The sequence below is a fragment of the Chrysoperla carnea genome, chromosome 1 (genome assembly GCF_905475395.1).
Source record: "Chrysoperla carnea chromosome 1, inChrCarn1.1, whole genome shotgun sequence".
Taxonomy (NCBI): domain Eukaryota; kingdom Metazoa; phylum Arthropoda; class Insecta; order Neuroptera; family Chrysopidae; genus Chrysoperla; species Chrysoperla carnea.
In genome coordinates, this window is record NC_058337.1 from 38438594 (window position 1) to 38582772 (window position 144179).

Here is a 144179-nt window from a genome sequence, read left to right on the forward strand (position 1 = left end):
ATACGCAAAGACCGATAACTAGACACCGCCAAGATAGACGCCATAAATTCACCCACGGGCGCTTATAGCTCGGCATAGGAATTTCATGTCCTTGTTATATGAGTTCATGAGTATATCTATGTATTTGATTTTGAACAGCGAAGAAAAGTATGTTGATCATATTAGGAAATGCATGATTAATTTTGGGTCCCACCTAGGAGAGATTAACAATAACATATATTAGTGCAGTTACTATAAGTATATGAATGTGTATTACCTAAGCTAGATAATTTTTAGTTTATAATTAGTTAATTAGTTGTAAATGTACTCATTAAGTAGTTATTTAAATATAGTTTCATGACATTATGGCTCTCAGATGATATTAAAATAAATAAAAACTTCTTATTAATGGGAAATACTCTAGACCTCTAGCTTTCGTGGTTCACGTGTTAGTTTCAATCACTTCTGTAGGTACTATACATATTTGTTATTTTTATTTTTTACCAAAGAGGATAGGATATAGGAGAAGCAGCCCATATGAGCTAAAGTAAAATCGTAGTATACGAGTTTCAGCGCCTCTACCGAATAAGGCTTTTAAACTTAATAGATAATAGTCGCCCCTGCAAAGTAGTCAAACTTAATAGTTATACCCGCAAAGGCCGACAAACTTAATAGTTGATCGCCACAGACTCCAGATGTCACTTTAAATTATATTCCTGCTTCTTTACCCTATACTCTTTGTTTTTTACTTCTAAGCAATTTTTTGTTTTGTAGTTATTCCGTCAGAATTAAGCCAGATATAATATTAGCTAAAACAATTTTATATTGAATTTGACAAAAATATCTTATTATATTTTTATACATAGTAGCGAAGTGAAAAAAATTACACATTCCTTGGTATGGGAGTCTTGGATCTCTAGCTTTCGCAAGGGTATTAATCTATAATATATAAAATTATTAACTGTTTCATGTGATCACAACATTTTAAAATATTAATGAGCATGAATTTTTTTCTAATATTTAAACGTATTTTCAAATTAAAGTAGAATTTTATTTGAAGAAGGGAAGGAAGGGTACTTATTTTATTTATTATATATTACGTAAAATTTTTAAGAAGTATTTTTTAATGTTTATAAATAATTTACCGTACAAAACTTCAATGAAAATTGAAATAATTGAGACTTTGAAAGACTGTAGTACCATTTTCCCATTTACAAAATGATAAAAAAACCAAAATAACTTTTATATTTATATGAGAGATAAAAATCATTAACATTTCCTTTACTAATAATATAAATCAATTATTCAAATAATAATTTTATTAATTAATCTTTATGTAATGATCAACTCTTAGGCTTTGATCAACTGACCATAATTTAAAACTTACCCAGATTTTTCATATTACACTTATTGAAATTCTTATTTTCGTTCACCACCCTAAAAATTCTAAATGACCCAAAACAGACATATTCTTTTGTATTGTTGTAATTGAAAATTATTTTTCGAATCAATGCAATTATATTGTGAGTCAAACAGGTGACAATAGAACTTGAAATAACCATCGCGGAATAGACTATTAATAATCAATGAATTGAGTTATTCAATCGAAATCCTATACTAGCTATCTAAAAATAATAGTTTAAATCCTGTTTATCGAAAATTTTCGGAATAAAACGTCTGTTTGTCAAATTTGCAATTGTATTATTTAAAATTCTTTAATTACGATCGATAAAGATGGATGTGTATTTGGCAACATCATACGTAGTGCAATTGCTTTTGAGGGGAAAGATGATATAAATGTTTGAAATTGATATCAATTAGTGTCAATAGTTCAATAACAACATTTTTGTTATAATAACTTTGAAATATTTTTGTTTCCATACTTTCTAGATAATTTAATCTTAACCTATAGCATCAATTAATAAAGGTCAGACGCATAAAAAAATTATTCCAAAAAACTTATGTTGTGTGCCGGATCTTTCATGACATTAGTAATTTATTCCATCCCTCAGGGGTTAAATCGGGATAAAGCACGAAGAATGAGTTGAATAAGAACGAAAATTACGTATCTTTATCCCTCATCATTCAACTTAATATATTTTTCATAATTATTGAAGTGTGTCAAATAAGTGATATTTAATAGTAAATGCAACTAAAATCTTATACGAAAATTTGAAAGTACTCGTCTAGGTTGAATTAAGTCGAGTCAAGGTCCATGTAAATGTATTGAAAATCAATAGGTCATTGTATGGTCGCTAAATTGTATATGAGTGTCAAAACTCTAAACTGATCAAGATCTGTGTGTTTCTAAGTATAAAAAATATTTTGCAAAAAATCAAAGTAAAGACATACAAAATTGCTAAAAAATAGAAAAAAATAATTATTTGAAATTATCTCACATAATTTGTTATTGGATTCTGAGGCATCTATGGTTACAATCGCCTTATATCTAGGGACTGTGTTGAGTAATGGAATCGACTGATCAGTTTGCGTTTACAGCATTACCATTAATTTACTTTATATGACACATGAACTTACGGATTAAAAAGTCATTTTAAATAAATGTATTAAATAAAATTTAAAATAAATTTCGATCAGACAAATCCAACCCCCCTCAATCTTAGAAAAACCTCATGTTTATTTAAAACTAGCTATTTTGTGTTGCATTATGGTGATAAACTAAAGATTAAATTCTCATAAAAACCCCATCAAATACAGTAAAATATTCATAGAATTTCTATAATATCAAATTTTAAAACTTTGTATTCATAGTTTTGTATTGAAAATTATTTTTATATAGGTATAACTTATATCAATTTTATAAAAATAAATTTATAAAGAGAAAAAAATATGTGCTCTCTAAATAAAATTTAAATTTGTAAAATATTTTTTCATGTATATTTGAGGAAAAAAGAATAAAAAATTTCGAATTTAAATATTATGTATACAATACAATTTTGAATAGGTCCTATCTACGTATCCAGAACTTTTCTATTCACTAGAAAAGTAAACCGCCGGTTTATAATTTATTGTCAAATGATGTGTTGTAACACTTCAATAATCGAAAATAATATTTTGACATTAATGTATATTTTTGAATTAGGTGTACTCATTGACTGAAAATCAAAAATGTCTTTTGTATAGGGTCCCATCTAGCTATTCGGGCGCTCCAATCCAAAATAACATTTGCCGCTTTTTACAGTAACTTCATATAACTCACGAGCTTTTAAGTCATAAGGCATTGCATAATATTCACATATGTTAGTCTAAATCTACTGGGGCTTCTGAACAAAAGTTGATGAAAGTATGTACGTATGTATGTATGTTTGTTAGTATATATGTACATCTGTCACAGATAATTTCTTTGTATTCTCCATAGGGCTTTTCATTTAAGAAATGATTCTTTTTTGTTTCGGACTGGTGTCATAGGCCAGTCATTTCAAACATTAAAATCGCAAGAAAACGGCTAATTCTGATTTTTTAATATGTTGTTAGGACCACTATCAGTAGCGTATATCCAATTTAGGTAAAGATGTTATAGAAAATTTAATTAGCTTTAATATAAGCAAAGAACGATGTTTTTAGGCCTTATAGTTCACTCACAAATCTTAAAAAGGGGAAAACTGCATTTTTCAAAAATTTGCTCTGTTTAGTTCTCACGGTTTGTGTGAAAGGATAAATCATGTACATTCACAATAATCCGGAAGCGATTTAAAAAATTACTTGTTTTATCGGTTACCAGCCTAAACCTTGTAATAAAGTACCAATTAAACCCGTAAAAACAATAGACTATGTGCAACCCTATGAGATCGGTTGTAAAAAAAGTAGCCGGGGCAATTTGTAATGTAAATTGCACTACCTTTTCTAGAAAAAATAGGTTGGCCGGTCAACTTGGTCGATAAAGTCTGGCATTTGTCTTTTGGGGTGCCAACTTGCCTCATAGGGTAACCGGATAATTTTCACGTGAAATTATAGCTTACAAGAAAAAATAGCTTACCAGGCCAAATCGGTTGGAAACGTTTAGCGATTCTGTTATCTGCGATATGGTCATCTATTATTAAAATGTCGATATTTGATTACGCAATTTATCATACATAGATCGTGGAAGATAAGTGATTGTCTTAAGTAACTTTTATATCCTAATTTTTTGTTTCTTAGAGTACTGACAATTCTAAAAGGGTGTACAAATGAAACCAGATGTGTCGAAGATAAATCATTTATTATTTTCAGATTTGAATATTTATTTTTTAAAGTTATTATGACATGGGCTACATTTTTATAAGTAAAATTAAGCTATTACACCATACAATAATACAGACATTTGTGAAAATTAAATTGCCAAAAAATATGTAATATCGTCACAATTACAGGATAACATTTTACAGCGTAGAATTACACTTGATACATTAATATTAATTTAATCGCAGAAACTAATATCTACATCATAGTCAAAGTAACAGTCATCTGAAATATCGTCTTCGATTTTGTTATCGTTATCATGGCATCGGTAACGCATGCAGGTAATGGGAAACCTTCAAACCATAATGGTTCAATTGTGTCACTTTGTCAAATCCAATCGCACTCTTCATAATTTAATTTAATTCACATTAGTTCCGTAGCAATTTTCCTTGGTAGCAGTGGTACCATATATTGTGCGCAACACTTTCTGGTTCGGTGATTTAAAGCACGGCGGGATTGTACATGAGTCCAAGTTTGCTACTTTAAAAATTTCGTTGACCGAGTTAGAAATAAAACAGGATCAATATTACTCGAGGCAGGTCGACGCTTTTACAATTATTTACTCCGTATATATTTTACAAGTGTATTCTTGAATCGTTTCCATGGCTGTTCCGTCATATACAAGTTTTTTGTCTTCGAAATTAGCGAAGAGATTTTGCAGTTTTTCATTATTTTTCAATAGTTGGAAAGGCTTTTTTATTCAAAGAAGCTGTATAGTTGGAGCCAGTGCAAGATAGACAGCTAAAGATTTACATAAAAGAGTATCTAACGCCATCGCTAACTCAGACATATTAAATTGATAAATTTTTTTCGCAATCATATGTGGACATTTCTCTTACGCACTAAAATTATCTACTACTTCCTAAAATTTTTCAAATATGTAATAGACGATAATATCGCTAAGTAATAGAATCGCTAAATTTATTCATACTATAGAAGATTATCGAAGATAATAAATGAGAACTCTAAGATATTTCGAAATAAATTTCGATTTTTTTCGTATAAATCGAAATTTATACTATAGAAGGTCGTTACCTAAATTTTCCAACCGATTTTAGGAACTATGTTTCTTATCGCACGTTTCTGATTTTTTTTGCGGGCGGAGAGGCTAGACCAAATAAATCGTAAAAAAATTTTTGTGTAACAAATATATATTATCTTTTCCTATGATTTTGAAAATAAAACAATTATTAAAACACTTTTTTCAAAAAAATTGCCAGTATTTGGAGAGCTGAATCTCGGTAAGTATTGAACGATTGACTGCTTTTGTTCCACTATGCTGTGCTCGCTTTGTCAGTTTTATATGTTTTTTCTAATAATTGTTCATTTTGAATTTTTTCCCTTTGATTACTTTGCACATATGTATTTGACTTACCAACGAGTAAGTACTTTTACGATTTTATTTACAAGTAAATTTTATTGAATTGCACCTTTTATTCTGTTTTTTGTTGGTCCACTAACATTTGGAGTGATGCATGGTTTTAAAGTCTCCTTTTACGAACATTTTGTTTCTGGCTATTGAATATTATAATAATTAACATAAAATTTCAGGAAATTAATGGAAAAACTTTAGCATCAATATGTGCTATTTTTTTATTTCACATTTTTTTAATATATACAATTACACAGATTTGAACATTACCTGATACCCATGTGTTTGTTTGTTCCCATAAAGTGACGACATAAATTAAGTACTAATTTCACAAGCAGGTGCTATTGAAATTTTACAACAGTATAAAAAGTATATAAGATTATATTTACAAAAATACAAAATAATAAAAACCAACAGTGTCATTAATTATCATAAACTTTTATTAAACGCAATAATAATTGTTTATCACAGCGTATATAAAATATTTTCAAGGATCTATTATTATTCTTAATAAATAAATAGAAATGTTTTGACTTCGAATACTTTTGCTACTGAAATATCATTGCTTGAGTAGTAAGTAGTGTATTTATCCCGTTGACTAGCACAACTTCAGTTCCATTTTACTTATGCTTCCTAATATAATATACTAATATATGCTTATGACAAAGTACATTAAATATTTTCATTGATAGGTGCATAATCGGCTGCATTTTGTAGATATAAGCGCTCGTGAGCGTCCAGTTTATTATCTTTGACAGCATAAAATAACACTTGGTGCTATTTACAATTAAAGCAGTCTTTATTTTGGACTCTAGCACTATTATCGACCTAACGCAGTCATTGTTGCAACCAGTGATGAAATGACAATGAGTTGCGTTAATTAGGGAATTTAATCAGACGGAACAATTTGCATGTTTGTTATAATTTATATACCTAATTGAAAATTAAATTTTTTGAAATGTTCAAATTTTTTATAAAATTCATCATTTAAACATATTAAAATACTAATATGTTGTATAATTTGTTGACTTGTTCTAATTAAACACACATTTTTGTAGCTAAAATAGTCTGATTTTGTTGAATGATACTCAATATTTGAATTAGCTTAAAGCATTTGTATTCTTTGTCTTATTTTATATTTTCTTCTATGAATATTAAGTTTGGTTTTAAATCAATTTCTGGCTAAGCTTGACATTATAATATTAATTAGATATTTCTTCAGGTAACGACATAAAAAAATTTTATTTCCATTCAGCAAAACAATGAAAAATCAATTAATGGAGACAAATTTTTAAATTTTATTCTGAAAACCTTCTGATACCTTCATATATAATAGTAATAAAAAATTGTAATAACTGCAGGATCGAAATTAATAGGAAATTGGCGTTTTCAGCTTTTCATTCTTATTAATACCGATTCAAAATTTTGAAAGGGTTTTAACAAGAATGGATTTGGAAAATTAATTTCCGATTAGTTTTGATTGTATGTAATAAAAGAGCCCCTAAGTAAAAAAAAATATTTCTATTAGTGAAAAACGACTTAGGTAAGTAAACTTTGATTACAGTGTATGGTGTAAATTTTACTTATCATATATCTTAGTGTTTTACTAAATCTTGAATTAAAAAATTTTCAATCAGTACTTCATTAAATCAGTTTTAATGTATTGAATAAAATAAAAGAGTCAAAAAAGTTGACAATTTTTCTACATGAAACGTATAATTCTTGTCTCTTACAGTCGTTTTTATTTCATCATCACTAGCTCACTAGGTAACTATGCATAAATTATCTATTCAGTCTAAACGAAGGCATTTAAGTATTATTAATAACAATCATATAAAAATTAAGTAAGCTTTTTGGACACAATGATGAGAATTAAATTAAATTCGAGTAAACAACTGCTAGGAACAATAGCATGAATTTCGGGACGGAACTGAAGAATTCATTTTTAATTTAAATTCGATCAGGTTGGAATTGAATAGTGTTCACATATTGAAAAATTCATTTTAGCTGCTTTCAGTTTTATATCAACCATATCTTTAAAAACAGAAAACAGAAACAGAACTATTTTTCAATGTAATAAAACTTTAAAAAAAGAACTCTTAAGAAGTTATCATATTGGTCCCGGTTATTTAAACTCGATTTTCTGACATATGCTTCCATTTGGCAACATTGAGCATTCGATGCTCACGGTAGCATTTCGAACGTTTATTTACATTTTTAGAGAGTGTTATTGTGATAATACGTTCAGAATGATATCATGTTGCCACTGGGAAAATCTGGCAGAAACCGATTACGCTATTACTAAGCTATCGCAGTCCTCTCGTTAAAATAACTAATACCATATAAGTAAAAATGAATTTAAAAAAAAAAAAAAAATTAAATCCGTTTATTATACTTATAAATAGTAAGTAAAATTTATTGAGAGCTCTTATGAATATGTTTTTTTCTTTTATGCTATTTATATTAATTATTTTAACGTGAGAATTACAATACTTTCAATTACTGGCAAAATTTAATTAAAAAATATAGGTATTTTTCCGAAAAAATATTAAAAAATCTAAAAATATGTTTTGTTCATATTTTTAGTAAAATATAAATAGTAATGATTTTATTTAAGTTTAAAACATGTATCAAATTTTCATACAATATTATCGAAATGATTCTCCAAGATAACATCAATAACAGTTAACAAATAATCTCATCACACAGCCACAAATATTATATACAGGTTGTATTTCTTAGAACTGTGTTTAGGAAATAGTTAAAATATTTCTACTATAAATTATTTCTGACAAACAATACATACTCTTACGCAATGTATACGTTGTACTTCTTCTTTACTTTCAAATTATAATATTTGTAGTGAAGATACTTAGTGCAGAAAATTATTTCTTAGGTGCCAACGCTCGCCTACTTTAATAGACAATTCTAGGTGTTCCCCCAGATAGAAATTGTTTAACATTTACTCCTGCTCTCTAGTCACATTGTTAATCGTATTTAGATAAACACGAAGCCAGACTCCTATTTTCAATTGTCCACTCTACCAAATCATCAATCAAATTTCAAATGGACAAAAAAAGGCTAGTTTTGCGGTTTGAAGATTAAACGCAACAAAACAAGTGAATTCAAGTTGCACGAAGCAAGTAAATTATATTTTTTCGCTATTTTGTACTTGAGTGATCATATTTTCTTAAAAAAAAACTTTAAATGCCCATCAAATTATTAAATTAGTAGTGACATGGAAGACTCAATTTTATTTGTGTAGAATTTTTGTCTACATACTTCTGTAGTGAGAAAACTTTCGTTATTTTCCATACTTAAGTTAAGTTAGGTTCTAAAAAATACAATCAGTATACTTAAATATATAATAAATTAAAGCTTAAAAATATCCTAAAATAAAATTTACAAAAATTTATTTAAATAAATTAAAAATAGAAAAATATTTACGGTTTTACTGATGCCGTAAAACTTTTGCTGCATAATTTAATATTCTATTTGAAAATTCAGCTGTTAAACGGTACCTTAAGGATAAATAAGCGATAACTCTAAATAAAATAATGCATACAGTTAAACCTATTACTTGATTTGTGTATGTCGCACTCTCCATACCCAAATCTTTAAGTAACATTTGTGGGTGCTTGTAATGACAATATAAATCATCAGAGCAACCTAAACTTGTACGATTATATCCAAAAATTGATTCAGTCATCCCTACAAGCCCATATCGCAAATAACTTAAAGACATTAAAAATGTCATGTACGGTTCATCACTGGATAAATCTCCTGCACCGATACCATATACACTTAGAGCTAAAAATGGTACTGCTGTTGCTGGACCCACTATAGAACCATTCTGCAATTTAAAGGAAAGAAAAACGGAGATAGTTACAACTTACTTAAGGTCATTGTTATTGGATTTATAAAAAGTTACTTACAGTTGAACTGAAGTTTGCTGCCACAGCCAAACCTAATCCTTCGGAACACAAACCAGTTAAAATACCAAAGAATGCAAACCAAGCAAATCTTGAACTTTCAATTGGTTGACTTGATAAAAGGTAAGATACTATCATAAAAATTATACCAAAAATAATCTAAAATAACAAAAGAAATATATTAATGTATGGTATGAATGATTTTCCGTGACGTGTCAGGAATATTTACATACCATTGGTGGAATCGTTGACAGTGTATGCGCCCAGTAATATGCTTTCAATCCATACCAGCGATTAAAATATTCTCGTCTTGCTATTTTAAATTCACTTGGAACTGTAAATTTAACAAAATTATGTGAATATGAGATACTGGAATATCTACTGAGAAATTTTCCTCTGGTAGTAGAAAAAATTACTATTTTCAAATAATTTTTTTAATATATTGTTATGTATTTTTAATGAATTTACTATTATTTTTTGTGTTTAAAGACGTAGAATAGGAGACACTCGCACATTTCAAGCAATTTGTTTCAAGTATGGCGACTATTAAAATGTGGAAGAACGGAATAATTGAAAGGAGAATCATAATTACAGCTCGAATCCTTGCGGCATAATAGTAGAATGATTAAAAGAACTTGTTACAGACTTTATTTTATTCATTGCAAGTTAATTTTTATGAAAATATCATTTTCGATGAGGCATTATGCTATATTGTTTTAGAGGTTCCAAAATTCCGACATTTCTTACTTACAACTGCTTGTAACAAATAAAATAGAACCTGAACAAGTTGTGTTAATGATCTGGCGTTTACGCCCCGACAAGCAGTGATGTAACCATCATTTTCCCTTCTATAATTACGTGATTAGACTTGTAAATGGTCGCCATACTTGTAACAAATGATTTTAAATTTGTGCCATTGTCTCCCAGTCTAATAGTTTTAATATAAAGTAAAAAATTTCATTTCAGTGAGCAAAATTAGTTCTACCAATGATTTAAACTTGTACTTGCTCAATTATAATTAAAAAAGAACTGTATCTGGGTAAGATTTAAATCGGTGGAAACCATTTCGATACGAATTGCAAAACTTGATCCAGAAAAATTTTGGATTCTTATTGCTATCTTAAGGGTAGAGCGAATGAAAAGATGGTTTAATCCATGTGGAAAATATATTAAATTACTATCAGCTTAGACTTAATTATTTCCTGTGATATTTATTGTATTTTAGTGAAATAATTACTAATACAATTTTAGAATACTTACATACAAGAACTGGAATCATGACGTATGTATACATGAAGAACACCAAACAACTTAGACCATATTTAAAATTAGCCACGGCATACTTTCCATCATTACCCAAACCCAAAAATATTCCACCTAATAACATTCCAGAAACAAAATGATGTGCAAATTGTATGTATAACATTGTTAAATTACGCCGTGTTTGTAACATTTTACGTCGTAATAATATATTGAATTGTGACCAAAATGTTGTAGGGAAATTGTAGTTGGTATTTATTGTTGTATTATTGTACACATTTTCTTCCTGTCTTGTATAATAGTTACTTGGAACGGTTGCAGATTTTTCCCATTTCTTTACACGACCATCATTCATTTCTGATGATAATGTTTGTATGGTTTCTGGATTTCCGTGAATAACTTCAATAACTGTAAGTAATTAAAAACTGGAATTAATATAACATACGTAGGTTGAAGATGAACAAAGAAATAAGTAGAAACAAGGACAAATAAGTTTTTGTGTAAACGGAGGTCCAGAAATTTTTCATGGTGCCATTTGTGTGACCATATTTTTAGTACAATTAATAATAATTATATATACTCTTCAATACTTTCTAGTTTATTTCGGTGCCAAATAATACTGGACTTTTGGTTTATATGTTTCGGGATATCCATAGTCGTACAAAATTTTGAGTGACAATTTAGAAGTTACACGTCTTTTTGCCTTATAATGGGTATTTATTAATAAATAATTTGTGAATAATCCAAATACTTTAAAATTGATTGTTTTTTGGGATTGAACAAAGTTTTGAAGTACAGATTGAAGAAAGCTCTGATATATTAACACTTAAATACGCTTTTAGTCTATATCCTAATTAAATACATTTATATCAAGTGGAGAGTTGACCGTTTGTTTACATGTTTTTTTAAACGAAATTTTTAATTAAGTCGGACTAAATCCTGGTCAGAAGAATTTTCGAAATGCTGAGAAAATTATTAAAATTTTTTATAAAATGTGGTATTAATGAAAATATAAATAGTGATGCTGGGAGTTTTTCAGCACTATTGTTGACAAAGTTCTCATTTAAGATATCGATTACATGAAATAAATGGATCATTGTCAAAAAATGGTAAAGTTTTGTTAGTTACATTCTCATGTAAAAGCAGGTTTAGGTGAAAAATACAAGCATGTGGGAGTTACTTTAATATATTGCTACAGGTATACAAACAATTTTCTAACCTTAAATGTTATCGAACATTTTATCGAAGTTTTTGTCATAATATAATAAAAAAATGGAAATAAGAGCGTATCGTGAAAGAGAATTTTTAGTCCAAGATGGTGAAAACATACACAGAATATTCAGTTTGAAAAGCAAGCTTTTATATTAAATGTTGATTTTGATAGTGTATTCGTGGAAAAAATTGTATAATTGTATTCGGCATTGAAGCAAGCGTATTACCAAAAATGTTGCATGCTATTTGTGTTACGCTGAAATCTCCAACATTTGCAAATCCGATAATAACCAAAGTTATATCATCACTATATAGTATAAAACAAAGTCGCTTCCCGCTGTTTGTCTGTCTATGTATGCTTAGATCTTTAAAACTACGCAAGGGATTTTGATGCGGTTTTTTTAATAGATAGGGGGATTTAAGAGTAAGTTTATATGTATAATACATGCACAATATAGTAGAGAAACGCTGATAATTTTAGAGGTTTCAATAGGTGATATCGTAATTAAATACACTATACAGCGACGAGGCGTTGAATACAAAAAAAAAATGGATATTAAGACATCATATTAAGTTGCAACTAATCTGTTCAAATGTATGAATAGCCTACTCTTTTAATGGCCTAATTATTCCGTAGATCACTGATGCCTTTTAAAGATTAAAGACTGGTTTTTTCGGCGACATTGATTGCCAAAATACCAGTTAATTGGCATTTGTTTATTTTCTATCCTTCCCAGGATATTTTTTGAATGAATTGATTTTAATTTAGTTAGTATAATGTTAGAATTCCAAGAACAAAGTAAACATAATTAATTAATGTTTTAAAACACCTAGTCTAATCTTAAATCAATATTTATTCATTCTATTTTGTGAATCAATAATTTATTTATTCATGATAATTTTAGAGTAAAGTAGCTGGCGTGTGCTTTGTGTGCATTACCATGTATAAAATGATTCACTTTTAAATGAATGTATAAAGTAAATACAATCTTAAATTAAAATTCTATTGAACAACTACTTTTATTTTGTATGTATAAGTTTTAACAGGATGTGGTCTTATTTAAATGTGATTCATGATCGTATCAGTTACTCGGAATTCACTCAACACATCAGTTCAAAATTATTCACATTATCAATATTGTCAAGTTTTTTTTTGCGTTTACTTTACAGGCAAAAGAAAAATTATTACATATTAGATGAAGATTTTAAAGAAATCTTACTTCCGAAGTGCACGAATTTCCGAAATATACGAAAGGTAGTGGCTGACCAGGTGGTGGAATATATTTATGTATTAAGGCTCATTGTGATACTTTGCCACATTATGATCGCTACATATTCAAGCTTTTTATTAATTTTGATACGCGGAGTGCGCCTTCTTGACTCATGACAAGTTCGAGAAAGACAAGTGTACTTTGCACTAGGCAGACAAATTACAAATATTTAATATAATTATTGTTGTGATGGCTGGAATTCGAAATCCACTGTATACAGCTTACAGAAGCCAGTAGTTTGTTTTTAATCAACTGAGCTATATGGTTTGAATTCGAGGAATGAAAGTTGTTTAACGCTTTGAGTGGACACAAATTCTTAAATAATTAAGTTTCAAATTTTAAGTCTGTGAAAAATTAAAACTAAGAAAAAATTTCTTCACTCGAAAAAATCATAGCGGATTATTCGAAAAATACTTCACTCGAAAAATATTAATATTAATAATTAATTAATAGAGTACTTTATTCTATATGAAATTTGAAAATGTAAAATTTAAATACATTTTTATGATTGATTACAAATTTTGTGTTTTTTAATGGTTTATTAGCACTTAATATTTATTTATTGTAAAAGTTACAATAAATGATACTTTAAACTAATAACAGATGGCATAGAAAATCAAATTTCGAAATTTAATTTACTAAAGATCATTTATATACTATGTTATATGAAATATATCAAGGTATACTAAGTTTAAAAATGTAAATGTAATGTAACGCTTAAAAATATTGATGATACAAATACAATTTTGGTATACATGTTCATAAAATCACTTAATTAGTCCATTTTTGGTTGCGTGTCCGTCTGTCAGTCTGTCGACACGTTAACTCAAAAACGCAAAAAGATATCAAAATGAAATTTTTCTTCGATAATATTTTGAAATTACATAACACTTTGAAATTATCAATTTGTCCAGTTTTTGCACTCCATAGCACACTAGTTATAAAAGTTTATTTATTAATTTTATAACTAGCGTCCTATAAAATGTTAAAACTGGACATAATTGATTGATAATTTCAAATTGTTATGTATTCAAATATTTCAATAGACTTGTAATAATTTTGAGTAAGGACCGAAATAATGAAAAAATTAAATATGCGAATTTTGTCATGAAAATCGGTATTTGGGTATAAAAAAATATTCTAAGTAACTTTTTCGAAATTTTATCTCTGACGCTAGGCAAAATATAAAGGATTGGCTTTATTTTCCAATTTGCACTAGGAGCTGAGTTTAAAGTTCTGATTTCAGTTAAGTATCTTAAAAATGTGACCAATCATTTTGTATGACTGTGCAAAATTCCAAATCGATATTCCTATAAAAAACGAAAATATGAGGGCGACACACTCTGTATACCACTCATAGACTTATATGTCCATTCATACAATTATATTAATATTATTAAAGTAATGTGACGTTACTATGATAACTCCCTGAAATAAAACTCGTGTACGTAGCGAATGAACGAAAAATTATGACTTACTGTAATCGGCCGGATTATATGTGGTTGGACATGATAAACCAACTGATGATAAATAGGGCACCAACATATTTGTGGCACCATGATAAACACATTTACCATTGGCTAAAAAGTATGCCTAAAACAAATTAAACGAGATTTAAAATTACATCTTGATCATTAACAGCTAATTAATAATTAAATCATCGGTTCTAATTCAGGTTATGCAAATTTTTTTAGGTTCATTATTCAAATCAATAATTATGATTCATTTCAATTTAAACAAATATTCATTTCCTCATAGCTCTGTTTTCTTTTTTAAATAAATAATTACATATTTTATGTTTTATCATATTACACACTAGTGATGGGACGAATGTTGTATTTTGTACATTCGCAAATTCGAATATAATATTCGCGAATGCGAATGTCAATTTTCAAATGAAGCGCTCGCAAATTGTTATGTATTAACTTAATACATATAATTCTTCATAGGCCTTTTTATCGATTTGTTTTTGTTTCGGGCAATTGTCAAAAAACTACTCAACTGAAGAAAATCTTATATATTTTGCCTTTATCAAATAGCGCTTTTTGACAAAGATAGAAGATATGTGATATGCCTTTACTTGATTGAAATCTGTTCTAAACAAACAAGAATCTTTTTTTAAATGAAAAGCCCTAGTAACGTAAAAGAGTCCTTCGTATAAGTCCATTAAAAACACACTGTATAAGTCTATTAAAAACAAACTTCATTTTGTTTTGATTTGAGATTGGTTTGCTATAATTGCATTTGCCCAACAGTCAAATTTAATAACACTAGCAGATACCCGTCCGCTTTGCTAGGTAATTTCAACTCTACAAACAAAGGCTACCGTGTTATAATCCTCGATTATCCCCCCTTCTCCTTACAATTTAATTTCCGTAATTAATTTAATTTTTTTGTGATTTTCAAAAACATTGGCATCATTTCTTGCGAATGCAAATATTCGTCACATCACTACTTCATAGTAACAATATTTATAATAATTATATAAAATTTTTAAAATCAAGGTCCTCCTATTTAAATTGAGTTACTTAAAACAGAAACATTTTTATAAATATTTTAATATTTGATTTGTTTTACCAAAATTTAAACAATTTTGTAACTTCCGTTTTGCATGTTTATAACCTGATATAATCAAAACACAAAAATATCATCGGAAATGGCTTGATTGGGCAAGGCTGATGATGTTTTTATTAATTTTACTTTTGTCAGTGTCACTATAAATTTTCGCAAGGTCGAAGTGTTTTGATATAACTTATTGATACTTTTCGATTCATCGTGAATTTACGTAATTTAAAATTTTTTTTTAGAATAATAGTGTATTGTCTCTTTAAACAATAGTGCCCACTTTATTAATAATAGTGTCCTACTTAATTGTAGGGCCGCGAAGTTTCAATGCCAAAAAAACAAGCCGTGGATAGGTTCTGGTGCGATTCTTGAGGTCCACACGAATAACTTCACAGAATAATAAATAGTTATATAAAAAAAAAACTCAATCTAATAAAGTCGATATCGGGCAGGAAAAAATTAAAAACAACTCGACTGTCTCGAAACGACTTGACCGCGGAATGTTATGAAATTAAAGAAAGCGCCGATATGAATAATTAATGCTGTTTAAGTCTTATTTTATCTAAAAAATATCTGAATCAAATGTAAATAATTTTTCTTTTTCGAAACTTAATTTTGCCTCAATCTTGCTGCTACCAAAGATTAAAATGGCAAATTCAGAATAAATCATGGGAATAATCGATGTTTCTGAATAACACCTTTTTTGTAGTAAACTTACTTCTATGGGCGTAAAAATTAATAGGATTTTATTATGTTATTTCCTTTTTCCAAGTGGAGACAAAAGAGTGGTAAAAACTTGATAACAAACCCAACAAAAGCAATGAAATTGTTTATTAACCATTTATTAATCGAGACTATTTCTTCAACTCTCATTTTAACTTCATTGAAGAAGACTGCTAAATAATTATTAATTTGGAGCAGAAATAGTAAAAAAAGTTACATCTATTCTCAAAAGTGAAAGTATTTATTTAAGAACAGATCAATTTCTAAAAAGAAAACATCAAATATCATGTATGAGAGGAGAAAGGAGTTGGTTTGCGTGATTAATTTAAAACTAACAAAATAAAATAGATTAATAAAATAATAAAATATAATTATAAACTATCAATGTCAAGAGTGTTCGAGGTTAATATTTTAGTGTCAATTAAAAAGGTAAAAGTCAATAAACAAGTGAAAATATCAACTACCAGAATTAATTGTTTGATTACTCTGCATATGTTGAGTTGGTTATAAATATTAAAGATGTTTATAATATTATTAAGATTATTAGATTAGGCTGTTGTCTCGCTATGGCCCCAGTGACAGAAAATTTGTGTTTACTACTTATTAAGAATATAACGATGCAATTACCAAAAAAATTTGAACTTGATTGACTCGAGATAAATTTAATTACAGTTCGGATAATTAATATTTAGAGTAAAGGAGAGGTTTTTAACAGTTTTTAGCAAGTTTTTAATTTTAGAAAAAAACTAGATTCAAGAGATTTTCAAATTTCATTCATGTTTTTGTTCTTTGAAAAAAAAAAACCAAAATTATTGACCGTTTCGTTCTTGAGATATAATTACTCAAAAGTTATTTAATTTTATTGTTGAACAGAAATAATTATATTTAGAGTATAAGTAGTACAAGAGAGATGTCTATTATAATACAGACTTTAATACAATCATACAGAAGATTGGCTACGAGGATACCTTGCGTTTGTACATTAGAGTTAAAAATAATACTTTTAATTAATTTAATAATACTAATTTTTGACTATGCATGTATACTAAGCATGTGTACTATGGCTGTTCATATAGTACACAATATTTTTACAATATTGTACGGAGACAACAGCCTTAAGTTAAAAACGATATGCTTTTATTAATGTTCAATTTTCGAATTTTAAAATGTTCAATATTGCCATAGTAGTTGTCATTTCAGAACAGAAAAATTGAGAAGTTATTGTCAAGGACGTACCTGTTAGGCTGTGTCTTTAAATTTGCCCGCCAAAGAAATTTTCATAACCCAGAATTTCTGTTTTAGGGAGTTTGATAACAGTGTTAAAACGAGATGCAAAATTAAAAGTTATAATTAAAATTATTGTAGATGCGGGAGTAACGGAATTTCCTCAATAATTAAAACCAATAAATCTTACTTGATCAAATAACTGGAAAATGGACGATGTTGGTTGATGTATTGTACAAACAATTGTTCGACCTTGTTGGGCCAATGATTTTAATAAGGTCACACTTTGTTTGATTGCCACTGAATCCAATCCACTGAAAGAAATAAAAAAATAATGAATTCAAACAAAAAAAAAACAAATTAATTTTTTTGATATAATATTTATGTTAAAAATTTTTTTACTTACGTTGTTGGTTCATCTAAAAATATAACAGGTGGATTGTTTACTAATTCTAGTGCAACAGACAAACGTTTTCTTTGACCTCCAGACAACATTTCACCACGGACATCACGACATTTTGATAGACCTAAGGTAGCCAAAACGTCATCAACCTAAAATAAATATAAATAATATTATTTATTATAGATATCGGATAATTAATTATTAAGATCGGCCTAAAGCATTTTATTCAACCATGATATTGAGGGACGCAGAGGCTATTTATAATTTATTTATAATGTCACACATAGATTAAGTCAGCTGTAATATGAATGAGTAATTTGAAAATAAGTATAATTCCTGACGATCCTAGTAGCTCAGTTGGTTAAAGCGTAACCAATTCCATTCGCGATACGCCCAGAGTAGTGAATTCGATGTCCGCCGTCCCAAAAAAAAAAATAAATTTAATTAATGGTTGTGATGGGCTATTTTTGATCACTTAACTCTATCTAGCACCAGCTCTAAATCACAAGTTTTAAAATTTTAAATATTTAAATTATAAAACCAACGCCTTGACGCTTTGAATCCGTGCCCGTGGCCTTTTATTTGTACGACTCTAACCCGGAACATGCACTTTGCTGAAGGCTGTTTAAATTTTTTTGTGGCTGTTTCATAAAAAGAGTATTGTTTTTTAAAATGAAATTTTCCATAGCAGTTTAAAAACTTATTTGTCTGATTAAACTGATTGATTGCACATTTTTTGTTTCATTTACTTTAAATAACAACCATGTAAATAAAATTTAATAATAATAATTTTGATTTTGTAATATTTTAAGTGTATATGTCATAAAATAAGCAATGTAACAATAATGCATTGACCCCCTTTGTCACCAACTAAACACGCAAGGGGCGTTTGATTTAATTTTTTACTCTATATAGATAAACACTATCTGAACAACCATTTTGACAACATTTATTGATATCCAACCAATATTGATTACCAAACGCAAAAAGATCGCAAGCTATTCGAAATGTCGGCAATGATATTTTACTTGAGACCTACATCTTGATTGATCTTGAGACCTACATTACTTAAAAATTATTTTAAAGGTAAAAAAAGCTAGTAAACGAGTATTGGTAAATACTTTTTTGGAATATTAACATCCCGTATTTCGGTAACGAATGAACTTTAGACTGACTCAATGATTGTGAACATTTTTAATTAACTGATTAAACGTGTCTTATATTTTGTTTATCATGGAAAATCTTTGTATAAAATCAGTGAATTATTTTTACTTGTTATTTAGAACGAAGTAAGTTTTCGAATAATTGCTCAAGGTTATTTTTTCAATTAATAGTATTGATTTACAAATTTATAAATATTCATACATCAAATAAACAATATTGATAAATCAAATATTTTTTGCAGAAAATACAAATAATTATTTATAAATAAATTTAATTAAATACACGTAATAAAAAAAGCTAAACTATATGGCTCAGTTGGTTAAAACGTACAGATTTCGTTAGCTATATCGGAACTTTTAAAACTTTTGTCTAATTTTACTAAAAAGTTTCGGAAGCCGTAACGCAAAACGATTTAGAAAAGAACCATTTGTAGTTTGTGAAATTTTAAACATTTTTACAAATAAATTTTTATTTGGCAATAAAAGTTTGGTATTTTTTAACACAGTAAAATTTTAATACTTCAAATTGAATAATCAACGAAAAAAAGATATCCCAGTTGGCCTGCCTTATGATCTAAATATGTGTCTTTCGAACAGCTATAGCAACTTTTAGCCTAACCTAAAAAAATATGTAAAGTATCGTCTATTTTCATGCAAATTACTTGAAACTTTTTCCATTTTCATGGATTTTTATAGTACTTTAAAAAGTATCATGTAATTTCTTCAAAAAACTTCAAATTTTTTAGTTATTTATGACGTTAAATACTCCGAATGTCAATCGCCAATAATGTTTTTGCTTAGAAATCATCCTTCTATCGATTTTCGTTGTCATTTTTAGCATAAACTTTACTACCCCCAAGAAAGAGTGTCTCTCCACCCCCTGGACAAAATCGCACTAATTTTGTTTTTAACTTCTTTAAATAAGCTTTCGAAAATGCAGTTAAACAGTTTTTATAACGATTCATTGACTATCCCTGAATTCCGAGCTTATAACATATTTATACCTTACGGATCTCTGTTATAAATTTTAATAGCTAAGAATTTGAATGGATAATTTATTTATTTTTATGGATTAAAAAGAATTCTCGTAGTGAATTTTTAAATTGACATAGCATGTTCAATATGTAAAAATTTTATGTATTTCACACTTGTATATTCGTGATTAAAGGTTTATATAAATAATAAAAATTAATCTTTCATACAAATATAAAGAATTTTCCTTAATGGAAATTATTTAAATGAAAAGATCTTTTCCGCAGAAGATATTTAATTTGGGTTTTTGTATTTATACCATTTTTTATGGTATATGAATATTTTTATTAAAATTTGTTATTTTTTCTGCTAAATATTATAATTACCTACTAATGTTTATTATCCTTCGATAAATGCTACACGGTAACATGCAATATAGTTACAAACTTTGACACCTTTAAAAAAAATAAACACTACGCTGAGAGAGTTTTTCGAGAGTAGGGGAAGGTCGTCTAACAGGATCCTCCTAAGACAAAAATGTAATTTATAGCCAAACTATTCGACATATGTACAACGTCGAAATATTTTCGAGTTCTTTATTCAAATATTACAATATTGGTATGTAAGTTTCTTTTGATCTGTTTAAATTTTAAGAACTATTCAATATTTCTCAAAAGGGATCGTTTTGACCGACTTTGTAAGGATAGTGTGTAAAATGATCCCATTGCATTTTTTATCAAACAGTTCACATAAAATATTATCTGTTCTTTTACATTGCATCAACGATTAGTATGAAGACAAAAATCGCTGGTAAATTCATCTAAATCAACACATTCAAGACCCGTTACATGATGGGGAATCATTTTACCTATTATAATTTTACACACAAAATAGAGATCATTTTAGCTTATATATAAAGGGGATAATTTTACCCCTAACGACATATTTGAATTTCGTCATAAAACTGACTTTAAAATTTATTATACGCCTATGAAAATGTGTTACAATATTATTAAAAGTCAACAAATGCCAAGAGTAAAAACAGCCAGCCGGCAAAAACTAATACAAAAAAAGAAGATTTGCGTTGAAATTTGTCTTACCATAAATCATAAGCAGTGAAATTAATATTTTTGCTACGAAACACAAATTACCTTATACCACCATAAGTCTTTGTTGAACGATTAATTTGATCGCGCGGAAACCATCTATCGATAAATATACTAGAAGGCTTTAATGGTTAATGGTTAACTTAAAATAACGAGGGATCATTTTACTCTGAGGGATAATTATAGATCACTTTCCCCTATATTATAATTACTGTCATGGAATCATCGTTAAATAAACGAATTTTGAATCAGTTTGCGCAATCAATCAGATGACGACCGATAACCAATTCAGTATCTAAGTAGAACCACTTTTACTCAGATCATATTCTTAAAAGTTAATTAATTAATTTCTTTTTAAATATTTAATTAATTATACACACTTATTTAATAATTATAAATTAATTAAGAGTAATCATACTATAAGCGGCATTGAAATGTGTAATAAATCTGAAATGCTTTTTGATTAATTAATTAATTTGAGAATATCGTACTTGTCAAGAGTTTACCGTTTTATATGATTAATGGATGCAGTTAAGCGTGACGAATCATCCTTGATTTTTTAGATGGAGTGCCTCCAATTTTTATAAATAGTCATGCTTGTGCATTTATAAAATTAACAAACAAACAAAATTTAAAAAACTAACCCAACCCATAAAAATCAATTTTATATAGTAGATATCTTTTAAAAGATATTTATTCTTTACACCCCCTTCCCCCCAATGGTGCGCGGTGGTTAAAACTAAAAAGTTCCGCTTAAAACCATATAGACCTTTTTTAAAAATAATTTTCTGAAGCCAAAACGAAAAACTGCCAGTTAATACACCCAGAAAACAATTATATCCAAAAAATGATAAATTTTCCGTTTTTTGCAAAAATATGGGTAAAGGAGTCATTTACGGGTCATCATACATAATACGGGTATGTAACCCATGAAATCGAAAGATAATAAAAAATGCTTCAATTTAAAAAATCCGTATATAACCCCGTAGGACACAATCGTATAAACTGGCATCCATTTAAAAAAAAATCATTAAATTTAAAATTTTGGTCGAACTATTTGTCGGATTTTAACTGAAAGTTGTAAGTATTCAAACCTATTGTTTGGTAATAGTTTCATTAAAATCAGTCAAATATTTTTCAAGTTACAGTCAAATGAACTGTTTAACCATATGTATTTGAAAAGCGGTGCCTTCAAGTAGATCTACGATAACAAACTTAAACTGGTTTTCAGAAGGGGTTCAAAACATAATATATGGATATAAAGAACAAATATATGAATTTAAACAAACCATTGTATGAACAACAATACAATGTATGAACGAATTGTCTAATAAAAAACCCACTCTCTTAATGGGCTAGCCATTCCATAGTATGAAAGACATATTTCTTCTTATCATCGTTAATGATTTTTCCGATAGAAATATTTAAATATTACCATATTTTCAAATATAATGTTACTATAAATATAAAATTATCTACTGGTCAAGTAAAAACTCTTATTTGTCTGCCGGAACATATCAGTGGATGATTTTTCTCTTTTTTTTCGTTGAAAGTAATCACGTTGGATTGCATTCATTAATCATTTAAACGGTATATAAATGATATGATATTCTAAGATTAATTAATTAATTGCAAAATCTTTCTGTAAATTTATACATTTCAATGCCGGTGTTAAAAAATAAAATAAATTAAAAAATTCTTGAATTGATTGGTTATATGTGTGTTCTAATAATTTACACTTTAAAAATAATAAAATTTTTTAACTTTTGAGAGTATGAAATATATGCACAAGAGTACGGTTCGAGCAATTTGTATAAAATATGTACCTATATTAATATATATCTACTGTGTTAATTTTTTATAGTATAGCAACTTATTTATTTTAAAGTAAATTTTTAAGAAACTTTACTTTTACTTTTCAAAACTTTAACAAAACCTTAATTATTAATTTTCAAATTAAAATTCAAAATTTTACTTTTGTTCTAAATGCCTCTCTCTGTAACTTAAAAGTAGACCTACGTACTATGAACGTAAACATAATTGTTTCCAGTTACAAAGTAATTAGGGCTTATTTTAAGCTTTTTTTTTCATAAAAATTTTCAAAAAAATTATAAATTATGATATTTTTTCTTCGACCTTAATTTGTCAACTTTTTTTTACTTTAATAAAAAAAAATTACTGATATGTCCAGATAATCTTTTGTTTTTGCGCGTTTTGATTGCAGTGGTGTAGCGAGCCTAACTTGCACCCGGGATACAATACCTTTATCCCCTTGCCCCTGATCTATCCCTTGCCTTCCTCACTAGTGTCTTTTTTTGATTGTTCTACAAGGAGAAACATTGACCTTACGTAAGAATCATCACTCGATTTATAATTGTCAGATTCAAAAAAGCTCTCGTAAACAACATATATACAATCTTAGCAAGTGTTTATGACATAAAAAAAAATTTTAAACAAAAGAAAACCGGCTTCAAAAGAAAAACTTTTCCTAAACAAATTATTATGCACTAAAAATTGAAAAAAATAACGATAATATAATGTAGTTAAAATTATTTTTCCCAAATTTTATTTATTTTTGTCCCGAATAATATCTGTAACTTTTGTAAAAGAAGTAACAAAGTTGCGAAACAATCGGTAGATATGCTTATTGAAATTCTCATCTCATCATATGGTCATGCGACAATTGATAACTTTAAATAGAACTACGATAGTAAGAATAAACTGTATCTTATCAGTTGGATTGAATAAATAAAAGGATATTAAGAAACCATAGTAACTTACAACAATATGGTGCCTTACATAGGTATCAAGACTCGTTTTGTCATTAAGTCGTTATAGATTAAACATGATCTCGGTTATATTTACCATTCACATTTTTGTTGATTGATTCATTGAAGAACATTTGTGTGATACATCATAATAGAAAGGTAAATGAATGAAACCATTAAAATATACTTAAAGAATATTAAGTATAAAAAATATTTATTTTATTGCTAATCACAATTATTAGTAAGGTACTTTTATTTAAATTGATACTTGTTTATCTTTTAATGTTATTTAATTGCGTCAGGTGATTAGAAATATTAAATAATAAAAATAATAAACAAAAAAGTACAATCTGATGCAGCCGATTCACATGTTTTGTGCAAATGTTATACTAATTGTTATTATTTATTTTAATTATTTTAAGTGGTTTTATGTTTTTGTTTCAAATTGATCGTTAATTCTGCTTGATCATTGATAGATGATTAACAAAACGTGTTATTTGCTTTGTTGTACGCTTTTATTTTGAAGGATTATTTGTAAAAGACAGTGAGGTTTAGGTTAGGTTGTATTGGTTGTCCACGAAGGCCACACTTAGGCTATAGGACCCATTGTGATACCACACTTAGGCTAAAGGATCCATGTGTTTTAGCACAGCCATTAATTTAATTAATACACGCTACCGTAGGCATTTCGCGAACGGTATTGGTTACGCTTTAACCAACTGAGCTACTAGAGTTGACAGTCAGTGAGTTTTGAAACGAAGCAAATTTTCTATGGTTCCTTTTGCCTTACTTTTTAAGTATTGATAAACTAAACAAACTTTTTATTATAAATATTATCGAAGATATTAAATGAGAACTCGAAATTTCGAAATAAATTTCGATTTTTACTCCAATTTCTTAGATCAGTTTTTTGTATTTTATAAATACGTATTTCGACTACCAAGTAGTCATCATCAGTATGAATTAGCTAATCGTAATTACTCTTATTATGTGTGTTACTTGTTACTAATTTGGTGGCGGACTGCACGTGGTGCAGTCCGTCAACAGAAGCTACCATAATTTCAATAGAAGCTACTCTACTATACTTTCCTATGTGGAAGACAATAAAATAACACCAAAATATTGGGCATAAGTACAACTTCAAATGTTTTTCGGCAAAAGGAAAATGGCACTTTTCTGTAAAGCACATCCAAAATTTGAACAATCAAAAGAAGTAGATATTTATAATGTGCCATTTGATAACAGCATAGTCTCTCATCTGTTATGAATGTTCCAAAGAAATTTTGTATATTTATAAAATAAAATTTTACGCTTTGTAAATATTCTTTATAAAACTTTGTTGCAGTAGATGGACACATTGGCACAAAACATGATTCAAAACGGCTTTTTTCGGAATACTAATAGTGCTGTTATGATCACCTAATGTCGATGGATAGTCCATTTAAAATTTTTCCAAAAAATATCTATATGTAAAAGCAAGAGACGAACAAGTACGGCCAGTGACAGACAGGAATGACGTCATCGGAACTATAGATTCGATTTCGCGTGAAAATTTAAACTGTCAATTTAAAACGGCATTTTTTCCGATAAATTAGAATGTTGTAAGTTTTTAATATATTTGTAGTCTATTGTTCATGGAATTCTTTAAAATGAAAAAAAAAATAAATATTGGATCTTCTTTATAGGATTGCCATATCATATTTTAAACACTTATTTTATAGAATATTACAGGTTGATTTTATGGAATATTATATAGGCAGCGCAACCAAAGTTAAAAAGGGCTCTATTGAAAGAACGTACGTTCGTTCAACATATTTTTTGTTAAAATTCAGTGAAAAACGAATTCAGTGAAAATACAGGCGTTGTGCGTAGTTTTAATGCTTGGACCTGTGTCCATGTTCCAATTGGTTAAATTCTAGTTTCGACATACCCTACTATCGTTTAGTATTACTATTTATTAGAAACACTCTTTAATTTTAAAATGTGTATTTGAAAAAATCTTTAAGATTGTCATCAAAGCAATTACGGCCATGGTCATTAGTACTCTTAAAGACGCCTCTAAGATGTTTTTGAAAACATATCTCTGTAACAATTTTATGATTGTCATTTTTACATAATCCAAGTATAAAAAAAATAAACAATCTAAGTTCAATAAGTGTAGATAAATCTTTTTACATGTACAGAAATGACATATTTAATTGGTATTTAAGAGTACGTTAGTAATTTTGTGCGAACTCTTATTAATTACTTGACCTTTGTTCAAATGTGCCCACATTTTTGTTTTGAAGTATTAACATATTAGTTAATATTTAAAAAATTTTTGTGATTTAAAATATGTTGACTTTTGTTTAAATGTACCCGCACTTCTGTTTTGAAGTATTTAGGTACATGCAAGATATTTTTTTTATTAAAATTTTTAGGATTTAAAGTATTTATTTATATTATGGATGGATATTGACGAGTGTCCACTACGATAAGATTTTAAATATAATTAAAAACAATAATTTATAATTTTTATCATCGATTATTACTATCAAGGACGTACATTCATGAGACTTGTCAATAGACAAATAAAAAAATATTATGATAATATATACAAGTTTAAATGATTTGAGACAAAAATAAATGTTATCGAATTAATTTCGTTGAATTTGAAAAGTGGCTTTATTCAAGGTTTAACATGAGACTAAATAAAAAATATAAATTAATATTTCTCAAAAATAATATCGATAACCGTGCTTGAAACTTTTACCAATTAACAATTATTTAAACTTTCAGCAGAATTCTTAAATTTTCAGAATAAAAATTTTTCAATTTTCTATTATTTTAAAATTATTTAAAACTTACATACTATTGCCCTAGGAACGAACATTTTTGTTTGTTTACACCCCCTTATTCTCTTAAAAAACAATCACTCAGATTTTAATATTATGATCTATTTATTTCCAATCATGGATGCTAATAATTATACATGAACAGAAAGGGCTCGTGATTTTTTTGAAAAACCATAAGAAAATTAGTGTCCCTACTATGGGCAAAATTTATTTTCTAGAGTAATTTTGACCCAAAAAATACAAAAATCGGATTCATTTTACAACTGAGGAAATAGTTTTTGAAAATATCGTCCAAAATCGCTCCAGATATTACAATATCTCAATAATAATTATGAAAAAAATTTTATCAGAAAGTTCTTCACTTAAAAAACAAATTTTAATATGGTTAATCGTACCATTTTCAACCCCTTTATATTTTTGGAGAAAACGGACATCAAAGTTTGCTCCCTCACGGGCCAACAGTGATGCTTACAAAAAACTGTTTCAAACAAACTTGCTTATTTTTTTATAAGGAATATTTTCTACTCTTAAACTTTTGTTCTATCTCTTACGGTTTCCAAGATGGGTCCTGAGACCCAAGACCGAATTGACCTATGTTGTTCATGTAGGAACTAAACCTAACTTTGTACGCCTTGAACACTTTTTCAATTTCAGCTTGATATCTCTTTTCGTTTTCGAAAAGACGGACAACGGAAAATGGAATCTTTAGGTGATTTTATGGTGGTGATTTTTAGGTAATTATTTTACTTTTGGTATCATCTATATCAAAATTTTGTTCATAGCATCAATATTTTTAAGCTATACAAACTTGGCGCTAAGCTTAGTATACCTTGATATATATTTCATATATATAGGGTATAAAAATACTGTTATCCAATAAATTTCGTTGAATTTTAAGTTTAAAAAGTGACAAAAAGCAAGGGTGTACAAGTGAATAAATGGTCGAATTGAAATTTCTCAAAAACTACTTCGACAATTATAATTGAAACTCATAATTTTTTTCCACAACGCACTTAGCAAAACAGGGTGGGAATGAACGTTCTAAAATTAAAGAGTTCTTAAATTGTGTAAAAATTTTCATAACTGAAGGTACGTTCTAATAATTTTTTTAAGTGGGAAAACTATAAATAGTGAATTTCAATAAAGTAAAAAATAAATTGACAATAAGCATACTAAAACAAAACTTACTGTTGCTAATTTTTCACTTAAGGTGTATTGATCACCTAATTTTAAATCAGCTGCAATACACATGGCCTCATGTACTGTTAAATGTGGTTGAAGTAAATCCTCTTGCATAATATATGTGGATAATTTATTGAATTGTTTTAAATCACGTCGGCATCCATTTGTTTGAATGATGCCAGTAACACCTGCCGATCTGTAATCAATCGGAAAAATAAAAATTAACTACGGGGAAAATTTAATACTTTATTTTACAATCTAGATTAGATTTAATTTATGTTAAAAACAATTGCTTTGTATTTTCCTCGTAACTATTCTCAAATTTACACGGATTAAATAAAAAAAAGAAATTCATATAATTATGATGGAAGCGTTAGAGACATTCAATTTATAAATAAATAAACGTGTTCAATGAATGTATTTGCGCTTCCACCAAAAACATAACACAGTATTTCTGTATGAAAATTCCTTTAGAAAGCAAGAAAAATATAAAATAACCATGGTAACAAATAGGTACACGAACGCAAAGACTTCAAATTTCAACAGCGGTTTTTTAAGACAGTCAAAATTAATCGGGAAAATTCCATTATAATTCCCAGTAGTTGGTGTGTTGTTGGTTTTTTTGCAGAAGAAATTCTTTTCGCTGCATTTGGTGCCGTTAAGTAAAACTGAAATGTATGGTCATAAATAATGAAAAATTGCTGTATTTTTTGCTATATTGCTGCAATTCAGCAATGTATTTCTGTATTTTTTTTTCATACCTAAATGAAGTATTTTTTGTAACATTGTTAATATTCTGAAGGTATTAAAAAACGAATGAGACAAAAAATTCTAAAATTAGTATGTTATTGCAAAAAATAGCGGTATTTCTTTCTGAATATGTTTGATTTTTTTACAGACCCCAATTAAAAGTATAACCTATCATTATCTAACACATATCTTCCAATTTTAAAAAAATAGTTTACAGAAGGTCAATGAATTGTTTATTGTGTGATAATAGTTATTTAAACAGAGATTTCGTAACTTCGTTCTTGATAAAAAATATCCACTTCCTTATTAGAGCTTTTTAAAATTGCATTAGAAAGACTTTGTTAAAATAAGGATTTAGGATAAACGGACAATCAAATATAATATTGATCAACAGAAACAACAGTTTCTGAAAACATTAATTTTCGCTATTTAATAGCTGCATGGAATAGAAAACAAAGAAAATTATGCATATTTTCTGATATACTTCATCAATAACTTTAAGTGTTAATGAGAACAGATCGGTTATTCAAAATAAATAGGTCTCTAAGTTAAAAATATTTCGAGCATCATTCTGTGAAAAGAATAAGCAATGATATATATATAAATTTTCAAATCCTTGAAGGAGGTGAAAATTAGTAAAAACTAACATTTGGATTTGTTTAAATGCTCTCTAGTTTTATCGAAATTTTGAAACGATATAAGTAAATTTTCGTCTCCACCAGCAGTAACTTTTAAATTGACATAAGAATAGGGTATTCTACTATTTTTGAAAAAGTACTTCAAAATGTTCATTTAGCTAATAAAAAGCCAGAAAAAATTTATTTCGGAAAAATACACACGCTTTCTTGCCTAAAACTTAAATTAAATTTTAAACCTTTTTTAAACTGTCAAAAACGCGGGCATCCAATTTGATGACGTAATATGGGTATCACTATTTGAAATAACACAAATAACTTTGACAGATATATTCATAGACATCTGATTATAATATAAATATGAATACTTATTATCTATGTATATATTATACTCAGCTGTCTACACTGAACTAACTGATGGTCTATGGTTCATACCGACATGACATCACATCAGGGTTCGCCCGCGTTTTAGGCCACGTGATATACAGTTTAAAAATTACGATTTTTAATTTTAATATTATACAAGAAAAATATGCTTTTATGTAATGACTCAAAATCAGAATATTAAAGTATATTTTTACATAAATTTTAACTTATTTCAAATTGCATAATTTATTTTTGACTAACGATAATACCCTATTCTATTTTAAAATTTAATATAAAATAAATTCTAAATATATTTAATTTTAGTTTAATTTCAGAACTTGGTATTATGATGCTCAATCTTTAATCAGCATTTCATTACCTTCGCAAAGCAGATGGTAATCTGCTTAATTATCATAACTTTACTAATTATACTTGATTAACGATGTGTGTACGTATCTATTAGGTGAAAAAATATTTTATATAGAATTAGTTTATTCAGAATTTCATATACAAGAATATATTATATACTAGTAAAGTATTTTTGACGGATGACCTTTGCGCCATTTCGTGTTTTATTTTTTGTAAAAAGTGGTTTGGCAGAAATAATAGGAGAGCTGGTAGGTAGGTTTAGGCAGGTGTTTAAAGGATTCTGAAAATTCGTTAAATACCTTTCCCATAATATCCTACTACAAAAAGACCAAAAATATCTTTAAGGCCACTCGTAATTTTTTTTTTTAAATAAACTTAAAAATATTGAAAAATGAAGAAAATAAACAAATTTGCGAGGAATTTTTACCCTGCAAAAGTACTTTGCTAATAATTACACAAAATATGTTTGAGGCATCCTAAAAAAGACAGTCATTTTGGTGGGATTTTTTACCTGCCAGGTGATCAAGAAAATTACAAGAAAAGTAGATTTGCAAGTATATTGTAGGGTTACAATCCCTTGCAAATGGCCTGACTTGGTTATTATCTTCTTAGTTATTAAAAGTTGCCTCAAAAATATTTTGTGTAACGTAAAATTTTATATGTTGGATAATTTAGGGGTTCTAAAAATATCGCTATTCCCTTAGCTAGGTTTGCATTTTTGTATTAGGATATTATGGGAGAGATATCAGAGATCTGACAATTTTCAGAATGCCTCAAACACCTACCCAAAAATGTCTATCATCTCTCGGGTTAAAACGTCATTTGACAAGTGGAATTAAAAAATTATTTAATTTTCAATAAAATGAGTAAACAACGATCGAATCGAAAGTGTTGTGTTGTTAATTATAAAAACACACCCATTAATAATCCAGAATTGCAATTTTATCGTTTTCCTTGATATTCTTATGAATTAGCGACAAACCAAAACCACAAAATAAAACACGAAATGGCGTTCGACTTTACTAGCGCATTTAAGCCATTATGTAATTTAAAAAAAAAAAAAAGAAGAATTAACTAAGATCATAAACAGTTTATTCATTTTCAAATGTGCATTTTTTTGGCGTTGGGCTAGATATATCACTTAGGGAATTTTAAAGTGTTCTACACAGGGCCCCCGTAAGGGCTACTGGTGCCTATGTGCAAAAAAGTATTTTGGCGCCCCTTAAGGCATTTTGAATTATCTTTTTTTTTATGGTAGGTAAGTGCTTGAAATAAAGCAAAAAACGGAACTTTTAAAGTCATATTTATTTGTAGACTAAAATATCAAAATGAAATAATAACAATAAATTCTTTTTCACATAAATTTTAAAGGATTTACTTAATCAACGGGGTACAGGCACGTTGTTCATAAATACTAGAAAATAACCCAAAACTAAAAATTACATTTTTTTAGGAACAAATAACAAAAATATTGCCTCATGTCTACATACACAACGTGTTAATGAGAAAGCGCCGTGTGTACTTATACCCAATTCTATTTAATTTCTCAACTTCTGTTTTAAAATTATTTTTGTTTTTTTTTCAAATTTTTTTTTTGGGCCCATGCTTTTGGCGCCCCAAAAGGATAGCGCCCGTGTGCATTGCACACTTTGCACATATGGTAGCGAGGGCCCTGGGACTACATTAACACATTTTTTATTGAAGTAGGTACTCAATTATTTTATATTATTATGAAGTATGAGGTTAGTGGACCTGAGAGGTTAGTTGATTCAACCTTGGTTTTCATTCTACTGGAATGTAATTTTGCATAAATGCTCTAAAACAACTTTTAAAAACTATTATCAAATTGATACCTGCAATTGAATTGGCGGTGGGAGAAAAAATGCACTCGTATTTAATCACTTTATTATTTATAGAAAAATTAATTTTTGAAATGGAACTGTTTATTTTCAATGTATAATATGAATAATTATAGAAGTAATGTTTTCTTTTCGAAAATTCGAACGGTTTTGAGAAGGGTGTTATAACATGCTTTCCTAACAAGTTGGGATGTTCCTAACAAACATTGAGATGTTCCTAACAAGTTAAGTTAGATATTTTTTACAAGCTTTTATTTAACTTAAAATGTAGGTATATGTATTATGTATGTCCGGAATCTTGCAACTCAATTTTGATGCAGTTATCGTCAACCGATTTAGCTGGATAATTGGCGTTCTAATTTTCCCATCGCTTCCACCATATATATAGGAGACTTTCTATAGATATAGATAGTCACTCATCACGATATCTCTGGAACTATAAGACCTAGAGACTTGAAATTTGGGAGGAATATTCCTTTTGCCAAGTAGAGGTCAGCTAAGAACGGATTTTACGAAATTCCACCCACAAGGGGGGTTGCGGGGGTGTTCATGAATAAAAAATTCATATTTTTCAATTATGGCTTTTAATAGTTCAAAACTTGGTCAGAATGTTTTAAATTACATTTAGAAATTTTTTTAACCTTCGGAGGGTAGAATGGTGTAGCGAGAAAATGGGAAGGAAATATCGAATATTTACAAATATACCTAAGTGGGGTATCAAATAAAAGAGCATGACGTGTACATTACAAAACTGTTATCCAACGCAAGGAAATGTGGTGGGAGGGGTGCAAGTGGGGATGTTGCCCAGCAAAGCGGGTAGTTTCCAGCTAGTATAATATATTTTTACAAGCTTTTTTTAGTCTTAAATTAAAAATTCATTTTAAGGGGCAAGCTTTTATTTTACTAAAAAATAGAAAATAATTTTTTCTATGAGTCACTCTATAAAAGCGTGAGGCGCTCAATATCAAGAATGAATCGAAAAATAAGTAGACATGTGGAGTGAATGAAGCCTCCCAATTCGTTTTTGATAATTTAAATTGAGAGCCTCAAGCTTTTACAAATAGTCGTGTATGAGCAACTGATAGAAAGAATTATTCCCTACTTTTTAGTACAATATGTATGTCAAAAAACATTTGAAATACAACACAACCCTTAAATAGTAGCAATAGGGTGACAGTTCAATGCCGCAATTACATCTGTTGTGCTGCTTTTTTTAGCCTACGTGTGCCCCCACACGAGACCTCTTTGACCAAAAACAAAAAAAAAATAACATTTTCGGAGGAAACCACTAGGCTGTCTAAATGGTATACTGTGTAGTGGCAATGTATAATGAGAAGGTTGATATTGTAAAAAGATTCATACTTTTTTACTATTTGTTAATATGCATTCCTTTGAGGTGGAATCCAGACATTCATGATAAAATGCTATAATTAAATACAATAAGTTTAAAAGTGTAAAACCGGAACGCTACAAATTAAGGATTTGTATCCAACAAATGAGGAAATCCCAAATGGATTGGAATTTAAAAAATAAGATAGTTTACAAGCGTGTTAATATAGAAAACTAGAAGGTAATTACATTTTAAATATTTCAACGATCTCTTACCACAATTAATAAATAATTAATATCAAATCTAATTGACTTTTAAATATCAATACTAAATTTATAAATAATTTATTATTTTTTACGCAATACGTATTAATAAACTTTAAATTAAAAAATAATATATTTCTGCAAATACATATGTCAAGGTACACATGTTACAGATTATATGAGTGGTAGTACATTTACATCGACATAGAAATTGAAAAATTCCTTAAAAAATCATTTGACACAAAACAAATAATTTTTTACAAATAACCTGTATTTATGGTTCTGTAGCAAAATAATGTGATCCTGTTAAACTGTATTATCTAATGTAAGATAATCTAATTTGCAATAGTTGCTATACCATTGAATAAATAAACTAAATTATAACTGTATAAATGTATATCCTATGATATACATTAAGGGAATTCAATATAGGTAATAGATAAATTTAATAATGGATCATAAGACGTAGGTTTTATTTTTAAAGATATCCATTGGCACACGCCCAATGTCCTTTGTTTTATTAACTTTGAAAATTTCGTAATGAACGCCCGGAAGTTTGTAATTAAGCATAGAAGTTTGAGTTTTCCGAAAACTGCTATAAAACAAAGTAAACACTGAAAACAATTTCTACCGCTTACCAAATAACTTCCATAACGGCCGCACAAATCTTACACAATACTGACAGACATTTCCCTCTTCCCCTCTGCAGTTATCTGCCACCAGTCTGCAGTTTTCTGCCATTATTTTTCCATAAAAGTACACTTTGTAACAGAAAATTTGAATTTGGGTTTATCCAATTAGAATCTCCTTTTTTCTTTCAACCCCACCCCCTTCCAAAACCCCCAAAAATTTTAGTTTGCCACAATTTTCCCGGCTTATAAAAAATGAATTTTTATATTCTATCTCGAAAATGGCCGCTCTGCCATATATACATGTCCTATGAGAGAAAATGTTCAACACCGACTCAAGAGTTTATTTACTACGAGGCAGAAAGTTAGGATTCATGGATTTTTTTTACGTGCCATATCCTAGAGTATAACAGACAGCTGCTTTGTGTTTAGTTTGTCATTTCATAATGAATAGACTTACGAATTTGAGTTGAATTAATTAATATAATTGTTGAAATTTCACCTGTCTTTTTCGGTGAACCTGTTTATTGGCCCGCAAAACCGTACGGTCTCAACGTATTAGTTTAGTCTTTGGGGATATGTTAAGTAACTTGTCTACGCCGATAAACCAGAAACGAATTGTTAATGAAATACGACTCAAAGAAAAGTGAGTGAAAATTGGACATCCAGACATCTACGCGCCAGCCATGGAGGACACATGACCGAAATCATATTCAAATATTAATGTTATAAAATTAGCTCTGCAGTAAAGCCAGTTTTATTGATATTAAAAATATTATACTTTGTTTTATTTTAATTAAAAGTTGTGAACAATACCCGTTATTTAGAATCTAAATGAACGACATGGAAAAAGCAAGACTGTCCATTCAGTTATTAAAAGGAATATATGCAAGTGAAAACAAACAATTAACTGAGTTAATTGTTGAAATACCATGTATAGACAGTGTTGATTAAGGAATCGTTTGTTTTTTCACCCCGTGTAAGTAAAGATAGCCACTCTTAGATAGCCAGGCAATAGGATTACATGCATGTGACACACACATGACTGATATTCCCATATAATACATACTATACAATGTACGCTTAATTTGCGCTTTCATGGGTAAACAGTGACCTATAGGGCTCATTTACGAACTCGACCTCACTTTTTACGTAACTAGCGCGCTGTTTCAGCTTGATATCCTTTTTCGTTTTTCAGTAAACTTGTTGTCAGGTAGACAGACGGACAACCGAAAATGGACTAATAAGATGATTTTATGACAACCTATACCAAAATTTTTATGTAGCATCAATATTATTAAGCGTTACAAACTCGGGGCTAAACTTAGTATATCTTGATATTTAATATATACATGGTATAAAAATGAATGCATTTTATATTGGCCTTTAGTCATAAATTTACCAAAAACGACTAAATTTTGCACGGAAAATTTTCTCGGTATTAAAACTTTTCAGGAAATTTTTTTAATAATTGTTACTTTTATACATTGCATAGACTTAATTTCTATTTCGCGCTAGATACTTTTTATTGTTTTAAATTAACATATAGCTGTTCATCTTAGTAAAGAGCCTGTGATTTATAAGTTAATTACTTGAAAATTTACCATTGCGCACATTAAAGGTTTATCATTCCCGTTGTTCACTCTTTGTATTCATGTTTGCTCGAAAATCTTTACAAAATTTAAGAACCGTTTTTGTAAAAACTCTATGCATGGTTGAATTTCATTTACTATGAGCACGCACGAAAATATATGTTAATTCTAGGCACGTAAGTTCAAAATATCTCAGCTCTATTCATTTTGACAAAAAAGATAATTTTTGCACCATATCACTTCATGCAAAACGTTTCAGTAAATTTTAGACACGAGTCTTTATTTTGTAAGGACAACCATCCTTGAAACGAGTATTTAAATTTTATCAGTTAATACATACTTCAACAAACCACCAAAATACAAAAATTTGACTAATTTTCAGTACTAAAAAAAATGCAAATAAAGGTCAAACAGTTTCTTTAAATGTCAAAGTAAGAAAACGGTTATCACGTCCTTTCGTACAAGACAACAATTAAACGCAGGTATTGCTTTTACATAAATTAATAATTATTGTATTTATTTTAAGTCAATAAGACGACGGGGTTATCGTAAATGCTCGTTAAGAAGGACGGTCGTCGAAGAAGCGAAGCAAATGGGCTCCACTTGATTTAGTAAAGTGCAATATCAAAATTAAGTAAAATGAAAGCAACTGCCAATGTCCCTTACTGCATAAGCAGGCGATAGAACTACATTCCGCAAAAGTAAAAAAGCGACACTTTTTTCCGTTAAAAATACAAAATATTTGCAGACATATAACTCTGTTATCCTTGGTCTATTTGGGCTTTACTTGGGATCATTTTAAGGGTAAAAAAATAAATTTAGAATATGTGCTACTACTTTTAATTGTGGACTTTTATTCTATAGATAATTAAGTCTATACTCCAATTTTATTTGCATAATTTCTTACATCCATCAAGATTAAATTAACATTAGTTAACATTTTAATTAGTTAAAAAATATAATAAACACGTGGATGTTTGTAGAAAAAAACGAGATTTTAATATTTTCCTCCCGGCATACACAAAGCTTTTGGTATTGAAATCGTCTTGTTGTTTTTTTAAGAGGTTCACATGTTTCAGTTGGAAACATTCTTTTGTTCAAAATTCAAGATCATTTGTAAAAGGGAAACAAAATTAGTTTTGCTTTTCCTTTTTTTCTTAGAACAATTTAAAGAGCATAACAGTTTTCATAAAATAGGTTTTTTTATTATTTTATACACCATCTTGAAATTTTTATTTTGCTATGACAACACTCAGAGCCTTGGAGCCACATCTTCAAGTTCACTACTTTATCTTGAAATAAGGCCGAAAAGGAAGGATAAAAAGTTACATCACTACTAATATTGTTTATTTTTAACAAAAAAAAAAAACAAATGTTGCTAAAAAGCGGCCTTAAATAAAATTAAAAAAAAAATTAAATATTGTGTATTTTTTTCTGTGGAGTTTATTTATTAATCACGTTCTGTATGAAGTAGGTTTTTAATTTTTTTCAATAAGCGCAAAAAATTGATTATGGCCGAAGTATACAAAAAAATTGTTAAGTAATCTATGAAGAAAAAGTTTGTGGAGCGTTTATAGTAAATAATTTTTCTTCTTTTATTAAGGCTGTTCTGTTATGTTCACATTTTTGGATGGCGTGAAACTTTATAAATTTTTTAAGATCTTCTTAATCTACCTGCCCTGGGTAGGAGAAAATAAAAGTACCCAGAGCAAGTGGAATATGAATACCCATAACATATCTAAATTGATAGAGTAAAAGATATAATCGCAGTGCTTGAAAATTAATTGAAACTTTATGCAATCTTATATTGAAAACCGCTTTTCTTTATAACTTTTTTTCAATCAATCAATATTTTACAGGATTCTTAAAATAAAGTTTCACGCCAATCATAGAATCATTTCACAGCAATGAAAAATGTGTAAGTACATAACACCTATAATAAATCATGAAAATGAATGAGGCATCTTCTGTGTTCATTTTAAAAGACTGGTTATTTAAACATCGAATTTTTTGACAAAAACAAAACCGATTTCAAAAGAAAAACTTTTCCAAGACATATTAAAATGCACTAAAAAATAAGAAAATAACAATAATATAATGCAGTTAAAATTATTATTATTTTTTTTTTTTGGAGTCGGTGTCAGCTAAGAAAACAACTCTGACAGATCAGTTGGCTTGGCTGACACCGACTCCAAAAATAGCAATAATTTTAACATAATTACATTATATTATCGTTATTTTCTTACTTTTTAGTGCATATTAATATGTTTTGGAAAAGTTTTTCTTTTGAAGTCGGTTTTCTTTTTGTTAAAAGTTATTTTTATTTTGTGAATTTTAGTGAATCTGAATTACAATAACCAATTTGTCACTAAAAAAAGAATAATCGAAATCGATTGAGTTATTCGTTCTCTTGTCGTGCATACTTAATGCAAATTTAATACGTTTATGGTTTTCTCATGGATGTCGTTGTCAAAACTGGACCAAAATGAAATGAGACCCCACGGAAAGCACCAGATTTCAAATAGATAAAGAATTATCAAAATCGGTTTACCCAGTCGAAAGTTCCTCCTCCTTTTTTGTTAAGTCGGTTAAAAAGAAAAATTAAAATACGTAAAACCGAACATTCAATAATGAAATAAATTTAAAATTCTTATTCAAGAGATTATGGCACAGAATTTAATTTATCTGATTCTTAATTTATCATTTATGACGCATTTATTACGTTCTTCTTACCTATTTGATTATTTAAATTTTATCCATACACACAAATAAAAATATAAGATATTCAAATATTTTGATTGAAAGTGAAAGTTTTAAATAATAACATTTTCAAGTTCGTATACAAAAAAATCTTTAAAATTAATATTTAAAAATATTATGATTTAGTCTAGAACATGCTGACCCGCGAGTAAACAGATTATTATATGAAATTGTGAAATATTACTTTTATATTTACTAAAAACGTCATTACATAATATATTGAAAATGTAGTGTTTTTCCTTGCATCATTTTTTGGGAATGTGCAAAACTCTCTTACGTTCGAAAATTATAAATTTTTGTGTACTTGACTGCTGTTAATGAGTTGAAATCTTCCGAAGTTTTTTTTTTTAATGTTTGAGTGAAATGTTTCCATCGGATTTGCTAGAACGATTATTATTATGTATGAAAATTCGGTATATTTAAGGTTATCCAATCACTATCCTCGTGCTTACTAAAATGTTACCATGGTAATAAAGCTTAATAACATTTTTGGGATAGTGGTATAAGAAGTACATTAAATCGTTTAACATAAATTTTTAGTCATTTCATTTTATAAACGGATACGATAGTTTGTAAATTTTTTTTATCTAGAGCACTTTCGATTCTATACGAAAATTTTGCCTGGTTTTTCTAACGTTACTAATTAAAATGAACCGAAGTGTGATAATTTTGGTACGGTAATTTTTTGTTTGAGTATTATAGTTTTTCAAAACGATTTGGAAATATTTTTAGGAATTCAATATACAGTCAAACCTGGTTAAGCGAGAGTTTTAGGGAACACAATCTCGCTTACAAAGGTTTCTTACTAACCCGAGTTTCTCGCTAATGCAGGTACATGGGTAACGTTTCTCTCTTATAGAGGTACGCAGCAATAACAAGTCACAGCAAGTACGAATGTAGTAAATATGTCTCCTAAATAATATAAATAAACAAAGCTCGACTATCGCTTATAGAGGTATAGATAAGTAGCAGTCTCACTTACGGAGGTCCATGAGCTTAAAAAGACTCTCTCTTACAAAGGTTTCTGTTTCTCGCTAATAGAGGTTTTGGCAGCTTAAAATGACGGGTCCTGGCTATTACTCTCACTTACAGAGTTTTCTCACTTACCCAGGTTTGACTGTATAATTATTTTCACTATTGTAAATTTCGAATAAGATGCTATGAGCCGTACCAGGTGAAAATTTAACATCTAAGCAAAAATTTCTTTACGATAAATATTTTTGAGGAAAACTTTGCGTAAATACCCACATGACCAGGTCCAAATTAAAGACTATTATTAAATTTTTAAATTTTTGGTATGAATTAATCATTAAATAAAATATTTTTTATGTACTAAATATAAGATTATTTAAAAAAAAAAAAAAAAAAAAAAAAAAAACGATAAAAATTATATTTGCATGAACTGTTATGATTATAGACAAAAAGGTCTAATTAAAGTAATCTTATATGAACCAAAAAAATAAAAACATGTGCTAGTTTAAAAACGTGATTTAGAGGAACGTGAAATATATTTTGATTAAAATAAAAAAATATGTAAAAAATTGATAACTTACACATATCCTGCTAATATATTCATTAAACTACTTTTACCGGCCCCAGACGGACCCATTAAAGCAGTTAATTCACCAGCACGAAAACATCCATTCACTTTATTTAACACTAGCTTTTTATCTGTAAAAAAAGAAAAATTAAAATTAACTTATTAAAAAAATAAATAAGTAGCTGAAATTTATGTGAAATGTTGAAATTTAAAGACAAATTTAAAAATTGAGAAACTGCATTTTCAGCTGATTTATTATTTACAGTTCTAGACTTATAATGTACCTAATGTCAATGAATTTTGAAGGTTTGGTAATAATGTTCTGTTGTTATTTAATTGAAGATCGAGGACCTCCAATTTATGATGACCTTGTACAATTTACAAGTATTGTAAGAGTAATAAGTTTTTGCTCTTTTTACACAAATCTCTATAATCTAAGATTCCTGAATTTATTTTCGAATCATTTTATTTGCATTTTTGAATATTTTTTATTGAAGAACTTCAATAGCGAAACTCAACTCAGGAATAATTCCCTAGTACGCAGTTAGGTACACTTTGCAAATTAATTTCAAAATTTTAGGTGTATAATATACACATTTTCTTTTTTTGTAGATAATCAAAAACTGTAATGATCTCGATCTTAAATCAAAGATAGATGTGCATTTAAGAATAATCGAATTTCTAAATTTTTGATACTAGATAGATTTGTTTTTCTACTCATTTTCTTCACTTGTAAGTTACCGAAAAATTAATTGATCTCAAATTTCGACAGATAAAAACAAGCAAAAACAATGGAATAGTATCAAAAATTTAGAATTTCGATTATCTTTAAATGCACATCGACCTTTAATTTAAAATTGAGAGCATTGCAGTTTTTGATTATCTACAAAAAAAAAAAAAAAGAAAATGTGTATTTTATACGTTTAAAAAATTTGAAATTAAATTGAAATATTTTTAGAGATTAGATATTTTTGGATTGAGTTAGATAGAGAATTCTTTGTAAGGAGTTCGTTAATCTTTTTATGGGCATTTGAAATAAACTTAAAAAAGTACATAATCATTAAATTTGATTGAAAAAAAAAGAAGATATTACTCTAAGCAGAGTCGAGGCTAAAAATATAAAATAAAAACTAAGATTGATTTGTCTTAGGTCAGACACCTTTCAAATTGTCTTTATTATCATTCAGTTAATGAAAGTAATAATTTTAAACTTCAAATCTATAATACAAAATATAAAAATTACTTATATGGAATTTTCCTCAAAGTATCCGATCCTTTTGCAAATTCAATTTGTGTTTTAGGTCAGAAACCTTTACTAAAAATTTATCTTTTTTCAGTAATAGTCAGGTCACTGCCATTTCTAACTTTTTTAAAGCAATAAGATTATTAAATCATTTTAATTTTGCAACTACTTTAAACCGATTTACTTTTATTTAATAATTTGTATACTCTCATTTAGAACTTTCAATTATTTATCTAATTGCAATAATTTTACTGAATTCTACTTAAATCAAGAGTTTCACCTCACTTAACATATAAAGTAGCCCCAATCCACAAAAAGAAAATTTATTGCGCAGGAGCTACGTTAGCTGAGTGAATTCCCTCAGAGATTGAAAAAATAACACATTTTTCTTAAAATTAAAAAATTTCTTAATTGCATTTTTAGTTTTTTAAGAATTTTTACTTCAAAAACTAAGCGCCTAGAGAAAAAAATCACACGAGTACTTTCTTGCTTAAAACTGATCAATAATTACAAACATATTTTTTATTATGAAAAAATTCAAAATTTTGTATTTTGTTTATTGTGAGTTATACCGTATATTTTTTTGGTACCAATTCTACGTGAATCAAATGGCATTACTAAATATATAAATACCGTCTGGGGAAGGAAGGGAAAAAAAATTAACGAGCGAAGCTTGGCCTAGCAAATATTACTCTACTTTGTACCAACTAGGCATTGATATAGAAAACTATGGTTACTTAAAGCGAAAAGGGGTGAAAAAATTACCCCCTCCTCAACCGAATTTTTGTACTTTATTTGCGTTTAAAAAAGTTCGCCTCTATATAAATGGATTAAACCGTGGTCTAAAGCCTCAAATCGGACCGTCAACAAGATTTGGGTTGGCGGTTAAGTGCGGTAAAAATCCTACTTTAGTATAATAGAACAACAGGTAAATATTTGAAATCCTATGAAGGATTAATATTTGTATTTCCAATCAAAAATTTTAATCGAAGCCCGGACCTTTTGGTGGGGAATGCTCAATCCTCGTAAGTCTCTCCTTAATAACGTGTATGTAATTTAAATAAATACATGAATATACTTCATACGGCCGATGATTCATACGACCACATCATTTCAAAATCATTAAAAACTAAAAATATATTTCAAACAAATGATAAAAATAAACAAAACAATTAAAAAAAGTAATGAATTTATGGGAAATTTGAGGTTTGATGTTTCAGCTACAGTGACCAAGGACACAATAATATCATTCGTCTATTGGTCGAATTATATGCATATTTATTATACCCTGTGCATTTGAAATATATATCAAAGCATACTATACTAATTTTAGTCCCAAGTTTGTTACGCTTAGAAATATTGATGATACTTACAAAATTTTGGTGTAGGTGTTCATAAAATCACCTTATTAGCTCATATGCGTTTGTCCGCCAGTCTGTTCGTCAACATGATAATTCAAAAACAAAAAGTGATATCAAGCTGAAATTTTTATAGCTTACTCAGGACATTAAAAGTGAGTTTGTAAACCGTTAGAGATAGAACAAAAGATTTAATGTAAAAAATATTTGTTATAAAAAAATAAACAACTTTTGTTTGAAACAATTTTCGTACATTGTTTACTCGTGAGGGCACAAATTAGAACAATACTTTGTCCTTATTTTTAAATTAAATAAAGATTGACATAAAAAGCAAGTTTAAATAATCACTTATTTTAATTACAATCAAATTAAAGAATCAATGATTACTCGTTCCAACATCTGTGAGAAATCATTTTAATTAACAAAGCAAATTGTCTTAAGTAGAACGAAAAATTTGTTTAGAAAAACAAAAATGTAAGGTAATTTTTCTCAAACTGGTACAACGATCTTAAATATATATCTCTATATTTGTGATTTTAATAAATCGTTCTATGAGTTCTAATAGTCAAATTTTTAATTGAATTAAACATTTATTTATTAACCGAACTGTTAAATCTAACATACATAATCATTTAGATTGCGTGAGATAATCTCAAATAATTATAAATGCTTGTTAAAGCCGCTTTAAAAAGTAAAAAATAACTTAAAAAATAAATTAGAGTTATTATCTCAGTGGCATCGTAACCCCTAAACGGTCGAACCGCCTTGATTAAGAACATTTTATAGCTAAGTTCCAAAAATCGGTTTACAAGGAATAAATCGCATTTGTCGGGAATTTTTTAAATTTTGTAAATTTCACTTGTAAGTGTATCTGATTCTATTTTCATACCAACCACGGCCTCCTAGACATATTTAGTAGTCTTTTAAAGTTCGTGTATTTAATTCCTTAATAGGGTAAAAAAGAGACGACCATTGTTATTATGAATAAGACAGTCATTCCGTTCTTCATGTTTATTGTATTCGATTGTATATAAAATCATTGAGTGGAAAAACAATTTAAAGAAAAAATCATTGTATAAATGAAAAAGATTTTCCATTCGTATTCCATGATATTTTCTTAAATAACAACATATACGTTACAGTCAAAACTCTTAAAACTGGTCAAAAGTTCTTATTTAAGTACTAAAGTATTACTTTTTCTAGTGTGTAGGGAAATTTTCAATGAATTGAACCTTGACGATAACGTGTCTTTGAACAACATTCGTGGGTAAGGTATGTTGTCACTTGAGGTTCGCTGACGATATAATATTAATGGAAGAAGATCCCAAGAAACGGGAGCAAATGATTCAATTACTTGAGATGAAAAGTAGAGAGGTCGGCCCAGAAATGAACCCTAGTAGAACAAAACTGATCACGATGGTAGACATAAAAAAAGATGATATTAGTTTTGAATATGTTCAGCAGTATACTTATCTAGGACAAATAATTGCTTCCACTGACATGATATCCAAGGAAGTCGACAAACGAATAGCAAATGGTTGGAGAAAGTTCTGGTCACTTAAGGAAATAATGAAGAGCAAAACACTAAGCAGTAGAATTAGAAGAAACACGATGACACGTGATTCTTTCTTGCAGGACGTATGGGTGTGAGTCTTGGGCTCTCACTGAAAAGCTTCGCCTGAAGCTAGTAAGATGCCAACGAGCTATGGAGAGAAGTATGTCTGGAGTAAAGCTCAAAGACAGAATCAGACAATTTGAAATAAGTAACAGAACAAAAGTAACCGATATACTACCGCATTGATCACCAAAAATGGGGTTGGACCGGCCATATGCTACGGTGTAATAAAAATAAGTGGAGCAAACAAGTTACTTTATGGTACCCAAGAGACAGTAAAAGAAGGCATGGTCGCCCAATAAGAAGATGGGAAGACGAAATACGCGTCACTTTGGGACCTTATTGGACAAGGGTTGCAGGTGACAGAACACAGATAGATTCTCTAAGTACCACTTGTATTCCAAATCCTTAACCGAGTCACATTATGAGTGATATTCGGGAGGCATTTGATCTTTTTGTATCAGATGCCGGCTATCATACCTATGGTTTTCCATTAAGTTTGCACGAGGTTAATACCGGGATAATTTCTAACAAAGTCAGCCATAGCTGCATACCTTCCCCTTCCTTATCTCTATCCCTTTTAATGACATGTTCTGTACAACATTATATTGTTTAAAAAAAGAATGAATAAATTGAATTGAATTGAATTAGGTTGAATTAGTAATAATAGTTAATTTTAAATACTTTGATTCAATTTAAAATCGAAAATTACTTTATTTTATAAGTCGTTTAGAGTTAATAGTTTTGACTGTAATATAATATTTCCAAGTTATTACATATCATTACATAATATTGTAATATAATAATATTACATAAATTTTATTTTTATTTGTGATGTTTCTATAAAAAAAATAAAAATTTTATGTATTTCCTTTCTTTATACTAAACAAAAGAATTTTAATTTTTATTAATTAATATTTGAAGGTAAAACCATTTTCGAATATTTATTTATTTACATAAATTTTTATGAATGTTACCAGGTCTTAAGTAAATACGCCAAAGTGTATATGTAACTTCTATATAATTAAGATAAGCGATAAGCGAGTTCTTACAACAAGTACCAATTTTTGTTTTTTAATATTTCTTGGACAAATACAAACAGATGAGTTGTCTATAATTAGATTTATATAGCGATACAAGTTAATCTCTTATGTTAGTTATTGATTTGTTGTAACAAGCCTTTGTTGTTGGTTTGGTGAAATTTTGGTGTTGGTGAAGGAAAATTAATTCTAAAAAACGACAGTTGAGTCTTGGTAATCCAAACCTTCGATAATCCGAAATGTCTGGTAATTGAAACACTTTTCGTACTGTTCAATATACCTGCTCTTCTGTTCCCTATAGACAAGCCTGTTCTATACGATCACAGTAATCCGAAACATCTTGGTTTTTATTGAACTCGGATTATCGAAAATCTACTGTATGTACTGTTCTGGTATAATAGTGACATCGCCCTACATATACATCATCGCTATGTTTTACGCAATATCATAACACCTATATCATATGGTCAATACTTGTTATCAACAGTGCACCTGTAGAATCACCATTTAAATAATTTGTATAGAAATAAGTACGAAAAATAATCTTTCGATAGTAAAATAAACCTTATAAAACCGAAACTAGATCTTACTGGTTATAATATATCTTCATTTATGTAGTAGGTTGTACATAGATGTCAAAACCACGATAAAAATATAAAATATTATGATGATGATTTTCAATTTTGTTTTTAAAGTTTTATAAATATTTATTTGTAATTAAATTTTATTAAATACTGTGAAATATAAGTGAGGGTTATTTTATTTTGCTTTGTTTTGTAATAATTATTTAATTATTCAATTTTTTTTGTTCAAATCACTAAAGTTAGCCGAAACATAACAATATTTCAAGAAAAAATAATATAGTTTTTGATAAAATTCATGTATTTGTACAGCAAAACTTTGGCTAAAATATTTCTAAATTCATGGCTTATAAATTTTACGCTTTTAACATGATTTTTACATTTTTAACAACATGAGTATGAATAATAATCATTAGTTTATTAATTTTTGTATGAGTCATTTGATTTATTTCAATGGCATGATTATTCTGAATTATAAAACTAGAAAATTTAATTAGAATAACTAGAACTAATTAAAAAAAATCAACAGCCGATTTCATAATAAATTTAAATTTATTATGAACAAGTGAAAACAAACAATTGACTGAGTTAATTGTGGAAATACCTTGTATAGAAAGTGTTGAGTACACTGTCACTTTACACATACATACATGTCACACATACATAACTGATATTAACATATAATACATACACAATACAAGGCGTCCTCACGGGTAAACAGTGATGTATACGAAAAAATGTTTCCAACAAAAGATGTTTATTTTTCCAACAAAAGTTGTTTAGTTTAGGGAACATTTTTTACATCTAAACTTTTGTTTTATCTCTAACGGTTTATAGGATGGGTCCTACGGATCCAAGACCTCAACCTATGTTACTCATTAACAAGCTCCCTCACTTTTTACGTCCTAGCACGCAGTAAAAATTTCAGCTTGATATCTCTTTTCGGTTTTGAGTTATCATGTTGTCAGACGGACAGACAGACAACCGAAAATGGACTTATTAGATGATTTTATGAACACCTATACCAAAATTTTGTTGGTAACGTCAATATTTTTAAGCGTTACAAACTTGGGACTAAACTTAGTATACCATGATATATATTACCTATTATATACATGGTATAAAAAGATAATCATAAAAAGATCATTATTGTAAAAAATCTAAGTGTTTGAAACAAGAAAAAAGCGTATTCCCCTAATAATATTATTTCAGAGTTCAAAAATATCCATTTTCAAAAATGGCTCATATTTTAAGTGTGTAATATATTATAGGCAAAATTGTTTAAAAGTAAAGCAAGGCATTGGTCGCGAATTGTTTATACCTATATTTTTCAGTATGAAAAATGATAATAGCTCCAGAAATTCGTTTTTTATTGGCACTCCACTATGAGTTTTACTTATATAGCTATTTTATTCTTTGCGTATAGTTCTATTAAACCAAAGTGGCACTGAGCAAGTGGAGAGTGTAGATATGAGTGGACATACATATACACATCTCTTGCTCAGTGCCACTTGGGTTTGATAGAATTCAGCAACAGCGATTAAAGGAAACGATAAAAATTGTTTTTCAAAAGTCACAAGTTATTTGATTGTGCTTGACTGACTTGTCTAGGATAAACTTCAAGGACCTATTTCGTCGGTTTGAATTTTTTATAAGCAAGAATATAATTTATTCTCACACCATAATTTATTTTTAAGTTTTTTGAAGAAAAATATTACAAAAAAATATTTATTTCATTCATTTATTACTTAATTTTCACTCACTGGAGGAGATAATAATAATTTTATATTATTATTACCTAATTTTGATTTAAAATTATTAATAAATATTCAGTTTTAAGATATTTAATGGCCGTTGCATCAATTTGACAGACAACCACAGGGATAATGCCAAGTAATACTTTAATCTGTATGGTAAACCTCTAAAATTATTGGTTGTCAAATAATAATGTTTTGAAAAATTGTAAGTTGTTCAAATCTTACTAATCAAGAAAGAGAAAAAAATTAAAAATAACCGTACAGTTTTTATAACACGCTTTCATTAGCTTGACTTGTATGCATACGACGAACTTGTGGACATCCAATTGACTGGAACTTTATCCTAGTATCTGGATCAGGATAATATTAATAACACATATCATACTTTAATAATACCTATTATCTTGAAATATTAATATTTTTCTCAACGTTTAGTTAATGAGGTAACGAAGGTATCTCCTCCTCATACGCAAGATTGTGAGGTTTAAGTCCATACAAATTAACCTTTCTTAATTTTTAAAACTATAGTTTATTTAATTTGTTAATAAGGTATACAGTTCCATTGTTAGCAAACAGCTGCTACAAGGTTACACCTTTATCAACGAAGTTGACTATCTTTTACTTAATTTGACATTGTTCGAACACTTTTGACATTAATGATAGATAATAACAAATGTAGCGAGTTTTTATTTTGTTTAGTCTTCAGCCTATATGCATATTTTTGACGTCTATCCATTGTTAGTAAATGTTAGGCTTTTAAAATCATGGTCATCAAACATATTCCTTCCCGTCACCTCGATTATTCAATACAAAAAATTGTTTACTTCATGCTTTCTTGGATTTTTTAAGTAAAAATCACTTTTACACATTTGTTTATTAAGGTAGTACTATCGGTAATAGACTTTGCATTCAGAATTTAATGAAACTTGGCATAGTTGTCCATTATTATATCATAATCAACCAGTTAAATTATTAGGGGCCTTCAGAGAACTGAAAAAAAGATATTTTAACATTGATCCTTATGGGAAATCACAGATTTTATTTTATTTCACAAAAATGGACGTTCAGATTTTTTCAGTTCTTAATTATGATTAATGAGGTTAATCATGATATAATAATGGACAACTATGAAAAGTTTCATTAAATTCTGAATACAAAGTCTATTACCGATAGTACTACCTTAATAAAATAATAAAACCAATTTGATGTAGGCTAATTTCAGAAATGGCTAGTCTGTAAAAAAGTTTTGGATTATATGCAAGGTAAGAGTAAATATAGATAAAATAAGAATTACATATAACATACAACCACAGTAAATTTAAAATTTTATTCATATAGTTATTTCTCTTCAATAACAAGACTCGGAACATAGTCATTTCTGTTCAACAATAAAATTGTTTAACCTAGAGTTAAAATATCTCAACAATGAATCGGCCAATAATTTTGGTTTTTCTTCTTTTTTAACTTAGAACAAATATATGTCAATGATCAGATAGTTTTTTGAAAATTTTTGACAATTAGGTTTTTTTTCTAGAATTTCACGGCCTATCTTATACTCTCTGTGTTAATGACTCAAACTTTAATTAAGTTTATTCCGAGTTAGACACGATCAGTCGATTTCAAATTTTTATAGTAATTGTATTATAATATCATTAATTAAGTATAAAAGAATTTAGAATTTTCTGACACTATGCTCATAGCGAGACAACAACCTTAACGCTTCTTCGAGGGAGAAAACTAGTCTGCAATAATAATGCAGCATAAGTTTTGCCCTTACATACCTAAATTCAATTTGCACTACATAAATAAATTATATAATATATATTTCTTGTGTAGATGTTAGTCACTGTACTGATCCTAAGCGGATGAATCGATTTTGATGATATTTTTGTGTTTGTTCAAGTGGATTCGATGATGGTTTAGATTCACAATTCGGTGCACTACAATTTTTTTGAAAGTTTCGCACCAAAAAAATTAAATTTCATTTAATGGCGGGAGCGCATATAAATAATATATTTCAATATTATTACAACTTTAGTAGTAAAATTTGAGTTTAGAAAGATGGAATGGGGTTTAGTGAGATGGGTTTAGCCAAATAGGTTTAGTGGGAGTTAAGCGGGTAGGCTAAGCTTAGTATAGATATTAATGAATTGGAGTTATGTTTAAAAAGGACAACGTCTGTTGGGTCCGCTAGTTTATAAATATTATGTTTTAATTGTGTTACATCATTGTTAATATTTTAAAAGTAAGCACCTGAAACCTCATGATTTTATCTTGATACATTCACATTTTTACAATCATAAATATAATATAAAATGAAAAAAGTAATCTAGCTAACCCACTGAGCTATAAATAAATAAAAATTCACTGGTTTTCATATTGGCTTGGTTATGAACTGTTTAATCATTCAATGCCAACATCTTTTAAATATATTGAGTTGTATGAACTAAAGTAACATACTATTTCATTTCATTAAAGGAGGTTGCCTTTATTATTTATTATATGTCAGATCAATTGGATAATTAATTTCTCATATTTTATACAATTGTTTACGCAATTTTGTAATGTATGTGTGTATGCAAGAAATTTTGGTAAAGATGGTGATGTAAATTTTGTAACCAAAAAAGATGAAATCATGAAATATTTTTAAATTTAAATCATAAACATACATGCAGTGTTGCCAGACGATTTTGAATAAAATACAGTAGATGATATCTTTAAGAAACGATTGATTCGCTAAAAATACGGTAGACTATGATTTTTAATTCAAATTTAAATTTTTTTGTAAAAAAATTTATTTTAAGAGCTTACGATCTAGATTTTAATCAAAGATTAAATATATTGATTTAATTAATTGATTGTATTTTATAATTTATTTAATAATTTAAAAATTAAATTTAAATGCAAATATACTTTTGTATGTATTAATTTTTAATATGTTGATAGATTGATATCTAGATCTTAAACTCATAAAATGAATTTGAGAACCCCCCCCCCCCAAGTCTTCAGAAAAAGGACAATTTAAATTATAATTCGTATGCTATAAAATTTCAAAATTTTTTTAAATTACCTTCAAAATGGGCGCAAATTAGGTATTACATAGTATGTATATACATATGTATTGTATTGTAACAAGTGTACATTTATAGCACAACAATATGTATGTGTTTGTTTATATAGCAAATAATATGTTCACTAAGGAAGTGAGAAGAAAGGAAGAAAGATTCTCTCATTACTTTGTGTGTAAGAGTGATTTTTATTTTGACTTACATGACGTAAAAAACAAACGATTTCCTAATCAACATTGTCTATTAATGGTATTTCAACAATTAACTCAGTCAATTGTTTGTTTTCACTTGTTTTTTTAATTAATTTTGTATATAAATTTGAATAAAAAAAAAAGCTGTATTTTCCATAGATAAAATATATTTGAAATTTGACGCTATGGTGCAGTTTTGAGTTCAACACGTTAAACTCTGCATATTAATCAAACTTTTATTTGACATTTTAAAATAATTAATGGTTATGTTTAATTCAATTATTATTATATTTATTATTATTTTAGGTTCAAATTATGACTGGTTTGATAAATTAATGGTTATCAATTGGTTTTTTAGTTTATTATTAATCGTTGACCATCAACTTTCTGAGTCGTTGACCATCAACCATTCTTTGCTGGAAAATACACAGTATACGTTTTCTAAAGTCAAATATTTCATTTTAAATCTATTTTATAAACTCAATATTTTGCACTTTGAAGTATTTTGTGAGCATTTTTAAGTTTAATGCTTTTAAAGCAGTTTTCTAAAGATTATCGGCTTAAAAGGTATATGATATGAAACAAAAATCATATAATACAAGGCATAGAGAACTCCGATCTTAATAAAAAAAAACTTTTAACAAAAAGATAACCGACTTCAAAAGAAAAACTTTTCCAAAACAAATTAATATGCACTAAAAAGTAAAAAAAAAAAAACTAATATAATGTAGTTAAAATTATTGTTATTTTTGGAGTCGGTGTCAGCCAAGGAACAACTCTGACAGAACAGTTTGCTACATTAGCTTGGCTGATACCGACTCCAAAAATAACAATAATTTTAACTACATTATATTAACGTTATTTTTTTACTTTTTACTGCATATAAATTTGTTTTGGAAAAGTTATCTTTTGAAGTCGGTTTTCTTTTTTTAAAGTTTTTGTTTATGTTGTGATTTTTAGTGAATCTGAAGTACACTGACTAATTTGTCACCAAAAAAAGAATCATCGAAATCGGTTGGCGTGATATTGAGTTATTCGTGCATACTTAATGCAAATTTAAGACTTTTATGGTTTTCTCATGGTAGCCATTGTCAGAACTGGACCAAAATGAAATGGGACCACACGGGAAGGACCAGCTTTCAAATAGATAAAGAATCATCGTCGGTTCACCCAGTCGAAAGTTCTGACGTAACACACACAAAAAAATTAAAAATGGGTCAAAGTCTATGAAAATTGAGATGAGATGAGTGCTACTTTTTACGACGTTCTTTTTTCATGTCATTATAAAAGCTGTTTTGTGCGAACCGTACATTCAATCAGAAAAATTTATATCACTATCAAGTTCATAAAATAACAGAGAGATTTGAAATTGATTTTCGATTTTCTGTAATAATATTTTTCCAAGAGCAATTTCGTCCAATTCATCATTTAAATAACGCTTCATTCAATGAGCCATAGTTGGGAAAGTGTTATATTTATAGAAACGAAAATCAGATTTATAGGGATATCACACCTTTTTCGATTGCATGTAAGTTTTTGAGTTTTTTACAAATTAGCATATTTAAGCCAATTTTAATGCCAAAAAGTCGAATAAAAAACTTCACGTTGAATTATATTAAAATAAAAGAATATTTTAAAGTGAAATTAATATTAGTTTTAATAACGTTGACCAACGGGTGTCGATATATTTGACTCTAAAACATGTATGTATTAAGTGAAATCCTTAATTGAAAACATACGCACTGTTTGTGGAAGTCTACTATTGTGGAATCATTTTAATTCACAATATATCAACGCCAGGTTAAAGTCGATAAAAAATGTATTACTTACAATAAATTTATTTTAAAATAAATGTAAGTACCTTCATAAATAATTCAGGACTAATATTTTACATTTAAATATTGAAAATCAGATTTCAATGAACTTTGATACGATCACGTTGTAGAATGTATTATCATATTAATAAGTCTATACTTAAGCCATAATGTTTATCATGATTTTAAGTACTTACAATTTATTTTTTTGTATTGTATTTAAATTCAAGATTCGAAAAAAAATAAATATTCATTTTGATGTATTTTATGATAAAGGATATCATATAAGGGACAGTCGGATTATAAAGCCGAGTTTACTGGGTAGGGAAATCAAAAGCTCGTGTAGGGTATTATCGACTAGTCATAGCAGAAGCCACCCACATCATTATTTATAAACTACATTCGAATATATATACACAATTAAATTTATGATGTGAAGCGTGAAGCGACGACGGTATGATCAATTTAACACCCCATTAAATAAAATTGATCAGATTGCCATTGCCTGTATTTGAACCTGCAACCTCCCAGTCTAAGTAGTTGAACGGGTCAAGGTGATTACGCCTTTTCTCGCTCGGTAACTGAGCCGGTTTATATAACGATTTGATAGCAAATTTCAAAAGGTAAAGTATATATCAATCCAGGTAATCAAGTGCCTGGGTGTCAAATTTCATCTAAATTCGTTCAGCCGCTTTTACTTGATTGAGTAACAAACATATAAATTTTCACATTTATATAATTAGTAGGAGGTAGGATAATACAAAGCACGATACTCCCTTGGAATCATATGAAAAAGAGACATTATACCACTCTCCTCTACGCGATTTATCTGGAAAATTTAATTATTACAATTGATTCTTAAGAAAATGGAAATATTTTTTATTAATAATAATTGGATTACGTATATACATTAAATGATTTATAGTTACATAGCTAGCGAGTCTGAAGACGTCTATGCAATTGAAAATGTTAAATGGCTAATTAATTTTTTTTTTATATAATTGATTTTTATCATTACAAAGCACATAATTAATAAATGTTAAATAATTTATTACCAACTTGTTAATAAATTAATAATTAATTTTCCACACAACACAGTGTAATAAAATAAGGAACAAATTTCAGAAACAGCCTCACTAAGCACGTTCCAAAAAAAATGACTGTATGCAAATATATGAGACTTACATAGTTTTTAGAAATACACCATAGTTTTTGAAATATTGATGTCTAAAGAGTTAGAGAAAATCACTTATATAGAAGAAATAACACACAAATGCAAATTATTTCATCACTTTTTTTTCAAAACTAATTATATATGTGAAATATATTAAAGGTATACTAAGTTGAGTACAAAATTTGTATCGCTTAAAAATATTGATGCTACGAACAAAATTTTGGTATACGTATTCATAAAATTACTTAATTAGTCCATTTCGGATTGTCCGTCTGCACGCCCGTCAACATCATAACTCAAACTCCAACGAAAAGAGATATCAAGCTGAATTTTTTATAGGGCGCTTCGGACGTAAAAAATGAGGTCAGCTTCGTAAATAAGCAACATAGGTTAATTGGGTCTTGTTTATGTACCTTATTATTTTTCTAAAATAAAAATAGTCTAAATTATTCCTTATTATACTTTTTTACTACACTAAGTGGCTATCTTTCTTTACTTACATGACGTAAACAATACTGCCTATACATGGTATTTTAACAATTAACTCAGTCGATTGTTTGTTTTCCAAAAATTTTATTTGGTTTTTTTTTTTGAGTCTACATTTTAACAAAGCCTGTTTTAATAAGATACTTGTTTCATAAACAAATTAAATAAAAAATTTAAATATTCATCATGAAAGAATGAGCGCTCGTGCTCATCGACATTCAAATTTAACACACAAATTAAATCAATTTAAATAATCCATCATTTTATTTGCTGTTTTAACATTTACAGTAGAGTCTCACTAATCCGTATCTATTAAAAATCAGAGGAAGTCGACTTACTAGGATTATAGAAGAGTATAGAACAATTCATGAATAATATTATTTTTAACTTATTGTACTCATAGGCGTAGAGAGTGGTGTGGAAACAGCGGTCGAAAAGTGTCGGATTACCGAGCGTATCGAACTACCGAATGTTTGAATTACTGAGACCTTACTGTAATTAACGGATCCTGAATCTTGCAATATCTATTTTGCACACTAAAAAAGTTTTTCGTAGCTTATTTTCCAGTTTTATTATACCTACAGCTAAATAAACTTTTTTTTGTTCCACAAATAAATAAATTCGCTATGCAAACGTCGTATCTCTGCCCAGTTCTTCACAAACTTCACTTTGTCGATTTTTTTATCGTTCATAAAAAATAATAAACTACAAACTCCTATATCTCTCTCTTTATTCGCACCTGCAGACCGTCAAGAAATCAGCAACGAGTAACATACACTATAAGAGTAATTACGAATAGCTAATTCATACTGATTGATAATACAAAAATTGATATAAGAAATTGGGGAAAAAGCGAAATTTAATCCTATCTTAACTATCCTTTAAAACATGTTAGATATTTTTTCGGACGGTGGGTACTGAATAAACTTGATAATTATAATTTTATTTTTATCTCAAGTAAGCTCCACTTTTCTAATAATATAAATATATTTATAGTTTTTCCTTTTTATCGTTTTCTATTTTCAACTTAAATAAAATCTTTATATAAAATACATTCACAGTCTGTTAAAAAGTATTTAATTTTAATAAAATCGACTAATTAATTATACATTCATAAGTATGCATTATATTATTATTATACATATTTGCATTTGTCAAAAAAAAAAGGATTGATAATTACATAATAAGTTTTCTTTGACATTAGAATGTCTTAATCGGGAAAAAATTATTAATAAATTGTATATTTAATGATTTAATAAATTATACATGTTTTAATTTCTGTAGAATAACATAGATGTTATGGTTTCGAAGTTTAAAAATTTATATCATATTTCAGAATCAGATTTTTGAGTCCAGAGTTTAGGTTTTTAGGTGATAAAAGCACAATTTTTTTGGCTGGTCGATAGATGTGAATAAGTACGAGTGTTCACCAAAATAGAGTTCAGTAGTTTTATTTACTATTTCGGTTTGAATGAATTTCCTAAAAAACGATTTCTAAAGTATTTAAGGTTATTATCAATTTTACTTCCAAGTAACACTTTTTAAAAAAAACTATGTGGTAATTGGTAACTAGTAAGTAATTAGTAAGGTAATGTGGTAATAACTAATTACCACACCCAAAGCTTCGTGAGAAAATTTAAGATATATTAAAGCATGTTTTTTTTAAATAGAATAATTATAGTATTTGAAGAATAAAAATTACAGTATGCCAAAAGTTTTATTCCAAGTGATTTAAACTCAATAATAATAAAAAAAACTACTAATTTTTATTTTGGCAGATATGGTAATATGTAGGAAAACCTATAATTAACAAGTGAAAACAAACAATTGATTGAGTTAACCGCTGAAATACCATGTATAGACAGTGTTGATTACGCAATCGTTTGTTTTTTACGTCATGTAAATAAAGAGAGATCCATTCTTAGGTAACCACAAACATGTAACTGATATTCCCATATAATACATACTAAAAAATTTTTCACCTAATTTATGCCCTCGTGGGTGATATTTACGAAAAAATGTATCGAACAAAAGTTGTTTTGTTTTTTATAAGAAACATTTTTTACATTTAAACTTTTGTTGTATCTCTAACGGTTTACAAGATCCAATTGACCTATGTTGCTCATTTACAAACTCAACATTACTTCCTACGCTATAAAAATTTCAACTTGATATCTCTTTTCGTTTTTGAGTTATCGTGTTGACAGACAGACAGACGGACAAACAACCGAAAACGGACGAATTAGGTGATTTTATGAACAATTGTACCAAAATTTTGTTGGTAGCATCAATATTTTCAAGCGGTACAAACTTGGTATTAAACTTAATATATCTTGATATATTTCATATACATGGTATAAAAATTTATTGGTAATTTTGAGAAAATGTTTACACTTGAGTTCACCTTTATAAACGAATAAAATTGGCAATCAAATTTTATTATAATTTTTTATATAAGTTCATTATAGATGCACGAACAAAATAAAAAACACTTATGAAGAAACAATTCAGCTTTTATTTTGAATATTTTATGAAGAACCACGTATCAAGAAATAATTCACTTTTTATTTAAGTATGTAAAAAGAAAAATCTTATACTCAACCGGATAAAAGGTGAATTATGTAATGATTACAAAAATAATTTTAATACAAGTGCATAATTATTTTCTAATAAGATATCACACAATTTTTGAAATATTCGTAGACAGATTTAGTTATTATTAAATAAATGAGAATAAATAAAACTACATTTTTTCGAAATGAAACCTATTATCTATGAAATTAAATTATTATCATGATAAAGCAAATAAAATTTAATTTTATAACATAAAAGTGAATTAATTATTCTTAAAAATGTGTATATAACTTCTTAGAATCTTTTATTGCCTTATTTTATAGTATGTAAAATCAGCCTTATTAAAATATTCATATTTTATTGTCCTGATTTTCTCAATTGGAAAATTTTATTCAATGTATGAGAATTTTTCACTTATTTGGTCCTATTATATATAACAGTCCTGTTAGTCAACTTTATTTTATGAACATCGATAGGTTAAAAAAAATATGATGATGTTATGATTTTATTTAAAACTAGCTTTTGTCCAGCTTTAAAGGTTGTAGGTTTAAATGAATAACGGTAGTGCATTACTTCATTAATTTATAAATGCAGTTAAACGAATTTAAAATTTCTTTTGACAGTTTTTGGCTTACTCTATTTGAAGGGAAAAAACTTTTAACAAAAAGAAAACCGACTTCAAAAGAAAAAAACTTTTCCAAAATAAATTAATATGTACTAAAAATTAAAAAAATAACAATATTATTGTTATTGTAATGAAGTTAAGTTTTTTTCTTTTGTAATCGGTTTTCTTTTTGTTTTTTTTATTTGTGATTTTTAGTGAATCTGAAATACACTAATTTGTCACTACAAAAGGAATTATCGAAATCGGTTGACGTGATATTGAGTTATTCGTCTCCTTGTCGTGCATACTTAATGCAAATTTAAAACTTTTATGGTTTTCTCATGGATGCCGTTGTCTGAACTGCACCAAAATGAAATGGAACCACACGGGGAATGCACCAGCTTGCAAACAGATAAAGAATCATCAATATCGGTTCACCCAGTCGTTAGTTCTGAGGTCTCCTTTTTAGCTTGAAGTCGGTTAAAAAACGTCTTTAGCCGCATTGAGCGGTTTTTTTTAATACAATAGTTTTTTATTAAGGGTAAAAATTCTAGTTTGGTGGCCACCTACCATCATTTGGATCACCTCCTCGGAAGCGACATTTTCATTGTATTTTCTATACAAAACTGCATGCCTCGTTTTAATCCCTGGATTGGGTAGTTTTAAAATATCTCTTATTTATTTAATTACCTTCGATTTAAAATTCTTAGCGAGCAGTTAGGGAACTTATATTCAAAATTGCAAATTTTTATCTTTATTGTTTTAACCTCGACTAAAAAGTTGATAAACTGTCAATTTTTCTTGACATTTCTACTAATCAGAATACTTTAAAATACTAAAATACTAAAAAAATTTAATGGGTCAATGACTCCTTTTTTTACATCGGTTTATGTTTATACAATTATTAGCGATTCAAATGTAATTTTATTCACTTGATAAAGATCTATCTACATATTCATTGCACGTCAATGGCAACGTCAATGCAGTGAAATATCTCCTATCAATTTTACATATAAATTCCTGAATTTATATTAATTTTTTTCCCGCTTGGGATAATTACAATTAAATATACAAACTATGAAAAAACAAATTCTTATAAACCCTATTTAAATAAATTACTCATACCTACACAAAATTGATAAATTTAATTAGTTATTTTTTTTAATTTCAATTATTTGAAGAAAAAAAATTATAGCAACAATACAAAACAAAGGAAGTTGTTGAGAAAATTCTATAATGTTTTTTTCTATTACAAAAAATGTACAAATTTCCAGCCTTTATTTGAAAGTAACAAGTTATTTGCTAAAATATCAAACTTTTATTGGGATATAACAATTTTTTCGAAGTAATTTCATACATTACGATTTTATTTTACTTAAGCTGTTATGCCAAAACTTTCAGTTTACATCTTGCTTTATTCTGTTTTCAAACTAAATTGTTTTGAAGGTAGGTCTGAAAAAGCATACTTTTAATTCCTCGTCAAAAGAGAAAAGTTTATTTGAGTAAGATACCCCCTTTCACTTAGTGAAGAACATTTTAACGAAAAAATCCACCCTAAGTATACTTCGTTCAATAAAAACGTCACTCTCAGATATATCAGATATATTTGGTGGTACTATATACACATTAAAAAATGTGTATTTTTCAATCACCAAATATATCTGATACATAGATACAGTACAATAAAAGCTGTTACAAAAATCGGCTAATAAAGGAAAATGAAAGAAACCGCTCGTATTTTGCTAGAACCTCATAGAATGAGTTTGTTAGATGTCAAATATCGTTAGTAAGGCATGAGTTAGTGGTGAAAATGTTTCTTTTTGTAAAAAAACAATAAATTTTTAATTCAAGAAACGATCAATGTTAAAGTTCACAAAAAAAAAAGTAAATAGGCAACTTGTATGACGTAAATCTTAATTTTTTTTTTTTCAAATAATCGAAAATTATTATACATTTATAACGTATACGTAATTCAAGTTGCCTATTTATTAATTTTATCAGTCAACTAAAACACTAACCGTTTCATTGAATTGACAATTTATTGTTGATTAATAAATAGAAACATTTGCATCACTAACTCATGCGTTACTAATGATATTTGACACCTAAGAAACACATTCTATGAGGTTTGAGTAAAATGAGAGCATTTCTTTCATTTTCTTTTATTTGTAACATCTTTAACTGTACTAATAGTGTCGCGTTTTATTGAACAACAAGATACATTTTTATTTTACGTTCATACCTAATCTTATTAATTACATAAACAATAAATTTAATTAAAATAATAACATACAATTATAAAATAGGTAGTCATTTTATTAGATAGAACAAAAGTCTATTAATTATAAAAGAACAGTAGTTAGTTATATTAAACTTGAACTTTTGAACAAAGACAGTTCATAAAAAAAAATCAAGAAAACAAAAGTCAAAATCTATCAAAATTATTACACTTGAACGGCAAAAACGTTATTTTCACATATATTTCAAAAATGATAATTTTTAGACTTGTTTTAAAAACAATAACATAAATAATAAAATATTGATAAACTTTTTGATATTGACCCCTTTTTCTAAATCAAAACATTATTCAGATTTATTTTATTAACAAAAGTTATTTTTATTTCTTTGTAAATTACTGTTTTGTTAAATAAATAATAATAATAAAAAAATTAATCATCCATATAATTAATAATAACGTACGAATAGTCTGATTGGTGAAGTGAAACTTTTAGAGAAACGCCGAAATAAAATACTTGTTTCTAGAGCAAAAATAAAGCTTTTCAGTATATAAAAAAAGTACTTATATAAGATTATCTTCAACTTTTTTAAATCGAAATAAGTGATACGAGGAATTAATAGGTGCCATAGCGGTATATGTACGAAATAACGACCCAATTAGCATCAAACCAATATAAGATACAGCCACCATATATAAGGCCCATTTAACTTCAAAACGGCATAAATTTTCGAAATTAAATTTTTTTTTTTAAATTGTCGTGGGTAAAATAATTATTTAGAATAATATAATATTACTATCAATTTAAAAACATACACTCTAAAAAAGAAATAGTGCAAAGTATAAAAAATCACTATTTTGTAGTGATATTCACTCTTTGAAACTTAAAAGAGTAGATGATGGGCTATCTTAGAAATCTAGTTGCCCATGCAGGTCTGTTACATATAGAAAAAAAAACTATGTAAAATTATCATTTAATTGCGTTTTTTTTTATCAATGCATATGCCCATTTACATTTTTATTTAGAATATAATCAATGGAAATAAAAAATTGTGTAAGAAAAAGTTGCTGTAGGCCATCTTAAATCTATCGAAGTGTAAAAATTGCTACAAAGTATAAATATAATTTAATCAGCCATATATTTTCAGTTATTTTATTTTATAGGCCATGTTTGATTGCTTGGAAGCCGATAAAATACAATATTTATAATCTTAGAAAGGCTCAGGCTCGAGCCTTCTTAGCAAATCACGTATCAGGCCATCATACGAAACCTTAGTCAATTGTAATAAATTCCTGGTAATAAAGTAATTATGAAATCAAAAACAGAAAACGGTTCTTCCATTTAATGTCCAAATGTTTTGATATGAAAATATACTGCTTATAACAAATTTTATCTATTTTAGTTATTTTTCTTTAACTATATTTCAGATTTGAAGTTATAAAACATGCATTCACTTTGTTGTCACTAAAAACTAAAACCCAAAACGTTAAAATTTGTGTGTAGGATGAGTTGCCTTTTTGTCTGTGATAATTTACCCGCATGCCAACGAGATATAAAATGAAATAGTGATTAAATCAAATGATTAAATATTAAATGAAGAGCTATGATAGGACACAAACCATCATTGGACACACACTACCTTATGTCAAAAATAGTTCATAGTCGGTGACAGGTATTTGATTCGCCTTGAACAATAAAATATCCAATTTACACAATTAAAATTGACTAATTAGACAGGGTATTTATTTTTTATAAGCCTGTCTATAAAATTTAAATTTTAATTGGTTTACATAACAATGGAGCAAAAAATAATGATTTTTTGTAATTGAAATAATTATTTGTAAAAAAAAAATTACATTAAAAATTTTAAAATTTAAGGTTGATCGGGCATTAACACAATGTATAGCTTACTCATACGTATAAAATTATTGTTTTTACCTGATAAAGAGTTTTCATGTAAGTAATCATTAAAAATTGAAACTTTAGGATGTTTGAAAGAGTGTATACATTTTTTTAATGTTACTCCATCTTTTATAGATTAAAAAGTAAAAAACTTCTACTTTTACAAATTAAATCCCGAATATTAAATTTAAATTTAAAAAAAAATATAGTCGGACAAATAGTTTTGTAAATATCTTAATTAAAAAAAAAAAAATTCACGAAATTTTTTGTCCGCCAAGTCGGCCAGAGGTGAAACTGGATTTATTATTTGTAAAATTAACTAATTACATAAATCCGATAACTAGTGATGTTAGATGCTATCTAAATTTAAATACTTAATTTACAGAATAAAATTTTTAATTTCTGTTAGAAAAAATTTAGATTATATTGTAAAATTGCAGTATAATTCCCAATCAAACTTAATTACATTTGTGTTGTTGTAAAATAAATATTCTCTAATTACATTTTTAATGTCTTAATTTTTTCAAAACAACACAGAAATTTGAGAAAATTTATAAATATTACATAAAAATTTTCTATTAGGTAAAATACGGTATTAAAGAATGATATTAATATTTAATATTTAAGAAAAAATTGCAGCGTGGCAAAAATAGCTCGCAATTCTTACTTGAACCATAGAAGGTTTGGAAATATAAATAGGCGCGAATCCAAAATCGTTCTCTGGAGTTGACAGAGTATTATTAAAATTTAAATTACAAGGACCTGAACTTTTTGTTATCACAATTATTTGAAGATTATTTAATAAGGGTTATCATTATTAAGAATAAAACAGCTTAAAAATTATTATAAAAAGTTTACTTTTACAATATATATTACTAAAGTGATACCCACCCGCTTCGCTGGATTTAAAAGTAAAGATTGATAAAGATTGCTCTCGCTTATCCCCTTTCTATAATATTCGAAATAATGGTAAGGATTGTTTTACACAGGTAAAATATATGTATGGTTATCCATTTTTTTAAATGTATAATAGTCGTAATTATTCATTGAGTACATCAAAAAAGACGGCCGTGAAACATTTTATATTGACTATTTTTACACAAATCTGTAATTTATGGCAATGTCAAATGACTAATTTTACAGGAATCTGTAATTTATGGGAATGTATGGTAATGTTAAATGTCAAATTAAATTAATTTTTAAATTTTTTTGTTATTTTTTATTAATATATCTTTATAAATTATATCTCATGTGTTATTCTGAAGTACGATCTATATTGCTGTACAGTTTCATTAAAAACCATTCGCTAGTTTTGGCGTGAAAGTGTAACAAACAAACAAACAAACAAACAAGCAAACAAACACACAAACATGCTTACTTTCGCATTTATAATATATAGAGGTTTGCAATTGATTTAAAAGAAAAAAAAATTAGCATAAAACAATAATGCATGTGAGTATTTTGTTCAGAGAAAATACATTAATTTTATTTTTATAAAAAGTTGTATTTAATTATGTATTTAAAAAAAAATTGCAACAGAGAAGACGAAACATTCAAGCCTAATATAAAGTTAATGAAGAAAGTTCAAGAATTTGCTTGGCAACTTTTTGTCCAAGCAAAAAAAGTTGATAGTTTGCAAGTTTTATTATTTTGACAAATTCAGTTATATTTTTACATTTGCTAAGATTGTTCTTTTTGCATCGGTGCACTACACTTTATGTAAGAGAGGAAAGGCTGGTAGAATTACAGTATTTTAAGACTTCTTTTCTACTTACACTCAGTTTAAATACACCTACTCACACCGATAGTGTAAGTATGTAATAACTTAAAAAAAAAACATTAAAATTTTTTTTCTTCAGCCTTGACAACATTAATTAGTTATCCACAAAACTTAATATTCTGAAAAAATTGCAAGTATTAATCTTGCCATAGGAATAGGAATTTTTCTGTATTTGAAACAACGACCGGACTATCTCAAGAGATTTTTTTTTCACTTCAAATAAAAAATTGAAAGTGGTATTTTTTTAAAAGAAAAGAAAGTGATAGTCAATTGATTGTAATGTATCTACCGATATTTTTTATTTACAAAAATAATAGTATTTTTTTAATTACAACATTGCAATCAATAAAGGTCATGAACTTTAATTAAAATTAATCATTGAATATTTTAAATTTGACCTAAATTATTAGTGATGCATAATACTACACATGTATTGATACCTCTATGTTGATAGCTAATCAATAAATTACTGTGTATAAATATTTATTAATTCAACATACTAAGTGAAATTTATAAAATTTAAAAAACCCCAGACCAATGCGATTTATTCCTTGTAAACCGATTTTTGGAAACTTAGCTATAAAATGTTCTCAATCAAGTTTGTTTCAACCGTTTAGGGGCTACGATGCCACTGACAAACACACAGACGCACAGATAAACACTTAAAACTTATAACACTCCTTAAATCAATATCAAAGTGATGGTCAAGGACATCAGATGAAATGAAAAGGATACTAAGAGAGCTATCATTTTTGAGGACAAATTTTTGGAAATATTTTAATTGAAATTGAATTATTTCAATTGACTTTGTTCTTTTGAAATATTGCAATTGTTTTGAATTACCTAATATACTCATAAATAGCTCAGATCTGGATGGGATTTTAAAATTCTAAAAATTCAAAAATCTTGAAGAGAACGACAATGATTTCGAAATAAAAGAACTCAAAAAAAATTTATCAACAAAAATCTCTTTTTAAAATTATTCATAATTCATTTTCATGAAGAAACTTGTTTTTTGCGATTTACTCGAAAACCGTGGATATATATTGCAGAAATAATTTAATTATCTAAAATTAAGCTTGTAAAAGAGATTTTTTTCAGTTTCTGTAAAAGCGATACGTTTTCAAAAGTCCGTGAAAAAGCTTCAAAGTGGACTAAGATGTTAAATTAAATAAATTTTCGTTTGTAAACAGCTCCAAAAGAATGAATCTTTCAATATAATTTTACAGAAAGCTTCCTGATCTAGAAATAGAGTGTGAAATGAACTTAGATAGTAACGAAACACAATACAAAAATCACGTGTATATCCTATCTACCAATTTAGATTTCACCTTTGTATTCAAATACAGCTATATCGAATCTCAAAGATTAAGCTCAATTATATTTTGTCGAATTTTTTATCAAGAGATTTTTGTCAAAAAGCGGCTTAAGTGATTTAAAAATAATGATACAATAAAACAGAAAAAAAAATTTTTTTTGTTTAAGTGTTTTTTTATCTCTCGGTATTTATAACCTCAATGTTAAATAGATTGGTAAGTAACTTGTAACACAATTATTGGTAACTAAATGTTAAAATGATTGGTAAATAACACAAGTATATGTGCAAAGTTCTTAGTCATTTCCGTTTTCCATTCCATTTTGATAAAATAATAATAGAAAAATTTATCTAAACATATTTACATAATTTCCTTTGTTAACACATTTCCGTTAAACAATTCATAATTTTCCTTTCAAATAATTTTTTTTACATTCTAGCGAACGCGCAGGTAAGGGTGACTAAATCACATTTTCCAAGTTGTAAAAACATTCAAAACCACTAATAAAGACATACATTGTTTCGCATAGTTATAACGACGATAATGAAAATTCCGACCGAATACTTATGTGAATATATTGGCTGAAACAACATCGGATATTATGACATTACTTATAGCGACTATTTTAAAATACAAGAAAGTTAAAACACTTTCACATATCTTTTTAAGTAATTTTGTAAATAAACATTGTTTCGCATTTCAGATGCCGGCATTTTTTCGTTATTTATAGTAATATCGATTTGAAGTAATGCACAGTCATACAGGGTGATGGGTCATATTTTTAAGATACTTAACCGAAATCTGAACTTTTAAGTTACCCTACTACAAATTAACAAATTAACAAATAGGACCGATTATTAATATTTTGCCTAGCGTCAGAGATGGTTAGAGATATCGAAAAAAACTGTTATAAAAAGTTGCTTAGAATATTAATACTGACATGACATTCATGACAAAATTCGCTATTTTAATTGTTTCATTATTTTGGTTACCAACTCTGATGCTAGGCAAAATATTAAGTATATATATATCTGTAGCATCGTAGCGTTTAAACGGATGAACCGATTTTGATTTTTTTGGGTTTTGTTTGAAAGGTAATTTAATAGAGAGTGTTCTTAGCAATGCTAAGTACAAATTTAGTGTTCTGTACCCTACCTACACTAATTTTCGACTTGTTGCAAATAATCCAATTAAATGTATACCAGCTTTATGCTTCAAATTTTTAATACATATTTGAATTGGACTTTGACTTTTACCTTCAAAACACTTCAAAAAAGCAAATTTCCAATAATTTTTTTAAAAGCATCCAAACCACATGCTAATTGTTATTTATAATTATTATTTGTATGTAAGATACACTTCGTATATAATTACCCCGACTATTCAATGGCGAGAGATATGTATTTGACCCATATGTATGTATGTTCATCTGTTCGGACCTAGATTCTAAAGTACTTATCATAATTTGACAAATTAGGTATCGTTAGAAGCGTTTTGATTGTCCGCTGGTTAAAGGCTGTCACATTAAATTGAATACGGCACTTTCTAGAGGACATAAAACTAAGACAACACTTTTCAAGTATATATATATATATATATATATATATATATATATATATATATATATATATATATATGTTGTTATACTTTCTCACGAAATTATGACCCCAAAATGGTTTAAATAAAATAAAAATGAAAACTAAAACCCCGACAATTACAGAATCGCGTTCTTAAAAGTATGAAAACAAGAAAATATTTTCACATTAAAATGTTATGATCAGTAAAATCGTTATTACAGTCGGGGGACCTCTTCTGTGGAAAACTGTTTAATCTTAGAGGTCCCTCGACTGTAATGACGATTTTACTTATCATAACAATTTAAGATGAAATATTTTCTTGTTTTCATATTTTTAAGAGCGCGATTCTGTAATTGTCGTAGTTTTAGTTTACGAACTTTATTTTAGTTAGTAAACAAATGTGTGCTTCTGTACGAGTCAATAAAAGTAACATTTAGTCACTCTGCATACAAATTCACGAAGAAAAATATATAATCATTTCAAAAAGACATTAATGATACTTTATAGGTGTACGTTGTTATCAATATTAATAATAATTGATGTATATCAAAGAAAACATGTAATATTACCGTGCTTTATCAAAGTACATATTATACATATTTATCAATCTGTAATTAAAAAATAAAAAGATAATTATAAGGTATTTAATTATAGATTAAAATTATAATTATATAGAATAATAAAATTTACTTAATTGCGTATATTTCCAAATCGATTAAATAATTACTTAATAAACACCAAACAATAAGTATTTTTCCAATGAAAATCATTTTATTTTAGAAACAACAAACATAAATATATAATAATAAGTAGGTATTTATTTATTTAATATTGCAATTTTATCAAATCAATAATTTTAATATATTATAATTAATAATAATTAAAATGAGAATTATAACCTGAAGTTCAATATTTAATAGATTTTAAATGATTACTTTTATGTGAAAAATAACCTTTATAAAAATAAATAATATTTGCATGTGTTAAAAAGACAAAATGAAAAAAATCAAAGTCAAAACATCAAATTGCTAATTGTTAAAATCTTTCGATTTAAAATTGTACAAAAAATTATTATTTGAAAATTAAATTAAAAAAAAAAAAAAAAAAATGAAAACAAACAATTGACTGAGTTAATCCCATATAACACATTCCCATATAATACATACTAAATAATTTGCATCTCATTTGCGCTCTCGCAAACAATGTAAACAATGGTAAACAATGATGTTTACGAAAAAATATTTCAAACAAAAGTTATTTATTTTTTTATAAGGAACATTTCAACGATTGTTCTATCTCTAACGGTTTACAAGATGGGTCATACGGACTCAAGACAGAATTAACCTATGTTGCTCATTTACGAACTCGACCTCACTTTTTACGTCCTAAGCACGCTATAAAAAAATTTCAGCTTGAATCTTTTTCCGTTTTTGAGTTATCGTGTTGACAGACAGACGGACAGACAACCACGGACTATTTAGGTGATTTTATTAACACCTATACCAATATTTTGTTCGTAGCATCAATATTTTTAAGCGTTACAAACTTGGGACTAAACTTAGTATATAGCGAAAATAGTTTCTACCGGGTGCTAACGACACCTCTCGATCTTTTTTAAATTTCTGTACAATCAGACAAAAACCTAAGATGATCGCGTAGGTAATCTTCAATGGTCATTTTCAATATCCGCCTTAGAGTAAGCAATTAAAAAAGAGTAAGCAATCTATGTTAAAAATTTCCCGGAGTAAGTATATGTACTCTATATCACAAAAAATGCACATTTTAGTAAATATACTCTGTCCAAATCCCTACGTCATTTGTTGGCATAGAGGTATATGTATCTCTATAAAAATAAGCTAATAGACATCGAACACAGGATTGCTTAATTTTTATACGTTACCAATTTACGAAATAACGAGTTACGAGTAAATTACGAAATAACAAATAGGTATTAATTAGTTAATAATTTCTAATCAAACTTTACACAATCAAAAAAATTTCTGGGTTGATGTTCTTTAAACAAGTAAATAGGAATTAGACTTGTAAACCAAGAAAATATATACTGGCTAAAAATATTATCTTGCAACTAGTACTTTTTTCAATGTATGTATACATTTATATCCGTAGTCCAATTAAAATTAACCAATATATACGAAAATACCTAGTATCCGCATAGAAGACATACGAAAAAACCATTATGGGTAAAAATTTCCAATTGGTTTTTGCCTAAACTGGACGGTTTGCGGAAAAATGTTACCTTTTTAATCGGTATTAATCGATCCGATAAACAAAAACCTTCAGCCTATACTGTTCAAATGTTTAAAATGTGTGTCAAACTGTTTTAAACTATCTTATATATTATTTCTCTAGCCGTTTTTTCTCTATACTCTATAATATCGGTTCGACAGATCTTTCTTCATCTAATTCCATGCTTTATCTTAAAGCGTCTGGTGCCGTGCTGGCTAATGGCGAAATATAGCCGCACGTTCTAAAAATGCACGGCTCGCCTAGTATTATATAAACGAAATAGTATTTAGAATATAAAGTTTTATTATTATAAATACATAATTATATTATTAACATATGTCTGTCATTACCGCAAATCAATAACATTCCTCAATAAATTAGACATTTAACAAGATTTTAAAAGGAATTTAAAATTGAAACCAGAATGGAATACTGTATATATTTCGAAACCGGAATGGAAAATAAGAAAATAAAAAGCATGTAACTGAAAATTTTTAAGAGGAATGAAAATACACTGTTTAGTTTTTTTAATACGGGAGTGTCGAAGTCAAATATACCTACATATATGTTTTTGTATATGGAAGGAATTTGTTTTTGCATATTTTTTTGAACAAATTAGATAATATTTTATTTCTCAAAAAAGCAAAATGTCTGAAAATTTTTAGTCTTATTCTATCAATTATATTCTAATTAGAAATATTAAGCCATTTAATAACTCACATACCGAAACTTGGAGACCTATTATTGAAGAAGAAGATTTGTTTCAAACAAAAGTTATTTTTTGCAACAAGGAACAAAATCAAATAAAAAATATGTGCTTTTGCGTTTTTGATTTTTCGTTCCGTACTTGAAATATTCGGGTAGAATGTATCATTCTGTACATTATGAATTTTTAGTAAGACATTAGTATTGTACTAAGCTCTCATTTAACAACAACAAGAAAAAATAAAAATTGAAACTTTAGTGAAACGTATTAGGAGATTTTTCAGATTTCAAATTTTTCCAGAATGTTCTAGAATATTCCAGATTTTTCCAGAATATTATACAGTATACTCGGATATTTTACAGTTTTTAAAGAGAACTATGAAAATGACTGATTGTAGTTGATCTAGAATTTACTACATTTTTATCAAAATTCTACGAATGATCTATGAAATTCCATAATATTATATTGAAACACTGAAAATTATTAGTTAAGAATAATCATTATCGATTTAGAATATTCAAAATATTTCTAGATTGATCGAGAGAGTTCTAAAATATATTAAAATATTCAAAAATATTTTCAAATGATTGTTAGTAGTAGATCTGAAATGTTTTAAATCATTTTAAACTATTCTGAAATAATATAAAAAGTTTTATGAGTAAAACGCCGAGTTTCGCTGCTAGTAAATTATAAATTATTATTATACCATGTATATGAAATATACCAAGGTATACTAAGTTTAGTCCCAAGTTTGTAACGCTTAAAAATATTGATACTATGAACAAAATTTTGGTATAGGTATTCATAAAATCACCTAATTAGTCCATTTCCGGTTGTCTGTCTGTTTGTCTGTCGTCTGTCTGTCCGACTGTCATCTCGATTACTAAAAATAGAAAAGAGATATCAAGTTGAAATTTTGATAGCGTGCTTAGGCCGTAAAAAGTGAGATCGAGTTCGTAAATTAGCAAAATAGGTCAATTGGGTCTTGGGTCAGTAAGACCCATTTTGTAAACCGTTAGAGATAGAACAAAAGTTTAAAAGTAAAAAATGTTCCTTATAAAAAAATAAACAATTTTTGTTTGAATAATTTTTTCATAAACATCACTGTTTACCCGTGAGAGCGCATTTTATGCACAAATTTTATAGTACCTATGTATTTTATAGGAATATCAGTTATATATGTGTGGCATGTATGTATGTGTAATATGATAAAGTAATCAACACTGTCTATACATGGTATTTCAACAATTAACTCAGTCAATTGTTTGTTTTCACTTGTTTTTAAAAATATTTTCTTCGAAGATTTATAATAATATCACACAATTGATAAGGTAGGTATGACCGATATGGAAGATTTAAGAATTTATAACTTTCTATTATTTTAAAAATTCATTATTAATAGTCCAAGGTTGACATCAAATATGAACACCACGTTTTGGTACTCAACAACTATGTCAGACATGTGCTTATTATTATTATCGATATTTACCACGTCTTGGATTTATTTATTTCAAGTGCATTAACAATCTAATTCTCGGCAGAATAGACTGGGAGCTGATTTAGCTATTTTTGTCAAACGTAAAACTGACAATTTTTTATTTATGAAAGTATTAAAATTAATGCTCCCTAATTCCCTTCAGCAAAGTCCGATGTCCGTATATTGGACCGATTTGATTAAGGATCGGCATAAATTTTGATCAATAATTTGACTTTTTATTAAAATAATGAAAATATGAAAATTTAAGTCATTCGAAACAAGCTTGTAATTGTAGATTTTCCATTAGTGATCCAGAAAGAAAATTATTATGTAAAAACAGCTTTTTTGAAAATTTGACAGACAAAGCGGGAGGTCGCTTTTTTTTCTCCATTTGAACTCCACATGAAAATGATGCATGATTATGTTCATAATCAAAAATTTAGGAGAAAAAAACCAATTTGAAGAACATTTCACGATTCCAAAAATTTCGGCAGCAATAAAAATACCATAAAATGATTTGAAACTGGATGGCTTTATTTCACAGATACTTGTCTTTAAAATGATTAAGTTTTATAATTTATATCTGGCTAGGTCTAAGAAACGGCAAAACTGTCTACCGGTGTGGAACAATTTTAAATCGGGCATCAATTTTTCGTCATTAACCAGTATGATAAGCCTCAAAAATAAGAGTATTAGAATTTGATTAACGAATAGAAGATCGGAAGATCTCGCAGACCGACAGAAAAAGATGCTAGAGAAATAATATATAAGATTGCTAAAAGGGCACAATATCTCCCAATATATTATAAATATGAAAGAAAGGATGTTTGTTTGTTTGTTTGTTACGCTTTCACACCAAAAATAGCGAATGGTTTTTAATGAAACTGTACAGCAATATAGCTCATACATCAGAATAAAACATCCCTATATATTATAAATGTGAAAGAAGGATGTTTGTTTGTTTGTGAAACTATTACGCCAGAACTAGCGAATGTTTTTTAATGAAACTGTACAGCAATATAGCTCATATTTCAGAATAACACATGAGCTATAAATTATAAAGATATAGATATTTAAAAAAAATTAAAAATCATGGCTACCTTTTCTGATATCAATTATGACTATTTTACAATTTAAAAAATTAAAAACTGTGAATATCTTTTTGTAGCGTAAAACAATCCCTTGAAGTGTTATGGAAGGGGGATATTGATTATCATTTTCTAATTAATTACTAAACCCAACTCTGTAACAATAATTGTGAATGTATTATATATATAATATATATGTATATGGACACGTTCTTAATTTCATTGTATGCTAAGTATTTTTTAAACATATGACAATGACGTAATATCTAATATAGCTAACTAACTGAACAATGAAAACAAACACAAAACTATGATATTTTTGAATGCCAAAAGCTTATCAGTAAACAAATGTAATACACATCAGAACTCTTTATAACACATATACATACACACAACACACTCATATGTGTAATTCATGTGATGAGTGTGTTTTTAACCTTGTGTAATATTGTATATATTAGTTATGTATGATACAAGTGGAATAAGAACATTATTAACGTACGCAAGCGAAATTTGCACAACGAGTGCGAAACACGAATGCGCAGTCGCAGAAGTACGTTATTAATGCGTTACCAAAAGTGTATCGTACAAAACTCAACTACGACTCTAAAATGTGAAAATAAACGGTAATTCTAATTTAAAATTTGTCATGAGTAATTGAGAAAACTAGAACATTAAAAGGGTTGTTATACCATGTATATATGAATTATATGAAGGTATACTAAGTTTAGTCCCAAGTTTGTAACGCTTAAAGATATTGATGCTACGCACAAAATTTTGGTATAGGTGTTGTACGTCTGCCTGTCCCTCTTTCCGCCTGTCTGTCTGTCTGTGGACACAAGAACTCAAAAACGAAAACAGCTATCAACATAAAATTTTCATAGCGTATGGCTACATATCCCTTTCAGGGATTTTAGAGACTAGTTCATATTTTTGCTTTACCGGGACGCTGCACATTTCTTCCAATGACATTCCAGTTTTAATATGCTTATGCTGGAAAACACTCTAAAGCTAAGAACATTGTCCATCCAGCAAAATTTTTCCTTCCAACTTTTTTTGCTGGAATATTATAAATAGTAAAACTCGTAGAGCCGTAAAAAAATATTTGCAATTGTTATCTTTGGTGTAACGATGGCTATGACCCCGTTAAAATCGAGTGTTTCTGTATTCAAAAAAGTGCACTTTTTTCGAGGCCCGATTTCGGCATCAAAAACTACTCTTGCTGCTAAAATATCATGCTTGAAGAAGTCTAGACGAAGAGATTAAGTACCGAAAAATCGCTCTACCATAGTCCCTCGACCAAGCAGAAAGTTTTTACAAAAGGTGTTTCGTTTTTACAAAAATCGAAAAAGAAAAAAAAGTTATAAGCAATTCGGTATCTACGCATCTAAATCGGACTTACCAGACGTCAATCGATAGTTTTTTTTTGAGATCTAGAACTTTCCCATTTACCCAAATCGTTTTTTTTTTTTTTTTTTTTTTTTTTTTTTTTTTTACTTTTGCGAATTATTTACGTTTTTTTCCAGGATATTTTAAATATTCTAAAGTAAAATATGAACAGAAATAAAAATGATATCATTAATTTTAATAATGATTACTATATCACAAAAAATTCGATGACTTTCTTTAATAAAACAATAATATTTATTACACATATTGATCAATAAAAAAAAGCGAGTTCGAGGTCTTATTAAATTTCATATTCTAATAATATAATGTATAATACCCACGGTATCTGTGTTTTATTTTATATATACTTGAACACAACTTTCTCATCGTAATTTCCTGATAAAAAATTTTTAAATTATCAGTGACGGTTGTTTGATAAATTTCTTATTTCAAAAAAATTATTTATGTTTTATATACAGATACACCATTCGTTATGTAGATAGGTTAGGTTAGGTTGTATGGGCTGTCCACGACACATTTAGACTACAGAGCCCATTGTGATACCGTAAATGTGTTTTACCACCTTTCCGCTGATAATTTCATTTATCAGCTCCTCAGAGGCTGAGTGCACCTCCTTCATGCATATACCATGCACTACATCAGCCCATCACAACTTTTAATTAAATTAATTTTGTTTCGACGGTGGGAATCGAATCCGCTACCCTATGCATACCGCGGACAGAATTGGTTACGCCTTATTAACCAACTGAGCTAATAGGGCGACTATATGTAAATATATTTTGATTAAATCATTCAATCCTTCTACTAAGATAAAATTTCATAATAGTACAGTGAAAAATTTAACACATATAATCTAAGCATATATTTTTCATGTAATTGAAATCAATTTTGACAAATTGTAAGTAATCAGGGCTAACTTTCATCCCGCTGAGTAAAACGAAATTGCCGCTTCTGCCTTCGAGCAAAAAAATTGTTTACACACCATAGGAGCAAGGAAAGAATATCTCAGATCGCATGTTGAACATGACCATGAGATCTGAAACATTCGTTACTTTTGCTCCCTAGATGAGTAATATACTATTTTTTATAAATAATTAATAGCTTATAATGTTTACGATTCTAATGTTGTCATATTAATTACCAAATCCTAATTTTCCATGATAGATTTATATCAGTTATTAAATATTACCTACTTATTTATGGTAATTATGCGCAATATTTTAGTTAGTAAGCCAGTAGCATCTATTAATATCTATTGGCAAAGAAAATCTATACACAAGACTTTCTTTTTGACATGATTAAATTGTAATTGAACTCTCTTCAATTTAAAGAACAATAGTGGACCGTTAAAAGTAACTGAAAATAAACGATTTTATGAATTTATTCAAAGGAAAAAAAAAATTTAAATAAATAAAAAAGAAAGTTTTGGCATTTAGTTTGTAGGTATTTCAAACAACAATTGTCGGAAATTTTTCCCTGTGGAATCAAAAATTTTGATATATTCAGCCATTTTCCCGAGAATGGGAAAAAACGGCCAAATATATATATTTATATGCTAATTAACAATATCTTGAAATTAAATGATTTTATAAAAAAAATTTTCAAACGAAAGTTGTTGGAAAATTGTTTTCCTAAAAAAAAATTAGAGTGAACAATTTCGATATTTTTAGCCGTATCAATTTTATATATATTTCTCTTAATGATTAAATAATTAACGAATAATATATATAAAATTGATCGTTTTGAAAACGGCTAAAGATATCGAAATTGTCCACTCCAAATTTTTTTTAGGAAAAAATTTTCCAACAACTTTTATAAAATTTTTTTTATAAAATCAATTAGTTTCAAAATATTGTTAATTAGCATATAAATATATATTTGGCTGTTTTTCTTGATTTTTGGGAAAATGGCTGAAGATATCAAAATACTTGATTCTACATTCTTTTTACGGAAAATATTTTCCGACAGTTTTTGCTTGAAACTATTTTTCATTAAGTTGATGGTATCAAAGATATTGGCCAAAAATCGTTTTTTTTATGTATACATAGCGTTAATTAACGCAACCCTAGCACTTTTGAGACTGCGCGTTAGTAGGGTTTTTAAATTAGATGCCGAAACCATTCTTTTTTTTTTTTTTTGTCTTTGAATCAATTTACGAAAAAACATTACTTTGAGCGGACCATATTTTCTTTATTTTTTAACACAAAAATACCCCTCTGTGTGCAAAAGCAAAACTCAAGAAACCATGTGAAATAGTGGGTCTCTTTACAACCATCTAGTCGGCCAAAGTCATAGTCGGCACATCCCTTAGAAAAGTCTAGTAAAAAAATAAAATTTAATAAATTTTCGATAGTGAAACTTATATATACATATCGGTATTTTAATTTCGACGTAATTATTGCAATTATATCCCCGAGAAATTTCATATTTAGAACCAAATTATCAGGCATGGATATTATACCTTTTGAGTTTTACGATTTATAGCGATTAACTGTCTCAAAGTATTAAAGTATTAAATATTGAAAATATTATTTACATTGTGGAAGTCACAATTGCATATTATTATACCCAATTTGTAAAAAGGAGAATTTTCTATTAAAAATATTATTAATCTTATCTTATAGAAGATATTTTCTATTCAAAATATTATTGATTAATTTTATCTTATAAAGCATCGTCTTGAACATACACAAGGTCAGTATTTTCAATCCTGGTGGTTGCATTAACTTTTTCCCATTATAAATATATAAAAATTATCAACCACTAATGCTCAAACCACAAAAAGCTATTATCACCGGGGAAATTTGATTTTTTTTCTTTGGCTTTTGATTTGTTAAACGTCCATGAAAATTAATGGACACTTAAAATATTATTTATACACAAAATATTGCACAAATGCACATTTTATGATATTGCATTTCAGTGCTAAAGAAAGAATTCTAACCAATTGCAAACGATAAAAAATTGCATGTAAACCTTTATCCGGAAATGATATTGTTAAGAATTATCAAGTTATATTTTTAAAACAATGAACAGGAGGTTCAAGGGAACAATGTTTGTAGCCCAAAAATGTAAAATATACGTATCATGCGTGTTAGAAATAATGCCTTATTAAGTTATTAATTAATTATTATTACAACAGAATTAAGGTATTTCTAACGGTATGCGAATAAAACATACCTTGTACAAAATTGTGCAAAAAGATAGTCTTCAAAGGCATTAAGTTTTAAAAAAAATTGTAGAAGCATTGAGCGTCTCTGTTAGCTGCTATAAATTTTCTGTTATAAGTTGTCGATACTTAACACGTAAAGTATAGTTCTTACTATTTAGATGATTTTGGAAATATTTTATATCATTTGTATATGAAATATATCAAAGTATACTAAGTTTAGTCCCAAGTTTGTAACGCTTAAAAATATTGATGCTTCAAAAAAATTTTCAGATTGTTCGAGAAAGTTTGATAAAATTCAATAAAATCGATACAACATTCGAGAATATTCGAGAAAGTTCTAGAAAATTCGATAGAAATCCATAGAACATTCCAGAATGTTCGAGAAAATTCTAGAAAATTCGATAGCAATCCATGGAACATTCCAGAATCTTCGAGAAAAATCGAAAGACATTTGCGCCCGTAGCACCATCTAGTGAAAATTGTACTATTGACAGTGGCGCCATCTATTGAAAATTATTAGAACAAAAAAATCGAAAGACATTTGCACCAGTAGCGCCATCTAGTGAAAATTGTACTATTGACAGTGGCGCCGTCTATTGAAAATTATTAGAACTATTTTTTTAATCTATTTTCTATGAATTCCTAGATCATTTTTAATTCCACCCCCACCAAACTCCCTTATTCACAATGCACCCCCACCAAACTCCCTTATTCACAATGGGAGCCTAAGGGCTACCCAATGACATAATCCCCTACCGAAGGTCAATGGTTAGTTTTAGGGAAAATCGGGGACATACAAACAAACACTCTCTTTTTATATATATAGATTTACGAACCATACTGAAAAACATTATCAACAACCTGATTTTAATTGTATTTACTTAACTTTTCTTTGGTTTATTTTCCATTAAAAAACATGAAAAAATAAAATTACTCTTTTAAATACATATAGAGATTTGAAAATCCGGTTTTAAATAAATTTTTTAAATAAATCTTTCCATATCCATTTTAAAACAGAATAATGTTTTCCATGACTGTTCTTGTGAAGGCCACAGTTTCTTCCCTTACTTGTTACTTTAGTCGCAAAAACTAGAATACAAATTATTTTTCATATTATGTCTGTTTAATATCTCATGACCCGGAATACATTAGAGCAAATGTTGCTATAAAAATGTTTATTTATAATAATTATTTAATCTTTGTAATTAAATTGAAATTCATAATACATATTTAAGATAATTTGCGACATTTACATAATATGAGACATTCTAATCAGTTGCCTTATTTGAAAAAGAGAATGATTCACAAAATTACCAGAGGAATTGATACATAGTAGGGTACAACAAATATATTATTTATGGAGGGTAGTGGAATTAAAAAGGACCGTCTTAAATAGGAGTCAAAGTAAAAAGCTCCAAACAGAAAGCATTAATACTAGAGTAGAAAGAGTGTATTTAATATTAAATTCTGTAACCTACTCTTATAACTTGTTAAATTCTCTAGTCATTATTTAGTGCCCTTTGATACATTAAAATGGTCACCCTCATCTCTATCTTCCATAATGATTTTTCCAACGCTTTCTCCATATTAGAAATATAAGATTTTTAGTTTTAAATAAAAAATTTAAATAAAAATCCTTTTTATGATTAAGCTTTTATTGTAGTAAAAAAATAGAAAATAATTCTTCTTATGAAACACTCATCCATCCATGACTATCTGTGAAAGCTTGAGGTACTCCGAATCATCCTTGACACTTTAAATTGGGCGTGTCCAGCTTTTACAAATAGTCATGTAACATAAGAAAAATAATTTTCTATTTTTTAGTAGAGTTATTAAAACTTTTTTTTAGAAGGAAATTAAAGACATTGTTGACATAATTAACATTAAAGATACAAATAAAAATATTAATTAAAATTGAATATAAGGTATATTAATTAAAATTAAAAAGTAAATAAATTAAAATAATTATATGACTGTCAAAACTTCGACTTAATTAAGATATATAGCATTTATAATTCAGTAGTTGAGTTTTGATATATTAATACGCATTTTCTAATTTGGTCTTTTTTTTTGGAATGTTTTTTGTATGATAATAGTATTATTTATTACTCATTGAATAAAAACAAAAATTGATGATAAATACGTCAAAAAAAATTGATTAGATAGTTTGAGAATAATAGCACAAACCACGGTATTATATTCTTGAATCAGAATGAAATGATTACAAACACGTGTTTAGTTTTTTATATACTTGATGTTTAAAGTTCACAAAAAATTATTTATATTATCTGGTTCAGACTTCGGAATAAATTATGAACATTTTATAGCAATGACCAATCCCGAACTTATGTATAAGCAGAGTAGGTAGCTGCCTACAGGCCCACACAAAAGAGAAAGCCTCCGCCATTTGCACAAAAGTTGGAAAAACAAATTGAAAAAAAATTAAAAACAAAAATTGGCTTCGGCATTCCCTTAAAACTAGGTTAATTGGGTTACTTACGCTTATAATTCAATTATTAAAAAAGTTGTATTAGGCGGGTTGATTCGGTTACTATTATCGGCGGATTGATTCGGTTACGTACGATTCTTAAGATCACTTCACGAATAATTTCATGATTATCAAAGTTTGTGGGGACCCTGGGATCGGTAAAAAATGAAGGTAAAAACGCTGGTAAAAATTGAAAGGGAAAATACACTCTAATATTTAAAAAGCGAAAGTCTGTCTGTATATTTATTATCTATATCTCAACAAAAAACGCTCGTTGAATTACAGGAGATTACAAGGAGAAATTTGTATCCTAAAAACGGACATTATTTAATGTCAGACAAACATAATTTTTTGGGTTTTAGTGAGTCGTTAATTCTCTAAAATCGTACACAATATTAGATATTTTACTCGTTCAGTCTTTATTTTATTGGTTCATGAAAAAATTATATGTGGCGTGTTTGGGTATATAATGTATCTTGGGTTCATAAATAATGCGGCACTTATAAAGTGTGTCGCATTTAAGATGAAAACTCGATATTCTTAAAAATAACGAAAATATGAGGGAGTCTTCATCAGGAATATACTTAGCCGAAATCTGAACTTTAAACTCAGCCTACTACAAATTGACAAATAGGGTGGGTCGGTTCTTAATATTTTGCCAAGAGTCAGAGATGGTTAGAGATATCGAAAAAAACAAGTATTAGAAAAAGTTGCTTAATATTAATACCAGTTTTCATGACAAAATTCGCTATTTTGATTGTTTCATTATTTGGTCTTTACTCCAAATTATTACAAGTTTATTGAAATTGTTGTTTATTGAATACATAACACTCTAATTATCAATTTGTTCAGTTTTTACATTCCATAGTACACTAATTATAAAAGATTATTTTTTAATTTTATAATTAGTGTGCTATGGAATGTAAAAACTGGGCAAACTGATAATTTAATATTTTATATGGGAAAAATAAGTTTAAGCATCTTTTTCTAATAGTTTTTTTTTTCGATAGATCTAACATTTCTGACGCTAGACAAAATATTAAGAATCGGCCATATTGGTCAATTGGTAGTTAGGCTGAGTTTAAAGTTCTGATTTCAGTTAAGTATCTTAAAAAATGTGACCCACTACTCTGTATTACTATGCAAAATTTCAAATCGATATTACTATAAATAACGAAAATATGAGAGTGTCTTCATCTTAAAAGTATTTATCCAATAACAACAAAACATGTATCAAAACGTATTTTTGGAAAATTTTCCTAATCTATTTACACTGGCTACTTGCCTGTCTTCGTTAGCTGACTTACAACATTATGACGCCGAGTTTTATAAAACCAATTTTATATTTGCAGGGTAAATTAATTCGAATACTTAACAATAAAGGTACCTATTTGATGAATGTTTTGAAATTTTGGGAGTCCCAAGACATAGCAAAGAATAGTGTAAATTCAGAAATTTAAATAAATGGAGGAATATGAGTTTAGCTGGCAAGTGGCTAATAAAAACACGTGCAAATATAATAAAAGATTAAAAAATAAACAAAGAAAAATTTAATTTGTATGTAAGCGACCTTTCAAATGTAATAAAATATAATAAGCAAATCTATGCGGATCATAAAGCATCAAATTAACAAGTAGTAAAATCAATGAAATAGGTATTTGACATTTCGGCTCATTAATAAAAATTAAATTTAATAGACATATTTAACCTTTTAAACAGTTAATGAATGAAAAATATTTAATTACTGCTAATGATTGATGTATATATAACTAAAGAATATTCGTGACTTCGCTTTTGCGAATTTTTTATTGTGTAAAAAAACGACCGCTTGAAAAGTCCTTGGCGCGGAATTTGGACTTTCTCTTTTTGCTTTCCGAATATATTTTGGATCATATTGAATTAACATATATGTGATATAAATAAAATCTTGATTATTTTCAATACCGAGTTAAAAATCTCTATCTCTATATATTATAAATGCGAAAGTAAGGATGTATGTTTGTTTATTTGTTACGCTTTCACGTTAAAATTAGCGAATGTTTTTTAAATACACCAGAATAACTCATGAGCTATAATTTATAAAGATATATTTTTAAAAAAATTAAAAAAATAAAATTTAATCTGACATTTACTATTTTAAATTTTTACAGAAATCTGTAATTTATGGTTCAAAATGATGATTATAGATGGAGCAGATCTATAATCATCAATTTGAACCATAAATTAAAGTATTCTGTAAAAATTTAAAATAGTCAATGTCAAACCATTCATGACCAACTTTTCTGATATACTCAATGAATTATGACTACTTTACATTTAACAAAATTGAAAACTACACACATCAAGAGAGGTGGAAGCCATAAAGCGGTGTTTTTTACTTTTAAGCCCAGTGAAACGGGCGGGTATCAGGCTAGTATCACATAAAGCTCCGTACTTGAACTCCATGTCTGTTATTATATCAATGCTATTCCAAAAAAAACCTGACCTCGTAAATGTTTCTCTATTCACAGTGCTATAAGCACTTATAAGCGCACGTTAAGCTCATAATTTTTGTAGAAAAGGACCTTTGAAGCAAAAAATACAATGCTTGATAGAATCTATACCTAGGTTTTTATCCACTCCTCAATGAAAATCAATTTCAGAAAGAGATAAATAAACTAACCTAATATGGCACCGATTATTCCGGTGTACTCTTAATCGTGTATGTTTTTAGGTTATTAGGTTAAGCTAATTTAAAAAGAAACTTTCAATTACTTAAAGTATTTAATTAAAAATACCATATCTTTATTAATAAGATGGCGCATTACATGTAAAACTTAATACTAAGTTGACGTCAAGTGTCTCGGCCGTTTGTATTAATTAAACATTCTAACGAAAACCAATACAAGTTTTTTGTTGTAAATTAATAATCCATATATATACCAAAAACTTATATATACAAGAGATAATTTTTTCCCCATGACTATATTACTTGAAATAAAAATATTAGAATGAAGATATATTAGAAAATTTTATTCATATCAAAATATTTTTATGTTCTTCAAGTAAATAAGATCTAATCGACAGATTTGGTCTATTTTATGTTCACAGGCTCAGAACAATGTTAGCTTTGAGATCCGAAAATGAACCAACTGCAAAATGCTCGATTTCGAGAGTCATTTCCATTCATCGAGAGTCAATAAAATTAGACGAAAAGTAAAAATTTTACGATATCTGGCTTAGTTTTTCGAAATATGTAAGATTGGAAATTTCGGTTTAATTATTCAATTCTCGGAATTCGAAAATTAAATCAGACAGTGATAAATTTTATTCTTACTTTTAAACAAGTTATAACAAAAACTTTTCATAAAAGTTGAAAAATTGATTAACAAATTTTTACATTATTAATCTATCTTGGTGGCGTGTCCTTAAGGTTTCACGAAAGCTTGTAATTGATATTTTATTCCGCCACTGGTGTGTTTAAAGAGTAAATTCATTAGATATACTTGAATTTTGCATTGAAATACTTTACACTTGTTTTGACTTTCTCCGCTTTATCATTATGAAAATAAAACAAAAAATAAATAAAAAATATTTATTTATTATTGAACAGATGAATGAAATTATAAAAAATAATATAGTTATAAAAGAAATTACATTACTAATGATAATTAAGAATTATATACAAATATGTTTTGATATTTTTCCACATTTTTATTTTGAATTATATATTATGTTAAACAAGGTCTGTTATTGTTGAATATAAATAAAGTTCATGATCGTTATTTATTTTTTTTATTTACGGGTTTTTGTATTTATTGGATTCTTTTATAATACCTACTTATATTTCGTCGCCATTATATATTTTAGTTCAAGAACATTATCAATATTTATTGAAAAATTTATTTATTATTAATTTTTAAATACATTTAACCTTTCTTGTTTTATTTAAAAACTTACGAAATCAATTTGACAAATTTAATTTTATACCTTTTAATTTTATATTTTAACCATAAACATAAATATACTTATATAAGTGGATATTTACATCACTTTAAAATGTGGTCAAATTTAATAAACGATTTGATTTACTTTTCGCAACAACAAAAATTATAGTTTTATAGTACACAACTTGGGATATTAAGAAAGTTAAGAATTATTAATATTAATACAGAAAATAATTTGTAAAATTCCACTAGCTTTTGTCGATATACGTATTTAATCATCAAATAAATCTAATATATAAAAATCTCGTATCACGGTGATTGTGTATAAACACTATAAACTCCTCCGAAACGGCTTGACCGATTTTAATGAAATTTTTTTTTGTACATTACAAACGGATGTCCTTAGCGAAGGGGCTAAGCAATAGTATTAGCTATTTAGAACTACGGATGTTAATTTAGAATTAATAATAATCGCTGATCAAAAGTTATAATCAAATAACTTAATTATAGATGAAATGAAGTTCACGGGATCAACTGGTATCATTATACAGTGTGATGATTTCGAAAGTATCCACCCTTAATAACTCTTTACCTGATGTGATTATTGTTTTGAGTAAAAACGCGTCGATTTTAGGTATCAACGGTAAATTAAAAAATGGTACCTAAAAACAACTTTGAAATTTCATTCATCAGAACCAATCGATCGATTTCATTTTTTATCATGGTTAAAGAAATAATTTTATGCCCTTTCAAATGAGGTATCGCAAAGTAAAAAGTACCATTCAAAAATTTTAAAGTTGGAGTGGGTGGTATTGAAGGAATGAAACCTAAAATTTTCTAAGTACCATTTTTGAGCTCCCCGCTAGATATTTCACTCAAGACAAAAATCACACCAGGTCAAGAGTTATTAAGGGTGGATACTTTTGAAATGATCACCTTATATATTAGTGGAATTTTACAAATTATTTTCCGATTAAGTTAAAAATCATTCTGTATTTAAAAGAGCATATTTCAGAAACAAAAACTACGGTGCTACAGTTTTGAAATAATTATTCAAGATTATATTGGTAGAATTTTTAAATTCCATTCCTGATTCCTGTGACAACTCAGGTACAGTAAGTTCAGTATGAAGTCAGGAGAGTTTATTTCAAATTTAATTGACTAATATCTAAGAAATTTCAGTCGAGACTGGAAACATGCTTTCTTAAAACATTGTAACGGAGGCTACATTTAAAAAAATCAAGAAAATATTGTTAACCAAGGCTGTTAATGCAACTTTTTAATGCTAATAAATTAAATTAAGAAAAAATTAATTAACAGTTAGAATATTATTTTGACTAGAGGCCAGTATGAATTATGATGACTTAATGATCAGTCTGCTTTATAATTTAGATGATTTTATTGCCAAAAAAATGATTCTGTAGTTATGTATATTTTGATTTATGATCTTAAATTTAAATTATTGATGAATTAGTAAAATTGTTTTACAAATTGTATACCTATTTTATAATTAAAAACGTTTTCAGTAAAAAAATGAATTTACAATTAGAAACTGGGCACACCATACATGCTCCCAAAAGAAAACAGGTTGTTTAGATTTGTAATTAAGAGTAAGATATGTTCGATTTTGATATTGTTTTAACTAAAATAATGATTCTGTCAAAATCATTTATAACCGATAATCGATATAAGCTAAACGTACTTTTTATACCCAGTATTTATGAAAAATCACCTATTTAGTCCAATTGTCCTCCGTCCGTTAACGATAGCTCAAAAACAAAAAAAGATATCAAGCTGAAATTTTTACAGCGTGCTGAGGACGTAAACATTGAGTTTAAGTTAAATCAGGACATAAATGAGCAACACAGCTCAATTGGATCTTGGAACCCATTTTGTAAACCGTTAGATATAAAAGAAAATTTTAAACGTCAAAAATGATCCTTTTTAAAAAATAAACAACTAATTTGTTTGTTTGAAACTTTTTTCCGTAAACATCACTGTTTACCCGAGGTGAGGTCGCAAATAAGAACAAAACTTTAGTGTCCATTTTTTCTCTAAAACTATAAATGATAGGCAGTTGAAAATTTGCAGGTATCTTCGACAAGTTGTCTTGTGAAAGATTCTCGAAAAACAAACAAAAATTCTAGAAAATACTTTCGAAAATTTTCGAAAACCAAAACAAATAATTGTGTTGGTTTTTTAAACTTTTCTAATTTATTAAAAATAATGCAAGCAATGATATTCCAAATTTTTTATACAGGTTATTTAAACAATTAACTCAGTCAATTGTTTGTTTTGAGAGTTATACGAGAATTGGTGATTGGTGGTATAATGTGTTTTGTTTAACTTAAAAACTAAGCACATGTAATAAAAGTAAAATTGTTCCATTAAATATTGGTCGCTAAAACCAAGTGGTCGTTATATTACCCGATATTTTGTCGTTATAGCCGATTTTGACTGTATTAACATTTATAATCTAATCATTTCAACCTTGTATATATGTATTAATCATCAGCTAAACTATAAAACAATTGATTTTGTTCTAGTCTTATGACTTGGAAAATGGATGAAAACTGACGTAATAATTCTAATTGGTATTAATTACATTCGACAAATTATAGGTTTGAGTAATCTAATTGGTGAATAGTTGTGTAAGTTTGTACAATTCCTTAAAGTTATTTGTATTGATTCGAATAATATAATATATTTTTTTATTGGTACGAAATATTTCTCGAAATTTATATCTTCATCTATTTTGGAAGGTTTCATTTTAAGGTTACATTCCCTATCTTAAAAACAATTTAAAACGTGATCTTGAAAAAATAAGATGTGAAAATATTTTTGGCCTCAATTAAATTTTATCTCAAATTCACATTTATAAATCTTTTACTTCCTGGTATATAAAAAAGATCTGAATTTATTCTACACTAGAGTGATACCCACCCGCTTCGCTGGGTTTAAAAGTAAAGATTGATAAAGATTGCTCTCGCTTATCTCCTTTCTATAACACTCAAAATAATGGTAAGGATTGTTTTACACAAGTAAAATATATGTAAGGTATTCTATTTTTTTAAATGTTTAAAAGTCGTAATTATTCATTGACTACATCAGAAAATATGGCCGTGAAATATTTTATACTGACTATTTTTACAGAAATCTGTAATTTATGGTAATGTCAAATAACTACTTTTACAGAAATCTGTAATTTATGCTAATGTCAAATTAAATTAATTTTTAAGTATGAGCCATATTGCTGTAGTTTCATTAAAACCCATTCGCTAGTTTTAATGTGAAAGCGTAGTGTGAAACAAACAAACAAACAAACAAATATGCTTACTTTCGCATTTATAATATATAGAGGAAGAGATTCATATAACTACACCGTTGAAGTATGAGTGCATTATGTTGGGACGAGACCATAAACTTTTATAGTTGTAAATCGTAATGGAAAAATATATGCATAGTTTATTTTTAATTTAATTATCAAGTGAAATAAAACTCAATAATTTTTAAAGATGGTGCATTAGTAGACACACATTTATAAAAGTATTTGTATTCTTGTCATGTGTATTTCTATTGACTTTCACGATGAATAATTATTCATAGTTTAATACAATTTTTCATACGAATTTTATAAATATAGGGTGGTGCTGGGAAATTTCCAAAGCTTTTTATATTTTCGTCACTTTTAAAATTAAAAAATAATCCAAATTAAAAACACATTTAGTGATTATGTAAGAATCACCTAATCATTTCTCGGTAATATTTTTGGAATTTACACAAGCAACTTTGGAAAATACGATTGGACTTATAGGTATTTATTAATAAAAATGTATTTTTCCATGGCATTTTTAAATTTCAACACAACTCAACACTCTATCAGAAAATTGTCGCTAGAAATTCCAAATTCAGTTTGTCGCAATAGATAAATAATTTTTGTCGCTTTTGTTTAACAAAATGGAAGCCTTCTTCACTAATTTAATCCTTGTTAAAGGACTTTTTACAAACGTGAATACATGGGCACAGCCAAGGGGGGGGGGTAGGGGCAGCTGCCCCATCTAGAGATTCACAAAAATGGTTTAAAGCACCCACTTGCTTTAAAAAAGTAAAATTCTACTGAATTCAAGTTTCCAGTTATCGGATGGATTTAGTATGAAATAAGAATCAATCAAGCTAGCTACAAATTTTCAACTAACCATCGTTTATTTTTGACAAAAAGGGCAATAAATTTTTTTCCTAATTTAAATTCTCACGGGTAACGGGTTGTTTACTTTTTTATATGAAACAATTTTACATTTTAACTTTTGTTCTTCCTCTTGTGGTTTACTCAATTGAAGACCCAATAGACTCATGTTACCAATTTACGAACTCAAGTCACTTTTTGGTTCCGGAACACGATATAAAAAAATTCAGCTCGATATCTCTTTTCGTTTTTGAGCTATCGTGTTAACGGACAGGCAAACGGAAATGCACTAATTAGGTTAATTTTAAAAAATACCTATATCAAAATTTTGTTTGTAGCATCAATATTTCTAAATGTTACAAACTTGGGATTAAACCTAATATACTCTGATATATTTCATATATAGGGTACAAAAACTAGAGAAAATCATTTTTATTTAAGTTTTTTGTTTACCAGTTTTTGCATACAATATTTAAACTTCAAAGTCTTTAAGATTATAATTAATTGATGCTTATTTATGATACAATGTAAGCGTGTAATCTTTAATTACCACGTGTAATCTTATAGAGAATGGAAAAAAATTACACTATGTGTCTAGAGCTCATATATCCCAATTGGAAAAGCCGCTTGGTATAAATCCAAAAGGTCCGGCTCCGTGGCCTGGTGTGAGTGTATTTTTTTCAATTCTCTAATTAAAATCAGTTTTAAGGAAAAGGGCGCCTATGCGATGAAAGAGGGAAAAAAGAATAATTGAAAAATAAATTTTTAGGTAAGGTCCACACACGAAAACAGAAAAAAAGTCCTATATCCACGCCAGTTTTCAGGTAAATTAATGGTAAAATTGGTCTAATTTTAAAATTAAAATAAAATTTCGCGTTTTATCTCTTATATTTTTACTTGTATCGACAATTCATACTTTTCCCATTCAAATATACAAATTCACTATCATTGCTACATATATTACATACTACGTTTTAATCAAAAACATTTATTGTTCAAATCTATTGGAAAAACACAACTGTTCTAAGAATTTCTTTAACTATGATATAATAAACATAATGAATTAATTTCAAATAAATTAATATAAGTAAATACCTACAGGAAGTTCAAAAACAAAGTTCATATTTTATCGGCTCACTGCACAAACGAAGCAGATCTCGAATTCACGGGACTTATATCAATCGATAACCTGATCCTTTGTGTTTTTAATCAATGGAAGGACCTTTTTTTTAGTAGATTGTGTCTAATTGTAATGATTTTATTCAAAAAATCATTTTACTCTTTAGAAGATGGTTCTGTTTTTATCGCCCCCCCCCCCCATGCTAGCACGAAACGTGCAGTTTTAACAGCTTCAGACATCATGGATCGTTTTCCTTTTGCATGTACACACAATAGTGTGTACGTAAGTTTTATATAAGTAATGTTTCCACTAAAAAAATTTTTCTCGTTTTAATGTCAAATATGGTTTAAGGATGGGTCAATTAAGGTTCAGGTATTTTGAAACTTTAACTAAAAATTTGATGTAAGATAATTTAATCTTTATTAAAATTAAAACCAGAACTAACAATTTTTTAGTGAAAACATTAGGTAAGGTTAGGTTATATTGGCTGTCCTCGAAGAACACATTTAGGCTGTAGAGCCCGTTGTGATACCATATATGGGTTTTACCATCTTTCCGCTGATAATTTCATTTATTAGCTCCTCAATTTCAGAGGCTGAGTACACCTCCTTCATGCATAAACCATGCATATGCATTTTGTTGGGCTGAGGGAATCAAACCCGCTTCTCTAAGCATACCGCGGGAATTACTTTGATAAAACTTGCGTATACAAAACATACTATTTGCTAAAGGGCAAATGTTCCATACAAACCGAAACTGTAAACAATGTGCTACTATCTATTGATAGCAGCAGGAAGACAATAGGACTTGTTTCGACTTTTAGGGTAAAATCATAATTTTTATAAAACTCGCGCACATAAAACACACGGTCCGCTACATAAAAAGGATCATATCGATTGATATGGGTCCCGTGCCCCTCGGATAAATTTCGTTTTTACAGTGAGCTGATCAAATATGAGTTTCATTTTGAAACTCCCTGTATATAACTAGACTTGTGTGCATTTAAGATACACCAGATATTGTGTTATGGAGTAGTAAAAAATCAACTCGATAATATTTATTTCATAAAAAAATTCTTTATTCAATTACATCAAATGACCTTCATACACATATAACTCCAACAAAAATAAAGATATTTTTTATTTGCAGATATTTATTTCCTTTGTATGAAGTGCAGTGAAATGGGCGTAAAGCAATTTATTGTTCATAAAAATTTATTCAATGTGGTATTTCACGATAATAAAATTTAATGTTTATTATGTCTTTCAAGTAATTGATATCCGAAGTAGTTATTTTAAATTTTTACTGTCCTTATTCGTTACATGCATTACAGCACTAGCAACAAAGGTAGGAAATTTTGCAATTTCATACTATATGATTTTTTAAATCAGTAGTATATGCAATACATATTTCATAAATAATTAACTTTTCTGTTTTTCACATAATGACAAAAGGTATATATTTTTTATGAAATGGTATTGACCCTCGACTCTTAAAAAAATTATTATTATTTACATTAATATGTATGATAGTATAGAGGCCATTGATTATTTATTAATCTTTTTCCAATTTTATAATATAGATAGAAGAAAAGACTGATCGCCCAATCGATGACTAGGATTTGGCATATATAATGTGACATCATCCGATATTGAAAGAAAGCCTCCAAACAAGCTTGTCGCCCTGGTAGGTCAGTTGGTTAAGGCGTAACCAATTCCATCCGCGGCATGCCCAGGGTAGCGGGTTCGCAACAAAAATTAATTTATTTAATAGTTGTGATGGGCTGGTGCTTGGTATATGCATGAAGGAGGTGAACTCAGCCTCTGAAATAGAGTAGCCGATAAATTATCAGCAGAAAAGGTAGTAAAACACATACATGGTATCACAATGGGCTCTATAGCGTAAGTGTGTCCTACGTGGACAGCCAATATAACCTAATCTAACCAATCTCAACAAGCGTCCTCACTTCGTTATTACCCATGCAATGATGGATTAATCAATTAATCGCCGTTAAGACTTTGATCACTTTAGCCCTCTCAGCCAATGATGATTTGTACTAAATGGAATGAATATCTCCCAAAGTGAAAGATAAAAGTATACATATGCAGGTAAAAAGTATATTTTTATGTCCGTAAGATAAGAAAGTTACGTTTAATTTGAATAAGATTGCAAACTATCAGACACATAAATATTTTATTAACATAATATGTTTTTTAACAGTTCAGAAAGGTCTTCAATACTTAAAACTATTATGTGATAATAAATCACAGTTATGTCGCATATTTTATTTAATTAGTAAAAATATTTTATTAATAAAAACAGTGCGTTATTATGTATGTACCAATATTAGTTTACATCTATACTGTATTCTAAACAACCTCGAAACAATGTTGTCGATTACGTTGCAATTTGAACGAAATTTTTGTAAACAAACATTAAAGTCTAAACCTTTTTAAGTAGAATGTCAAAAATTATTATGCAATTTTTATTATAAATATAAAACCACCATACATTTTATGGTGTTTAAGTTGGTGGTCCAATTTGAAATTTTCCGAAGTCATTCTCAAAAGGTTTCTTAGTAACATCTACCCAAGTGCGGTCCAACTAATACAATAATTTTCAAATTACAAAGTATGAAAATTACAAAAGAAAAGAAATGAAAGTTTTGACTGTTCCCATTTTTTTCCATATTTTTATCATTCGTCAGATCTCTGTATACAATAGTTCCAATCATAGAAGCAATATTAGCAGTGAAACAAAGTTATTGACAACACAATACTTTTTCACATACGTGAAAAAACATGGCGGTAATTAATTATCGAAATTAAAAAGGAAATGCACTTACATTGTAATAAAGAACAAAGTACTGTTCTGAAGCAACTGTTCTGAAGGAGCTACGCAAGAAAGAACAAGTAGCAGAAGATTAGCTAATGTATAGCTAGCTGAACTGGAGGGAGAAGCCACCGCTTAAGGCTTCCCGCGAAGTAATACCTAGCGGTTGTACCACGGGAAGATAAAGTTAAGAGGAAATAGGAGGTTTTTAATCGGCATTGAACTTCTGAGTTCGACATATCAGGCTGTAAAACTAGCCTGACGATACGTAAACGTATTTTCCTGCCTCTATTAAAAAAAAAGCATGCATACATACAAGACATAATGACTTCTTGACAGTCGGGTAAAAATCAAGCCTTCTACTGAAGGCTGCTACCATCTTCGTATTTCCTTAGTGGTCGTAAATTAAATTAATTTACGTTATCTTATTAAGTTTATTTGAAGACTTGAATTTTATTATACTTTCAGCTGAATTTTTTTTAAAGTAATATAAGAACAATCTGGTTGAATTCTATTTACATGTCAGCTTTTCATATTTTTTGAAAAGACAATGTATTATTTGATTTTTTAATTTGAATGATTTTATAAATATATACATAATTTGTTGTTATTGTTTAGAATTATTATAGTTAAAATTGAAATACGAAATCAACAAAATAATTACTGAAATTATGAAATCCACGCTAGATAAAAATGCACACATTGTCTGAAATGTCACTAGCAGACATGTGAAAAAGAAGGAGGAGATTCAGATTTTCATTTTATTTTTAAAGAAGTACATGCATGTAAAAGAAACTTGTAGCCAGAGAGTGAAAGTCCCGGATTCAAGCTGTGTCGAAATCTCCAAATACCGGCCTAAGAACTTGATTTTCAAGTGTTATGAAAACTTTATAAGGTCAAGCCTTTGTGATAGATTTACTCATTAAGTAAATCATCTAAAATTTTAGACCAATTTTTCCACTTCTTCCAGTTCCTGTTAACGACATTCCGATAATAGCATACATATTTGTTAAATTTTTTGTCATATAGTTAGGTTATGTTAGGTTAGGTTATATTGGCTGTCCACGAAGGGCACACTTAGGCTATAGAGCCCATTGTCATATAGTTGTTTTCGATTAAAAAGTTGCTCTACTTTCGATAATTCCTTTTCTAATACTATACCGAATTTTTTGATGTTTTTCTAATTAAAGTAGTTACTTTTGGGAATCTTTTTTCTTCAAATTGTTTTTTCTCCACTACATTATTTAACCTTTTTCCTAGACCATTTACTTACCTATAACGCTAAACATAATTTCGAAAAACAATAATTTAATATAATATTTTTGACATAAGTCCAATTTTCCCATGAAGTAATAATTACTAATAAGTAATAAAATTTATTTTAAGATGGAAAAAAACTCGTAAGGAATATTTTAAATATTACATCTTACCTATTGTAGTAATTTACCATCAATATCTAGGAAACTAAAATCCAAGAATTCAATTTTTTTTAAACTGGTTTTTATTTGTGAATATAAACAATAGCCAAATTGTTGTAAATTTTAAAGTTTAGTACTTACATTGATCCAAAAATAAGTATGAGTACTTCAATAATCAATTTTTATAAAAAATATTATTTAAAATAAACCAGTTTCAAAATAATACTTCAGAAATAAATAACTTTTAAAAATTCTTTTTAATAAATATAAGTGTCCAATATAGCGCCACAGAAATAAAATTTTTTAATTTTATTACTCAGAAGAAACAAGCTTCTTTTATAGGTACAAAGAAAGTATGTAATATATTATTTCTTTCCTCATGCTGGATAAGTACTTTATTTCCACTGTTTTTTATGCGAAAAGAAGCTTAACACCGGTAAGTACGCAAAATTAACTTTTCGCACCCGGTTGCACACGTTGTGAGTATTTGTCAAAGAAAAATATTTTGAACAAGCGGTCATTGTCAATTATCCACGAGAGCGCATATTCGCAGTCGCTTCATTCATGTGCGAGTGCATCCGCACTAGTTTTGCAATATGCACATTTTTATCAATAATAAAGGACGTGTTTAATCCATGTATAAAAATGACAATAACTGATACTCACTGAAAGTCATTTGTTTTTAGAAATAAGATTATTAATATTATTGATAATTAAAGTTTTATTGACCAATAATTGATAATTGAAAGAATTATCCACTACAAAATATGACCAAAATAATAAAAAAATAAATAAACGTTTGGAGAAACCTTTAGGAACAAATAGGAGGAAGAATATAATAAAAAATAAAAAATTGAACTTGAAAATTATTTTAAATAAGAGCTTTTATAATTTAACACAATTGAAAGTTTTAACAAATTAGGTAGAAAATAAATTAATCCCATTATTTAAAGAATTTAAAAAAAATACATGTTTTCCTACAATCCCCGTTAAACAATGAAATGGGAAAATTTCAAAAAAGGGTTTTTCCTTAATCAAGAGTCAGTAATTTCGAAGAAAAAAACAAAAATCTTGAAAACAAAAGCATTTTCTATTCTAACATCAAGTAAATTTCTCCTCTCTCCATAATATTTTTGAAATGAAACATTCCTGCGATGGGCAATTTGGGATGGTAAAAACTACTGAGCTCGTGTGACGGTAAAAAAAACGCCAAAAGTTCAATCTAAAGTCAACCTGCCTTGGATCACTAGTATCGATGCTTCACTGGAAACTCAATCCAGTCAAAATATTTTTGAATTATTTATAATCGATTTTTACACCCATGTTAATAATTTCAATTTACAAATTATGAAATTTTAATTATTCGTACTGGTAATTAATTTAAGTGTCGACAAACTATCATTATTTTTGCATTCTATAAAATTGCAAAAATTTCTTGTGCAAAAAAATCCGTTTTTACGATGTAGCTCCAAACATACAATGGTTCTATCGAAAAATCACACTAAAATTATGATTGTAATACAAATATGTATAATCTTTATCAATATTATAATATATTAATTATCATTCCAATTATACCAAAAGTGCAAAATTTATTTTTGGGTCTTGCTCTCAAAATATCTAGTTTCTATGAAGAAATTATTGATTACAATTTTTTTTATTATACAATCATTTTTTAGTTTATATGATTTTAGAGTCAGGGGTTATATTTTGTAATTTTCATTAAATAATGTAATAATTTAAAATCTATCATAAATTATATTCTTTTCAATATCTTGATACAGCAACAAGAAAAAAATACGAATATAATTTTCCTCATTATTATTGGTTCAATAAATTAATTATCATTAATTAAATAATTTTATTAGCATTATGTAATTAATGATCATATCAATATAATACAGGTATAAATAAAGTTCACTGCACACTATACAATTAAATAGATAAAGGTCAAGTGTTGTACCGTGGTGATAATGTAGTTTGAATCATCCTATACTTTCTTGAAATAAATTTACCAGAACACAAATAAGTAAAAGAAAGGTTTTCCATGTAATTTTTTTTAAGTAAAATATTATAAAAAAATTTAGTACCAAAAGTAAAAAATTTGTCTATGTAAAAGTTGGACAAAGTCAAACCAGGGAGAGTGAGACCTGGATAAGCGGAAAAACTTAAGTGAAAATGGCCTCTATAAGAGAAAGTCGTTTTTCTCTTTTTACCTTCTATCAGTGACTACATGCCTTTACTTCTCGACAATAGAATGTATTTAACATTTGCCATGTATGACCCACTCTTCAATTTGGTGGAACTTTGTTTTTGATTTTGTGTTCTTCATTCAAACCTCTATAAGTGAGAAGAACCACTACTCCTGTACCTGTATAAGCAAGAAACTTAGTTTAGTGGAACCCTTCTATAAGCGAACAAAGGATTGCGGTCCCTTGAGCTTTCGCTTATCCAGGTTTGACCGTATTTTCTTCAGTGTGTGTGTGTAACAATCATATTCCGCTTAAATTAATGCTTATTGGTTATTTTATTATGCCAAATTTCAGTTTTAAACATATCATAAACTTTTTGAAAAGACACATCATCATATACCTTGGATCAAAACAACGTACTGTACCATTCAAAAATGACTACACGTGGGTACTTAATGTTAGTTAATAATAACTATAATTATACAAGCCTGTAGAGGTTTACATAATACCAATTTTGGAAAAAGGAAATTCGATGTAGTTCTTAACACTCAGCGAACCAGATGCCTACAAAAGAAACTTCAAAGCAGTAACTGAACGTTCAGAAGTTGCCTACAAGAGAAACTTCTAGGGTTTTTTTCAATCTTTCAATTACATAACTTCTATGATATTGTGTTCTAGAGTTTACGGTAAATGGTTAAAAATTGAAGGAAGAACCTTCATGTCCCTATTAATCAATTAGAAGACTCAAATTACATTAGGCTGTGATCCGTGGCAAACTATGGTCTTGTATCACAGTTCACATTTTAATAAAATATAAATATAGATTTATATGTACCTTTTTTCAAGGTACAACATTCTCCCATACATAATAAATATATTTATATAAAAAATTTGCAAATATCCCTTGACTTTGAAACATAATTATGATCACAATTACATATTCTGTTATAAATAAACCACAAAATTGTAATTATTATTTTTTGACTTTCCTTACCATATTTCATTCAAAAAAAAATACAAGGTAACATCGAAATTACACGCCTTTATTAAAATTTATGTAAATAGTATTATAACTATTATTTTGTTTTATGAAAAAAAGAGTTGAATTTACCGACTCATCAAACATTTTCTGCTTATTAATAATATGTATAATTCTCGTAGTATGTGATACAATCGCTGTTTATGTCATGTTATAGTCCTAAGAAGTTTCTTTATAATTAATAAATATTTATTACCCTCATGTTATTGTTTTAAAATTTTTAATCAAAATTAGAAAAATACTCAGGGTTAATTTATTTTTAATCATGATCCAATAACTATAACCTAAAGTGTTATCTTGAAAGAAAACCGATTTCAAAAGAAAAACTTTTCCAAAACAAATTAATATGCACTAAAAAGTAAAAAAGTAACGATAATATAATGTAGTTAAAATTATTGATATTTTGGGAGTCGGTGTCAGCCAAGGAAACAGCTCTGATAGAACAGTTTGCTACATTAGCTTAACAATAATTTTAAATACAATTTATATTAGCGTTTTTTTTTTACTTTTCAGTGCATATTAATTTGTTTTAGAAAAGTTTTTCTTTTGAAGTTGGTTTTCTTTTTTTTAAAACTTTACCTGGTGACTTCAGCTGGATACTACGAATTCTTGATAATTGAATCATTAGTTTAATTATAATGCTGTCCGATTGTATTTTATAATAATAATAAAATGTTTATTTTTTCAAATTTTGAAATAGAAATAATTACAATTTGCTTATCGTTCCTGACTCTATTGACTCTAAAAAAAATGTTAATAATTTCTCGAGTTATGTATTTTATTTAATATATAACAAGATGGTACTTCACTTCCGCCGGGTGCTTACGACACATAATGTATTAGTTTTCTGTGTTTTTATACCATGTACATGAAATTTATCAAGGTATATTAAGTTTAGTATCAAGTATGTAACGCTTGTAAATATTGATGCTATGACCAAAATTTTGGTATAGGAGTTCATAAAACCACCTAATTAGTCTTATTTTGGTTATCTGCCCGTCTGTCTGTCTGTCAAAACGATAAGTCAAAAACGAAAAGAGATATCAAGTTGAAACTTTTAAAACGTGCGTAGGACGTAAAAATCAGGTTGAGTTCGTAAATGAGCAACACAGGTCAATTGAGTCTTGGATCCGTAAGACACAGCTTGTAAATCGTAAGAGATAGAACAAAAGTTTAAATGTAAAAAATGTTCCTTTTATAAAAATAAACAACTTTTGTGAGAATCATGTTTTCGTAAACATCGCTGTTTACCCGTGAGAATTTATGTGCAAATTGTATAGTATATATTATATGAGAATATCAGTTATATATGTGTTACATGTATGTATGTGTAATGTGACAGAGTAATCAACACATGTCTATACATGGTATTTCAACAATTAACTAAGAAAATTGTTTGTTTTCACTTGTTTGCTTTCCTTTTTAAAGTACGGTTATGGCCGTCTTTAATTTGTAATTTTTATGCCTGTCTATCTATCTTGGTATTCACCCAAGCATCTACGGGAAACCATAAAAAAACACAGATAAGTAAAGATACTAATAGATAAAAATTCTATAAATTTCGAACACAAATAGTTTTCCGCAGGAAATTTTTTAGTTTAAAAAAGTGTACATTTTACCGATATGAAACTTTTTTTTTAATTTACTTGGTGATTTCAGCTGGATACTACGAGTTCTTGTTAATTGAATCATTAATTTAATTATAATGCTGTCAGTTTGTATTTTATAATAATAATAAATTGTTTTTTTTTTTGCAACTTTTGAAATAGAAATAATTAATTACAATTTTGCTATCATTCCTGACTCTATTGACTCTAAAAATATGTTATTTAATATAGAACAAGATAGTACTTCATTCCCGCCGGGTGCTTACGATACATCATATCTGTTTTCTGCGTTTTTATTTTTTTTAAGTTGGTACACAAAAACATTTAAAATTCACATTATTTTTACAAATCTTATGAAACAATAGAATACCTAGTGGAACAAACTCATACGTTTCGAGGAGAATCAAGTGTTGGATGGAAAGTGTGTTGGTAGGAGTAGCCATCGCAACATAGCATTTTGAACATTTAAATCTATTTTTAGAAAAAATATCAAATCAATATGTGCAACAAATATTTTGACATGACAATGTCATCCATACAATAACATGTTATTGTTAGTATTTACATAAAAAATTCAATACAATGTTACAATGACATTGCTATAATTGTATAAGAAAAAAAGCAATGTTTTGTGGGCCCATTTCTTGAATTTTTTTAACTTAGTTATTAATTACATTCCATTCATAAATTCCATTAATTTAGATTTTGTGTTCTTTTGCCGATAGTGTCAATAACAACATTTTTAAATAAGCATACATTACATACAAAAGTAATTAATTCTTGTATTGTGTAAGCAAATTTCGCCTAGAGTTAAATATCAGTAAAATATAGGCTATTCGAATTAATTATTCGGATTAAAGGAGTTAAATAATCATTGTAATAAAATTCCACATAATAAGTAATTTTTTTAATAAATAAAAATTAAGCTTTATCATTTAATAATAAAGAAAATCCTAAAATCTTGATGTGGCAAAGCGTTTATTTTGACGCTCCTTGTACCTTTAAGACTGAATGAAGCAAACATATGGCGAAATAATTAATTCGCTTTTACTTCTCTTCTCATACTTGGATTTATGCCATTATAATTGTTTTTACAATCATCATGCGTTAAAATTAATAAAGAACAAATGAAAACAAACAATTGACTGAGTTAATTGTGAAAACACCATGTACAGAAAGTATTGAATGTCAGTGCTTGCATTATTTTTTTATAAATTAGATGAGTTTAAAAAATCTATACAATTATCGTGGTCAATTAATTTGGTTTTTGAAATTTTTTTTCGTTTTTCTCGAAAAACAAAGTTTTGTTTTTCGTTTCACAAGACCACTAGTTGGAGCAAAATGGACACCAAAGTTTTGTCCTAATTTGCGCCCTCTCGGTTCAACAGAGATGTTTACGAAAAAATGTATCAAACAAAAGTTGTTTATTTTATTATAAGGAATATTTTTTATATTTAAACTTTAAGGTGAATTTATGAACACCAAAATTTTGTTCGTAGCATCAATGTTTTCAAGCGTTACGAACTTTTGGGACTAAACTTAGTATACCTTGATATATATTTTAGATATCCAGCGTATACAAATATTACGGCATTTTTACTTTTTATAATTAATTAGATAAGAAAATTAATGTCTAAATTGCTCTTATTTTTGGCTTTCGTTAATTTTGATTTTTTTTAGTCAATAAAAAATATTTTACTAAAAATCGTGTTGTTCCAAGGTACAATCGAAGAAATCAGATTTATTCACTCAAAGTAAAAGTACTAGTTTGGTAATTTCTAAACTGAAAAAAACAAATTATAGTAAAAAAAACAACTAAGATAACACGCTTTTAATCAAATATTAATTTCACTAAAATAAACAGTAAAAAAACAAATTTTTAAATGTAATTTAAAATTTAATGTAAAAACACCGAGTTATTATTATGATAATATAACTAGATAATCCCATGCTTTTGACATTGAATTTGGCGTTATTTTTTAAAATTGTTTTTTGTTTTAATTGTAAACTCTACTGTTTTCTTATTCTTATATTGTAACCTTTAATTTTGACACTTGAGAAGAAAAAATTTCATTTTACCTTTTTTTTTTAACTGTTTAAATAACTACTTAATTTATAATTAATTTCTTCAATAATGAAAAAAGCTAACCATAAAATTTCACAATTAAGCTTAAACGAAATACTTTAACGAATTTTAAGTTTAAAAAGTGACAAAAAGAAAGGTTTAACTATGTTTGAAACTATTACGAGTTAGTAATTATTTAAACTTTTAACAAAATTTCATACAAATCAATTTTCTATGAATTTTAAATTTATATACGGTTTTCCTATGAGCGCATTTATCATATCATAACACGTTGGTGAATAAACGTCCTTAAGACTAAACAATTCATATGGTTAGCTAATACCTGCTTCCATTTTAAAATATTTTTTCTATTGCTTCCGCCAAATTTTAGAGATTCCTATTGTGTGTTTTACGTTAAGATAATTTGGAGTAGATGATTACTATCTAAGTTATTCGAACTTTTCTCAGATTTTCTGAGAATTGATGAATGAATGAACGCAATCAGAGAGTTAATAAAAAAAAAAAACGGAGACCTGTGCTAGCTCGACCCCATAAGAGGCACGGCCAACCCGTAGATCAGTACCTAAATGAACGCTAACACAGGGAAAAACTATTAATTTTTACCAGCTCCGATAACGAATTCGTAATCAACGTAAAAGTGCTTTAATTTAGTATTTTACCGTCTTTCACGATAGTGTCCGAGTGGTCTTGTCGTTTAAATTAAAATACAAAAACTGAAGAAATTTAACCATGCGTTTAAAAAATAAAAGAATGAACTATCAAATTTAATGAGATTATAATTTCAATTTTTATTCATTTACTTTATACAATCCCGTTGTTTTTTTTAGAAACTTTATCATCACTTATTATATGTTTGAATTGAAGTTATAAAAGAAAAAATAATAATTTGTCAGTTCACATACGAACAAACATATATGATTAAATGAAAGACTTTCTCCAATGTTATTTACCATAATTAAATTACGTAAAAAAAAAGTTAAGTTATTATACATAATTTTAAATTAATGAAAAAATAATATTTTGTTTCCTGTGTGTTTAATCATGGTACATATTTATTTAGTTAACGATTTTCAAATATTGAGGTTATGTTTTGTTTTATGACATTTATAACATGTTTATACAATACGTCACAGGTATTTCTATCTACTTAAAATATAAAATTTAATTTATGTACCTATCTAGTTCTTTAAGCCACTATAAAATAAGTCAAGGTGATATTAAATAATTTCGTTGATAACACAATATTGTTACAATAACATTGAAATTGTTAAAAAAAATTTAATTGATAAGAAACAAACAATTTTTGCGATTAAATATAACTATTTATCAATTTGTTTTGGTTTTTGTATATTCAACAACAAAAATGAAATGCTCTAATTTAAAAAATACAAAAATAAATTTTCTAATCATTCCCTAATAACAAAAATAAATAATATAAGGTGACTTACTGGTTTTTCCACTCGTTACACGTACAGTATACGTTAAATCTTCAAAGTCTATATTAATCATTGGTGTTTTCGATAATCGTGAATCATATTCTGGTAAAATTTTCCCACTATTTTCACTGCTAATAAGCGCCGGATAATTTGAAATTGATTCAATTTTCTCCATTTTTAATAACAAAATGTTTTTAACAAATTTAACAAAAATACAAAACAATTCACAATATATTTTTATTCCATTTCAGTTTACGGAAAAAATAAACAAATATTTTATTGTTGACAAATCAGATTGTTATTATTATTGATCAGTTAGTTAGTTGTCTATTATTAAAGAAACACACAACGTGTTACAATGACGATCACGAAGTAAGTTCGTTATACCGCGTATTATTATTTAGAGAAATTTAATAATGTAACACACTTCGTACTGTATACGCTTGCGTTGTGTACACTAGTGAGTTTTATATTATAAAAACGGTTTTTATTATTTTATTTTGAATTTAATAAAAAAAATTAATAATTAATAAATAGTTTATGTTCAGCCGTGAATTTGTATTATAATGTCATACAGTGTGTCAGATATTGAATGAAATAATATTTAAATTGATAGTAAAGTTAGTTACTAATATATATTAATATATTTATTATCCCCACCAAGTGTTTTTGTGATTGAAGAACAACTTTTTCTTTAAATTTATTATTTTTATTGTAAAAATGTTGTTTATTTATGTTTTATTGAATTAATTTGTAATGTAAACAATTCGATTTAATTATTGTTAATCATTTTTGTTTTATGATATTGTTGATTAGTGATGATTGACTTTTGCTTTTAAATGATTAAATTACTTTATTTTAATTTTGTGCAAATCAATCAAATCATTTAAATTATTGTTATTCAATTTTGTTTTATTTATTTTGCAGTATTACCGTGTGTATCAGTTTTTATACACTTTATAATGAGTGTATCCTAGATGCATTCTAAATCCTAATCATATCAGAAAGTTCAAGCCTCAACGACTCTCAATGATGAATTTACAATAAAGCTTTGACTAGGCCCTAATCTCTGAGCGACTCTCAATGACCGAGAAAAGATAGTACTAGACTTTTTAGGAAATTGCCCTTTTACATCAAAAAATGTACAGTAAGTGCGTTTAGGAAGTAAACTGCGTGCGTTTGTAAAATTGATTATCACTTGGGAAGAAAAATTTAATGGTTGGAATACCATGTATAGACAGTGTTGACTACGCAATAGTTGTTTTTTACGTCGTGTAAGTAAAGAAAGATAACCACTCTTACCTGCAAAGTAATAAGAGGATCTTTCTTCTCACTTCCTCAGTGGATATAGTATACTCTATGCTATAAACAGACAAACACATACATAATATATGTAACGTATAAATTTAAAATATATACAATACCTAAGAAACTAAATTAAACTGTGCTGTGAAATTAAAGTGTTTTTTTTTTTTATTTGTTCCCAGGCTTGGGTAACGCCCGTATACCTGACATCCAAACTTAAAACAATATTATCATTTAATGTCATGGATGCATATATTTATAGTAAAACAGATTTCCCTGAATCCACAATTTAATTTGAGTCTAACCAGAGACTGAAATTGATTATCGATATAGATGTTCCTATTATATTTGCCAAAAAATTTATATTAACAATAATAGTCTAGTCACGAGAAAAATCATGTCACCCGAGTTATGGAGTGTTTTCGCCTGAGACCTTCGAATTATGAAAAAAAGTATAAAAGTTTCTATTGCTAAACCTTTTCTTTCATTCAGTGATTATTGTTTTATCTTATCATGATTTACATATCTGTTCAAATGAATAAATGTCATACATTTCAATATTATACCTACTTAATTTAAAGATCAAATCTTTTATTGCAATTTTTTAATGTCATTTGTATGTACTTGCGTGTTTCGCTAAGTAGATACTTAACTGAAGGATAAGTGTATTATTTATCCTTGTTTGCCTGTAGTAAACTTATCCTTGGTTATTTTCCTGGCTGTTTGTGATATGCATAGAATTCATTGTTATTATATCCATCTCAGTAATTATTTAAAAATAACTAAAGAGTATAAGATAGAGGAAAAGGCTCTCATTACTGGCAATGTTAAAAAAAAAGTATACGAGTTTTAACTCCTCTGGTGATTGGATCCAACCATAAGGACACTTGGGCTATGATCTCAGCACGCTCCCAATGCCCCACTGTGACTGAACTGATTCTGCGCATGTTGTAAATCCAGTAATATTTACAGGACAAAAATTACCAGATTTCATTCGAGCCTGTATACGCGACCTTTATTGTATTTTCTTTTGTAATAACAGAATAGACAATCAGCGATTTTCTCATCGAAACAGAGAATGCTTTAATAGTATTTAGCATTCGTAAAAAAACTATAAGCAAGCTGTAATTTATCATCTATATTATTTCAATTAGAGTTTATTTAATAATTTATGACGGTGGGATTCTACTTCTTTTTATATTAATTGTCACATTTCTATGTTCAGTCCTTTGTTTTTTACCTAGACAGACATTTTTATGGGAAATGTCAAGCTTAACTGTGAAATCGAGGTTGAGCTAGTATTCAGCAATCCTATTTGGTTGTTTCTCAGATCTCACACAAGCCTTAGCCTAGATTAATGGAACAAGTTTGCCATAAGTCATAAGTCATATTTTTGTATTTTGTTGTTACGATAGCAGACAGAATGGTCGTAACAGGCATCCAATTGCAGCAAGAGCATAATACTTTCTGTATAAAACCTTGGTTGTGACAAACTCCTTTGTTAAATATACTAATGAATATGTCTAAACGCTGATTCGTACAATTATAGAACATTATTATCAGATTATCAAAGGCATCGAACCAGGTAAAAGGCTCCGCTCCAGAGTGAAATTAAACTTTACTCCTACCTAGGCTGACCAAAAACTATGTACCCACGCTGTAACCAATATCTAACACTCAAATATGAAACTATGTTATCAATCTTGGCCTAATTCTCATCATACTGCTCACAGGTTTGAATCAATATTGGCCCGGTTCTAATATCTTCTACGGTATTGGACAAATATAACAGTAAATTGTCAATTTCACACAACAGAGGAATAACAATATTTGTCGCTCGGATCGTATAGGACTCGGGTAGGACGGGTGTGCGTGGGGGAGAGGGTTATTGTCAAATAGGTGGATATGTCAAAACAAGTACAAGGTACGAATTCGGAAAGAATACTCTTCAGAACTATACATGCATAGGTGTCAACATTTCGTTCACTGTTTTGAACTGAAATGAAAAAAATCTGTTTCGAGCAAAAGTTGTAATAATTTGTAATAATTTAAATAATTTCAATAATTTTCGCTCGAAACATGTTTTCAAAAACTCATCGAGTTTGGTACAAACTCGAAATGGCGTTCAAAGTTTCTGAAAGTTATTGAGTTTGTTAAAAATAAATTTATTAAAAAAAGAAGCAGATACTAAAAACTGACCCAATTAAAATTATTTACGATGCAAGTGGGTTAAGAGGATATTATTAACGCCCCTAAAATGTGAAAATAAACGGTGATTATAATGTCAAATTTGCCATGAATTATTGAGAAAACTAGGATATTGAAAAAGTTACTAAAGTCACTAGTAATTAGTTTAAATTTTGACAGTAATTTGGTTAATTTGATTGGTTATAATTCATGTCGCAACGAAAGTACGTACGCTAATAAACTATTACTACCACGCAAAATGAGTGAAATAAGTAGTTCTTATCTCTCGGACATAGATAATAATTATAAACATGATCTCAAAAGCAATTAATAAAAGTATAAGTTTTTCTTTTGTTAAATAATTTATCATCCTTATTATGGCAATAAAATAATTTTATCTAGTATGACTGTGTAACATATAATAATTAAGATAAGATCAATTAAATAAGAAAAAATTTATAGATAATAATTATTACGAAAACACTTTTGAACTCTAGTTTTTGTTTTGAAAGTTTATACGACCTTTATGTGCAAAAATCATATTAGGGAAGATTTTTTAGATACTGAACCAATTGAGCAAGGTTCCGTTGCAAAATAACTACTTTTTTTCAAAGTAATTTATTAAATAATTAATTTAAACTTATATTTATAGATTTAAAATTTGTTTAGGATCATATAGTTGGTCTTCAGATGTTCCACTTAACCGTTAAAAACAATTTTGCAACTAAAACAAATGGAAATATCTAAGTCAACTTTTTGGGAAATTGATCGCAATACACAGCATCGTAGTCCCCATAAAATATCATAGATTAAAAAAAAATTCTATTAGGAGCAGAGATACGAAGAGTTCACGATTTTACCAATTACAGGGAAATTTGCGTTAATAGTTTTTATACTATTAATAGTTTCTTTATCCGCCAAATGTGTTTTCTCCCTTATTACTCTCTTTTTAAAGCACAAATACAGAGAAGGCTGTTCTTAAGCCATTTCGTATTTGTGAAAACGTGGTGCAGTCGCATATTATAACAGTTAACATACTATAAAGCTTTATCGTTTTAGTGTATTTTTCAACAATCTACCTACATTTCACGGGATGGACTGGTAAGTGTTTTATTTTAATTGTGATTATTTGTACCTATTAATCACCCCTAGTACAAATTTTGGTGGTGTTTGTTTTTTTCATTACCAGGGAGTAACAAAGACATGTGTATTATTTAAATGCCTTTGGTTACATTACAACTGCTGAAAAATATCTAATGTAAAAGTGTGTGTCATAAAGTGTGAAGGAAATATATTCAAATATATTTTGTTTATTAATTATAAATATAATTTTATCATATAAATTTGTTTCAGCGATTAAAATTTATCTTTATTAATGAATCCAACTAATAAGTGCATTATAAGCAACGAAAGCAGCACAGACGATAATACAAGAAAAGAACGGAAAAACGGAGGCAAATTCTTTTAGTACAAGCAAACTTCGACCTCAAAGTATTAGATATGTAATTTTAATAAAAAATTTTTAAATATGTAATTTTCATAAAAGTTTTTTGATAAAATAAGTAATTGTTTTTCTTTTTTTCAAATGAAATATACGAAAGCGTCCCCTGGGGTAATGATATTTCCGATTCTTTTTCCCGCGAAACTATTAATATTACAGGTATGAAACTCAACAGTTTTCTGGGCCACACAGTGAAATATTTACTATAAAATTTTCAATCAAAAATCTTTGAAAATATGCCCGTAATTGCTAAAATCGTGATATCTCAACTCCTAATAGAGCTAGACTTTTATTTACTTTATTGTACAGTACTTTGAAATTTGAAGTGAAACAAAAATTTTGCTTGCAGTTTTTTACAATTTAATAATGGTTATAAAAAATTAAATTTCGCTGCTTAAAAAATTCTTGTTGTAGCTTATTTTATAACGAAAAATTTGAGCTTAATTTGTGTAGGTACTATACGATCTTTAAGGCGGAGATATAAGCGAAAATCCGAATAAGTGTTCAAATTTTTTAATAAATAGTTAAAACAACAAATGAAGTCTATACACGAATGAAACAAAACTATTTTTTGCAAATTTCAGAGGAAATTCTGCATAAAATAAATTTTCGTAGAATTTTCTAACTTTGTCCCAAAAATCTTGTTTGAGCCTGGGATATACCGGTCTATTCATATCATTTTTAATTAGTTTAAATTTTTATTTTCAATTAACCATTTTTCGCTGCCATGCAAGGGGTGGTAGTCAAACATGGCTTACGTAGAGGCTGAAAAAAAGTAAGCCCGCCTCTGCCTAGAAAAATAACCGTTTACTGTTCACAGTCTGGAATATTTTTGTGAATATAATTATTATCAGTTTTTTTTAAATTAAATCAAAATATTTGTGAGTCAATTTTATCTTTAATTATTTTCTTAAATTTTCATAATATCATTCAGACGATTAATAATTGGTACGCCATTCATTTACATTTAAATTTCGGCTTTTCATTTGTTTTCGATAGGTCTTCAATTTTTGTTTACCGAGTCAAAATTTTTCGACGATTGTTCTCATATATTTTTTTAATCCTAAATTTAGGCAACTATGAAAATTATTATAAGAAACTATTTTATTATTAACAAGCAAATGTACCGGCAATACCTAAATATATGCAAAAATTTTAAGTTTTATCAAGTATTTTGTGACAATTATAAAATATATCCATTATTTAAGAGTAATGACATCCATTAATATTTACCTTATGCATGAATTATTTAACTCACTAATTACTACAAAGTAAATTAAAAAAAAAAAGAATAATCATTTGAAAATTTATTTGCAAATTACAATAAATTTCCAAAAAACCGGGCATCTTTCAAAAAGAAACAGAAAACCATCGTTAACTGAATGGCGTAAGAAGTGAAAATGCAGCCAGTATTTTCTAGAAAATAAATATAAAAATTTGATTATGTCATAAGCATATCAATTTCCATTAATTTCTTGATACTGCATAGGAAAATAATTAGAGGTCAAATAATTTTTTATATCTAATAGATAAGTCTGGTCAATGTTTAAGTTATTAATAAAATAAAACCCACACCTATACTGAAAAAAAGTTAAAACTATATTAGTACATTTTGATTTAAGATTTTGATTGCAAATTCGAGATCAGTGATCCCAAAAACCTCCTTATACGTTATTCAAAGTACTAATTTGGTAATAATTTTTATTTCGGGAAGTCAACTTTTGTAAACTAAAAGGAGGGAAGGATTAACAAATTAAACATTTTGACTGAAAATTAGAGATTAGCGACCCCAAAAACCAACATCAACAATTTAACCTAAAGTTTTTAAATTTTGCCGCTCTTGGTTAAGGCTTTACGCTAGGACTGACAGAATACTGCAGACTGCTCTTTTGAATACTAAAAATTAAAAAAATTTTTAATACAGAAATTGTATCGTGTTTGTATTGTATTCGCGACAAAAACAGCGGGTTGTAATGCCTAGGGCTTCATCACTATCAAATCGAGCACTGATCATTACATTATTTATGTTAGAACTCTTGCGTTCGGTCTGTAATTTTATGTGTTTTATTTGTTTATAACCATTTTTGAAAATTTCGAAGAATTAGAAAATCGATTTTTTGGTTATACATATAAAAAAATTCTTATAGGATAGGACAACAAAACTTGCAGTGTTCGATCTCCAACCCGCGAAAAATTATCATGGTATTGATTTAACCCAGTAACCGAATACAATTAAGATAATATACATAAGCTACTAAAGTTCTAAGTTACTACACATCTTTTAGTCAACCATAAAACTAACCAGACAGTAAGTCTTTTTTTACTTAAAATACCTCTTTGCTCGAAAAATTTTGGATTTCTCGAGGTTAGAATTTCAAATTCGGGCGGTAAAAAATACGTAAAAAATATTTACGGAAATTCTTCTGGCATCCGAACTATTTGTTTTTATTTTAAATTTTTTACATTCGAATCCAAAAGATAATTAGTTATTATTCAGGCAATTAATTTTTATTTAATCATCACAATACATGACATAACAATTTGGGTAACATTTTTATTACTTGAACTTTATTACTTGATTTGTTTATGACCCCTTGTAAAAATTTTCATCTTCATTCAGAAAAATTTGATTTGATACTTTGCATATCATAAACTAGTAAAATATCTATTATCAACATAAAAATTAAAAACAAGTCTTCTTAAAAACTTTAATTTTATACACATTTACATATATTAATATTTCAGAAAGTATTCACATGTACCTACCTATATTTTCTACAGTTGGTATATTACGTATATTATTATTTATGTCTCGCATCTCGAATATTTCGATCAGTTAATCCATATCGAATTTGTATGTACGAATTAGTTAGCTCAAGTCAGCTGATCATATAGATATTGTGATTGTTATTCAGCCTGTTTTGTCGTGTCGTGTTTTTTGTTCAACTTAATAAGTATGATTCCGTGATTCGTGAACCATCAAATAAGCCAAACTCTTTCGGAGATTTTTAATTGGGGGGAAATGGTGATTTTGCAGTGGCCGCTTTTTGACTTGGTCCTTCTGATAATTCTAAATTACGAGTTTTATACAAACAATGTATGGCACGCCATTTTACTATTTAATACGCTAATTTTTATCGAGAAAAAAATAAATTAATTTTTTTTTTCAATCAGAAATTTTATATTTTATATTTTGTAAAATAAATTTTTGTAAAAGAGAGATTGATATAAGATAAGATGAGAAAAGAGAGATGAGAATTAAAATTATGATGATAACATAATAAAAATGTATTATTATTATGTATCATCATAATAATATTGTATTATTATTATGATGATACATAATAATAATACATTTTTATTATGTTATCATCATAATAAAAATGTATTATTATTATGATGATACATAATAATAAATCAGTTAATTTTATTTGAATTAGATTAAAAAAAAATGATTGAATTAAAATTTTGTACATAATGGAAATAGAGAATTAAAATTATGTACATAATAAAAATGATTGAATTAAAATTATGTACATAATGGAAATATATGGCACGCCGTTTTACTATTTATTTAATATGAATTAAAATTATGTACATAATAAAAATGATTGAATTAAAATTATGTACATAATAAAAATGATTGAATTAAAATTATGTACATAATGAAAATGATTATTATTATGATGATAGCATAATAATAATGTATTATTATTACGATCATTTTTTTTCGGACATTAAATAGTAAAATGGCGTGCCATAAACAATGGATGACAAGATGTTCAAAAAATTAAATAATAAATGTACAACGAAATTAAAACTTATATTTTCTATTTTCTACGGTATCTTATTTAGTTTCATTTCGTAATATCAATGAAAAATCGGATAACAGTTTGCTTTCCATTATCCAATATAGACTTTAGTGTTTTGTTAGGATAGGTTGTATTGGCTGTCCCCAAAAGACAGACTTAGGCTGTAGAGCTTATTGTGATACCATATATGTGTTTTGCCACTTTTGTCGCTGATAATTTTTATTAGCAGTTCCTCAATTATTTTCAGAGGCTGAGTGCACAACCTTCATGCATATACCATGCACTACACCAGCCCATCACAACTATTAATGAAATTAATTTTTGTTGTGACGGCGGGAATCGGACGCACTACCCTAGGCATACCGAATTGAATTGGTTACGCCTTCACCAACTGAGCAACTGAGGTTGACTTGACTGTAGTGACTAACTGCCTAAAGTCGAAAGCTCAGAAGTTTAATTTAATAGTACCAACTGCAAACATTTCTATATTTTTGTAAGGTTAACCCAATTTTATGTCTAAATTGACTGGCATATAGCCAGATATTATTAACCTTTTGAATCATCATATACATGACATAATAATACTTATCATTTTTATTAATTATAGTTTTATGAGTTTCTATTTTTTTTAAATCCAACATAAAATTTTTATATTCTTCATTCAGGAAAAATCTTTATTAACTATATTATAAATATGCTATCAATATCATAACATTAAATCTAACAGAGGCATATTACTTGGAATCAAATAAATGGGTTGTCGCTTTTTGGGATTCTAAGACCTGAATATGTAGTTCTTTGTTCTCTACTTGAATAGGACTTTTTAAAATCGGCAATGGCTATAGTGGTCTGTCCTATAAAAGACAAATAAAGCTATTTAGTACATTTAAACTAAATATCTAAAAGGAAAAACTTAATGCATCTTAGAAATTTTTCCACAATTGTTTATTAGAGTGTAAACACTTCGTAAAAAAAAGTCGATCTCTGGGGGGCGTACTCAACCTCTTTTTTTGAGGGGTAGTTGGGGTGTTTTTGATGGGAGTTGAAATATTTGCGCACATTTTTTTGTTTTTTTCCTCAGTTGATCAAATGAAAAAGTATCCATCTGGTAAACCGTTAGAGATAGAACAAAAGTTTAAATGTAAAAGTTATTCCTTATAAAAAAAATTACGCGCATGGCATGACATTACGCGAATGACATGACATTTAGGTACTTCCATCATCAGTTGGGCTACAACAAGCTTTTGATGTAGTGAAAAAATACACAATAGAATGGAATTTAAAAATGAACATCTAAAAGACGAAAGTCATGATATTTAGAAAAGGATTCAAAATAAATACAAAAAAATTAAACTGGTACATAAACGAGCAAAGAATAGAAGTTGTAGATAGTTTTGTCTATCTCGAAATATTTTTTAACAAGAATGGAAAGATGGAGAAGCAATTAGAATGAAAAAACGATCAAGCAAAAAATGCCTTATATAACATAGTATCAGGAAAAAAATTTGTCCAAAAGGACTATCTACCAGTTAAAACTCGATTACAAATTTTAAATACTATTGTTATACCAATTATCACGTATGGAAGTGAAATATGGGGTGCCCTAGTACCAGAGAAACATAAAGACACAAATTATAAGATCTTACTACAAAGAAATTTTATAGTTGAGAAAATCGACTCCAAACTGTGCTACAGACATAGAACTTGGCAATATTCAGACAAGAGGTAAAATAGAAATGTTATACCTTAACTTCTTTGTAAAACTATGGCATGATCATTCTAGAAGGCGATTTGTATAAACCAGAAACAAAGACAATTATCCACAATGCAGTCAAAAATGGATTAATCGAACTAAATATGTGTAATTATGGAGTTGAAAACGCTTATATTAACTATGTGATACTGGGGCTATGTGATATTGTCTGCATCATCTTAGTAAAGAGAGAAGAAGACTTTTATCATTTTTAAGATTGGGTACATGGATTAGAGAGATTCCAAACCATCAACTATCAGTGGTAAATAAGTGTGTTTTATGCGAAGAACCTGAAGATGCTGAACATTTCTTCATCGATTAGGACGGTACATCATCTATGAAAATGAAATGCAAAATACCTACTTGTGTCTCGACGTATGAAGTGTACGAACTTTTTAACACTAAAGATCTTAACACTCTTAATGAACTAAGCCGTTTCATTGAAAAGTTTCTTCTAGCTAGAAAAAATAAAATATAACTTGGTACCACGATGCCTTCTCTTTACATTCATTAATTTTATTAGAGTAAATAAAATATATAAAACAACACACAAATTATAGATTGATTTAATTAATGTCAAATAAAAATAGTATTATTATTATAAAAGAATTAACAACTTTTCTTTGAATCATTCTTTCGTAAACATCACTGTTTACCCGTGAGGACACAACATAGGGGAAATATTTTGCTGTCCATTTTCTCCAAAAGTATAAAAAATAGTAAGAAAAACAAAAAAAAAAAAAAAATTCAAGAAAATTCAAGAAAATACTTCCAAAAATTTTAAAGTACTTTTGAGACTTTCGGGTAAAAAGGGATGTTTAGAAAAAAAATTTTCAAACAAAAGTTGTTTAATTGAATTTATATTAGGTTTTTCGTAGTACATACTAAATTGTAATAAATAATTAAAATAATAAAAAATAATTTTATTATTAGTGTATGACTACAAGTTTTTTTATTTGATCTCAAAATTTTTCGGGCTTGCGTTCATTCTCAAGAGATTCAATCTAATTTATACAAAATTTGTTTATAATAAATATAACAAAATGAATACCATGGTTTTATAAATTTTTTTTTTTGACGTTAGTATGATTATCTTGGAAACTGAAATGAAAATTTAAAGAAAATTATTTGAAATTTAGACTCAAAATAGGAGTTTGTAACACATCCTTTTTATCGTTACACATTGTTTTTGAATTTTTCCAAATTTCTAACCCTTCGAAAACGTTCATAAGCATCCCTATCTCACATGTGTGCAAAATTTTGAATTTATCATCAAATTTATGTGCATTTAAAATGCAATGGTCAGAAAACAGCTTTTTCAGATTTATTAACAATAGACGGCAACGGTTCTTCAATGTAAAGAAACTGTCAGCTCCCTGCTTGCACACAAACCGTAGTCCTGTTTTTTAATCCACGCCCTGAGGTCAGTTATCAATAAAAAATTGAATTCACCTACTAATGGGCAAACTAAATTTACAACTCCAGAAACTGTGGTTTGAAACTGGCGAATTCTGAAGTTTCTAAATAAAGCAGGCAAAGGGAACTCTAGAAGTGTGATCTTATACTCTGAGATATCACCCCTATGCTTCATCCATTCGTACATTAAGATTCATCATTTTGAAATTCAAGAATTTTGTTGATTTAGGAAAATTATTCAGTTTCTGGAAAATAAATCAATGTCAACCATTTAAATGACATAACCTTGAGCTAGCAAGTGGTTGTATACAGAAATTCGAAACTTTAAAATCATTAACGTATCTATTTTATATATGAATATTAAACGTTTTATAATTTCCTGTTAATTAAAACAGGAAGAAAATAACTATTAAAGTATTCCAATAACTATTAAAAACAATTATAGTATTCCAAACATAATATATGCAAGAAGTATAAAACACAAAAAGTTTCAACCTTTGTATTTGAAGGTAGTGTTATTTGTATAAAAATGAAATAAATTATAAACGAAGCTGAAGCCTTTCTGCACGAATACCAGTAAAAAAGTTGAATTATAACAATAGTTTGAAATTTATATAAATAAATTATAATTCGATATTTATCGGTTATTCTACCAGAATTCGAAAAATTCTTATGTTGGAGGTCACGTGCAAGCATTTAGGTCTTTGATTAATGATTACCCATGATGTTTAGTTTGTAAAAAGATAATAAAACACGCTTTATTAACATGTGGGTTGAATATTTCAAATAATTTAATTTGCAATGTGAAATCCAATGTTAAAAAGTGTGAGGTGATTTTTGGTAATAAAGCGAGCGAGTACTCTTTATCTTTTTAAAACTTTATTTACAAATACAAATTATGCCTTCTTGTGTCTCCCACCATCCAAATTATTATTTGTTATCGTGTTTTCTAATTCCGTTCAAATATAGCGTAGGTATTATTATTTTTCCGTTATTGCACTCTTGCATTATTTTCGATTCTTACAGGCGTCTGTAATGCAACTGCAGACCAGTTGCAATGTTTTTGTTTTAATTTTATTTTTATTCGTTGGATGAAAAGTATATTATTTTTATTTGTTGGAACTCTAACGATAATGTGGAAGTGTGGGGAAAAGTAAAAATGGGAATTTTTTATTATAAATTTTAAATAAAATTAATTTTATGCGCTTCCACCATAGAAATAAAATGATTTATTACTCTCGAGGTAAAACAGTTATAAAATGGATTTTTCTTTCGGACGTACTTTAACAGCAACTTTGGCAAATTTTACTTGAAAAGATATAAAAAGAGTGTAATACCGGTCAAAAAATTCCGATCAACAAGTGAATTCGGATAGAAGAATAGCATGATCACATTTTATTTCATGTTCATTGTGCCCTCTCGTGTCGTTCATATATGAACAACTTGAAAACTGCCTTACCAAAAGAAATAACAATACACACATATAGATGGCAGCATATAAAGCTAATTATAATTTAATTATATTTTAAATAGTTTCGTAAACTACCTATTGAATTTGATATCAAAACTTTTGTTTAAAAAAACGTATAACGATTTTAAATAATTTTTTAGCAATTGTTGTTATCAAAGTTTAAACTTAAAATAGTAAAGATTCATTGTATGTTATACAGGTAAGATTTTCAAAAAAATTATTAAACAAACAATTTCCAAAATTATGTTATTCTTTGAAATAATCGAATATTTATTGAAGGCATAAACTAATTGGGAACTTTTTCATTAAAAAAACTTGATTAGTATATTTAAATCTTTTTTTTTTCAAATCCAATTATTAAAAAAAAAAAATTAATTAATCCAAGAACAAAATATTCTCTTCATTCGCATTGTAATACCATCTGTACGATAATATTGAATGTTTTAAGGGTGGAAAATGTAATGTAACATTACATAATGTGTTAATCAACATTTAATTAAATTAAAAAATCTATATAATAAAGCGAATATGTAATTAAAATGAAAGGTAAAATAAATTTAGTTCAATGTTACATAGTCTGTATTAGTATATTGGATAATATAAGGTTATATTCGGTTGTTTAGTATGAGTAAATGGAGGGTGGTTTTGTGTGTTGTATAGAGTATGCGGACGTCGATATCAGCGTCGTGACGTCTGACGCCTCTTTGAGAGAGACTTATCGATTGCTAACTATGTCTGCACATTGTCAATTCATGTTTCTTACCGTTATTTTAAATCATTTTATTACAAATCGTGATCTGTCATATCAGATCATTTATGTAATTTTCTTCAGTAAAAAAATTTCAATTGGATTCAAATTATTTTTAAAGGCATACATAGTTTAGTTTATAACATAAATCATTAAATGTCATTTCGTCTATATTATTTTAATTTAAAACAATAATATTATGAATGTATATTATGTATTTATTGACGCCTTTTTGTTCATTATAGTTCTTCTGTGTGAGTTTAGCCAGTTTAACTCACCACCGTATGTATGTGTTACCGGCAAAGTATATAATGATGGCATTCTGTAGTATTCTAGTCATTCTTTACTGTACTCATCTAGACAATTCAGTATACAATACCTAAAAGTTCTATAGTATACCAACAATATATCTGGTAAAGTTTGAAATGAAAGTGAAATTAATTATTGAAAGTTTATTTATCAGCATTCTTTCCAAATACAGTGAATTCTAAGACACAGATTACATATTTCCAGTGTTTACTTAGTAATCCCTTAGAAGTTGATTTAAATTAACAGGAGTTGGCCTAATTTATGACTCTGCTAATGCATTTTGCGGAAAATTTTGATATGTGAAGGCTTCTTTGGTAGAATGCGCCATCTTTATATTGGGTCTTTTGATGACCGGATTTACATTGGATAGTTTCGTTTTTTTTGGATAAGGTTGATTGTAATTGTAAGTGTAAGAGTTCTCAAACTACGTCCTAGTAACATTTCTTTCTCTGGAAAGTAATTATTCTTTTAACAACAAAAATTAATTTTTGGTATCATTTGGGCGTTGATTACCTAAAAACGATCCTGCAATCATCCTAGTCATTCTATGGAATACCTAGAGATTCTATAGAATACCTTTTTATAACATTGTCGGTAACATATGTACGTAAGTAAATGACTATAATACAGTGGCGCCATGTTTTGTATGTAGAATGTACTAGATTATTTCTTAAGAGGGTAAATAAATAGTTGTGAAAGATGAATATTATATATAAAATGCAAAAGATTAATATAGTATACATGTTGACAAAGCAAGATGGATAAACAAAAACATTTATGATGCCGATATGTTGATGAGAATAGTGATATGTCATGATTATTTCAAGGTTATGTTAAGTAGTTAGTGATGAAATTCCCATCTCATTTATTTTTTGATTATATATTTTATAATATATTTATTTATTTTCTTGTTTTTTCTATGCTGTTATAAGAGTAAGTTCATTCATAGTAAACAATTTATGCATTGTTGTCTTTGTTGAGTAGCAAAATTCCTTGCTGCTTTGACGTAAGTTTTACTTTTAGTAAAGTTGGCGCCACCTTCTCACAGCACGGACCCAGCATGAATACTTCTTAAAATATCTCTCAAGAGATAGCGATTGGGAATGACAACAAATATAAGTTATTCGTAGTTTCAATAACTAAGTGTTCAGTACAATTGACAGTGCAGTATTGTGACTTTGGAAGATGAAGTTATAAACAATGTGGATACTGATTTTAGTGATCCTTTTATCGATGAAGAAGATGATGAGGTGGAAGCCTTTTATGAAAATACTGATACAGAACAGGAGGGTGAACTTTTTTCTTTCGTTTCGCAAGATGAAAAGATATGGAAACAGCATTGTTTATCAAATACTGTTAGTACTCGATTGCCCGTTTTCCTCGATCATTGACCAGACGTGAAACCATGTGAAAAACAGGCTAAAACACCTATTGAATGTTGGTCTCTATTTTTTATGATGTCTTATTAATGTCATTGTCGAAAATACAAACCTCTACATAAACAAATGTTCAATAAGATGTAGTTTTGCTACCAATCGGCCTTTTTACCTTGAAGGAATTCTAATAGATCTTTGCATTGTTGAACTCAGGACAGGAATGGATGTGGAATAGAAATTATTTGGCTAACTATGACCAAACAAAGGTTTTTGTTTTTATTACGTCCTATACTTTTTGCCAACATAGAGACAAAAAATGACAGGAAACGGTGAGAAAAACTGACTCCAATACGTTAGGTGTTTGGTATGTTTATAGCCAAGTGCAAGAGTAGTTACATAATAAATTTAAAATATGAAAATATAGGCAAAACTTTTTAACCTTTGATAATCAGATGTTCCTTCAAGCAGTATACTAGTAAAAACCCTAATACATATGGGATCAAAATCTCTTTTCTCCTCGATTCTGACAAAAATTATGTTCCTAATATGGAACCTTATGTTAGCTAACAACCGGAAGGCCCTTTCAGGACCAGATGTGGTGCTCAAAATGTAGCAGAACGCCTTATGGAACCAATTGGTTCACTTTCTTTTCACTTTTTTCAAGCTTGTTGTATAACCAAATCATATACATACATGCGTGGGGTCAGTGCACAGAAATAAAAGAGAGCTGCCAATAGAGTTTGTTGACACCAGAAAGAGATGAGTCGCATCCAACATTTATGGTTTACTTGAAGATACTACCATATTTTCTGAGGTATCGAAAAAGGCAAAAATATTATTTTAGAATCTAGTATGCATAATGATCGCTCAATAGATGTATCTTTGAAGTAATTTTCTACTTTCATCACTAATAGAGATGGTGTGCCAAATAAGACGTCGAAAGCAATACCAGAAGTTGGCAAATGGTTATTTTATACAACTTTTTGATCAATGCTGGAATAAATTCTCATTTATTGCTAACAAAGGGAACCTATATTTAGCAAGCAAGTGGATTGTTGGGATCGCAAACAGTATTTAAAAGAATTAGTCATTACATTAATAGACGAGCACATTAAACATAGAGCATAAATATATGTAGTGCGAGAAAGAAGGCAAGTACTTGCTGGAACTTCTTTGCAACTCATCTTTGTTTCAGCTCATCAATTTCCAGTGGGAAAAAGAAAACAAGAAATATTTGTATAAAAAGTGCTTATTATTTACAATTTATCCCGTTCCATGTAGTTGGGTACCTAAATCTACCGGATTTTGATAATCAATTCAAAAAATTTTGGGAGAAGGCAAGTTTAAAAAAAATGGGTTTATTTCGTTAAATACAGAAAAAGAGTTTTCCGGTTCCGCAACGACCCACCCTTCTTTACGCGGTTTGGGACAACTTATCTCTACATTGTTTTCTTGAATATCTCTGTTTCTATTGATCAGATTGAGGCGAATAAAAAGGGGAAGTGTTTGCTATGAATTTGTGGACGGAACTTGCCTGTTATCGATCCCTGAACAAGCAAAATAATGTCATAATCTCAAGAAAGCCGCAGTAACCTCATATTTTGAACTTTCTCTGATAAATTTTCGAAAGATGAAGGAATTGATTTGAAGTTCTAGAAAAAGATTATGATCTTAAAAAAGTGTGGTAAAGTTTAGCTCGATACATAGCCTCAATTTGGAGAAAAATGAATTTTTCTGAAAAATATCCACAGCCCGTTAGACATTTTAACAAAAGTTTAAATGTAAAAAATGTTTACTTATAAAAAACAACTTTTGTTTGAAACATTTTTTCGTAAACATCACTGTTTACCTGTGAGTGCGCAAATTAGATTAGAACATTATAGTATGTATTATATGAGAATATCAGGTATGTATGAGTGACCCGACAGTCCTGTTATATATGCACGACTGTGGCTTCCTAAGAGTGATTATCTTTCTTTACTTACAAGACGTAGAAAACCAACATTTGCCTAATCAACTCAGTAAGTGTTTGTTTTCACTTGTTTAACTTTTCCCAATCCTGAACTAATTTTGACCAACCAAGTAAAATGAAAACCCAACACAATGAGAGTAATGGTTAAATACTCGGCATTCGTAACCAAAGACTCAGCTTATTTATTAGAAGAACCAGACAATCAATCTGATCTTGGTTCAGATACTAGGCCGTTTTATACACATAATCAATGCTCACTCAAAAAATGACTTTTTTGCTCAAGAATATAAAACGCAGGATAATTTTTTTTGCGTCAAGTGTTTCTTTTTTTTGCACTTTTTACTCTATCTCAATTTTTCACCGTTTATGTTTATTGTTTTTGTTTTTTGTTGTAATGTCTTTGAAACGTCATTGTAAAACGTTTTATTCATAATGTATCTATATAATTATAAAATAATGATAAATGCTGTCAATGACTTGGGAGCTTTTTTACTCGAATTGGATCAGCCGAGACTTCGGCAATTCAAACTTCATTCAGTAATAATTATAATTTTTGTAGGTATATATCCTCTTAAAATTTAAGTGATCCAGATTTTTTTTAAATTTTAAAATATTTAAAACAAATTTTAAACATTGTCCCGTCAAAGATTAAGATTATGGATATCGTATGATAGGACTGGCACTATGCTAGAATAATTTCTTTTTTTAAATCTTATATATTTAAACGAGCAATTCTTGTATATATATATATATATATATCGGTCATCCAGATATTAGAAGATGATGTTTCAAAATTTATTATAAAAATTTGTTGAATTTATTGAAAAGTACATAAACAGTTGAATAGTACAAAATGAAGAAAAGTGATCACACAAGGATTTATTATTACGTTCTCAGACTGAATTGCCATTAAGAAACTTGTTTTAATCTTGAGAATCCAAGATTTGATATTTTGTCGACTTAAAAGGTGGAAGAAATAAACTTCAAAGAATAATAACTTACTGTTTAAACAGGAAATATTTGGAAAGCGAAGATTTTCGAGACTATTAGCTTACATCTTCAATTGTACTCAAATACTTATTAATTAACAATAGAAAAAGTACTATATCGGAATCGGGAATAATTGCTACAAAAGATTATATTGTTTTAACGATTTCATTTATAGCCTAATATGACTATCCTGCCCTCCAGCTTGGTGGAGTAGTGCTAAAGTGGTAGGGGGTGAAAATGTACTCCCAATAGGTGTATTTTTGCGTATTTGCGGTTATATATCCTATAGGACTCACATTATCGATAATGTGGCCATTATAAAAAAATAATAACTTTTAATTTTGCATTGAACAAAACATGAGGTAAAATGATGCCCTATGGGAACTTGTCACACTTTGTGTCGTGCTACTTCACATTTTGGACAACCGTCCCAATAATTTTAATTCCTTACAAGTTACTGTAAAACCCATTCTCAATAAATTTAAAAGAAAACCAACAAATAAAGAAAACAAGCGTGTAGAGAGTCTGGTGCGACCCTTGAGGTCCATACGAATAACTTAAGATAATAAACGTTTCGATCAAATGTTATAAAATTCTTTTCGGAACATGTTACCATCAATACGCTTCGATCGCCACATCAAAGAAGTCGATATCATTTTTTGTTCGCGCAATATTAACCAGGAAAGAAAAAAATCGTCCGGCTCGAAACGACTCTACCGAATGTCATGAAATTATTTTCGTATCATATTATGTTTCGATAATATGTTTCGATCAACAATTTAACAAAATCCATATCATTTTTTGTTCGATGACGAAAAAAAATTTCCAAATTGGTGCTAATGCCTTATTCTAAGCATGAAACGTAATGAAATGTTGATAATCGAATCGGAAATTCAATTTCGGTTGAAATTTGATTTCGAAAATCGGACCCATTACAATAGCTTCATATACTGGGAAGTTAATAATTAAAATAAAATTGGCAACAAGCCATGAATCTCATGTTTCCTTAGATCCCGCGCCTTTCCCGCTGCCTATGTTATATTTATTATTTGCGTGAATGGGCTTTGACTAGAATTTTTTTAGCTTCTTGAACATTTATATTGTATGGATATTTTCGTATCCTTTCAATAATCTAATCTATCTAATCACTATTTTTTCTAATCTTTTTGAAAAATTTGGTCTACGAATCTAGGAGTAAACCGTTATTTGAGTATATAAATATATAGTTAATATTTTTCAGATATCATTGCAAAAGTTTATAGTAAGATTACAATAATAAACCAAAAAAGAAATAATACGGTGTTGCAAAATAAAAATAAACTTTTCTGTACGAAGTTTGTTCTATATATAATAAATTCTGAAAATAGATTGATACGCAATTTTCAATGAAGAATAATTAAAATTAGATCTTTCAATAAGTTTTCACACATTCAGTATAATACAGTATGTCTTATTATATTTTAGTTAGTACCTTCCAATTCGTTAGGCTAAGCAAACGGGTTTCGTTTTTAATTTCATTTTCACGTTTCTTCACTGCAACTCAGGTCTTTCTCCCGTTCTTGGAACATAAACTTATTGATTTTTAATCATTGACATTTAATTATTTATTTTGAATATTCTCTCTCACCTTACTTTCTTTGAATATTGCGTAGCTATTTTGGTCCTTAGGAATTTATAAATTTAAATATTCTTTAATCATTAAAAATCATTAATTATTTATCCATTTCAACGATTCTGTTTATCCTTTGTTTACTCGAATTGAGTTCTTTAAAGGTTTTTTAAATAATTTTTATTTTACATTATATTAATTTTTCAGTAACTATTTGAATTAATGTATATTACGTCTATTCGCGACTACAAAATGCAAACCTGACTATAATGAAATGATATATTGACAGTGAATTCTTTGCTAGAAGTAATCAACTAGAGGAGTCCTTTTTTTGTATGGACCTTTTGTTGTTTTTTCCAGATACCAGGGTTTTTGTGGTAGCAGTGAAGGTTTTTTTATTTATCTTAAACTTTGAAACCTTTATTGAAATTCACCCGAAAGTGCATTTATATAATTTGAAATTGTTATACCCTTTTCCTGGAAATGTCAAAACGGTTTTCTCCGACCGCCACCATAGTGCGAAAATTTTGCAGCTTTTTCTTTAAAAGGAAATGTTTTAGAAAAGCTAAAACACGTTACCCTCCATAATTTTGAAATCCAGCCACTTTACTAAGCCATCGTATTGAAATATGTCCTCTAATTGCTATCACTACTGCTACCACTTAACGAGTTTGATTAAAGACTTTGACTTTGACTTTTATTAGAAGTCGTTTAAAACAAAAGAAAATACTTTAACTGGCACAAAATGTTGACAATTTATTTAGCTATGCCAGAAAATCCACTTACGTAAGCTCAGCGGGTCGGAGATTTAGTATAACTGGTGTATATATCCTTTATTCACCTCAAATTGCACCGTGTCACTTAAAAGGCTCTTAAAAGTGCATATATGTGTATTATTGGAATATATTATCTCTATATGTCCCCAAATTTGGTGCCCATTCTGGAAAATATTTGCAGCTTAATACTATTTCAATTACATGAGATAGACAGATAATAATATATTACACATAGGAAGCAAAGTAAAAAATGTGACAAACATGAGATCGCAGACATTCGTTACCTACTCCTGTGGTGTGTATACTATTTTTCTCCCCGGTGGAGGCAGAAAGCGTCAACTTCGTTTTGCACAGTGGGTTTCTTCAAGAAGATTTTTTCGAAAACGAAACGATACGATAACACTCGACATTTAGCGAGTAAATCCCATCATATCTATATTAATCATTGAAATAACGGCGAAACAGTACACAGGACATAGTTGATTCAAGTACTTCGATAATGACCTTAAATGCAGCGTATAAAATATAAAATCCTGTAACCCTAAAATCTTCCCTTCGTTATATTTATTATTGTAAAAGTAAAATAAAATGTTAAAGGACAGATTGTTAATCAAAAATATTATAATCGTTTATATAATAAAATCGAACAAATAAAGTATTCACCCTTTTTAATTTTTATATTTTTTTTACCAACGCCACCCACCCCCCACTCTATATATGAAAAACACGTGACCATAAAAGAAATTATACCATTATATTTATATATATAATATATTGTACGTATTATATGTATGTATGAAGAACATAATATTATCCATTTATAAAATTAAATTTAGATACAAACATGAAACGCAATTTTACGATAAGGAAAATATTTATATAATTTAATTATATATAAATATAAATATGGATACGTATATAAAGTATATATAGGCACAGAACATGCCTTTTCTCTTGCGAAAAATCGAAAACCTTTCCAAAAAGGCTAGGTTGGGTAGCAAGAACTTTCGGGTCTAGGAGAAAAAGTCTATAGTAAAACCTGGATAAGAGTTGTTAAGTATTGTTCAAGTTTCTAACGAGTCCGGCTTTACCATTTCCTGGAGTGTCATTATGACTCATATCTGACTTACATTGCTTGTAGACAGGTCATTCAGAGAATATCAGCAGTCCTGTGCAACTTTGAAATAAATATAATTGTGCTTACGAATTTTTCACACGCTTGGTCATTAAAGAGTATTATTTATAACTCATGAGAAAAATAGTTGATAGTGAAGTATATGACGGGCACCAAGGAAATTATGAATCCGCGTTTTTTTTTGTATACCCTATATACACATGAAACGTTAAATCGTCAATATTCGAATAATATTATTACTCAATATTATTTTAAGTTTTAAGATATATTATAGCAAAAATATTTAGTGCGGGAAATATAAATTATCTATAAATAACCACAAAAAGTAAACAATTTTTGTAACTGTCTACTCATTTTAATAAAATTTATATTTCAAAATATATCTTTTTATATTACCAGACTAGCTAATTTACGAAATTAACAATTTATTTAATATTTTAACGTTTTAGTTTACCCTCAAAGTTATTGACAAACTTCTTATCTTGGTTCACTTTCACTCTGTTAACATAACCGCGGTTATTTCCTTCTTTTGCCCAGGGAGAGATGTCTATGCGTGTCTAAGGTGTTCGGTAAACCGCCTCGATAATTACTCGAATTTCCCATTAAACGTTTTTTATCACTCATTGGAAAAATAGAGAAGATAAAAAATGTAAATTAGTTTATTTTGTATTTTAATTTCAAAGAGGTGAATAGATTTTGTAGTCCAGTTCATTAAAGTCCGATTTCATAGTTATTATGAAAATATAAATATGTTGAATTTTCTTGGACAGGCAAAGCCATAATTCTGATGTATCATTGTATCCGCAATTATATGGTGAAATTTGATTAGACTAGTCCAAGATTTGTGGAAATACTACTAAATGCATACTGCTGATAACTACATTTTGATCGAAACACGTTTTTATGTTACAAAAAATTTTCTAGAAATTGGAGCGAATTTAAAATAAAATTAAAATTAATGTTGATTGGCGTACAAATTAATTTGTGTATTGTATCATAAGCTGTAGGTCACGAATATATCTTACAATTTGTAAGTAGTTACAGTTAAAAATTCAGTACTATAATACCACACAGCCAATCTACAAAAACTTTCGCTACTGCATTTTACAAACGATGTAATATTTAAACTCTAACGAAAAATACTTATACCCAAATCTAGTCAAATTACATATTACTTTCATTAAAATTTAAAAAAAAAAAACAAAAAAAATACGTTTACCAGAGCAAAATCTCTGGCATCAATTATCTTTGTATTTTTATATAACCATCAAGTAAAATAACTGATGTTTTAGATATATATTAGGTTTATTTGAAATGGTTTATATTCAAATTATAATGACAAGTAAGAAAAATTTAATACAATTACATGTTTTTTCTGTTGAAGTTGGACAAATTTGCATTTGGAAGAGCAAAATTATTAGTTTGACTTTAGATGACGTAATTAAATACAAAACAATAAATTTTTTAAATGTGGTAAACTTGCTTGCCCGATATTTAAAATCTAGAAATTAACTTTAAAAACGAAGAAAATGAAGAAAAATAGGCTTTTGTCCATTAAGAATAAATCGGTTGGATAAAAATTTCTAACGATTTTTCCTGATCTGTAGATAATAAAACTCATAATTAATTTTTATTAAATATAAGGATTATTATTATTTTTTAAAAAATTGTTTAAAAATATACATCCGATCATGTGATAACAAACATCAATCAGATGTACTTTGAAGGTACTACGTCAAGCCATATGGAGGGCTATGTAAGCATACAAATGTAAAAACATGTAAACTTGTATATACAAAAATGATTGTATGTCACGGTTTGATATCATTCAAGACGCCATGACACTCTACACTGTTTTAGAAGTAAATTTGAAGTGGTTTTTTAAAATGCAAAATACATAAGGTAAATAGTTTTTATTTATTTATTAATTTTTTTTTTACATAATACTTTCTCGGTGTATATCAGATACTAATGTAATGTATAAACCAATTTTTTAAATTTAGGACAAAAGCCTATTGCATACTTAAAAAATTAAAATTTGATAAAATTTCTTTAACTTTTTGTTATATTTTGACTACCTTTTTATTTATTGCCCATATTTCTGTTTGTTTAGATATGATCTATTTTTTCATCTATAAGAATATCAAATTATATTTGCGTCTATAGATTAATTAAGTTTATAAATAAGCGCATTTGTATAATCCGTGTATGGTGAAATAAATAAATTTTGTTAGTCCATCAGAGAAATCAATTAGCGATGGGTGATTATGAGTGATTAGTTTGATTTCACATGCCGTAAAAAATGTACCGACTTGATTTGTCTCTACCTATAAATTTGTTTTGATAATTGTTGCGTATGGCCAGAGAATCTCAGATAAAAATAGAATCTTTCCAGCCCCAAATATAACAATTATAAAGGATGTCGTCGTGAATCTCCTACGTTTACTTAGTAGATCTATTTAATATAATCTGTAACAAACGAAATCGAAAAGTAATACAAAACATTTTTGACTTCTTTTCATGCATAGAACGTCATACGACTTGTTTTTAACATCCTGTATTATTTCAAATTTGAACTGAAGCGTTTTCTTTTTAAGTTTTCTATTTGAGTACTAGAATATAGATTTATTTACGGTTCCGCCGTAATTTAAGAGTAGTTCCGTATAACTAAATAATGACAGAGAATATCATTCGATTCTTACTTTTCTTTCTATTCGAGGGATATAATCACATATCTGGCCTGTTCCTTTGTACGAGTGCCTCTTTGGAAATCTACCACCTAGAGTTGATAGATCGCCCATCATTAATAATAGCCACACAAGTGTTCATTGATATTGTTACTGTTTGTATGTCATAATTATATTATTGTACTCATGCGCAAATATCTATGTTTTGTGAATGTTATCATCTATGTTTAGAGCTTATGAAAATGTATATAGTTCATACACTGATATACATTTAACAATAAATTTAGAAATTCTTTTGAATTGAATCTGACAAATAATTTTTGTTTGGTTTAATAGTGACGAAAGTCGTTGCAGTTTTAACGTTAAGGCTACGTTAAAGTTTAAATGTATTTCAATAACATACCACTGAATTTGTTTCTGTTATAATAACTACAACCTGAGTAGTACTTTTAATGTTAAGATAAAGTTAACGTTAAGTTATATTTCAATGATATAAAGCTAAATTTGGCGCTGTTAGAATAATAAGTGTCGTTCTGAACCACCAAAACAACTAGGACGTTTGTACGTTTAACTGAATTTAGATATTTTATAAGTAAAAGTATGGAAATGTATGGGCGATATTGTTACATAACTTTGTAGATCATCCTAAAAGCAATTAATAGACTTTAATTTTAGCAAAAAAAAAAAAAAAAACAAAGAAATAAGTATTGAAAAATTAAATATTCTTATTATGCATACTAATTTTTGTTTTCATTTTCAATAATAGATGTCGGGCCAGATCATTTAATTTGGTAAATAGTTTAAATAGAATGAATACCTTAAATTCCGTTTTTTTTCGATATTATTTTTTTCAATGACATTTAAACTTATTTTAACATTTATGAAAACAAAAATTTCTTTAAAAAGTCTTAGTATTACATTTAAATTATTTACCAAATTAAGTAGTAACGTCTGGCATTTAGTAGTGTAAATGAAGATAAAAATTTTTATGCATTATAAGAATATGTCATTTTTCAATAAGGTTATCAGATAGTGAGCAAATGTATACATTTATATAAATCAACTTTTTGCTCAGGTGATGGAAAACCCACCCAAAAAAATGTGTTCAATTATTGTCAACATGTGTATTTTTATTATCTATTTCTGAGTGAACTATGAGATAAAAATGTCTGCTAAATAAGTAGCCACACATTGATTGGACAAGATAAAATTAGAATTAATAATTTTGTACAACATTTAATATTAATCGAATAATTTTCAACAGGTTTGTTATTTCAATTTATTTACACATTTTCATGAATCCCATTATAATAATCATAGTTTCTCTCTTTCTCTTGGTTTAAATCTAAAATAATATCATTTCCCCTCTTAGTCAACTCTCCAGCGCTTACCCTTTCTATTATCTCTAGTGGAGAAGCTAGTAGCTTATACAATAACTGTGTGGTATTGCTTTCATATAGTTATAGTACATATTCAGTGTAATAAACTTGCTTTAAACAAGTCGGTATAAATGTGACTTTTAGAGTCAGATCCATAACTTTCTGACTAAGAAAATTACTGTTATCATGTTTTCCATAAATTTCAAACACGAGCCATGCTTAAAATTTCTTACCTTTAGAAATCTTCAAAAGGCAGACAAAAATAATCATGTTTCGCTTTATTATTGGCTCACGGGCAATAACACGTTTTTTAGTTTACTTGCCTATTTTAGTTTTAGTTTATCTCTGTTGGATTTAAATTGTTGTATTTCAAAACTAAGTTATTTCCTACTTATAACTGGAAAACGCAGGACATTTCGCAAGTGATATTGCTGAGTGTATATGGTCATTATGGGGATATGACAAATTTGAGGTAAAATTCAGATTTAGATTTTCTTCAACTAATGATAAATATTACTATGTGTATAGTTATTATTAAACTATAGATTCTAAACTTTGTCTTCGAACATACAAATCGTAAGAAACTGTCAAAATATAAGGTAAGGTTAGGTTGGGTTGAAGGGATTCTTCGACAGTGCCGATACTCACTCGGAGGCCTAAAGTCCATTGTGTTGCTCCATTGACCTCTGTTAAATCTTTATTTTGATGCATTTTCAGCCCTAAGCAAAGCTCATTATTATTTCAAAGTCCATTTTTGCCGCTTCTTCCAGATCATTTAAAAAATGGATAACAACACAGCAAATATTCTATTGTTTCTTCTTTCTAATTGCATTCCCCTCAGAAGTTGCCACTTATGATACCTTATTTTTGCAGGTGATGGCTCCAGTGGTCATGCAAACAAAGCTTTTCTTATGGTTGAGTAGTCTCTTTAACCTACTAGTATTAGCAGTCGGCCACGAGATTTTTTTGCTTTTTCTTAATTGAAGTCTAAATATATTAGTCTTAAATGATCAAGAACAATTCTAGTTTACAATAAAAATTTTGATATCGTTGCACTTTCGTTGATGCAAAAAGTTGATAAAGAAAAAGTAGCAGTAGTGTTAAAGCCTTGTACATTTTTTTTCTTTTTGCTTTTCGTTCGCTATCAAAAGATGTAACATGTCAAATGACCTACAAAATGTACCACCCGAATCATTGAATCAAAATCGAAAAGTAACAGGTTGTGTAAAGTAATGTTGTGTCTACCAAAGGCATAAGCAAACTACTGAGAGTACGTTGTCGATCAAATCTTTATCACCGAAGGAGGATTTGAAAGATTATCGTCTGCCAGCGCTTTGTAGAAGTACGGGAAACATAGAACATGTTCCATTTCATTATATTTTCTACACGAAAGTAAGGAGTCAGTATACAAATGACGCTCGGAGGAACATCCTAAGCAGATAGTATAGTATAGTGTATGTTTGGATATGAAGAAAGATGAAACATGTTTGAGATTTTTACGGAAAAAGAAACGAAAAAGAAAACTGTATAAAATTTTGAGTTTTTACGAAATGGCTTGGATGGATTATTTTTCTGGGCAATTTATAAACTAGAAATTTTTTTGTAGAAAGGTAGGAAAAGGTATAAAATTAAGCCCCCCCCCCGTTTTAACAATTGAAGAGGAACTCGTGAAAATTGATAAATGATGAAAATTCTCGAAGAGTGAAGTACAATTAAGTATTATTTTACAAAAGTACAATATATTATTACTTTGAAGGAACAAATCAGTTCAAAACTTACAAAAAAATAAACCCTAATTACAAAGGACTCCACAAAATAAGATAGGAAAATGGCTTTCTATGAAACCACCACCAAAATGTTGATCAAAAACTCTCATGGCCACAAAACTTTCAAAGCTATACAAATATTATATTTATAGTACCTATATGATTTGGAAAATGGTTTTCTGTGAAACTTTTCTAAACCGCTACCAAAATGTTCTTCTGATCTTCCTGAGCCAAAGCTCTCACGACCACAAAATTTTTTATCGAGTAGTCTTCGAGCTACGGGCTATATAACTATAATGCATGAGCAGCTTTGATTGCCTGTAGCTCGAAAGTTACTCGTTCAAAAATTTTGGAGCCGAGAGAGCTTTTAATCAGAACGATCCGAAGAACATTTTGGGGGTGGTTTGAAAAAGTTTCACATAAAGCAATGTTGCTAGTCGTATTCGTACTATAAATATAATATATGTGTAGCTTTGATCGCCCGTAGCTCGAAAACTACTCGTTACAAAGTTTTGTGACCGTGAGAGTTTCCAATCAGAACTATCTGAAGAACATTTTGGGGGCGGTTTGAAAAAAATTGCATTATCCATAGTCATTATCCTATCTTATATTGCGGGATCCTATGAAACTTTAAACCATTATTTTTACTTTTTGATAGGAATATGAACTCATGTAACTTATTAGAAACGGAAAATATAATAACAATGTGACTTTGTTTTTCGAGGTGAAACCAATAGCTTTTTATCAAAAAGTTAATAATAATTGCTTGCTTCTAAGAGAGGCTAGAAATGGCGTATGTATATATATACAGTAGAAAAGTATTTTTCGACTCAAATTTTATTTATTATTTAAGAGTTTGATAATTTACTGAGCTACAAAGCTGTATCTGTATCTGTATATTATATGGTTACAATTGTTTTCTATACATATAACATAACATTATTTTGATAGAATGAGTACTATCAATTTGGTAGCGGTAGTATGCGGGTGAGGTTTAATGTTTGCAGAGCACGGATATACTTCGGTATTTTGTAATATTGCAACACCACAAAGAGCAGTCATAACCGGAGTAGCGTGTATCTATTCTACCACTCACTTGTAATCAGTAATCACATATTAAAAAGGTATTGTTCATGTTTAGCATACATATGCTAAACATTTACAAATTATATTTGGTCAATTTGTTGGTTGAGACTCTTTCGAAGAACATCGACTACAGTTTCCAACTTTGAAAAAAGTCATTCCAGGACATTTTGAAAAATAATAAATAATTATCGGGGGTATTTAATTATTAAGCGGGACAAAAATAATGATTAAATATAATTAAAAAAAATTATTTAAAAAATAAAAAAACCCGAGTTAAATATAAACCGAAAAGAGAAAAACCAGTCCAGCAGTTTACATAGCGACTTTAATAGTCGGGACCCATTATTGGGAATGTTTGAGCCGGTGTAAATTTAAATGGGTCCCCACAGTTAAAATCCTTATCTAAACTGCTGGATTTTTTCATACTTATATTAATAGTTTTTTTTTTTAATAATTTTTTTTAATTTAGTCTTTTTAGTTAGAATTTTCCAATACCTTATGTTACTTAATATACATATGTTACTTATATATGAACTCAAACTCAACTTTTTAGATTCAGAGCACGTTATACAAATTTCTGAATACCTCTTTTCGTCTCTTATAGTCATAGTGTTGATGGACGGACGGACGGAAATGGAAAAACTTAACCTAGGCGATTTTATGAACGGCTATACCAAAATTTTGTTTGTAGCATAAATATTCCTAATTGTCCCAAAATTGGGACTAAAGGATGTAACAAGAAACCTGAATAATAATTATAATTTAGATTTGTTTTTAAAATTATACTTTTGTGATTTCGATCACTTTAAAAAATCTTTTTTCAATACTAGCTTATAAAATTCATCAGATTTTATATTATAATTCCGTATCACATTCTCGACGGTTAATCGATTCCGATCATCAGTCTATGCATTTTTACGGAGTAAAAGAAACTCGTTCCGTCAAGGTATCTGAAGTTGAAACAGAGATAACAAATCGGATAATTTTAAGCAAATTCGTAACATCTCGGACCTTATTCAATAATTTACACCACTGATAAAAGAGCTTAGTTCCTGAGTAATTTTAATTTTAATTACTCCCTGTAAGAATATTACTCATGTAGAGAGTCTATCATAACCAAATTTATCATTAATTCCTTTAAGAACTGAGGAAATAAATCAGAATATTTCGGTTCCTACAAAATTTGTGGACGGTTAGCACCCCTATTTCTAGCCTACTCATATAATTTTCATTCAAGTTTACTTTGAAATAAAATGATATAAATTGGACTCAAAAAGTTCTGCATCGATTGATCTCAAATTTTAATAAGATATACATTCTGCTTCGAGGATAGTTTTTTATCTTTATAAAACCCCCAGGAGGTGGTAGAGTGGGGGAGGCTGCCAATGAGGATGAAATTTTGTATATGGGAAGTCCATGTAAATAATTTTATAGACAAATATAGATCAACGTTTGCCTAAATGTCGTCTTTTCGTAATCAGCAGAAAAAATATGCCGAAAACCATAGGTCGTTTTCGTGGGTCGTTTAACGGCCCTATTTAATACTGTAGACGGAAATTTGTACACTTCTTAACAATTATTGGCTAGATTACATTTTGTGAGACCTATCAAAAAATTATCAATTTCTAATTTAAAAACATTGTTTAGCATATCAAACTAAACTTTATTAAAACAAAGAAATTTATTATAATCCATGGGTAAAGTGTGAAAGTCCGGAGGGAATCGTTGCCCTGAAATGTACATACAAAACCTTACACAAATACAGAGAAACACATTAATATATATACATATTTAGTTGGTCTTCTTTCATATAGAGCCAGCCAGTCATATAGATAAATACATTTTACCTTCTATACGAGTAGAGACTGAATGATAAAGAACTGTCCTCCAGTTCGTGACGTCAAAAATGTATGATATCTGTGTGGAAAATAAAATAAAATTCATAAAATTTCAGGATACGTCATTAATTTTCATAAATAAAAGGGAGCACGTAAGAAAGTTAAAATTCTGTATGATTCTTTTTATCAGCCTTTTAGAAGACTGTCATATTAGGTTCGGTAAAGAAACTTTAAGCTTTTCTTCAACGCGGCCCATCTACTTTTCGGGTATTTACTTTGTTGATTCGATTTAAAATTACTTTATTTCGGGACTAATGATATTCAAATTCGGCCGTAATGACTTTCTTTTAACATTTGATGATGTCATATGGCCATATACATATATGTAATTTATTTTTTGAAATTTACAAAATAATTTCTAAGACAGTGCTTTACAGAATCTTTATTGGACGTTTAGAATATTCGGAAATTTTGCTGACATTGAACCAACGACTATACGTTAGTATGATATCATAACATTATCCGATAGGTAAACGAAATTTGAAAAGTGGAAGCGCGGAAAACATATATTTGGGAGCGTGAGGGCTAGATTCTTCAATTTGAAGCTACGTTTTTGTGATCTAACCCGGTCTTCCATTCATAATAATACGTCGATACATTATAATAACTGAATTGGTAATTGCTCTTTCTTTAATTGCCGAATACAAATTTTTCGGTAGCCATAGATGGCGTGTTGTGTAAGGGTTATCAAATTCTCACTTGTGTTCTAGGCCATTGACGTACAATTAGTCAATAAAATTGCAAAAGGCTAAAATTCAGTTCAGAAAAATGAATCTTTTAAGAATAAGTACATACTCTCAGCGATAGAGAATCTCACATTCGGATTCGGATTGTTGGCTGATTTGATCTGTTGGTTATTCATTACTGTCTCCTCGAAAACTATTTTATTGTCATAATCTGTATTTATTCACCCAATGTATACATACAATATATACGTGTAAAACACATCTCTAAACATCTGTATGGAATATCACATTATTCACAAATACATTTAAACTCCAAGCTCCACAAAATTAAACAGACATAGATGTATATGATTACAATAATATTAGATAAAGAAAACTGATATATATACAGAGCATAGATGGTATGTGTACATCTTTGTTCTACAACAAAGTTTAGTAAGTAGTCTAGAAATTTTTTACTATAGTAATATACATGTGATGATGTTGAAGAGAGGTCGATTTTAACCCCTGTTACCACTGTTCACTTGTGCTTGCCTGCGTGTTACTATAGTGTATCCACACAGCATAGTATATAGTCGAAGAGTCGGGCTTATAACATATTCCATGTATAAGATTTTCTCTAGAAACCAAAATAATAGTTTTGAAGTTCAAAATAGATCGCTATCGCGCTAAAGTGGTTAGCAACCATACTAATCGCGGGTTGCTTACAGGTAACTTCATCTAAAGCACTTGAGGTAATTCTGCACCTCCTGCAGGTCTCAGGCTAAATCTGGTCTCACCCTGGACTGAGACTCATTATGGTCATGCAAGGATATTTCGAAGATACTCACTACCAAGATCCGTTGACTACGTTTTACTTTCTCCTTACTTCGGGAACAGGTTCTCGGAAAAGATCCCCTCGAGACAGGATTGGGATGAGAACCTGGTTAAGCCAAAGGGTGTTGCATTTTACACTGACGGATCTAAGTTAGAGAAGAGGGTGGGTTGTAGGATTTTCTCTGAAAATCTCGATCTGCGTCTTTCATTTCGGTTGCCGTATCACTGTAGCGTGTATCAAGCGGTAGTGGTGGTTATTCATGAGGTTTGTGAATGTATAAGACTGAATACCCTTAGGTGCAGGGACATTACAATCTTCATCGACAGCCAAGCAGCTCTTAAATTCTTCAGCTCAATCTACCTTACGTCAAAGGTAGCACAGAACTGCCGTATGTCCACATAGGAGCTGATGGATCAAATAAATGTAAATCTGGTATGGGTACCGGAACACAGGGACATTAAAAGAAATTGTCAAGCCGACGAGCTTGATAGAAATGGCACAATGCTGCCAGACACAAGCATCAATAAATATCCGGGAGTTCCGTTTACTAACTGCAATTTCTCCTCAAAGAGGAGAATCTAAAAAAGGCCAATTTTAGAGGCAGGAACGTACGTGTGGTACTACAAGACAGATATGGTCGGAGTACAATCGTAGGCGTTCCGTAGATCTTATGTCACTTCCAAAGGCCTCTGTTCGCAAAGTTTTTGCGGCTATTACAGGACACTGGTTGGGTGGCAGGCATGCTAAACGCCTTGGCCTGGCAGTGTATGACGACTACTGCAGCAGCTCTCACAGTGGTGAGGAAGAGGAGACAATGTCTCATCTTATCTGTCACTGTCTTACTTGAGCCAGCCTCTCTTTGACGACCTCTCCGACCTAAAGTCCGTCGACGTCAAAGCTCTCCTGCTATCCAAATGGTTAATGGATAAGTGGCCGGGGATGGGCCAACCCTTTTTCGGTATCACAACGGACCCTATGGCCTCAGGGTGTCCTACTCCAGGACAGCCACTCTAACCTAACCTAACCTAACACAGTTTTTATAGTTATCTAAATATTTAGGCCCTAATAATTTCGTTGATTTATTTAAATTATGTTTTATTTAATTAAAGACTGTTGTTTATTTGGGAATAGGCAGGGACCCAATTATTATAAAAAAGTTAAGTACTCCTCTATTCTTTAGTATTTATATGCCTAGTATAGTTTGTTTCATTTATTGTTTATTATTGATTAAAAAAATTTACCAATTGATTGAATTGAACGTATACTTAATTGCACAAAAAGTGCACTTTTTACATATAATAGTATATGTAATCTGATGCATTTTTTGTGCAATTGAGTATACCTATCAATCTTATTTGTAATAGCGCAAAAATTAGATAATACCATAGTGTTTTAAAATAAATTTCAAAATTTTTCGAGACACTCGAGAAATTTTAGTCGAGAATTCTCATGCTACGAGAAATAAAAAAGGTCGTGAAAGCAGAAATCGTAATTCGATAGTTTAAGGAAACCTTCGAAATCATTAATGAAGAGTAGTGGTCGTTGGATGCAGAGAAGAGAGCTAACGGCAAATGTATTTTTAATAATTATTAATTACAATTTATTAAAGCAGCGTGGGAAATATTATTACATAAATGATATAATAATAAATGTTGTACAGGCACAACATATTTACAAAATTTGAAGGAACGAAATTATTTATTTTGGTTTTTTTACGCAAGATAATTACAATTAAATATAACCACTGGAAAAAATTCTTACAAATGCAAATATTTAAATAATGAACTAAGAATTAGCCATGAAATACAAGCGAAGTGGCACGTATTTTGTTTCGGGACTAACCGAATGCTTTTATTTTCTATCTTTCAGAACATGATTTAGTAAATATAGTTGATATATCAACATTTTCGGATTTTAAATGTGCTTTTTGGGGTTTTGATAAAACTTATTCAAACCTGTCTATTTATCTTGTCCATAGAATATTTTATCCCCTCGACTCTTGTACTAATAAAAGATATACTCCGCCGCTACATCACCCAAATAACATCCACGATATTATTCTCTTCTCACCTCCATCATGCTTTCTAGTATCTTCGTCTATTTTGTCCGTCTGTTTATATGTCGTTTGTCTGTTTGTGTATAAGTTTGCTTTTCTTGGTATACATATAAATGTTATATTTCTGCTTGTAGAAGTTGAGCACGCGCTCGTGTTATTATTACTAATCTCCTTTGTGTCCAATATTTTGACAGTTTTGATTAACAAAAGAAAATTTGTAACAAACTGATTGAAGACATTTAACTTTTAGTACTATCTATGGAAGTTTCTATATTATATTAGAAATTGTTCGAATTTTATAATGATTTCAAACGATTATTTAATATTGCGTAATGAAATTTAACCTCGTTTCGATTTTTATAACCGTAGACAGTAACACCTATCAGAGTGCCACATTTTCTTGTCGTTAAAGACGACAAAATTTAGGCCAGAATTATAGGCCGGTGAAGTGAGGGCTACAAAAAAAAAAGACGTAACGCAAGTTGACACGATTTCCAGCTATTGTAGAGATCGGAAACAAAAAATTTTGAAAATTTCTTAATTAGTAAAGATAATTAGTATCGTTTGGATCTGAGCTAAAAAAAATTGAAAAAATTATATGAAAAAACAATTTTTTGTAATAACTTTTTATTTTACTTTTTTGAATTTTTTAAAAATATTCAAAATTGAAATTTTTTAAAATCCATTGTTCAGAAGATAGAGAGATTTAAAATGAACATTCCCACCAAATTGTTATGGTGTGTATAATATCATGTGAACAACCTCAAAAAAAACACGTTTTTAGTTTGAAAGACAATTGCGGCAGAATAACTCGGATTATAATATTACTCACTTTGGTTCAATTGGCGATTCCAGATCCATAAATTGACCCTGCTTCTACTTAATATGTAATGTCTTGCAAAGTCATTTCTGTTAACCAAGCTGTTTTGCCTTCTTTAGAAGCGGAAGAACCTTGCAGTTCAGACCGATCAATTCTAACTTTATTTCCAGATAATCCACTGAATTTTGATATTCAGTGGATAATTTGAATTTTGAAAAATCCGTTTAAAGATATATTCTTAAGGATCTAACTTTTAAAAATATGCACACACAAAAAATTGATTTTTTCAAAATTCTAGACCAAAATACTGCCTTAAGGTAGAAAAAAAATCGTGAAAATATCTTTTATAAAATAATATATAGTATGTTGTCAATAAGAAAATGATTTGTATTATACATAATATATATAAGATTAACATGTTAATAAGTGTGAGAATAATAAGGGTGCTACTGACCCTATTCGATTCGGCGCGACATCGCGTCGTCAAGATTATTACATTGATACAATATTGTATTGTTTCATTTAAATATGAACAAGAATGTACAATGTTTATAAAATATTTGGTATGCATATGATAAATTCAATACACTAAATAGTTATAAATATAAATGTATTACAAAATAAATAATTTAGCAAAAATTGCCATTTCAATAGTGTTAAATGGATGTTTCATTTAAAAAGGATTTTATCGAACAGGACACCCATCGGGGGTGTAACTCAGTGGTAGAGTGTCTGCTTCGCATGCTGAAAGTCCTGGGTTCGAATCCCAGCTCCTCCATTGTAATTTTTTTTTCATTCGCAGTGTTTTCGTATATAAATCGTGCTAAAACAATATTTATCTCAATTTTTTCTTTCAAAATGTTTTAAAAATTGTGTATTGAAATATTTACCTCTATGTACAATTGTTTATAATACTAAGATTATGCTTTCAGTGCCTGTGATTTATGCACAGATTTTAGCTTTTTATCCATTCTTGATAACAATATCATTTTTTTAATATGGTCAATGTGAATAATTGTATTCTTAACTACCCCAAAATATTCTACTTAAAAATATATACTATGTTGTTGGGTTATAGATGCTTGGGTTGAGTTATATTATATCCCCAAATATATACCATATTCGTATACAGTATCTCGAATACGACTTACTGTAAAATATTATTATTCCGAATTTAAGCCATTATACCAGTGAAAATAATTACTAACATATTTTGGTAGAAAAAAAATCCATTAAATTTTTAAAAGCTTTCTTTTTTGTATATTTTTCACGACTCTTCCACCATATTTTGTTTTGTAATGGGTTTTCGTTATAATTTTTCCGTTACTTGTGTCTACCTTACACATTCAAATATATTTAACAAAAACCAGGTTAATGACTTTTATTATACAGAATGTTCGATTTACATCTAGCAAACAAGTATCACGAGTATGAGAGAATACATGCATTAAGCAATACATCTAAGTGAGAGGTATTATATACATGTGTTGAAGCTTCTATATGTTTTGAGATAGTTGTAAGACGCTTGGAGAGTGGGAGTTTCTTAGTTTAATAGATGAACTACAACAGATAAGCCATGATACAAGTCACTTTTGTAATTTCATATTACACCTATAATACCTATTACTTCGATTCATTGTTTAACGGATGTACTCTTTCATACCATTCTGTATATTTTTTACAATTCCTTTGAAGTTGTTTCTGAAAAACTATATGACAAAAATTTTAACATTTCTGATATCACTTATTTTTCGTTGATAACCACCCATTTTCAACTAGAAATTATTTATTTGCTGGTTTATACCTTACGGTACTCGTTTAAAAGAATTAGCTAGCTCAATAATTTTCTAAAGCAGTGATGATAAGTAGACAAATGGTAACATCAATTTTAATCAAGAAACAGTTAAATTGTGCGTTGGTTGCTATTAATAACTTAATTAACAAACTGAATATTGTTGCAGAACCCATGTAGTTCTGTAAATACCGTGGGCACATAAAAAAGTGAAAAATCTGAAAAATTTTTCTACCTTTCTGAAGAATTGTCTTAAGTCCCAAGTTTGTTACGCCTAAAAATATTGAGGCTTCGAATAAAATTTTGGTATAGGTTTTCATAAAATCACCTAATTAGTCCATTTCCGGTTGTCTGTCTGTCCGACTATGGATACGATAACTCAAAAACGAAAAGCGATATCGAGCTGAAATTTTTAGGGCGAGTTGGAATGAAAAAAGTGAGGTCGAGTTCGTAAATGAGCAACATACGTCAATTCGGTCTTCGGCCGTAGGACGCATCTTGTAAACCGCTAGATATAGAACAAAAATTAAAAGTTAAAAATTTTTATTATAAAAAAAATGAACAACTTTTGTTTGAAACGTTCGTAAACATCACTGTTTATCGTGAGAGCGCAAATTATATAGCATGTACACAGTTATACGTGTGTGACATCTGTATATCACACTGTCTATACATTTTATTTCAACAATTAATTCAATCAATTGTTTGTTTTCACTTTTTGAACTGAGGATTTAATCAAAACACTTGTTATTTCGGTTTAGAAGTTTACAAGTTTTGAAAAAATTGAAAAATGGGATGGATTAAGAAAAATGTATACTTTTTCGACACTTGTAAATTTTCTACCTTCCTTTCTTTACATATTGTGCTTTTAATAAATTTTTTTAACATCGCGCCCGAGCTTAATAATTTGACTTTCTTTGTCTTTCACTATTATTAGTCCGCAGAGCAACAGCGTTTTTGCTAAATGATTAATACGTACTTGAAACTTCGTTTTTAAAATAGCAGTGTCCGGCAAATTCCCTTCTGCGTTTTTTCCAGCCAATAGCATAAATATGACTATATCATGCTCATTTGAAAACGCTGCACTTTCGTCGTAGAGAGTAAGTTTGGTACACTCGCCAAAACGAAGCCATTCACGAAATTTCAAGTATGTATTGATCATTTAACAAAATGGGGTCCTGCGAACTAGATCACGATTGCATTTATACTAATCAGGTAATATTATTTGGAAATAGATTTTGAAGTTTTAATTATATTTTAGGTTATTACACGACTACATTTGAAGTTAAACTATTTATTGAATTTTGAACCAAGTACGGCTAACGTATGTCATATCGTTGGCCTTTGAATGTATCTTGACAGCCCGTGTGAAATTAAAATCAAATATAGAGTCCTGAAGAGTATCTTTTAAGGCGCATGTTAATTCAATTATCACTTATTAACTTGATTCGCTATATGCGTTCATAGGGAAACAGTATGTTCATTTTCCTTTTTTTTTTTGAAATTCTGTTAAAAGTTTAAATAATTATTACTTGGTAAAAGTTGTAGTAATTGACATTATTTTTGGTATAATTATCGATATTATTTTTAAGAAATATCGATTTATATTTTCCATTTAGTGCCATGTACCAAAAACCTTGGTTTTTGTCTTATTTTAAACTTAAAATTCAACGAAATTATTTCGATATCAGTATATTTTTCTTTCTTAAATCATTCAAAATCATTTAAACTTTTATATTATGAATGTACACTCGCACGGATTTACATAGGGTATATATAATAAAATGTGAGTTTTTTGTGAAACAGAGTATACTTAACAATATGTTTACAAAATTAATGGTGCCGGTGATTTGGTAACAAGTTGTATTATTTTTATTTTCCACCACTTTGGTTATTAAAAAAATTTCAATTATATGATAATATTAATCAATGAATTATCAAAATTAAAAACAAATGAATAATGGAAGCGATGGTCAATAAAATTATAATTTTATATAATAAGACAATATGGTTCCTTAAATTAAACAAGTGAAAACAAACAATTGACTGAGTAAATTGTTGAAATACCATGTATAGACAGTGTTGATGAAGCAATTGTTTGTTTTCTGACGTCACGTTAATAAAAAAAGATATCCACTTTTAAATAGCTACACACACACTGATATTCCCATATTAATGCATACTATAAAATTTAAACCTAATAAGCGCCCTCGTTAGTAAACAGTGAAGTTTACAAAAAAACTTTTGTTCTATCTCTAACGGTTTACAAGATGGGTCCTACGGACCCAAGTCCCAATTGACCCATATTGCTCATTTACGAACTTGACCTCAATTTTTAGGTCCTGAGTACGCTATAAAAATTTCATCTTGATATCTCTTTTCGTTTTTGAGTTATCGTGCCCACAGACGGACGGACGGACGGTCGGACGGACAGACGGGCGTATAACCGGAAATGGACTAATTAAGTGATTCTATGAACACCTATACCAAAATTTTTTTCGAAGCATGAATATTTTTAGGCCTTACAAACTTTGGACTAAACTTAATATACTATGTATATTTCATATATACATGGTATAAATACTGAATATAGATGTTTGATTTGCCTGTGTGATTGGTGACGTAAAAAATTCTGTTTGTCTAGAAATAATTGATAAAAGTAACGGGTATTATTTTAAGGTTATATACTTTACTAATTATATATCATTTATGTTTATATAATTTTAGACTCTAAGGATACCGTGACTTATTTGATGCGAAATCTGGAAGTTCTTCTTATGAAATAGATAGGGATTATCCCGACAGTATCATGATGAATGTTAGATTTAAAGTGATTTTATGCGTGTACCTTATGCGTTGTGTGCGTAGTCATGGTAGAGACAATAAAATTGATGCCAGCGCTTCATGTGAAAAATTTTGGCGATAAAGGAGGCTGTTATGACTAATTTGCAATTCTTTGAAAATGTCAAATTAAAATTATTGAAAAACGCTAACTTAATGCATTAAAAATTGTGCAAATATGAAATCAAATTGCACAAATATTACTTCTCAAATGTAATTAATTAATTCATAATTATTTATTTAAATTTGTTAGACAATAATATTAAATTTTCAATGAAAGCCATAAATGCAATCCATACAATTATATATATGCATCTATACAATTCTATAATTAAAGTAGTGTATCGTTACCATGGAAACGCCTCCAATAAAACTCACGCACGGTGCGAATTGGCGCAGTTTCTCGACTACGTATTTCACTACAGAAAAAAGTCTATAGATGTGAGTTCAGATAAATGGTACAATTTTTCAGTTTTGAAGCATTATTTTGGTGAAGGATTAGTTATTTACCCTACATAACATAAGTTAGCTGTTAAATTGACTCACACTAGAAACACTGTACACTGTACCGGTTTCGTATCGTACACACCTAGGGCTCTTTCGAGTCAGTCACAGGGCCCTCAACACGTCAGCATTATGAGCAATTGGGCCACGCTAGATTTTAAACATAAATAACTTTTATTTTTCATATGATACTTATGGTTGAAAATTTTTCTATCTTCGTATAATTTGTTCTCTCTTTTTTCACGAGACACATATAGTTGTAATATAAAAATGATTCACTTCGCATATTTTCGGATCCATTAATGTACTTACGGTAGTTTGAATGTTTACTATTATGTCCGCTAGGAGCTGTTCACGAATTTAAATAATCAAATTTCAATATTTTTTTGATTAAAATATTTGTGATAATAATTAATAATTGTTAATTAATTTTAATAATAAGTTTAATAAATGTTGATAAGTAAGTTCGCTTTGTTTTAAATAATTTATATTATAATTTCAAAAGCATTGTTATTATGAACATAACCTATTCGCTCCGTGCGTGAGTTTCGTTTCCATGGTAACGATACTCTAATTTAATTATAGAATTGTATGGATGCATATATAATTGTATGGATTGCATTTAAGATTTAAGTTTAAAATTTAATATTATCGTCTCACAAATTTAAATAAATAATTATGATAATTTACATTTTAAAAATAATAATTGTTCAATTTGATTTCTTATTTTCACAATTTTTAATGCATTAAGTTTAATTAACTAGAGTTTTTCAATAATTTTAATTTGACAGTGTCTATAACATTAACATGTAAAGAATTGCAAATTAGTCATAACAGCCCCCTTTAACTCCAAAATTTTTCACTGGAAGCGCTGGCATCGATTTTATTGTCCCTACCATGACTACGCACACAACGAATAATATTCATTCAATTCAATAAATAATTACAGTATAATTGATGAATATATAATAAATGTCTATAATTTAACTAAAATAAATCATTTTTTCAACAACTTTTGTACAACAATAAATAACTTTTGTTTGAAGCATTTTTTCGTAAACATCACTGTTCACCCGCGAGAGCGCAAGTTGTATGGTATGTATTATATGGGAATATCAGTTATGTATGTGTAATGTGACAGAGTAATAACATTTATTACATAACTCTGTTTTTTTATTAATAATTATTATAATTCAAGCAACTTTTATATGAACCACATTGTAAATTATAATACCATCTCTCTTTTTAAAAGTAAGTAATGTAAACTTTTTTATAAAGAGTGAATGGCATTTATATGAATGTATATATATGTATATACATATTTATGTGTGTATGTGTGTGTGAATATCACACGTATTTCAAAATATTTGAATGTATAAGTGTGTGGGTAGCATGAAATATGTGCAATTGTGAGAAAAGATCAAATCAGTTATACGTAGTAGCATAGATGGTGGAGAGAAGACAGTAAAAGAATGAATATAGCATCAGAATACATATAAGAAAAACCATGACGTTTAGAATAGTCAACCACTATTATTGGTAAACAGAAATAAATATAGTATGATACCATCCTCCTCCGGAAACCGAATATACACGAAATGTAACGAGCTTAAACATCATCATAGAGATAATGGTAGATACAGGTTAGGTACACGGTACGTACCGTATATACCGTATAGTAGAGTATAGTACTAAATGTATTGATTAGAATTGTTCGCTAGAATACCGAGTAACATTCGAGGTTCGTAACGTAACGTAACAAGTTTGTTCGCTTGGTTAGAGAGATACATATAATATTGCTATTGCTTTGGCTTGGGTTTTGGAATAAGGGGTAATTCTATATATCGTATTTTGTCATACTTACTAATATAGATTTATATTTATCTCATTTCATACTCCTCGAGAGTTAAATTTACATGTATAGCCAGTTGTTGAGAATTCTACGTGCATTGACGACGTATATATTATATATACATATGAGTGTGTGTGTGTATATACTTTCAAAATCTTCTCATGTTATTTGAGTTATTAACTTCAATATAACCTCAATGTTTGAAATACAATTTACGCCAATGGACTCGTGTAAATATGTTAATCACCAATAATGTCGTATTCACTTTTAATGATGTCTGATACTATAAAAATGATAGTTCTCTTAAAATTGCGTACAGAATACTCAAAGATATCAATTCTAATGATTAAAAGATATTGCCCGGTTTTGGAAAGTATGATATATTACTCAAACCAATATGTGCAGTAATTTTATCAATATTATAAGGTGTCCTTTAACAATTGATTTTGTGCAGTATAGTAAAGAACCTGCGTATTATTCTGGGAAGAATTCCGTTGAAAGTTGTTTTCCATTTCTTTTAAAGTATTAAGGCTGTTACAGTTTGGTTCGATCTGATAATGACTTGTTTTTACGACCGAATGTAGCATTAATGA

General features: G+C 28.3%; 1 protein-coding gene and 1 non-coding gene across 2 annotated transcripts; one reads left to right on the forward strand and one right to left on the reverse strand.

The window, feature by feature from the left end:
* Positions 1-9041: 9041 nt before the first annotated feature.
* LOC123293087 (ATP-binding cassette sub-family G member 1-like) lies at positions 9042-101235 on the reverse strand. Its single transcript, XM_044873837.1, has 10 exons — positions 101055-101235; positions 40312-40429; positions 28212-28401; positions 18184-18329; positions 17968-18091; positions 14744-14858; positions 10783-11190; positions 9756-9856; positions 9526-9681; positions 9042-9443 (listed from the first exon to the last, which is right to left on the reverse strand). The coding sequence occupies exons 1-10, from the start codon at positions 101215-101217 to the stop codon at positions 9042-9044; spliced, it is 1923 nt and encodes a 640-aa protein (XP_044729772.1). The 5' UTR covers positions 101218-101235.
* A 36068-nt stretch (positions 101236-137303) lies between these two features.
* On the forward strand, positions 137304-137375 carry Trnaa-cgc. The gene has a single exon. It is a non-coding gene; the product is annotated as a tRNA-Ala (tRNA).
* The last annotated feature ends 6804 nt before the right edge of the window (positions 137376-144179 follow it).

Excerpts from the sequence above, each read along its gene's own strand:
- LOC123293087 (XM_044873837.1), bottom strand. The coding sequence starts at position 101,217 with ATGGAGAAAATTGAATCAATTTCAAATTATCCGGCGCTTATTAGCAGT. Across the intron at positions 40,430-101,054 it reads TGTAACGAGTGGAAAAACCA|ATAAAAAGCTAGTGTTAAAT; the intron begins GTAAGTCACCTT and ends CTTTTTTTACAG. Across the intron at positions 11,191-14,743 it reads ATATAATCCGGCCGATTACA|TTATTGAAGTTATTCACGGA; the intron begins GTAAGTCATAAT and ends AATTACTTACAG.